Below are 144,179 nucleotides of genomic sequence, written 5' to 3'. Positions count from 1 at the left end.
GCAAGTCACCACACGAGAGCTTGAAACTATTCACCACTTTGTTCGCAACTTTTTGAAGAAGCTGATGTAAAATCTGTCATGTAAGGCTGCAAGAACTACAAAAAAAGGCTGCAAAATCATGGAGGGACTGCTATATCTCTGTTTTAATCAATTCTCCACAAGTAAATCTGCCTTTCTCGTATTTGCAGTTCATACATTCTCCATCTTATAAATCTTACTCTAAGTCACACATACTGTCTTTTCACACTCATTCTTTTTATTACTTTAGCATTTTTATTCCCTCACTATTCAGTGTTACATTGATGTTTTGGAGCATCTTGGTATAAAAGAAGAAAATGAGGGGACCCAGCTTTTCTCTCTTTATCTGTAATTAAATCCTGCAGCACTCAAACTTTATGCTTCAATTGGAGTAAAAAAAAGCTGGATCTGGACATATATGTAATATTTTTATTGAATCTCTTGGAATTCATTCATGATCAATGAGTTAATTACTATGCACCTCTCAGCAAGGCAGTCCTTTTGTCCTTTATGTCTTGCTCATAAAAGACATACTCAGACATATCAATAAATGCTGAATAATTTTATTTCCTATGTGCACAAACTCTTGAAGGCTTCTCAAGCCTAATTCAATTCACTTAAGAGCACAAAGATAAACTTACCCTCGACATCTGTCCATCACATGAACAGATTTGGTCCCCTGCTGCTGCGCACAAACGGTGTATGATTTGCGGATGAGTCAATGGTGACTAACACTTTAAAGTTGTTCTAAAAATATTTTAATCAGTCTTGCAGTGAAAGCTAATATGATCAATTCTAACATGCAAATATTTTTTTGGCTAAATGCCACGCATTTACTGTAACCATGTTAAATATCTTTTGGTACTTAAGAATTAAAGTAGGTAATTCTGTCTCACATTTTTTTAACTTCCAAAGTATATTTCAATTTAGAAGCTAAACAAAACCTACTTTCAGGTAAAGTGCACGTTTGCTATATAAATGAGTTTAAGCTAGAAAGATAGGAGGTCAATAAATGTCATGTCTTTGCCTGGGGGTTATAAAACACCAATGGACAGAATCTGTTATGCATGGTTTTAGTTTCCTGAAGCGCTTTAAACAAAAGCTGAAACAAAGTCCTGCAAATACCATCCATCCAACCACCCACCCACCTGTCCATACTAGAGAAAATGGTAAAAGGTTTATTTACAGAAATACAATGAGAAGGCACAGTTTGGAGACATTTCAGCATCCATGGCTCTGCACCATTTAAGAGGAACAGTTAGGTGGAGCGAGGGATATTGAAGGTATTTATTTTGAAGTGAGGGCAATGTATTAGGCTTAATGTTTTAAAGTTGAAGGAAGAAGAGAACTGAGATACTTGGGTTGGGTTGCAGATGGTGACATTGAGGAGAGCTATTGGGTTCCAGGAAGGATTCTTGTTGAGTGTAGTTGATCCAAACCAAAATGACCAAGAGCAGAATGAGACTGGAAATCCAGGAGGTGACTGAACAGAGTATTGGAGAGCGGGCAGATGACTACTGGAGACAACAGAGCTGCAGTGGTTGACTGTGGAGCGGATAGTTTTTTTCCTGGAGAGATCTGTCATGAAGATGATGGGTCAAAAGAACTGAGGATTGATGTGTAAACCAACTGGAACCTTAACCTGGGAGGCACAAAAAACATGAAGAATGAGCTAAGCCAACTTAGATACTCAAGAGTACATACAAAGTAACCTTTCTCAAAAGATAGTTGAATAAGCCAGGAAATGTAGGCAAAAACACATGGAGACATGACTCTACCCCAAAGGCTGATCATCAGTCAAAGTCTAGCCATACAACAGCTCCTTAAATCCCCAACAGTCAAATGATGTAATTGCAGTCAGGTTTGGTATCTACAACGAGCTCGCCACACCCTCCTGTAGAGATCCACTGTTTAAGAAATAGTCTCACACAAACTCAAACTCACACATATCAATCATCAAAGAATCTGCCTTGTAGAAATTATTACAATCTGTCTGCTTTCTTTAACTAGGCCTGAACTTGCTACCAGCATCAAGTTAAACCAAAATTGTTATTATGACATTTCAAAGCTGCTATTATTTTCCATCTTATCCTTCCTACAGTTTAAAGTGCTTTAGCTAAGATACTGAGTGGAGAGTAGAGACAGGTTGTTTCTCTCTCACATACTTCTGCACATTGCTTATCAGGAGGCTGAAATAAGGCCCCTACACTTTTCTCTAGCTTAAAAGAAAGACTAATTCAGCTGTCTGGAAATATTCCTTGTGTCAGTTAACATGGGCAGTCATGGTGTGGAAGCTACAAGACTGCTGCTTATCAATCCTAAACATTAACTCTGGTTGTAAGATTTAAAATGTTACATTATTTTTTTTGCAGCAGTAGGGATATGTGTTGCTTTCTAATAAAAACAAAAAACAAACATTAAGATCATTTTATACATTTTAATTAATTTTGTATGTAAATAGCAGAATCCTACAGCATGTTTACTAAAGCTTATCATTTAGTAAGGATTTCATAACAGTCTATGCCTTCCATCAATAGAATTTGTTAACATTTGTTAATCTTTTGCTAATTTAGATATATAAACTGGCTTTTGATAAAGTAAACAAAACACTACAATGCCTTAGTTAAGGTAGGGTTTTTGTGTAATAGTGTAAATTGTAATGGCCTTTTTGCAATGCTTGGCTGGCCAACATCTCAGCCACAGATGGTATGATTGACATGGGCAATGGGGCCTGGGATTGGAGATGGCTGTGCAGAGTATTGGTGTAGAGAGAGTTGTGCTCCCTTCATTAGACAGGCTGGGGGAATGCCCTGTCGACCCTATACTGACCCCTCCAACACAATTACAACCCACAGGCCTGGCGCCGGTTATTGATGCCCATTACTGACATGAGCAGCTGCTCTGGGTTACACTCTAACTCATAATATTAGCTGCACTGTGTCAGACTTGGTGAACGACAAAAACACGCATATGTCCTTGTGACTAAATGATTATGATTCTATTGAAAAAGAAAGACAAATGTTTTAGCATGCACCTGATATACCAGTGTATGATCTGACCTGTGCTGGATTTTAATAACAAAATTACATCAGTATTTCACCATTATAAGCAAATGGAAAAATCACAAGGGGGTTTTGACTACACTGTTCTCTGTCAAGGCCGATATATTATCTAAACGTTCTAAAGAATATGATCCAGATATGCTTAAAATGTTATTGGGTTTGACCATACTCTCACTTAGTAGCAAGACTGGTCAAATTTAGCTCTAGAACAGATTTTCCAGCACTAATAAGCAACCACACAACAAAGATATGTTACAGCAACCAAAATTTAAAATTATACATCAGGTTGAGATAAGCTCTGATACCAGTTATTTTAATTAAATTGGTATAAACTGACATTAATCTTATTCTGATTAAGTTCAAATTAAACCAGCTAATTTAAATACTCCAATCATAAAGTCACATTCTGATTAAATTACATCATTTCTAGGAAAGGAAATACCATGATACTGAGAAGCTCTGGTTCTAGAGCGCAAAATATGATTCCTATTGAAGTGTGAAGAGCAAATAATTTGCACAGCCAAATCTTCTTTTGGCTGATTGAACCAACAGACCAAAATTCAACATCTTTTTTAAGCTACACCTAAAAAACAAAAGAAGATAACACATTTTCACATTCTGCATCCCAAAACTTGTGATCGAACTTTGAGGCAGTTTATGAACAAGTTTAGACACACCTTTTGATATTGGACTTTGGCAGACCAAGAAGGGATATAGGGGATATTGTAGCAAGATTGAAACACACACCAGAGAAAACATCATCTAAAACTAGTAAAAGTGCTCTTTGTTGGATCTCATCTCTCTGAGCCTCTGTTTTTTTCTCTGTTGTGTGTGTGCATTGTACTGTATGTATGTGTGGTTTGCTCCTAAACTGTGCTTTACTATTGAATTTTTTATGTAATATCTCAGTCTGTAAGTGTGCTATAGGAGACAATACAACCCAAATCTTTTCTTTCTTACTTCTTATTTCTCACAGCAAGCAGGCAATAAGGCAAAGTACAGCCTATTGATTTTCTCCAACTCTTTTTATGAAAATTGAAACTGTGACCCTCTTCTTTTCTCACTTCAGAGTTTATACTTTCTGATAAACTTAGCAACCTTTGATTTATATGATGCTTCTTGTATCAATTCTTATGCATTTTTATTTATTAATTAATTTATTATTTATTCTATTTTTATATTTCCTTCATTTTATGTCTGTTCCCTTCATTAGTAGTAAACAAAAAAAAAATATTTGAAAGTCAACAAAATAAATATTTCTAAACAACAAAATAAAAGGGTGTAAGCCGAAGCTATAGCTTTGGCTACACCCAAGAAACAAAATTAATTACTACATTACATTCCAACAATAAACCCAGTGGCACACCACATTGGTTTCATTTATTTGTACACATAGAAGTCTGGATTCTAAATAGGTGAACTACCTAGTCATTGGCTGGTGCTGTATTGCCATATTTTTTGTGATTTTTTTTAAACATCTCATGATCAATGGTTTCAAAAACTAATTCCCCCTAAAGATTTTTTTTTTTTACTTTTTAAGAGACAACTTTTGCAGTTGTAGTGCTGTATCTGGCTTAGTATAATCAAACAAACCCAGATTGCATCTTGGCAGCACCTTGGCATTTCTTATGGTTCTTGAATCGAAGCAGATATAAGGAATCCCTACATTCCACCTCTCAGGTTTAATAGAGGGGAGGCCCCCGTTAATGAGCCTTTATTCCTGCTCAGTGATGGAGGACACTTATGCCTGGGAAAGTAGCCTCTGAGATCAGTAAATTGTGGACAATTAGAAAATGGGAGGGTCACCAGCAATGATAAAGTCAAGAGAATCACTGAGTAGTGGTAGCATCAGTTAAAATCGTTAGATGGAGAGTGCTCAGAATAGACTGGAAACTGCAGATAGCAATTAAGAGCAATTAAAAATGACCAGACAAAGACAAAACTGTGCTTAGCTGCCATTTAAAACCCAGAACTACTATAGGCTGTGTAGTAAGTTGTGAAAACTGCTAAGAATCAATGAGGGGGACGGCTTGATCTCTAATCATACCTACAAGAACGATTAAGTGGCAACACTCAATGATCCCTTGTATCAGCAGGATAGTTTCATGGTTTCATGTGTTTATGTCTAATCTCTCCAATCACAAGCAGATCAGTGGGTGAAACCAGCTGGAAATTAAAGGTTGTGTTGTGGGCAGAGGAGAAGAAGATGAATCACAAACAAAATCCCAACTGAAGAGATTGCAGCCATATCAAGCGGAGCAACAAGCAGATATATCTGCACCATCAGATATTCTCTTTTATCTGACCTTTTTTATATATCTTCCAGCAACATCCAGTCAGTGGGGAAAAATGATAAGCCTCTTGATTAAAACCAAACAATGAACCACAGTGTGAACAGCTATATAAAGTTTGTTTTGGACATGTCAAGGAGACGTCTGGTACACTGTGTCCTGCTGTTCTAAAGGTGTGCCTTATTTCCGTTGCAGCTTGTTGCAGGTGTGTTAGCCTGCTCCGTGTGTTGGCTACAGCTGACCTCCCTGCTCTAACATTGAGCAATTAGTCCACAAAATGGCTAACTGTAAATCTGCTGCTGGAAGGGTTTGGCAGGGCCACAGCCAGCTGAGGCCCACAATATGGAATTAAATACACATTCTTTGCTAACACCAGTTAATGATGTATGGAGGGGTAGCAGGATGTATTTATTCACATGGGTCATGTGAATAAACACAAGGCAGACCAGTGTCTGATATAGCATGAATTTTCTTGTTTTATTTTAAGGGTCAAGACAGCAAAAGCTTAACTATCTAAAAACTATTTCTTCTTTTTACAACCACAAAAAATTTGTATCTTCAAATTTTCAATAAGCTTGAAACTGATGTAATTTCATTAGCTTAATGTTAGCCTGCTTTATCCTTCTGTTTGAAGAATTTATTGTTGAAGAATTTTCAAAACATTTAAACTTATGCACCCAATTGTTGTCTTTAAAGGTGACCTATTATACTACCTTTTAAACATTTGGGATAGGTCTATAGGTTATACAAAACATGTCAATTACATTTTTTTCACAAAATCATTCTCAGATAATGAGATTTCACCTCCTCAGTTTCCCCTTTTTTGAGTTCCTTTCAGAATGAGCTGTTTTAGGGCTCTGTCACCTTTATGCAAATTAGCTGTATCTGGCCACGTTCCCCACCAGCACTTTGTACACGTGACAACGAAACCGAAACTTATAAGGCACAACAAGAAGTACATTTCTGTCATCTGCAGATTTGCCACGAGCAGTAGGGACTGGATTTTTCTTCAGTTTCAAGGGCCACACATAGTCACGCGTACTTGCCTTACACTGAGGTGTATTCCTCTTCTTTGTCCCTAGTCTGGGTAATTGGCCTTTAACACCACCCTTTTCTAAAGCTACACGGTGAATTAGTTCTGCCTCCCCATCAGATGTGGTCATGGTAGAAAGAGAGGGAAATGTAGGTATCTGTCATCAGAAAGATAAGAAATTGGTAAGCTCGACTATGAAGAGAGTGCGCGCAGAATCTGCGCTGCTCACAGTACGCCCGACTATGTTCTGCCCTTAAGTCTATCTGCAAATCCTGACATGTACTGGTGTGAGTTCTCAAAGCAGTCCGTGGTGAAGTGATTCTCGCAAACTAGTACTGTTATCTGCAATGTGACTGGAATATTGCCCTCAAAAATTTAATGAAGCCACAAATCGATGTTATCCGACAGCAGGAGAATGTGCATGGACACATGTGGGCCAACAACAAAACAGCTGCCTTTTAGGGTAGCCATTGTAAAGCGCATGTAAGGTAAAACCAGCCAGACGTCATCCTTTACTGAAAATCAAGTGGGTGGAGCTACGCTTCAATTACTAGTCAGGAGGGGTACTCAGGTAATATTGCTAGGCACTTTCTAGAAAAAATAAAACATAAATTTATAGCCAAAAAACGGCTGAATGTTTTTATTTATTTATTTTATTTGGTTATTTTTGTTTTTTCTACTGTTTGTAGAAGCATTGGAGACCCAAATGAAAGTATGAAAATGACCAAAAAGTGAATTTTGCATAAGGGGTCCCCTTTAAAATTCACCGAATCCCAGTTAATTAATAGATTGATAATAGACAGAAGTTGTTCATACAGTGCTACATTCTTGAAATACTAAATCCTGGGTTTGTATGTCGTGTTTATTTTCAACCCATTAGTTTAGTGAGTAAGAAGATAAAATAACTTGTCATGTCAATTGTGGATAACCGAATAAAAATTCTAAAGCAACAAATCAATTTTTGTTACATTTTTGACACCACACTCATTACAGTCATTCATACTTGTTTAAAAATAAACCTTTTTAATGGCTCCTGTCTAAAACATTTATTATATTCAGGCTTGATTTGTCGCCAACATGGCAGATATATAAATACATGAACTTAACCTCTATTTCTCATGTTGTGTGTGTTAGGTGAATGTCCCAAGCGCAGACAGGAAAGTGGGATGAACATATTGAAGTTAATAATAATGACAGAACACTTACAAGGAGGACAAAACACGGAGCTGGGGGCAGAGTCACAGAAGGAGTAGTGGTGTGTTAATGGGTGGATCCAGCAGAGAACAGTGAGAAGAATAGAGCTAGTATACTGAGGGAGGTGTGGAGAATGAAATTGAACGCTCAAGTGTTAATCAGATGATGATGTTGAGCAGCTGAGGCAGAAGGTAAGGAGAATAGCTAAGTGAGGGAGATTAATTAACAAAGATAAGCTGGACAGAGAAAGAAATGTTACGAAACCTAGAATGGAAGTCTAGGAGATACAGTGTATTATACAAAATTTATTAAATAAATGTAGCAACCAACAAACTTTAAACTACTGAAAAAAACACCACTCATCATAAAATGATTTATTTTACAAGTTTGGGTTTTCACACAGATTTAACAAAACAGAGAGGAAGTAATAAACTTCAGGCTCTCCATGTCAAAAACCATAAACAAACACAAATATTTCTTTCTGACTGAAAATAAAAATAATTCTTCTAACATAACAAAGGTACAATGCCTAAGCTCCTTGGCTAGCCACAAAACATGAAAACACTAGCTGAAATAAAATTACCCCTACCAAACTGCCCATCTAACACAAGATATCTTGAAAAGAACAGCTCACCAAAACAAGAAGATTATTCACAGGATTATTCTCAGACATGCGGTACACAGGAATAAGTTTCACAATCAACCAAATCACAGATGCCCAAGGGGAAGGGGTGTGATATTGGTAAGAACAACAGGGAATAGATTAAACAAAAACAAATTAGAATAGACACCTAAGGATTATAGCACTATTAGATATCTCTTACACCATCTAGAAAACAACATCCTTTGCCCAATACTCTTAGTTGTGTGGCAAAAAGCTGTGTCCTAAAACATTTTATATGAAAGAAAAAAACATTTCCCTTTTGGATTAATGATCCATCATCCAAGGAATGCAGAAGGAATGTGATTTGAATAAAAATAATTAATTTATAATTATTCTATTAAAAACAACCTGGTCATAGACTGGTGCTTTTGTCAAAGTGTTCCCTGTTTGTTACTCAGTAATTTAACTAAAATTTTACTGAGTAACACAGCATTTTCGTTGACTATGGTCTCATCTCCTCTCTGCTTTATTAAAAACATGTTTTATACTTTTTGACACCAATCTGAGCAGTAGAAGTGCAATAATACAGCTAGCTCAAGGGAGGAGGGGAGGAGACGATATGATAATTGGCTTACGAGAACAAGAAATGATTGGGGGAAATTTATATATATATATATATATATATTGAAGAAAATGTAATCAGTGCAAAACAATTCAGTTCAGATTTGAGAAATCCATATGTTGTGTTTTGTATGCTTGTCTAATTCTAAGGTGTTCCTGTTTTTTTTTTTTTCAAATCGGATAAAAGGTTCATAAATGTTATGTATTTCAAAGAATCTCTGTTTCATTTTTAACTCGTCTTAGTATTTTAGATTTTGAACAAAAGATTAAATGCTATTCCAAATCTAAAATATCCCTTAAAAAAAAGGATTCTAACTTTAGCACACGTTAGAGGATAACAGTTAGCCAGTCATGGTACTTTCCAGTTCTTAAAAATCTTTTCAGGCACCATTAGTTTTTTCTAAAGAGTACTCAAAATACTGTGTGATAAACTATTTAAAAGTGTTGCAGCCTTCTTCAATGCATTCCTAGCCAAGCGTTTTCGGCCAGCTGACGACAACTTTATAGGCCAACTCTTTCAACACAACAGGGTAACAACTCAAGAAGCAGTTCCTTTCTTAATTTGAAATAAAAGTCTCAAACATCATTGTGTCGAGCTAAAGGGATTCATTTTCATATCTGAGGCTTACTTTAATTACTTACTTGAGATGAAGTGAAATGTGGACAGCAGGTGATTGTGAGAGAGCATTAACTTAAATGAGAAATATGATGTCATTTTGATAATGTGGGATCTTGTCCCATGAAATCTTATTACTCATTGAATGAGCAGTGATTTGATTTTTCTTTACCTTGAATAGAAACCACAATGTGTATTTGTAGGAACACTTGTATAATGCATTATAATTTATTCACTTTAGATTGTTCTTTTTAAAAGAAATGTAATTAAAAACCTTGGTCATTAGAGCACATCCAGCAGGCAAACTCAGGGCAATTTCTGGGGACCAGAGACAACAACATAAAATGTGGCTTTTTTCCTCCCAACCATTGGTTGATTTGTGAATATTGCTCACCTTTGGTTTAATCTCCGGTGTGCTGCGAGGCAAAACTATTCCCAGAGGGCTGATGGGGGCTTGCTAATTTATCTCCTGTGTATTAACAGTGTCCTGGCAGGAGAGCGTACCTTGACCCTCTCTTCGACAAAGCAAACAGGCAAAATGTTGACCTGCGCTGACCCAAAACCTTGAGAAAGACTCCATTCAATGACAAGCAAGGCAGTCAGAGGCCACCTTTGAGTTTTTTATGGCTTACCCCCACACAACCTCCACTCTTCTATGGCCATTTATTAAGGTATACATGGTCAGTTGTTGCCTTTTATGTTTCTTTGTGTCTACATGGAGGGGGTCACCTGTGTAGATTCGATCTATTACAATATCTTTACAAAGACAGCTAACTTCAATAGTATGTGCTAGTGAACACCAGACGTAATTGCATGATGGTATTACATGCTATGATACAACAAGTTTCTTGTCTCACATTATGGGTAAGGAGGCCCTGCAGCAATGTGAGGGCTATCAGGCATAACACTGAAATCAATGAAACACTACATCCATGATGTATAATCTCATTAGATGGCTGCTGGTAAAGAAAATGGCCTTATATGATTAAATAGTACTTTTGTCTACTGTGTAGATTCAGAGCTCTCATTTTATTGCTTGTGGACCATGGTTTGTACATCCCAATCATTGCTTTTCTGTCTGTGAAGTTTGCGGATGCTGCAGCAATTCCAACTGTGTTTATGTAAATAAATTAACAGGCCTTTAAAAGGGCTTGTGTAAAAACACCAGTTTCACAGTATTTGCAAGTAATTTTTTGTCTTTTCACATACATATACGACTATATAAACTTACTGGTACGCTGTTCAGTTGTTTATAAAAGCAAACAGTAGGTCACCCATTGACCTGGCAGTAATTCAATACATTTAAATATCTAGAGGTGGTGAAGACAACTTGCTGAAGTTCAAACCAAGTTTCAGAATGGGAAATAAGGGAATTTAAGTGACACTGAATGTTGCATGAATGTTGGTACTAAACAGGCTGGTCTGAGTACTTATGAAAGTCCTGATCTACTGGAACACAACCATCTTTAGGGTTTATAGAGAATCATCTAAAGTAGAAAAAAAATCCAGTTTGCGGCAGTTTTGTTGTTGGAAAATGCTTTTGACATCAGAGGCAAGGCAAGTTTATTTATATTGCACATTACAGTAGCAAGACAATTCAAAGTGCTGTACATGAAGAAAAGAAAAAGAGATATAAGAGGAAAAGTACATTACAGTGGCAAGTAATTAAATAATTAATGAACACAAATAATTAGAGAATACAAATTAATAATTAAAATGACAAGATGTTAATACAAATGATAAAAAAGAAAAACTAAATAAAACTTGTCCTTTATTGTTTTGATAGCACAGTCAAAGGCACTCTAAACACGTAAGTTTTTAATCTTGATTTAGAGCAACTGAGGGTTTCAGCGCTTTTACAGTTCTCAAGACAAAAGCATTTTGTTTACAGCTGCTTTTGATCAAAGAATCTGACAAATGAACAGTTTGCCTGTTTGAAGGGTTAGATTGAAGATCAGATTTGGAGTGGAAACAAATTTTTAATGAAACTTAGTTGGATTCACGTTTGCCTTAAATGTTTGTATTTTAATATCTTTCCTTTTATGCAATGCCTTTATGATAATTACATGTTTAACTCTTTTAAGATAATCCTTAAATGTTTGTTTTTCTTTTTCCTTTTATGTTCTGTAAAGCACTTCGGATTGTCTTGTATATGAAGTAAATTAATAAGCTTGCCTGGTTCTACCCTACTCTATGCTTCTTACAGCTGGAGAAAACTCCAGCATCTCAGGCATCTCATTAAAAGTTTAAACCTTAGAACCTGTGTGACAGAAGTCTTCAGTGTTTTTAAATCTTAGTATAAGTAACTAGCCAATGATTTCAACTTGGTTATTTTAGTGTACAACCTTGTAAAATGCTCAAAACATTTCAGAGATAGTTGTCAGTAATTGTTTCAGGGTTTTTGTACTACACTTCACACGGCCTCAAGTGGAAAAGTCCTATTTTGTTTAGAATGAATGTATGCATTGAGGTTCTCTGTTATAAGCTCCATGAAACCGCTAAGGTTTCTACGGTGGTATGACGAGGTAATGGGTGAAAACCCATTGTGGAGAAGTGCCTGCAGACTCAAGCACTTTATCAACTGACATCGGTGTTGATTGTAACTAGAAAATCAATAGCTCCCATTTGGGATGTAGAATGTTGAGGTAATAGACAGTGGCAGTGCGGGGTCACCTCTGTTTATTCCTTAGAGTCTTTCATTGCTCAAGAGTGCCAACCAAGAAAGATGTTTGTATTTTACTTCCTAACATTATCAATCAGGGACAGGAAAGGGCTTTCACATTATACTGTTTGGATTTTATAGTATATATGTCTGAGAACAAACTGTCAGATCTCAGTTTCTAGTTCTTTGATCATGATTAAAGTTTTTTGTAGCAGTAGTGGCATTTTTTTCGACAGTAAGCTGACAGGAAAAGGTTGGAGAGAGGGGGATTACAAGCAGCAAAGGTCACCTGGGCCAGGAGTCAAACTCACAACAAGCTGCATTGAGGACTGAAGCTTCTGAATATGAGCAACATGTTTTACCCCTGCGCCATCCCCACACACAACGTTAAAGTTTTAAAATAAGAGGTGTTGCCAGATTGTCCGAAATAATAGGCAAAAAAAAAATGGTTTGGGATTTCAACAAAACCCTGTCTTTTTTTTCTCAGTTCATTCTCCTGAAACCTTTTCACATTTTGTCACTTCACAACAACACTCTTCAGTGTCCTTATTGGACATAATTGTGCAGTCAAAAAAACAAATCACCATTTAAAAATTATTATGGCATGTCATACTGTACTCAATATTTAAGGACTTTGCAGCCTCTAGTGGGTTTTCTTCCAGGATTTTTTGTATATAGCTCAGTTTATCTTCCCATCAATTCCGACCCGCTTCATTCACCCTGCTAAAGGAAACCATCCCCACAGCATGATGCAGCCAACATCATGTTTCACTGTGGGGAAGGTGTGTTTGCAGTGTTAGTGTTATGTCGTATATGGCGGAAAGCTAACACTGCAAAACACCCTAAACACACCTTCGCCACAGCATGATGCTGCCAACACCATGTTTCACTGTGGGGAATGTGTGTTTAGGGTGTTTTGCAGTGTTGGCTTTCCACAATATACAGCATTTTGTGTGTAGGATAAAATGTTTAGTAGTTCCATCTGACCAGAGTACATGTTCATTCTGTCTATTACATGTCTTGTGGCAAGCTGCAAATGAAACTCCTCATGGCTTCTTTTCAACAGTAGCATTCTTCTTAAATTTCTTTCAGAAAGACCGGTTTAGTACAGTCCACGACTAAAACTTGTCCTTTAAAGAGATTCTTCTACCTTATCCATGGATCTGTGCAGCTCTTTCCTTTGTGAAGTATAGTGCCTTGTAAGCTTCTCTATTTTTCCCCAAATGTAATGATGATCATTCATTCATCTTCTATACCGCTTATTCCATAGTGGGTGACTGGAGAGTTGGTGCCCATCTCCAGCAGTCTACAGGCAAGAGGCAGGGTATACCCTGGACAGGTCGCCAATCCTAGAGACATACAGGACAATCAACCACACACACACTCATTCACACCTAAGGGCAATTTAGAGAGATCAATTAACCTACTAGCCGTGTTTTTGGGCTTTGGGAGGAAGCCGGAGTACCCGGCAACCACTCACGCATGCACAAGGAGAACATGGAAACTCCATGCAGAAAGACCCCTGGCCGGGAGTCGAAACCAGGACCTTCTTGCTGCAAAGCAACAGTGCTACTAACTGAGCCACCGTGCAGCCCTGTAATGATGATCATTACAATTTAATTTTAGTTCCATAAGATCACATGACACATCTCAGAAAATGTAGGTATTTGTCCCAAGTACATTTTTTAAGGCTGATTTGTCTTCCCGCTTTTCAGCCCATGTTTATACAGGACTTACTTCTCTGCTTCTCTGAAAAATTACTCTTTCTTACCAGCTTCAGTCTGCATCTCTACAAGGTTTTTTGCTTTTGTTCTGGTGTTGATACATACATTTTGCACTAAAACCCATTAATCTCTGGGACACAGAACAGAGCTCCTTCCTGAACAGAACAGTATGATGTGTGAAGATTCCCATGCTGTTTAAATTTGTTTATAACTGGTTGAACAGATGAACATGACAGTTTAGGCATCTGAAAATTAAACCCAAGGATGAAGAAGACTTGTGGATGTCCACAATTCTCTTCCTGACAGTTTTCCTGATTTATTTAGAGTTTTCCATGATGTCACACCAGAAAGTAGGGTGTCTGAGGTATTGTCTTAAAATACATCCACATGTGTGCTTCTAGTGAAATCAGATCTTGTGAATTACCCTGTAAGAATATTCCAAAACAACATCCTTATCCGGGATTGCCCAAATTCTTTAAATGCAAAGTACTCTTTGTGTATGTAAACGTCTTTTGAAGGTAACAAATACATTACCCCAAAAGTCTTTCATTATTTTGGTATTTAGCAAAAAAATATATTTTTAGTAATCTTAACAAACCTAAAGCAGGAATTGCAAGTCTGTTTACTTTCAAACAGGGAGAAAACAATGCCATCTGTCTTTTTATGGTGTTTATGTGAACCGTTAGAGAACCTGTGCTGAATTACAGGGAAGCAAAAAGCTAGACTTCCAGGGTACAGAGAACCAGGAAACTGACTGAGAAAACACGCCGCTACAACAAAGATAGGGCTAAGCACAAATCATAATGATCTAAATGAAAACTCAAAGAGCATGACAGCCTACCTGTGGATCAAACTATCCTCAAACATGAAGCACATTAACTTTAGCAAACAAAATGAAGATATACTCTTTGATGTTTACCTCAAACATGTGATCAGTGTTTTGATAAAGTTTAAATCATTTTCGAGCCTTGGAATGCTTTTTCTGCTCATGAAGAAGGTAAAATTACATGAGAAATAAAAAAGCTCCCTATGTTTGTGTTTCTTAGTTTATTATGTGTGTTCCCTTGTTTCACTCTCACGACTACACATTAAATTGTTGAGTGGATGAATATAAAGACACTGTATTAGCCAGACACATAATTAAAAATGTTTATTTAATATCAAATGGAAGCTACAAGAAATGTCATTTGTGGCTGCTAACTCTAAACCATTACCCATCAGATGCTATCATATGCAGCGCCCTTAAACTGACATGCCATCACACCAGCATGCTGCACAGCATGTTAAATCACACACATCTTCCTCTCCCTCTCTTCCCATTTGTTTGCAGTCTGCTCTTGTTTTCTTTATCAGAAGGACGGAAAATAAGATTCCTGTCCCCTGGGTATCATCATAATTCCCGACTAATCTCTGCGCTGAAAATAAGCATGTTATCCATCTGCAGGTCTGTTATTACCGCTGGATCCTTGTCCACGCATGTTCCTGGAACACTGCAGTGTAGGAGAAGGTTTTGAGCTGACCCTCAAAATGCACTGATGACTTTATCCCACCTCTTACAGCAAAAAATAGGATGCACTGAGAAAAATGAAAGGAAGAAAAGAATAGCATATAGAAAACAGAGGTGTTTGTGCTCAGAACAGGAAAGCTCAGCTACTTGGAGAAGCGTGATGAACACACATCACAATACAAATTATAGGGCACAGGTGGAGGCCTGCTGCCGCATTAATGAAGAACAAACACAATTTTGGTTTATGCTTTCAGTCAGTTTTTTTCTATACTTTCTATATTAACAGTGCTACCCTTTACCATACTACCTTAAAGCTATTTGGGAAATTACCACATGTTTTGAAACTTAAAACCATATTCACCTTATTCCCCAGAAGTAGCAAAAACAATTTAAGCAAGCATCATGGGTTATAGGATTCTTTAAAAACATCCTATTTGTTGTTTTCATATGCATCACACTTAGGCCCTGTCCAAGCAAAAAACGTATCTTTTGTAATGTAATATGACCTGTTTATAGTTTTCTGTTTATGTTAATTCTAAACATAGCACCATTTCAAAGAATGTCTTTATCTCCACAAAAACAACCCATAACTGCTATAGTTGATATGCCAAGCCTGTGTGTAATAAATACAAGGAAAAATTACATCATTGCTTTAAAAAAGATGGGCATTGGTTATTTACAGGATAAAGTTTTTCAAGAAAATATTTTTATTCTATAAAAGTGCTGTTTTTGTGTGGATGAAATAATAATAAAAGATTTTTGGGGCATTTACATCATCATTAATCACCCTGTTGACAGCCTCTAAGACCAACATTTGTATACTCGGTAGTTTTACTTAAGATTTCTCAAGGAATAACTAGCAGTTTTCATTTACTATTTTCTATATTTCTTAGCTAGTAGCTGACTTAGCAAATGACATGGCCTGTTTTAATAGATCAATGAATTGTTTCATAATTTTTTTCTAGCTCAGGAATCATACAGTTTTAACATTGAGTCAAGCTGTAGAAACTCCCGTTAGTTTAGGTGGCTGTTATTGCATTGTCGAGATGCCTGGAACATAGTCTTGTAACTGATGTCTAATATCTGTTCTTGTCTGATTTTGATTGCTGTTTATATGTGATATAAAAACAGCATTCAAAATATTTGTTTCCAGCCTTCTTGATTATATGTTATATAAGGAGCGGGGTTGTGAATTCACACCACAAATTTCAGGAAGGTCAATAAAGGTGTAAAATCTGCAGAAGCAAAACAGGATCACCCCTTCATCTGGAAGCTCATGTGGATCTAACCTGTTTAAAAGTTTCATTTTGTCTTAATCACAGGCAGCAGCATTACTCATGATAAATAGAAACATCCCTCTTTGTTTTTGTTTTTTTCTCTTTTTTATTTAAACATCTCCTCAATACCAAAATTAACTAACATATCTTCATTATTCAGTGTCAACATCCAAATTACCAAAACAAAAAACAAATAGCCCACTCATGATGGCAACATTAATGTAAGCACAAACATTCTTTAGCTGGAATTAAATCATTTTGAATCAAAAATCAATTAAACCCTTGTTTATGCTCTCTGAGATTATAGAATGATTCGAAGAATAATCATTCTATAATCAATACCCAACCAGGGTTACTAACGTCTTTTTTTTTTCTAGTTTTGTCTGTGATACATGTATGTTGATGAACAAAACTGACTGGACTAAAAGAGGTTCGAACATAGCTAAATGTCCAATGCCTATATGAGTGTTATGACAATAAAACCACATGTATTGTAGAGAGACTGGTTGACAGAGAGAGCACCAACATTTTAATTACAGAGTTATTGTTGAACTGAGAGTGATTACAAAACAGGAAAAAATATGTTTGATGCAAATGTTCTTTATACACAGGGAAAATTTTCTTTTGAGCTAAAATCTCTGGCATACCTGATTGGACACACTATGCTCTCACTTAATGTGACATTGGCAAACAGACATAAGGACACAGCTATTGTGATCTATAATTAGATAACCTGTTGGTGACACTGCCTTTAAAGGTGCTTATATAGCACACAATTAAAGGTTGCAGATGTTGTACGCCTAAAGCCAGATTCAGCATAAGACTTGAATAGATTGAGCAGAACAGCACGGTATGGAGTCTAACCTGTACGCCCTCTGAGCTGATTGTCTCTATAGATTGCTGCTTTCTCTTCAGGACCACAAAACCCTCATCCACAATCAAAGGTGCATTGAATTCTTATTGACAAGTTCTCAGCTGGCAGTGCTCGCAGACTGAAATCAATGACATGCCTGTTGTACATGTTTGAAGGCATCAATAAGAATTGCCACCTCAAGCTGGTGTGACATGTTAAGCAGTTAAAATGTAACTTTCCCTTTTTCAAAAATGGGAATCCAAAACTGGAAACAATTAAAATTATTTATGACATACAGTGTCTTTTGAAAGTATTTATGCTCTTTGAATCTTTTCGCATTTTGTCACATTAACTCTGCAAATTTCAATGTATTTTAATGTGACATTAACTGATACACCTACACAAAGTATTAAATATTTGTGAAGCACAAAAATAGTCACATTCCCTGCAGGTGGCTGATGCTTCTGCTCTATTGGGCCTTTGCTGGCGGGCGGTGTGCCCTTGGGTCTCTGGGTGGGGGGGTGCCATGATCCAGGCAGGTTGTCCTCCTGGGGCTACTGTGCTCTGGGGGACATTTGGATGTCTATGGCTCCAATCTCTTCAGTGTCTATATATATATATATATATATATATATATATATATATATATATATAAAGAATCTAGCTGCTCTGCCTCACAGAATCATGAAGACCAAGAATCACAGCAGACAGGGATAAACTGTGGAGACATTTAAAGCAGGTTTAAGTTATATGACATTCTAAGCCTTAAACATCTCACAAAGCACTGTCCAGTCCATTATCCAAACATTCAAATGAAAGAGTGTGAAACAAATGCACAGCTACCAAGATATGGTCTCTCTCGCTTTCTCTCTCTGTCTCTCTCTCTCATGTCATCCCAGTGCCTGTCAGATTGGCTGATACTTGCATAGCTTAGCAGCTAGAGGTTGATTATTTGTGAGTCTTTCTGAAAATATCACTATTCATCACAAGGCAAATGGGAAATTTAACAGTCACAATTTTTCACCCCTAATTCCCATTGAACTGTATGGAGGCAGGTGCCACTGTTGCACAGGTTATCCTGAGGCTGTGCTGCCTCTTGGGTGATGTTGGGGTCATAGTGTGAGATGTTGGTGAATGTTTTCATGGCAGCAGTCTGGTGCCTGGGGTTGAGTGCATATGAAAGCAGAAAGGTGCATCCAGCAGAGAAAGTAGTGAGGGCACTTGTCTTTCAATCAGAGCTCCCCTTCATTCCCCTCTGCCGCTGCAGCCTATAACGCATCAAGTTGCACATTTCCTACCTTGGAAAGGTCATTTCTTCTACACGTGTTAAACTGATGTAACATTCATTTTTCCAACTACATGCAATGCCTGGTTTACACATGAAGTATCTGTGATATGTTGAAGAAATTGGATAGCTTAGATCTCACAGAGGATTGTAGCACACAGTGTAACATGATGGAAATTGCATCCTGACAGGTAAAGTGAGAGTAAAAACCATGGTAAGATCACAAGAGCTGTATGAAGACTTCAGAAAGAAGCTTGTAGCTGCTTTGAGTCTGGAAAGAGATTTAAAGAGCTCTGAAAAGGATGAGAAATCAGCCACTCCCCTGTATGGAAAATAGTGTAGCACATTCAAAACAAAATTCCCAGGCCTGTCTATCTGAACAAGTTTACCCTGAAAGCAGATGTCAAGATGCTAAAATATCATCACAGGACCTGGACAATCAGAAAGAGACTGCACAAGTTTTACTTTCACAGGATGTTTACAAGGAATTTTTGCTCTCTGAGAGAAACGTAAAGGAGACTGAAGTTCACCAGAGTAAATATTGACCATGACCAGGACTTCTGTAAGAATGTTCTTTGAACAGATGAGTCTAAAATGTAACTTTTTGTACACCAGAACAGAGTTAGTGTTTGGCATAAACCAACCACAGCATTTCAGGGTGAACCAAAAAACATCATATCAGCTGTGATGCATGGCATGATCATGATTTGGGGGGATGGTTTGCTGCAGCAGAACCTGGCCAACTGTTCATCAAATAAATCACCCTGAAATCTAAGGTGTATCAAATGCGCTTGAGAAGAATATGAGACCATCTGAAAAAAAAAAAACACAGCTAAAGCAGAACTGGAACGTAACAGTGACCCAAAAACATACCAGTAACTCCACTAAGGACTGGGTAAGAATTAAGATGTGTAACATCCAAGGCAGAGTCAAACCCCAGATCTTCATCTCATTCAGATGTTGTGGGGTTGTTTGAAACAGGCTGTACATAAAAGAAACCCCTCAAACTCGAAGTGAGCTGTGGGGCAAACAAATGCCAGAAACTGGTAGATGCCTACAAGAAGTATCTCACTGAAGTTTTTTCAGCCAATAAGACTAGGACTAGCTATTAGGTTGTAGGGTGTCCTTTTTCTCAGTAAGAAAATACACTTAGTTTATTGAGTAAAACACATTTCAACACATTGAGTGTTTACATGTATTTAAATTTTGTTTTACAGAGATTAATAACAAAAACTATAAACATAGTTTCCCAACCTTTTTGTTTTAAGCAGCACAGTAATCTATTTGAATAAAGCTCTATAGTTTTAAGTTCATCACACTCTTAATGCCATTTGATTGGCCCATGGAGAAAAATCAACGCTTTTATATAAAGATCTTTTTTTAATCTTACTTTCTGTTTTGTTTGCATTCAATGTTATTCAATCTGCAATTTAATCACTTGATTGCTCTTTAGGCAGAGAGAAAGCATCAAGGTAAATCATCTTCCTCTGAAGACATTTTCTTTTCTTTCCAATGTACTATACTACTGTTATGCTGCTATAAAGTCAAAGGTAAAGGAAAATTGTATGGATAAAAGGATAAATTCAAGCATCTTAGAAAACAGATTCATAACATCATAACGCCATTTATTTTTACCTTAGTTGAACCAGTCATTATATTAAACATAGTTTTGTGAACAATTTGGTACAGCCACTTAAATATTCAGTTCTTTAAGATACTTGTTCATATGTTAATGTCTTTTATTTTATTAATATTTGGAAATGAATGGGATTTAACTCCATTAAAACAACAGAAATCAATCTCATTGGGCTTTTATTTAATCTACTTTGCACTAATCTCTTTTTTTTATTATTCTACTTTGCACTACACACAATTGAACTATTTAGTTCCTTGTTACCATAAAAACAACACTTGCAATGTGTTGCTACAAAAAACATAATGAGATTTCATCTGAAAAGAGTGTAACAAGATCAAAGTGGCTCTTAAATAAATAAAACACCTATCTGGTGTACCAACAGTTGAATGACGAATGAGTAAAATACCTTTTGTCATTTAAATTTATGAATTTGAGGAAGGATGTTGAAGATGCAGATTAGTTGGTCACTGTGCTAATTCACTTATAGCTATCATTATGTGTTATCATGCAGTGGAAGCTACACTGTGCTATTTTTAGTCCCGGTCATGTTCCCACATGAATTAAAGATTTAGACCTCTTCAATAACTCACTGTCATTGAAAAAAAATCTTTTAGTTGGTTTCCCACACAGGTTGCGCTGGATTTGAAGTGCCCACCTGTGCATCTGTATATTCATGCAGGACCGATTCCTGTCAGAGCTGTCAGGAGAGAGGCAGGCTGCCCCACTAATTCATTCATAAAAGACACCATTTAATTACTCCCAAATTAGGTTGCACTGAAACCTGAGAGATGAGTTTGCTTTATAGTGGCAGTATGAGATCAGATTTGAGCCATGCATCAAATAACATCCCCCCACCACTTAGATCCTCACGGATGCTCGTTCAGCTGAATGGGATTTCATTCTTCAATGCTGAGAGCAAAGAGATTTCCACCCACCCGGTGTGTAAAGTTGTCTCAGAGCAGGTCTAATAAACCTGTTTCTGTTTTAAACACTGTGGGATCATTTAATATTCTTCACAGACACCACCACAGAAAAATAAACACAGCAATAACGGTTTCTTATTAAATCTCCGGCTTTATTAACATTATTTTCTGCTCCTCTTCTAGGTTAACATTATAAACTGTTCAAAAAAATAAAGGGAACATTCAAATCACACATCCTAGATCTGAATGAATGAAATATTCTCATTGAATACTTTGTGTTGTACAAAGTTGAATGTGCTGACAAAGTCACACAAAAATCATCAATGGAAATCAAATTTATTAACCAATGGAGGCCTGGATTTGTAGTCACACACAAACTTAAAGTGGAAAAACACACTACAGGCTGATCCAACTTTGATGTAATGTCCTTAAAACAAGTCAAAGTGATGCTCAGTATTGTGTGTGGCCTCCACATGCCTGTATGACCTCCCTACAACGCCTGGGCATGCTCCTGATGAGACGGTAACATCTCGGTACCTAATGGCAGTCAGGCTACCTCTGGCAAGCACATGGACGGCCATGCGGCCCTCCAAAGAAATGCCACACCACACCATTACTGACCCACTGCCAAACCAGTCATGCTGAAGGATGTTGCAGGCAGCAGATCACTCTCCACAGTGTCTCCAGACTCTGTCACGTCTGTCACATGTGCTCAGTGTGAACCTGCTTTCATCTGTGAAGACCACAGGGCGCCAGTGGCGAATTTTCCAATCCTGGTGTTCTCTGGCAAATGCCAAGCGTCCTTCACTGTGTTGGGCTGTGAGCACAACCCCCATTTGTGGACGTCGGGCTCTCATACCATCCTGATGGAGTCGGTTTCTAACCGTTTGTGCAGACACATGCACATTTGTGGCCTGTTGGAGGTCATTTTGCAGGGCTCTGGCAGTGCTCCTCCAGTTCCTCCTTGCACAAAGGCGGTCTTGCTGCTGGGTTGTTGCCCTCCTACGGCCTCCTCCACGTCTCCTGGTGTACTGGCGTGTCTCCTGGTAGCGCCTCCAGGCTCTGGACACTACGCTGACAGACACAGCAAACCTTCCATTTGCACAACAGCATGTGAAATTGATTGTCAATCAGTGTTGCTTCCTAAGTGGACAGTTTGATTTCACAGAAGTTTGATTTACTTGGAGTTACATTGTGTTGTTTAAGTGTTCCCTTTGTTTTTTTGAGCAGTGTATATACAATAGCCTCCACTTGTAATGCTCCCTTTAGTTCCCTCCCAGCCAGACAGATTTATTAGGCCCAAGCACCAAAGGTGTTGCGAAAGCCTGTTGAGATGCAAACGATTATTAAACTTCACCTGATAAATTTGAGGAAGGAGTCATTCCCTAAAATGACTTACCTTTTCGGGAGAACATAAGATACACAAAAACTCAGTCATTTTTGCAGGAACTGTAAGCAGAGTGAAAATGTTGTTATTCAAAGGAAATAAAAAATGGGCAAATCTAAATAGTTGACTAGCACACCCTGAACGAAAGCCCCTTGGACCAGTTTTAAATATGCTTTACAAAACTCTGAAGTGCAAGCAGAAAAAGCCTCTTGGATATATGTCTTAAACGCAATAGGAGGTCAGCCATTTTGGTTTAAATCCACCATTTGTAAGGTTTTCCATGTTGTACTTCAACAAACCCCTCATTATAACTTTATAAACACCAGTTTCAAATTTATTCAATACTCTTAAAGGGTTATTTTGGATTTTTTGAAGTGAAGTTCTGTAAAGTTATTTCAGTTGATAGTTCCCTTGTCTGTGGTAGATAGATTTAATACTATTGTTCTTGTTCTTGTTGAAAATGTAAATACATTTTCACAGCGTTGGAAGCTAACAGCTGGTCAGACACATGCTGTCTTACCAGCAAGGTAACTCTATAAACATTGACATTGTTTGGCAGAAAAAACAGCACCAAACTGCTATCTGCTGAGATGGCATCTTTCCTACTGATAGGCAAATTTTTGAGTTTGAGTTGTTTTACACTGCTAAAGTCAGCTAAAACATATGGCTAAAACAACTAACATGTAGTAGACAAGCTGTTAAGTTCTAAAATGTGCATTATTTTTTAAACTGTTAAACCCCATCTAGTAGATAAATGAACAAAATCCACTTTCTGTAGTCTTTGATGGGTTAAACTAACAGGTCTGAGATGTCTTAGGACAAAGGGTTTTACAAAAGTTCAAAATACTGTTTCTGAAAAACGCTGTTAAACTAAATAACAACAACCTTCAAGTTCTTTTTTTGAAGCACATTAACTGAGCTGATGGACAAAGCTATGATGCTATTTCAACACAAGCAGCTAAAAGACACACCAGATGATTAATGACAACTGGACAGGAGGAAATAATTATAGGTTGGAAGTTGAAAGGACACAAGAAGGAGACAGGGTTATTCTCTATCAATATAAAATACAGATTTAATTCGCAATACTTGGCGGACATTTTATTATGTTTCATTTATGGCTGACCTAAATCATCAATATCAAGTGTCCAGGGACACACAAGGAGAAAAATTATTTTGGCCGTTGAGCTTTACCTTGTGAATAACTTTATTAAATGTAACTACAAAGTACAACTCTTATCCTTAGGTAACAGTGGAAATATCTTAGTTACAATGTAATACCCGTGGGATGAAGCACCACTGAAGGACTTTTAAAAGACATAATTCTCCTTTTAAATCTGCATGTCTCATCGAGAGGTGCTCCCTGCCTGGGGGCAGAGGCTGCTGTATCAGTCTCTCTTCGTAGATCACGAGAATGATCGCTTCGGTGACCAATGTGCATCTTAACTTTTAGGGGCGATGGTGTGCATCTGAGAACAATGGTGCTCACCTCTAACATAAGCAGGTTTAAACCGTGAAGGAATATTTTATTCCTTCTTTGTGGTTTAAAATTTCTGTCTCCGCTGACCGTTTTTTCTTGTTCCCTAGCTCTTCACAGCTTCACTCCTTGATATGTAATTTCAGAAGACTGCATCTGATGCACATTTTCTCCCCATTCCATTGTACCACAAGCAAACAGCACCTCTGTTCATCAAATACTGTATTATGCCCCAGCTCCCTGGTTTCCCAACAAGACTCTTTGATGTCAAATTGACACTTTACTGAACAGCTCTTCTTGGATTTGATATTGCCTGGCAACTGCTGAAAACCTACTCCTTGCGACTTTGTTAGGTTGAGGAGCTGCTGGTAGGGGATGACAGTCTGGATGGTGAGGAGGAAGGATTTTGATGGTATTAATAATAATGGTGATGCAGCTTTCTGTTTGGCTTGCCTCGAGGCAGCGGAGTAAAATTAAAGCCTAGAAAATCGGATTACCGAGTCCCTTGGGGTGGGATGCCCAGTACCCAGCTGATGAACCCTCATCTACTCTTAGCTGTACTGTGTGCTGTGAGGCCCGCTATTGGCTGTGAGGCCAATTTGTTAACAGTTATTGCTCGTTAGTGCAAGTTTCTGCTCATGAACAGGGGGTTCCAGAGCGGAGACAATAACCAAGTTCTATTGTCTTGCAATTGTCACAGTTTGAGGGATGGTGGTGGTTGATGCATTGTCTCTCAATTCTCTGGGATTACTGATTGCCAATTTACTCCAAGAACCCCCCTCCCTTCCATTAACAACATCACCTGTGGCGCTGGAGTTATAAATGTGCAACAAATGATTTCTCATTTGTTGTTGCAAGATGTAAATTCATTCAGCTGTTGCTACAGAATTGTGCACTGCAGTACTTAAATCTATCATCTATTCTTAGTCCTGAAAAACTGCATGTTTTTTTTTAGATTTAGGAAGATCACAGTGTTCAACATCTTAGTTGTAAGTTAGACCAAGGCAATTAATTATTTCTTTTTCAAGTTTCTATTTTTCTAATTGAAGGGCAAATTTCATATAAAAAAAAAAAAAAAAAACTCAAAATCTTGATAGTATTAAAAGAAATTGTCAAAACTGGCTTTTCCATTGTTTGTCATAGCAGATGAATGAGTACTTTTTTGATGCAAAAACAGCCTTTGAAGACACGCTTCTCTAAAATGAAATCACCATTACTGTATGTGCTTGACGTCACAGCAGAGATTGTTTATTGTTGCAAACAAAAACTGTATTTTTTTTCTTTACCGAAAAGGCTGTAGTAACAATGTGTTGAAAGGGTGTGAGGCTGCTTGTTGGCAACACATTAAAGGATGGAGTGAGCATTCATACTTTCTTCAAAATTCTTGGTATGCATGAAAATGGGTGAAGCTTCTTTATAGTAAATTATAAATGTAAATAGATAAAGATGGTAGATTTCTCCTCAAACGCTAAAACGCGTGTTATTCCAAAATTATAATACAATTGTGTCTGTATGCGATCGGAGTATTTTGCAGTACCATGGCATTTCTTTTATTTCACCTTTAGTTATACAAATAGAGCTCATTGAGACACGAGGTATCATTTTCAGGAGAGACCTGTTTAAAATAGACAAAACAACAATATAACCAGTTGGAGGGACAAGTATACAACACAGTTTATTACACTTCCACAACATATAGCTCTAGCGGTGCTTTAACCAAACTGTCGAGGCAACAGCAGTTGTTTTTGAGTATAAAAATCTTTTTTTACTGTGATTTTTATTCTTATATTCTGCAGCAGTGAGACTCGGTGTCTGAGCCAAATGAATGACAGAGTGCATTTCAATGTTTTTTACTTTTTTATTGTCGTCTGCTAGGATTCCTTAGATATAATAACGTTTTCACCAATTTGAATAATAAACTGAATCTGACTGCACTGTTGTATAGTTAGGATTAATTGGAATGTATGAATGTGAATGAGATTGAATGAGTATGAACCTGAATTCAATTGAATTGATTTTGTAAAGTGGCTTGAACTGAATTGAATATCTGCATGTTTAAAAAGCTAACTTTTCTGCAGCTGTTAGACATTTTATTTTACAAACTTTAATAGACTAGAAGCCTTTCTGCTGCCACGCACAAAGGACCTTATTGTGTCACTGTGCCTCTGTATTAATGAAGCAACGCTCCTCCTTCTCAGATCCCTCCTCTGCGCCCACCTTTTTCATGAAAATAACAGTGGTCTCCTTCAATATTCATAAGCTGGTATCTGTGTGGTCATGTGTGCCGAAACTCAGAAGGAAAAAGAGGGGGGAGTGTCTCCGTGAACGGGAGTGACAACTCCGGCGTGTGATCGTCTGAGAGTGAGGGTAAAATAAGGAGAGAGCGCAGACGGCTGCTGCTGCTTGTGCCATCCGCTAAAGCTGCAGTGACGCTTGCCACATCTGAACCCCTTTCTTGTTAGACTCAGCTGGAGCTTCCTGTCGCTCTGAGCTGCCTTTGGCTGTGAGGGTGCGAGTCTGTGAATGGGATGCCACGAATAGATGCTTGCTGAGGAGTGACTGATGAGAACCAGTGCTCCAGTGTGGATGGTGACCCACTTGCGTCCGTGCCACCACTACTCGGGGACATTTAGGCGCCTGGCGGTTCCACGACGTCTATAATGGGCTGCAATCTGTGCACTTTACAGAAGCGAGAGGAACACTACAAGCTGCTGTACGAGATTGCACAGGTGAGTGCTGGCACGGTAGACCCTGGCATCATTTCTGCATGTTGGTTTATATAATTCCTCATGCAAGCAGAGACGAGAGCACTTCAACTCTGGCGCCTTGCTGGAAACATTTTAGGTTAAAGATGTAGGTAAAGGCAGGGGAGACGGATTAATGCAGAAAATGAAAGTGATATAGAATAATGGAGATGTGGTTCTTACTCAACAGCAGAGTGTGTTTTGAGTAATGAGTAGTTGCTTAGAGAGCACCCAGTGTGCAGCCCATTCATCCTGGCAGATGGGCTGTGCTGAGAAGGCAACTTTTTATGGAATAGTGTCATCTGGGTGCTATTTCGACTGTTTGTACTCATATCTTTTTTAGATAATGAATGAACATATTTTGTCTCTCAAATATATTTCTTAGCTCTGTTTTTTCTTGGTTTCTTAGAAAACACCTAATGTTAATGGTTTTAACCTCAGTTCAAATGCAACGATATACTTTCATGTAAATAATAAAGCTTTGAAAAAGCCTCTCATTAAGTTAATTTCAATTCAATAGAACTTTTCAAATCACAATTAGATGTTGAGGTACCTCTCATTGTTGAATTTTTGTCAGTAGGCCTAACTCATTGTAAATGGTTACAGCTGTGGGCAGGAAGAATCTAATGCATCTTTTTGTGTTGTGGCCGATATGGAAAAGCCCGTTAGTGAAAACATTTTTGTTGTACAGAGGAGGATTAGGGATATCCATTTTGGTTTTCATTTTATGAAGCATCCTTCTTTGCACAGTGGGATCTATACTCCAATCTCCAGAAGACTTATGGAAAATCTGAAAACATCCTGCTGCAAACACTGTGGGACCTTAACTTCCTCAACAAGAAGCAGTATAGTCTGCTCTGTCCCTTCTTGTATGCAGCTTCACTGTTGCGTCTCCTGTCTAGTCTGTTGTCCAGCTGAGCAAGGTATTTTATGCTGCACGACTATCTCCACTTCTTCTCCCATGATGAAAATGGTCATCAATATGTTTCTTCTTATCATAAAATCTACAATCTTCAAGAAAAGATTATTGTTTTCAGGCCATACCACAAAGTCGCACAAAGACCCCATGGTCAAATACACAATCATTCAGTGTCGCAGACAGCGGTCTGCTTGTCTGTTCTTACGATAAGCTTTACCAGATTGGTGCGAATAATGAACATCCATTCATTTACCAAATCTTTTTTTGAGGGGTCACTTCAGGGGGCTGAAGGTGATACCAGCTGCTATTTTGTTATATGCCAAATACGCCGTGAACAAGCCTATCCATAAAGGTCTAAAATTGGAAGAAATATCAATGCATTTGATATTAAGATTTTCCATAGCAAGATCATTATCATTATACATGATTTACATAGTGTCCATTTTGCGGATAATTTTTTTTCCCAAGAGATGTTCATGTGAGGTACATCTAGGGGGCAATTTGGGGTTCATGACATCAAAAGGAAACGACAACAAAATGTTATACATATCACAATAAATACATTTTTAGTTTCCTCTGGTTCTGTATCCACAACAAGGATGCAGAGGCCACCATCTCACTGACAGAAGCAAGGGCAAGTAGCTAAACAAGTATATGTTATACCATCTCCAGTGTATTCACAAGCCCTCTTTCTATGACAGGCTAATAACTGTGAAACTGTGGGTCTCTTGCAAGTGGAGTAGCACTCATTCCCTGCCCTCCCCTCTGGTAGTGACTGCCTTCACGCTGCTGTGATCACAGCCTCATTAGCCGTTTTATATAGCCATCCTGTGCATTAATTAGACGTGAAACGTCTCTCCTTACCCTTGTGAAGTGACTGGGTGAGATGACGCGGGGGAGGTAAACTGGTTAGTGTTAACCGCTGCCCGTAGCTTTTAGCTTATGTGCAACTTGAGACACTGTCATCGCCAGGGCGATTTTATCCCACATTAATGATAAAAAAAATAACTGTCAAATATGTAGCTGAACAGTTGCTGCATTCCAACTAAAAAAAGAATAATAGGTGTATTTTTGGTGCTGTTTAGGGGTTTTGTCCTTCCCTTTCTTTCACTTAGTCTCAACCTTTTTTGCTCATGGGTCAGAAGAGTGAGTCAGTATTTGCGTAGCGGTGCCACTCTCTTGGGCATGGTCGGCTCTGACAAGAGCTCTCTGGCTTGTCTGTCCACCCACTATTTTACTGAGCTTGTTCAGGCACGAGCTGCAACATCAGCACCTACTTTTTGATCACCACTGTGGGAGGCAAGGCGGGAAGGTTATAGAGTGTGGAAAATAAAGACAAGGATGGGAACAGTAAACCATTAAACATGCAGAGTGGAAAGGAAATTAAGAAAGGCAAAAGGAACATGTGAAATATCACCCATAATAGAGATTAAAACAGGAGATGCAACACAGTGTATCTTGTGATAAAACAGCTTCTCTCTTACAGCCTTGTACTCATACATCTGTGCACATGCTTGTGGATGTCTTCTGAGACTCTAAAACAAGCAATGCATTCTTGGCAACAACACAGCAAGTTCAGAAAACATAAAACAACAACGGGTAGAAAAGAGAGAAATATACAGAGAGACTTAGAGGAGAGGCTTCTTGTGTAGCAGTGCATTCTCTGCAGCTGTACAAGTATGTCACTGCATTGTTTTTTCTGGAAATGTGTGTTTTGACGATTGGAAACTGTTGTCACTGCTCACACCACTGGCAATTTATGCTTCTTTCTTTCAAATTGTCTGTCCTGAATGTCTAAACTTTTTCTCTCACCATGTGTTTCTCTGGTATTGCCACTTATTTTTCACACTAACCCACATGCGCATTTACACTTTACTGGGATTTTGCAAAGTTGGCAAATGCATGCATTCAAATGAGCTAAAGGTAGTTTGCTGCAGCAACAGCTGGACTGACCAGCCTCATGGAAGCTTGGTATGAAGTGAATCAACTGGACGGACTCTCGCTATGCACCCTCCTCTTCTTCCTTTCACACCCAGAAACTGTTTTGACACTCTCTTCCTCGGCCTGAACCCCACAAGCTGTCGGAGATTTATTACTAGCCAGCTCCCGCTCTCTGTCTCTGTATTCCCTCTTCCTACAGCTGCAGGTGTTCTGCATGAAAATGTGTTCACCTTTTTTCAGCTGGCCTGCAAAGCTATCTCAAGGAGCTGACATTTTTTTATTTATTGACTCTGCTTCCTTGCCTGAACAAGAAGACAGAGAAAACTTGTGACAGCCCTTCTCTCACTGCCACCAATGACTGATTAACACTTGTCTGTCTTTCTGTCGCTGCACTCTTCCCCTTTCTTTTTCTGTTTTATTTTTCTTCTTGATTGATTGCATTACTTTTCTCTGAGAATATATTCTGGTCAGATGAGGCCAAAGCTGAACTCTTTGGATGTCATTGCAGACATTATGTTTGGAGGAAGAATGGTTCTGCACATCACCTCAAAACACTATGAAAAGTGTGGGTGGTTACATCATCTTTCTCTGAGCATATGCTACCTTCTGTAACTGAAAGAAGGATGAAAAGAAAAATGTACTGGGTAACAATCAGAAGATAAAGTGTCCAAGCAAGACAAGATTACTAAACACTCAGCCAAGCCTTGCACCTTGATTACAAATATCTGTAAAGACCTCCTGCAGCTTCTTGTTCATTTCAGGCTTAAAGTTATTCAGATCCTGCCAGATATGATTTTTCATTGTGTTGATGTCATTTTGCATTTCTTCAATAATAAAGCTTTTAAAAGCTTAGGTAATCGTTAATTCAATGTTCTCATTTGGCTCTGTGGTCTACATTGTAATAGTTTTGTTTTTGGCATTTGGCCTTAACTTCTAGAATACCCCGGTCTCTTTTTAGATCTAACTCAATGCATATTATGTCATTTCAGAGACAATCTTAGTCATTTTATTGGGTTTTGTAGTGTATTCTCATATCTGATCAGGACAGGTTAAAATTTTAAAACATCCATCTTGAGACAGTCCTTGAAGTCCTATTACAAAAATTTTAAAAGACAGTTTGCGATTTGTCAAACTTTTACTCTGTTTATGAAATAGAAAATTTTATATTTGTTGTTTTTCCAAGAATATTCGTATTCCATCTTGTCTCTTGGAGTAGATAGATAACATTACAGTGCTCTCCCACTCTGAACAACCATACATATTCAGCTTTTGTGGCTCAGAACACAAAGAATACCACAGACAGTTTGCTCTGTGATTTAATAGGACTTTGCGACTTCCATGTCCATGAACTTCCCCTTGAGCGCGGTGCATATTTTGTGTGCACATTGTGTGTGCACCACCAAACTCGGTGATGTGTGGCTCTTTGGAGCCTAATTAGTAGGATGGCAGATGTTGAGGAGTGGCAGTTTAGCATAGATCAGAGTGAGATATTTGTAAAATGCAAGTGCATTAATAGTCTGCATTGTCTTTTTTGCCACAGTTTTCCAGTCAAAATAAAGATCAGGGAATGCGCCATGACTGCCAAACCAACATTTGAGCCACCAGTGTGCCACATTAGCAGCCAAAAGCATTTTATGTTGCAGGGTAATGAATTTCCCCACCTCATTCTTCAGAGAACAGGCATGCCCTATTTCATTATCTTGTTGTATACAGTCTTTTTTTTTCCTATTAGTAGAAGTTTGTGAAAGCACCAAGGTCAGTTTAGTAAGTTTTATTAGGCACAAGAAGAATCACTTTCCGCTGCATTTGAGAAATAAATGGAAAGCAGCTTCTCGGCTCAATGAGGCACAGCGGTCCCTGATAACTTGCTGATGCATATGAATGAGAATGAGGCCCTAACACACACACACACACACAGACAGAGAAAGAGTCTCACTCCATTCACAAATCTCTCTCCTGGAAACCAAAACTTATTCTTGGTGAATATTTTAATATAAATCCAGAAAACAGAGTTGAAAAATCTTCTACTGTGACAGTTCTCAGAGTCAACTGAATTGTAATTTAGTGTCAGTGTACATTGATGCCATGTTGAGTCGTGTGACAGGGTTGGCAGGACTGGGCAGGTGGACATGAAATAAAGCAGATCCTGTTTTTTTTTCTTCCCTGAGCTGAAAGGCAATTCCCCAGGGCTTGGACCCGTATCGGGGAGGAGACTGTGTTTTGTGCTCTAGCAGCAGATGTGAAACCTATGGACCAGAAATGTTCTAAGAAGGACACAGCTGACTTGTTGCTGCGGCTGCTGCTGCCTCTGCAACACTACCAGCTATGTGTGTAATGGATATCCACTAAATGAAAGCTTGAAGAACTATCAGAACAGCCAGGCTTACTAAGAAAAAAGCTCGACAAGCCAAAGCAAAAAGCTTGGATCACCAAATACAGAGTGGCTACAGCAAGGATTACATTTGAGTCTTCTGTCAATGTAAAGTGAATCATTTCAAGAAACAACTTAGAGCTGCAAAGTGAGTGGATTCCTTAAGAGTACTGACCTGTAAAAGCTGAAGGCTTACAAAAATTTTATAGTAGAGAAACTACCTAATTAGGTCAAGTGCGTTAACATCCAGGAAGTTTTGTCATTGCCCTTACTGAGTTCCAGTCCAATACAGTTTGATACTTCATTAGTTAAATCAACATCTGTACCGGATACCGTAGTAGCCTTAACATCCAATTAAATAACACAAAACATTTCAATTTTATACTCACTCACAAATTATGTTTCAGTGCAAGTAACATTTTTCTTTGCAGCTCCAGTTAGATAAAAGTTGCCATAAAAAGGTTGTTCGCCTTTTTCATAATTTTACCTCTTTGCTTTGAACATCTTAAAATGTAATGACTAGTGTTTCAGCTGTGCTTGGTACAGCTCTCTGTCTTACACTTAGGGCAAGCTGGTCACAGGACACAGACAGACTGGGAGCTGCAATAATCAATTGGCTCAATTTCACTGTTAACATCATTGTAAAGGATAATAAAACACCAAGATCGTTTCAGAAAAAAAACTATTTATTAGATCAGCTAAACAGTAAGCGGGGCCTTGAACACAGTTTTGCCAGCTGTAAACATAAAAAATAGGCTCGAACTTGCACAAACTGGCTGTTCAGTTTGCCGTCACATGGCTTCATGGTGGGATGGCTAACAAAATGACAGTAGACCAACAACAGATATTGGAAATGTAGTCAGGGACTCCGTTATCAATCCTGTTAAGCCCCGACCAACCCGTCGGTTAAGCTGTGTGTGGTGTGTTTCATTTTTTTATGTCTTACCTTTGCACAGGTACCAAAAGTTTGCATGTAGACCTTATAACTGTGGAGCTATACTTGATTTATTTCAGGTATGTAATTTCAGGAGGAAATTGCTTCTAAAACCATTAGGGCTTAATAGGTTAAGGGTAGTTCCATAATAGATGTTTGGTCCATTTTTTAGTGGAAAAATGTTTGTTTCCTTGGATAATTTGCTTTGTTTCTGTAGCTGTAAAAGCTCATCTGAACTCTGGTGCTGACCAAAAAAGTGAAGATTGATACGCCCGAAAATAGGAGTTTTGGATCACATGGAAGTGAATCCTGGTGGAGTTCACTTACAGTTGGAATACAAATGGCCAATCCAGTGAACCAAAGTAGGGAACTGAACCGCAGGGAGGAAGTACTTTAAATGTAATATTTATGGTCATATATGCAGTCTGAAAACTTTTAAAACCTGACTTGTCATCTGTGTAACTATAGCAGCACAAAATAGTCTCCTGTTCTCTAATGTATTTTTAGATAATGCTGCATTGCACTTATGTTCACACCGTCATACTTCACCTGCTGCTTCTGCTGGGCAACTTCTTGTGATAGCAAGACAAACAACCAGTGGTTATCACATTAAGTTCTCCAGGTATTTTGGTTCACTTTTGAAACTTCATTGGACAAGTCAACCAAACCTAGAAGGTGTGAAATATTTCGGCACCCCTGCCTACTTGAACTGGACTATCCAGGTATGAAAGTACCCTAAAAATACCTTTGTTAAATCTTTATTTATTTGTATATTTATTTAATGTGTAAAACCTAGCAGTTTGTGTAAAACAGGGTTTTACCATTTTAAAACAAAGTGACAATGAACACAAAGTTCACATTTTGAACTGCCTTAAGCATCTTGTTAGCATTTAACAAGGCTAGTTTGACTAAAACAGCTTTCTGTGTGTGTATTTCAAAATTGTGGTTTCCTAAAGGCTGCTTACATTTCCAAATCCAGCCTGTTCAATGAGAGTTTGATAGCTCAAAAAGATAAAACAGATCAACTTAGCTGTTTTCTATTCCACCTTCATGGTACATCTTAACAAAAGACAGTTTCCTTTTTATTACTTTCTTACATCTCCGTGCCTCCACACCAAAGAGTGTTTTTGTTAATGCAATTTCCAGCGCTTACATATGGAGCATTCGCTGATAGGAAAAAGATAGAATTCTCCAATTTTCCTTGAACAACTCATCATCAGTCAGGGCCAATCAGTCTGAAAATCTAATAAATTGTTCATTTCTTGGTACTCTAGTTGTTTGTATGACCCAGTGAGTTAACCACTTCTCTGCTCTTTAAGTACTTGGTAACCTATGTTACTGTGAACCTTGCCCTCATGCGCTCCCTCTACTCAGTTGCAAATGCTCTTATCCATTTATCTTCATGTCTCATTGTTTTTTCTTCTAAGATGCCCCTCAACTGTTAAAATTAATAGGAATAAATAAATAACAGGGGGAAGAGAGAATGAGAGAAAAGGTACTGTTTGATTGATCTCCTGTCCATTCTACAAAGATTAGCCTGAGATATAATTTGGGCACCACTTTTCCAATTTCAAAACAAGGCAAAGGTCTAGGAAGATGGGAAGATGCAGACCCACAAATCATTTTAATGCCTCAGTAATGGAAGACTCAGACGTGTAAGCCACCCATGTCCCTATAATATCCCTCAGAGCTTATTCTGCTCTTTCTGTGCTGTTGTTTGATTTTGTCAAAAAGGGTCGTCGGCTGTCATTGCTGCTGTCTCTCTCAGGGTTCCCAGAGGCTCAAATTTAAATCTAAATAAGCCAAGATATTTTATTTGTGCTTTGGCTGCTTACAATAGAGCATTACTTACCTCCTAGCACTAAAGCTTTCATCTTAACATGTAATACCATTTCCATACACAGTTGCATGTCACTTGCTTAACATGGACTTGATTATAGGAGACTTTATTGTCAAATTTTCTGTGAATCATACATTCAATCACATGGCTGTATTCAGTTAATCAGATATGACTATTGCTTGTCTTTCAATGTATTGTTGTACATGGTGGGGTGTTAAAAAGGTAATTAGAGTTCAGGTCACGTGGTTTGGCCTCACAAATGTGAGCCGCACAACTCAGATGCAGACTATGCCACAAGGCTTCTCAAACTCAATAGGTTTTATCACCGACTGCTAAATCTCACTATGAAGGACCAGACGGGATTTAAGAGGGAGCCGACGAACTGACCTTTCCCTTTTTTATGTGTTTCTTATCTCAATAAGAACCACGATGCCCTTTTCAGCCTCATATCAAGCCTCCAGACCCCCTTGTTGTCTTCTTTCTACTTTCCAACCCTGCACAAATGTGGCTCTTGAGGATCAGTTCTGTCCTTCTGTCTGTGCTTCCATCGTTACCTGCTTCTTTTAGTTTTCTCAAAGCTGGTTTCTGAACAGGGCCACACAAACAAACCATAATACAATTTTCTTAAGGGAAGTAAACCTGTTTATCAGGGAATAAATTACTCTATATCTCACTGTCAGGTGTCAGATAGCTGTTTTTGGTTGCTTATTATTCAGTGGCATTTCGTTGAGAATGCACACAGAAAAACAACAAGAAATGAGGTGCAGATACACTAAAAATATCTAGATTTAAAAGAAAAAACAGTTTGGGTTATTTTGCTAACCCCGTCCTGGATCAAATACAGACCGATCCAGATTGAAGAAGTTGTGTTGCGCGTTTGTCCAGCTGGTGTAGGTTTTCAACCCCAGAAATTTGGTAAAATGGCTGTCTAATGTTAAGGTTAGCAAAAGGCAATTTAGAGTGCCCAATTAACCTGTCATGCTTGCATTTAGATGGTGGGAGGAAGCCAGAATACCCAGAAAGGACCTGTATATGTACAGGGTAATTATGAAAACCTGCCACAACTCTGCAAATACCCCTCAGTATTCTAACCCAGGACCCTTTTGCATATTTTTTCATACTCATGGTACACTCATCTTTATTAGGTACACTTAGTTGTACCCCCCTTAGCCTTCAGAACTTCCTCAATTTTCCGTGGCATTAATTTACAAAATGTCAGAAACATTCAACAGAGATTTTACTCCATATTGATATGAAAGCATTACACAGCCACTGCAGATTTCTTGGCTGCACAGCCATGTTGCTTATCTCACATTCCATTACATCCTTCTTTTTCGATTGAGGTCTGGGGATTGTGAAGGCCTTTGGAAAACACTGAACACATTGCCCAGTTCAAGAAACTGGTTTGAGAAGATTTAAGCTTTGTTACATGGTACATTATTCTACTGGAAATAACCATCAGAAGATGGGACCAGTGTGGCCACACAGAAAAGGACCTTTTCAACAACAATGCTCAGGTAGGCTGTGTTATTAGGCTCCCTTGGTATTGAGGGCCCCAAAGTCTGGTGAGGAATTATCTCCCAAACCTTTCCACAACCACAAGTAGTTTGGAGCATTGATGTGGGCCAAGATGGATCCATGTGTTCATGCATGGTGTGTACACTTAATTCTGACCCTACCATCTGAATGTCACATTTCAAATCGAGACTCATTGGACGAGGCAATGTTTTCACAATCTGTTATTGTCCATTTTTTGTGAGCTTGTTTGAATTTTTGTCTTAGAGTTCTGTTCTTAACTGTTGTAGTAGCACTCGGTGTGGTTTTCTGCAGCTGTAGCCAATCCACTTCCAGGTTTGATGTATGATGCCTACAGAAATGTTATTCTGTTGCCTTGACCAGACCATCTGACACTAATAATCCTGACATGTTCAGTCACTTTTATTCAATGTGTGAATATTGAACATAGCCAGGACCACCTTGTATTTACTGCTTATCATTGAAAAGGCTGTTATTTAAAGTGAAAAAAAATTATTTTATGTGAACCAAAATTATAAACATAAAAGTCTGACTTTAACTTTATTATTCAGCGTAATGGTACCAGCTTACCATTTCTTATTTTATCCTGGATGAGAAGTTCAGTCAAGTCTGATCAGGATGTTAAATAGTTCAAAATAGTTCAAAGAGTGATGAGGCTTCTTTCAACTTCAAACAACTTTTGCCCCAGTGTCTGGTTAAAACTACCCAACCTCTGTCTCAACAGCATGAACTCAGCATTTGGGTTAAATAAATAACCCTACAGTTTTTTGTGTAAGCAAGTTTAAGATCATTTTTACGTGCATGAAGATGACATCAAACTGTAAGGTCCGCAGTCAGTAATACTCTTTTTCTCAGAGCAGTTTTATTCTGTAATTCTCACCAAGATCAGAGGCTGTCAACTTCAATCAGATTATGACAGCATCAGAAAATAAATCAAAATGAACTACATGCCTGAGTATCTCAATACCAATCCACAGTGGACCAAAACATACCGTTAATAAATTAAATCCAGTGGATTTTTGTCTTTGTTTGAATGTCTCTGGGAGAGAAAGCAAATGGATAAGGAGGCATAATTTTCCTCCCCCGTTATTGTTACCATTATTATTATTTTCCTTGACATGATAATTTAGATCTGAAGTTATGTATTTCATAATAGCCTTTTCCCCCTGTCTGCTCAGTGCAATTAAATATCAGAATCAGAATCAGCTTTATTGCCAAGTTCGTACATACACACAAGAAATTTGACTCTTTGTACACTTTGCTCCATTGTTTTGTTTTTGCATTACAGAATATACATATTTACAATGTACAATATACACATATATAATAAGTGCACACATGATTGTTTGTGGAAATATCTGTGTGTCTGGGTGCATTGAAATTTGTTCATGTGCACAGAGTCGGTTTACATCTATACCCCATCAAGTGTGCATGTACGTATGTGTGTGTTGTATGGAAATGCTTGTGTATGTATTTTTGTGCATTTGTTTCTCCTCAAAATTTGGGACTGCTAAATGGTGCTCTTTTGTGAGTTTGTGAATCATCTGCAGATTGTGAACAGTGGAGAAAACAAAGAGCTGTAGTGTACACACTGGGGTGCTCCATGTCTGCATCCAGAGGGCCACTTAGCTGATTATCTGTGTTTAAGCAGACAGAAGAGTCCTCATTAATTCTAGCTATTCACATTAATGCATTTTCCTGTCTCTTCCCAATTAGAGAGTATTGTGTTATAGGATGAAAACAAAAGTCCAATATTGAGGCAGTGTTAAGAGAGAGAAAGAAGCTAAGGTTTCTTTTTGCCAACGTCACAATTTAGAAATTTATTATTATATCAAAGTCAGCTCACAGTAAAATATTTAAGTTTGTTTGTGTGTTTGTTTCACGACACAAGCGCAACTTTAAATCTTGTCACTTTTTTTCTTATCTAGAATAATTGGGCTGCGAGCCTACACAGATGCTGCTGTCAGCTCTGAAAAAGAGTTGTGTTAGGGCCATACCTCAAAGTTGTGCAGTATTACTCAATGCTGCGCATTCCCTCCAGCGTGACTGAAGGCTGAATACACAAGGGTCTGAAAACTGAGAGAGCAACATGCACCCTATTGCTATGTACTGGAAACGTTATCGTATTCTCAGCAGAGAAAAAAATCCATCTTCCTTTTTTAAAGGGTGTAAAGGACTTTCCTCTTTAATCTTGAATTAAACAAATACATGTTAGAGTAAATCTCAAGATTCAAATGATGAGGCTGATTGCCACAAGGCATAAACCACAAAAACCTTGCTAATTACCATTTATTAACTCTTACAGTTGAGCAGGTATTTTATTTTTCTAAAAATCTATCTTTCACCCCTGTGTCCAGGGGTCAGATGTCAGCATGTAGCAGTTGTTACAGGCTTGTTTTTTGTGTGAAAATGAGCTGAATTCTCTGAGGTGCAGGTAGTGGTGAATCATAGAAAAACCTAAAATTGGTCAGTCTGGGCTTATCGTCTTATTTGTCAGTCTTCCACCTTTGTCTCTTTATCCTCGAGAAATTTATTTTAGATGTGACTACCCAACTCCCTTACTTCCCTAACTCATTTGACACAGATGGATATAGCAAACCTGTGCACCAAGACAAATGCCTAAACCCCCCACCTTACACATCTACACCAAACCTCCAGCTTGTTTCAACGTTTTAGCGGTCTAGTTGTTGATTTTAGGTACAGTTAATACATTTGGAAATGGTCCTCCTTATTCCGCCCTCCTCGCAGTAAAACAGACACTCAGCCTGATGCTACCAAAACCATGCTTGACTGCTGGTACTGCCTATTTAGGTTTGAAAGCCTTTCTTTGATCCTCCAATCAAATTCTAGCTGGTGTAGCCAAGTAACAAAATTTTTTGCACCTTTTCCACTGGCTCGATTTGGCCCTACTCGACTCCACTCGGCTCGCCTTGCGAGCGTTTCCATTGCAGTTTTTTTCGTACCGGTACCTACTTTTTTGGTCCCTGCTCCTGAGCAGGTACAACCAGGGCTGAGTAGGGACTACATGTGACGTGAACAGACTGCTGTTCACTGATTGGCCATGGGAGGACAAAAAATTAGTTTTTCGTTGAGACAGTAAAACTCAAGTGCAACTACAATAATATTAAGGACCACAGTGGCCGGAGCAGGTCAAATGTGTAATTTTACCATTTATGGGTCATAAACTATGCCTGAAGGCTGACAGAAAAGAAAAAGGACAAATGCTTCTGAATTAAATGCAGGCAGAGCGCTGTTTGTAATAACATCCTAAACCAGCTGATCACACATAAACTCAGCTATTCAGAGCCACAAACATTTCCCCCAAAACACACAAAACAAAACCACCATGAAACAACGTGTTTGGTTCGGAAATGTATTTACGGTCCTTTAGTGAACCAGCGTCTGCAGGAGGAGGTAGCAGGCAGAGAGCAGCTGCCCGTAATCAGACTGCCTGCCTCAGATCAAACAGGAGAAATGCCCCGGTGAATCCGCGGAGCACAAATATCCAACCTAAAACTAACTTCACGCGGTTTTGCGCTTTTAAGTCCTTGTCCTCGTTATTGCCATGGCTGAAACAAAAACCTTTTTATAAAGTCCAAAATTGTAACTTCTTCAGGCAAACATTGGAACTTCACCATCCAGACAGCAGCGTCTCTCCTCTCTGCTTCTCCTGCCACACGCCCCCTAACATCAGAACCCCTGAGCCTACACTCATGGCTTCAGTCGCCATATCTTCAGCTGTTGGGGGGGTCAGTGGAAAAACAACAGTTACTGTACCGAGTAGAGCGAAAGCGAGTAGTGCAGAGCCGCGCTGGCTAAAACGAGCCAGTGGAAAAGGGGCATTTGTCTCCCCTCTGATCTAAAACTTTAATGCAGAAGGTATTTGCTTTGCCAAGTTGCCAGCTTCAAAATTCAGCTTTGCTTCAGGTGTAGATTTTGGAGTGGGCACTTCTTTCTTGGTACCCTCTCATTCCATGGCAATACAAAACTCTCTTCACTTTGGAAACTAACCTTGGTTTTCTAGAGGCTTCCAATTTATGGAAGCCAAGTTTGGCTTGGACAATGGTGGTTCCTGTGGTGTTCAGGAGCATCTTGACCAATTTGCATTCTTCTAAGAGCTGCAGTTTAGGTCAGATTTATGAAACTTGGACAAAATTGGGTGTTCCAACAGGACCCCAAATACACATCAACACAGACTTTCTGGAATGACACCGACCTCAATCCTCCATAGTCAAGTTTATTGACTATGCTTAAAAACAGCATGTGGCAGGAAACTAGCTGATTTAAATGAACCCTACCAAAATGCCAAGATAAGTGGTCAAATATCCAAATTTACATACACTACACATTTCTGTGGGGTGTCTGTATATATTATCTACATACCCCAGGGTTTCTGCTACATATATTTGATTGGGGCGCACTACAACAGCAAAATAAAAGCTGCCACACCTTCTGAATAAAGTTTTTTTTTTAAACTACATTGTTGCGTTATGTTAATTTTTATTTACACACTTACACACTAGTAACCATTATCAGAGAGTTTGAAATTAAAATTTTATGAAACCATAAAATTTACCTTATTTTCAAAAACCAACACTGCCGGCTCCTTCCTGCCCGCGAAGCTGCTACAGTTGTTCGTAGACATAGACATTCATACTTAGACACCTTTTTGACTGGGTTGGCCCGCTGCTGAGATGTAACCGCCATATTGCTGGAGGCAAGGCTGCAATGTGAACTAATACAAATAAAGGGACTTTATTTCATAAAGCACATTTTAACTGAGATTTACGTTAATGCCTCACCTTATTTATTCACACACACACATTTATGCTTGTAGGTACAATGGAGAATTAGGCCCAAATAATTTTTTTTTTTTGAAATAGCAAGAATAAAGTCTGAATTTTTATGAGAACTCTTACAAAAAAGCGCAGCTCTCCATGATTTGGTTTGGACACGTAAATGGTTCGAGCATTTCCATGGTGCACACGTAAGAGGCATTTTGGTTCTCCGACTTGACTCCACAAAAATGGTGGCGACGTCGGAATGCCATTTAGCGTTCGATAGGGCGGCTACGGATTAATGTCTATGTTTGTAGAGGGAGGCGAAAGAATTCCACATCGTCCGTTCGTGCTATGTTCTGGTCAAACCGACAGAGCAACTCCTTTGTTATGTTAATTAATGAGAACAGTTCCACATTCTCCGTGACTATTCCGAACGTCACCATCGACGGACCCGCTCTCCATCGTTCTCCGTCAAATTTTGGAACAACTCCAACTTTCAGTTCCGTTTCGGTCCGTCTTACTCCGGCCGGGTCAACCAATGTACCTTTCGCGCATGCTTTCTTCGGCTCTAAGGAACTTGGAGCGGACATATGTTGCATTTGAATGACAGTAATGTAGTTAATTAATATAACTTTTACCTTAATGCATAATGTTTCACATACGATTTGAACAGCAGGACGTTTCCCTGTGTTTTCTAGTGTTTTGTTATTAAAAGAACTGATCCACTCACCATGCGACTTGAAGCTCCTGATCTGCACGTTGGTCATGTGAACTCCCAGCCAAACATGACCATGCAAAGTCCTGATTGAAACTGTATAACATTCAATTTGAATCTAAAAACTTTGTGATTTATGATCTTTAAGTTGATATAATTAAATTAATTAGGCTGAATTTTATTGCATGGAATTGGACATGAATTAGATTTTTTATTTTATTTTGTTGTGCACTGAGATAACTTGTCATCTGCTCTATAAATTTTAAATTGAAGAAAAATGTTAAAATGAATGGAAAGTGTTAATACAAGCTTTAAATGACCTTAAAACAGCAAAATGCTACTATGTGCTGTTGTAGAGCTGTTGTTAGAAGGTAATGAAAAAAGGTAATTTTCACTGCTGATTAAATGAGCTAACCTAACAGTATACACATTATTGCGCTTATCTATGATATACAGTGCTTTAAGCGTCCAGCCCCCGCTAGTTTCCCAGTCATAAATATCAGCTCCAACATCGCAGGTGACATTTGAAGAAATAGGATGGTGACAGGGTAAGAGCTGCCTGCATCATCTATATTCGATAAAAAGAAGTAACAAAGCCCTGAATTTCTGTGGTACAAGCTTTCATCGACATCTTTTTTTACATTGTCTGTCTGCTTTCCTGCTACCCCCTTCACATCATAGTCCTTACTCTTGTGTTCCAACCTCCTCTAGACTTCTAAAACTCAGAGGATGTGAGATGACAGCAAAAGCCTGTGTGCATGCTTCCAAATATTTCTGCTGCTGTGTGAGGGAATGGCCACTGTAGGCATAAATCAGATAATCATTCTGTGCATGTGTGTTGGGGTCGAGAGCAACGGGGGTGTCATAGTGACAAAAAACCCACTTCCCCGCTTGGCTGAGGCAGCCATGCCAGGTGTCACTCCAAAGGTCAGCAGGGGACCCCCCTCCCCTGCAGCTCCCATGATAAGCCCAGCCTGACACCGTTTGATGGGAAGGGCGCCCCACTCTCATAATTCCCTGCTCTGCGGCTCACATGGCCAAGCTCCCTGGAGGAAAGTGATAAGAAGCTCTACGGATGCATTAAGAGACTCTGAAACATATATTAATACCTCTACAGGCAACAATAAAAACCCAACATTCCCCTTTTTGTTTTCTTAAAAAAACTTAGGGTTATATGTCCAGACTGAAATGCGGGGGTCCACTGTGTTGAGCCATGCTGATGCTTTATTTTTAATGCTACCGCAACACTGACACACACAGATTCAAAGCTTTCAGTTTTAATGAGCTATAGCTGGAGAGGCTCACATTTGCTTTGTTTGAAAAAAATAACTGTCCTCAGAAAAAAAGATCAAGGCAACATCAATGTAGGGTGAGTTTTAGTTGACACCTTGGTGTAAATGTAATTTAATGGAACTCAGGTTGATTTCTAAATTGATTTAAAAATCCAGTTGCATTAGAAATGTAAGTAACAGTAACAATAGATTTTTTTAAGATGTGTTTGGTAATTGGCATAAAAGAACCCTAAAAAACCCATAAAAGAACCCTAATTATTGCTAAAAGAAACAAAAACAACACCAATTTATATAGAACTTCGTTTATTTCAAATAGAATAAGGTAATTCTTTATTGGTTGCTCAGTCTGGAATTCAGTGTATTAGCAGCAAAATGCAAATAGAACACAGAGATTTACATACAGTAAAAAATAACAAAAATAAAATAAGATAAAATGTATACAGTGCTGTTAAGTATCTGCACCCCTACATATTTCTTCTGTTTTTTTGCCTTTTTATCACACTTAAATCTTTTAGAATATCAAAGAAATGTGGATATCCGTCAAGCAAAATCCGAGTAAATACAAAACACTGTTTGCAAAATACGTTTTTTCATTTAGGGAAATAAGCAATTCAAACCCAACTGGCCCTGGGTGAAAAACTAGTCTCTACCATCTTGTTAAAATAGAAATGAACTGTAATCAACCATATATTCTGGAAAGCTGACTTCATTTTTACCATTCACACTCAGGCCTGAGTATTGCTCAACCTGCAGAACTAAGAAATCACTAAAACACAACCTGTTCAATAACATGAAGTAAAAAGAGTGATGTTATATAGCGCTTTAAGAGTCATACCGACAACTCAAAGCACTTTACACTAGAACCACATTCACATTCACTGGACTCACAAAAACGCACACATGTTCATACACTAATATGCAGATTGGCAGACGTCTTAAGGTTAAGTGCCTTGCCCATGGGGCACATCAACCTGTGGCAGAAGAAGGCTGGAATCTGACCCACAACTATTTGGATTGCAAGAGGACTACTCTTCCCACTGAGCCATAGTTGGCCCCAGTAAGTTAAAGAATCTGAAAATGCAAAAACATCATTACTCAATTGAATCCGTGTTTGTGATTCAATAGTAGACAAAACAGGTCGGGGCTCCACGAAGGGTTTGATCTGAGAAACGTAGAACGTGGGGTGAATCCTCATGGAGTTGGGCAATCTCAGTCGTACAGTGACAGGGTTGAGGATCTTGGAGATTGGGAAAGGTCCAACAAATCGGGGTGCCAATTTCTGGGATTCTACCCTTAATGGGTGGTCCTTGGCGGAGAGCCAAACTTTCTGCCCCACCTGGTACTTAGGGGCAGGGATCCGTCTCCAGTTGGCCGTTCTTGACTGAACCAGTGACATTCTGATCATCGACCTCCTGGCCTTTCTCCATATTCTTTGGCACCGTAGGGCAGCCGCTTGGACGGACGGAACATTAGCTTCTCTTTCCTGAACTGAAAACATGGGTGGCTGGAAACCAAACACAACATGAAAAGGAGACAAACCAGTGGCACTTGATTGCATAGAGTTCATGGCATATTCAACCCAGGGCAAATTTTGTGACCACTTGGTCGGGTCAGACTCACATAAGATACGAAGTTTGGTTTCAGCTTCTTGGTTGGCTCTCTCGGTTTGGCCATCAGACTGAGGATGAAACCCTGAGGAAAGACTAACAGAAATTCCCAACAAAGAACAAAACTCCTTCCAGAAACATGACACAAATTGGGGTCCTCTATCGGAAACAATGTCATTAGGGATTCCATGGAGCCTGAAAACTTCTCGGGTCAATATCTCACCCATCTCCTTAGCAGATGGAAGCTTCTCCAATGGCACCAGATGAACCATTTTTGAAAATCTGTCAATTATGGTTAGTAGTACAGAGTGACCATTAGAAATCGGTAGACCTGTCACAAAATCCATCGCAATATGTGACCATGGGCGAGGGGGAATTGGCAAAGGGTGCAACAACCACGCAGGGGGGCGACGAGAAGGCTTGGCTCGACAACATTGAGTGCATTCAGCCACAGGAAAACATCACACAGGTAACACTCCTCACAGCTTTCAGGAATCACTGAGGCAGAAAGAGGGATTAGTGACTTGTAGTCTCTCCAGATTTTGCAGGGATCAGAAAAGTCACTAACCTGCTTTTGTCTTGAGTGGAACTTGAAACCCAGAGGGGAAACCTCAGTGGGCGGCAGGCGGTGATATCCACACCACAGGTAAGAAGTGACTCCAGGCTGAATAATCCGAGGGCTAGGCTGGCTCAATAATCCAAGGACAGAAACAGGGTCAACGATCGGAACAAGAGGCGTCAGGCAAGGGGCAAGCAGAGGCATAAACCAGATGCAGGAAACAAGGTCGACAACCAAAATCCAAATAGTCCGACAGGGAGCGGGCAGAGGCATAAATCCAAAAGGCAAGGCAAGGTCAAGAACAATGATCAGACAGGAAGGAACGCTGGATATCTACTCACACAATGGCTTTCAAAAATCTGGCACCGTCTGCTTGTCAGAGTCAGTATATATCAGGGAAGACACAGGTGCTTGGCATTCCACAGATTGCACTACACTGCAGCAGCCACCAGGTGCATCTAATCTGCTGATTGCAGCCAGGGAGACAGGGTAGAGCAGATGTGCCAGAATCATAACAGGTAGTACTAATGCCACACTTGAAAAAAGCCACATTTAAAAAACAAACTCACATTTTAAACCAATAAACATCTGATTGTGGACAGCTATTCTTCTTCCTCACAGTCACCCCAAGGTGATAATCACTGCTGACCAATAAATACTCCAAGTCTACCTCACATCTTCAAAAATAAACATCTTGATGATAACCAAGACGTTTAGTAAAACTTTCTGTGGAATGTCGAGACAAAAGGGAACTTCTTGGAAAGTGTGCATGCTGTAACATTCAATGTAAAGTAATATGGCCTTTCAGGATAAGAACATCAAACTGACCGTCAGACATGGCCATGGTAGTGTGATGGTCTGGGACGGCATTCGGGCTTCAGGAGCCGGCAACCCACTGATTCTGAAATGGCCCAGTCAAAATCCAGGCTTAAACTTGATGGTGAAGCTGTGGCATGACATTAAACCGGTCTTTCATTCTTAAAGAAACTCAAGTGTGGCTGAATTAAAACAATTCTGTGAAGAAGAGTGGAGAAAAACCCCAAGTCATAAGATTTTTGGGCCAATTAGTTTTTCACATTGATTTGTTTGTATCAGCTTTTCCTTTCATAAATAAAATCTTCATTTGAAAACTGCCTTTTGTATTTACTCAAGTTTTGTGTTAAAATTTGTTTGATGATACTAAACATGTCGGTATGACCAAAAACAGAAAGAGAAAAAACTTGTGACGGAAAAAACACTTTTTCACAGCACTGTACAAAGATAAAGATGGGTACTGCATTTAACATAAAAAAGTAAGATATGAAACTTTACTGTAGAAAAACATATTAACAGCCATTCTGAGTAAATGTGATTACATGCATAAATATAAGCATTTCAAAGTGAATAAAAATTTTTTTAAACAACACAGCACATTGTTGTGAAACAGCGTCTCACAGAAGTTCGCAGTAAGAAGAAGATGCAATCTTTGAAATCTTGGAATGGTGACCGTGTTTTTTTCCCTCACAGCGCTGCAGTCAACCCAGCACCTCCTACACAATCCAGATCTTCTCACATGCTGCCCTGCTTCCTCAAAATCTCAACACCATGAGGCAGACTGGCAGAGGGGAAAGCTGCCGAGCATAGTGCCCTATTTTTTTCGTTTTGTTGAAACATAATGTTGCTTTTGGGGATTGAGTCATTCAATCCTGGAGGTGTTTTGACCTTACCTTTATAATAAGATATCTTCTTTACCTGCCAAAATGGTTTCCTGCCTACTGAAAGTCCACATAGTTGTGACTTTGTATTTAATAATATTACTGTTTGTTTATGCCTTTTAATACTCTTAAGAATACCCCACAGTTAAAGACAAACAAGAAATGATAAGAAAGAGACAACAAAACAGAATTAAGGTTTAAATGTGAGAAAAGGCTCTGATGCACAGAAGGAAGATGGAAAAAAGAGGTTGGTAGGCTTCAGGATAGATCGTAAGACTAAAACATTTCCGACAGGTATGGACCAGGAAGATTATACAATGCTTTTAATTTAAGAAGGAGAGTTTTTTAATTTGATGCTATTACTAATAGGAAGAGAGTTGTTCGCTTTTTTGAGGATGGTAGGGGTGTGCTCTGTAGTTCCGATAACCACAGACACATTTATGTGGCCAATCAGAGAGAAGCATATGATAATACTCAGTATTAGGGGTAACAAGAGGATGGGTGAGAGATGCTGTGCTAATGGCAGTGAGTGATTTACAAAGGTTGTTGATGGTGCATGGATGAAAATAAGCAAGACAGGTGGAGGCTATTTACATGTATTTCTAAACAAAGAGTGGAACGTTTAATATGATAAGAGCAACAGATTGTGGAAACATCAGTGATAAATGCAAATTACTTTACTATAAATGATCAGATGGAAAAATTAAGAAGTAAACCATAGGGTTTAACTAAGATGTTGAGCTGTAACTCATCAGCATACGAGATAACTTAACATTATCTTTTCTAAGAATTAAATCTAGTGAGATCTGATAAATTATACAAACGAAGGACCCCGGGACTGACCCCCGGAGAACTCCACACCTAATGGGTGCTGTTGTAATGGGACATTTTTAAGTTGCCCAACATACTTCATTGTGTTGTCCTGCTCTGTTTCCCTCTTGCCAAAAGGTTACTCCTTCTTGTTGAAGTAAAACATTCATAAATTCAGGCTGTGCTGTTAGTGACAGTTTGATTTCCAAGTTAGCTTGATTTCTTTTGTTAGGATGTCAAGGTAAAGAAAAGCAGAACTAAAAGACAAATCTCAGATTAATGTATGCATGTACCAGCATCCGATGAGCTCTCCAAGTAGACCAGCATGATGAGAGCCACATCTTCAAGCACAGGGTGCGAAAGGTGCATTATGTAGGAACCACAGTTTAGTTGCACTGAAAGCTACCGCTGACAAGTGAAGTATAAAGTAATAAACAAAATGAAAAATTTTACATTAAAAATTATACTTTTCCAGACTCTAATTTCTAGGTTATTTTTCCCTGCAGTCCTAATAACAGTTTGAACAGCTTGAATAGTAGTCAGGTCTCTTCTGCATCCCACAAATAATAAAATTGTCATGTTTCCGTTTAATTAAGGACTCAAATGCAGGCAGATCAGAGGTAGAGTGGTGAAGTGTGGTACTATGAAACAGGACATGAAACAATGTGGCAGAAACTGGCAAGGACGTAGAGCGAACTTGCAGTCAACAGACGAAACCAACGAAAAACAAAAAGAACCAGAGAGCATATACACTGATGAAGGGGGGAAAGATGGCAGGCAAATTGACTAATCAGAGGAGATGAGTTGCAGCTGAGGCAGACAGAGAAAGGCAGAGCAGCTGAAGGAGGGAGAATTATTAATCAGAGCAGAAACAAATAGAAACCCAGGAAAGCATCTAACAAAAATTATGCGGAAAACAATTCTAGATGTAAAACAGTAAAACACAAAAGAATAAACACCTAACAATAATAAGCATAGGGAAATTAACAGAATAAAGCAAAAGCTTAGAAAAATAATAAACTGCAAGTAGAATTAAATCATTATACTGCTTTTGTATGGAAGCAAATCGTTACCATATAAAAAAAAAAAAAGCATTTTCAGAAATGCTTTTTCATTTTAAGAATGTGGCTGCAATGTTTGACTCATAAATGAAATTAGTAATCAATAATCCTATTTGCATTTTAATTTTCTTCTTCAAGACTGCTCATTCTTTCACTTAATTAAAATGTAAAAGACATTTGAGATTTATTTTTCAAAATGTACCCCATCAAATAGATACCAAAATTCAGTTTGAAATGTAAAATTTGAAATGAAAAAGTATTTCCAGAAATGCTTTTTCATTTTAAGAATGTGGCTGCATTATTTGACTCATAAATGAAATTAGTAATCAATCATCCTATTTGTATTTGCAATTTCTTCTTCACGACTGCACATTTTATGCCATAATCAAAAAGAAAACAAAGCAGACATTGCTTTTTCGTTTTCGTGGTCTGCCCGCAAAGTACTGCCCAGAACTCGAAAACGAAAAAGCATTCCGAGCGGCGGGTGCAGAAGAGTGACGTCAGCAGCCGCTCTTCCTCAGCTCACTGCTGACCGAGCTAGACATCTTGTTCAGTAGGGGGCGCTGTGCACGTCTGCATTGCATTACATTGCAAACGTGCCGAGAAATTGATTGAATTGCAGCAGGGCCGAACTCAATTTGTGGCAGTGGCAGGCAGAACTGGCAGTTTCGCCACAGCCTGCCACCGAAGCTGCCACCGGAACCGCCACAGCCTGCTTCAGGGTGGCAGGGGATTCCGCGAGGATGCCAGAAGGTGCGAGACCGGCCGTAAAAGCTTGCCAATGTGGTTGCCTCTGTTTTTGTGGAAGTTAATGCTGATTATCGGCAAACGGGATCCCATTGTTGTTGTAGCCTGTTACCTTTAAATAATGATTTCATTATTGATTATTATTTAATAAACAGCTTTAGACCCATAACATAAGGTGATTGTATTTACTTGACATGGAAAATAAATAGCACTATGTGTATGTGTGACGTGTTGAAAGGATGACGAAGATTTATTGCACAAACAGCCGGTTTATTATAGAGCACGAGCAGCTATTCTGAATTGTCACTCACAGAAAATTATAAATAAATGCTTAAAAACACGCTGGATGTCCCAAGCCATAAGGCTGCCACAAGGATGCCACAGCCTGCCAAAGGAACTACCAGTTCTGCCTGCCACTGCCACAAATTGAGCTCGGCCCTGCTGCAATTCAATCAATTTCTCGGCACGTTTGCAAGGTAATGCAATGCAGACCTGCACAGCGCCCCCTACCGAACAAGATGGGTAGCTCGGTCAGCAGGGAGCTGAGGAAGAGCGGCTGCTGACGTCACTCTTCTGCACCCGCCGCAAGGAATGCTTTTTCGTTTTTGAGTTCTGGGCGGTACTTTGCGGCAGACCACGAAAACCAAAAAGCAATGTCTGCTTTGTTTTCTTTTTGATTATGGCATAAAATGTGCAGTCGTGAAGAAGAAATTGCAAATGCAAATAGGATGATTACTAATTTTATCTATGGGTCAAATACTGCAGCCACATTCTTAAAATGAAAAAGCATTTCTGAAAATGCTTTTTCATTTTCAAATTTTACATTTCAAATTGAATTTTGGTATCTATTTGCTGGGGTACATTTTGAAAAATAAATCTCAAATGTCTTTTTCATTTTAATTAAGTGAAAGAGTGAGCAGTCTTGAAGAAGAAAATTAAAATGCAAATAGGATTATTGATTACTAATTTAATTTATGAGTCAAACAATGCAGCCACATTCTTAAAATGAAAAAGCATTTCTGAAAATGCTTTTTCATTTGAAATATGGTAACGATTTGCTTCCATACTTTTGTCGCATCTGGACTAACTAACAATTTTTCTTAATCTATAACTCTTGGACTAAATGCAGATTCTTTCTATGTGTGAACTTCGGAACTTTTATTTTCTGTGGACTGACAGATTTAGTGAGTATGTCAAATGTTAAACAGGTAAAATGTTCAAATAAAGAAAGAGTTGTCAGTTTAACCTTAATATCTTGAGACTTCTTCTGTTCCCACAGGGATTTACTATGGTTGTCTCCTACAACTTGAAAACATGCCTGTGATGTTTATCGATAAATTAACACATTTTAAGTTTAGGAGTGAGTCAGTTAGTAAAGTCTATCTAAGTTAAGACAGTAAAAGGTCAGATTCAACATTTGAACCTTGAATGTTAAATTCCCACAGAAAGAAAAAAGCTTTATGAAAGTAAGGAACTTTTTACTTCATTAACATGGTATGACTAGGTCATTGTGAATAATTGCGCCAATCTATCTACAAATACAAGGGTACTTTGGGTATGAATAAGTCTACTGAATAGTTGTTTTGTCCCCCAAGTTTTTATAGATATGGATATTCAGAACATGTTCATGTGAGCCTCCTCTGGAGCAGGGTTCATGCACATGTACCCGAGACACAGTTCAGGACAGATAGGCTACAGACAGCAGTCAGAGAGGGCACAGAGTGGCAGTCCATTAGTGTCACTGGCACATCACTAACTCAGAGTGGCAGTAGTCCATGTCAGTTTCTTAGCACTGCTTGTCAAATGTAAGCTTGGAGTGACTGCTGTCATCAAGCAGACATGCCGCTATATGATGAGCAATATGTGCGAGAAGACCACAGTGAAATCCCTTAGCTTGCTTGAAAACTGCTTTACCTAATGTAACACAAGGCTAGGATAAAGGACTGGATATTGACATGAAATTGCCTCAGTTTGACGGTAAGAGCAGTTTAACAAGATTAATTTGATTTCATGGTTTTCCTCAAAGGCTGGACTTAAAGCTGAATGACCCTGAGGGAGTAGCTTGCAATCAATACAAGATTGTCTGTTTCTAGATACTGAGATCATTATAGACTGTTAGTAAATGAATCAATAGCAGAGTTGAGGATAGATGACTTCCCTTTACCTGAGGGGTTTTATTCATTGGGAACCTAAAACACATTAAGAAATTACCTTGGCATATACGTGTGTGTTTTTGTGGTTAGGTTGTGTGGTCATTTTTGTGCCATTTAATGGTATAACATAGGCTTCTAGTTCAGTATTACTCCAGGATTACCTTAATCTAGGGAGAGAGTAAATCTCAAGAAAGAGTCAGAAAATATGACTACTCAGAGAAAAATCTGTTTTCTTGTACAATAACTGTGGCAGCTCCACGGTTAAGGAAGTGCGCTTTCCTCTCTGTGTTATATTTGACAAGTCTGCCCCACTCCGCAACACACACACACACACACACCATCCTCTCAGATGGCCCCAGGTGAATCTGTGATTTATAGGAACTCCTATTACAGAAAATGTTTTTTTCTAAGAGAAGGTCTGCAATTGACACAAATAACTTTCTATCAGTGTAGCTATATATTTGTCTCTGTTTATATTTGTTAAATTTCTCATTCTCCTTTCTTTACTACATGAATCAGAACAAACCTGTATAATTTATACAAGTTGGTTGGCCTGATTCTCTGTCAGTAGCAGCCACTTTTGCTTTGGCTTGTTTGTGTCTGTTTATTAGGATTATGGATCTTCTTGCAATACCATCAACTGGAATTCCTTAAATTTGTAAAGACCTTTTAGCAGCTTGTTTGTTATAAATACTATATATGTAACCATAGGCTGTGTTGAGATGTCGCAAAACCTTGAGTAAAAATACCATGGTTTAACGGTATGATGATGTTAACAGAAATAAAACTGGAAAAACAGAAGTAAAACTAAAAATGTGATTTAATGTCTGTTTTTTTAAAAAGCTTACCCACTTTAGTTTTAAAACAGTGTTACTTTAGAACTTCAGAGTGGGTCTTTTCTGTAAGTATGAGAAAAACAGTTTATTTTCTTCAGCCAGCTGACCAGCAGTGTACAATAATAGGTGGGGGATTGGCAACACTGCGTTACTCTGTCCTCTGTAGAGCAAGAGAAAACTGTGGTCATTACAGCGCTCCATCTGGCATCTCATTAAAAGAACTTTAAACCAAAGGAAAGGTATGATAATATATGTCTGTGGTACTATACTTTTGTGTTACTAGTGGCCTTTGATCATTAGTAGCTTGACAAGAAGAAGGACAGAGACATGGGGGGTGGGGGGGGGGGGGTAGAGTAAATGATTAAGTTTGGGATTTGAACCTGTGACCTCTGTATATAGCACAGCTGCTCTACCACTGAGCTATGCAGCACTCTTAAACTGTCACTTATAACTAAAACCTGACAAATGGAGTTTAAACGAAAATTCAACATGGAAGACTCACCACCCCCGCCACGTCCAATCACTCCTCACTGGCTGCTCCAATCAACGGCAGGTCCGTACTCCTCCTCAGCCAATCATCTCCCAGAGCATCACTTTTAAAGACCCTCTGCATGGAAAACACCGCTCTTGTGCTGTGCTTCGACCCTCTGCATGGAAAACACCGCTCTTCTGCTGTGCTTCGATGATCAGCTGCGACATGTCCGACTAGTTTCTGGCGACTTGGCGGTTCCTCGTACTGTTTGTGTCGAACTCCGCCCTCCTTCCTCCTCCTCCGCTTGTAGGAGCATTTGACTGGCCTCCCGCCTAATGGCCCCTTTTCCCCTCGTCTCAGCTCCGGGCATGTGGAAAGCGCCTTAAGAACTCCAATCCATCTACTAACTGTTGCTGAAGTCGCCCTGCCTTCATCGTGGCTTCCGCCCCCGCGTCACCCGGCCCAGCTTCTCCAGTGGTTCTCCTCCGATCTCGTCTCTCAAACCGATCTTCCCGCTCCCCAGGCTCTGATGTCTTCTTCTACGCCGGTCATCCCACAATCTTCCATGCTTCATTCATCTCGTCCATGGATTCTCTCCAGAGTTTCATATCTTCTTTACTCAGCTCCTCCGGTAGTTCGCCTCCAATTCTGCCACATCAGCATTTCCTCAGCTCCGACAACGTACAACTCGCTCCTGGCTCCTCCCACAGACATTCAGCATCGCAACACTCGTCCTGGCTCGTCTCTAAGGGTGAGATGTATCACTCCATTCTCTTTCTGAACTGTTTCCTCATTCATTTGTCCTTTAAGCACGCTGTGTTTCCCACTCCTTGTTACATTAAGGTAGATCATGTACTTCCATGCATTCTAACATCTCACTCAGGTGCCGCTCTAAATCCTGCAGGGGCAGCTCATTCATCTTTTCTCTAATATACTATCTCCCGAGTTTGATGGCTTAATGCTGTGTTTAAATTATCTACTCCCCACCTTTCTAATAATCCCTTTTGATGAGCTTTCGGCCGCCTTTAAGCATTTCAGAGACGTCTTCTGCTCTGTTATCTGAGAGTAGAATAAGTGTGATACCTATTCCTCTCTTATTGTCGACCTTTTCAAACATGGCTTCCAGATTTTTCTATCATATCACCAATCCTTCTTTGCCAAAGCAGCGTCCAAACTCGCTCAATCGGGAGCTGCCTAGACTGGTTTATTCTCGCCACTGAATTTTGTCATGACGTAAGCTACCTCTGATTCCTGCGGCTCGTTTGCCTCGTTTCAGTTCTTTATGGTCCATACAATCTCAGTTAAAAATGATGGTCTCTCAAGCAGATGGTTCTCAATCCTTTCGTTGTCAGAGCCTTCCATGTGAACATATCATTATAGCTAAAAAATATACAGAACGTAAATACCTTAAGTAACTCTATCAATATGCTGCTTTAAATCTTTTGCTTCATTATTTACCATGAATTTTACCTTAAATATTTACCACCCCCGTTTATCCTTGACAGTCTTTCCCTTGAGTGCTTTTACCACGTATATTTATTAAATTTGTAACCATCGCCTTCTATATTTTTCGGTACAATAAATTAAATGCAATGCAAATTATTTTAATCGTCTGCGACCTTACTTGGCTTATTATATTAAAACTAGTAAACCTTCGTATTAGCTCTCTCTAGTGGGGGGATGTACTTTTAAAAGCAACCTGTTTGCTCCATAGAACATTTAAATATTCATTTACACATTCAAACATTTATACAAACCTTCTTCCTTTATTAATCAGGCGCTAAGGAACCTTTTACTGTTTTAATATACATCTTATCTATATTTTATCCCATCTAATCGTGGAGCACACTTTCTTTCTGCATATCGGGTTGGCGCTGCGTTGTTCAGTTTGAGTCAACTGATTTACAGCACCTTCCTGGTTTAAGTGTTTTCAATTTGAACATTAACTGCAATACTGCCGCAGCAAATAACAAACTTACTAAACAATCCATGTACTGTCAATATTAGTAAGTTCATTTAATGGACGTAGCTCTTACCTCCAGCGAATTTTGGCTGGCTGTAACTCATAACTCCATCATTTCTGCCAGTCATGTTCCAAGTTTCTAATCCAGTCCTCATGCCCTGTCTCATTTTAAATTTTCAGGTCTTCCGCCGTCTCTGTCCATCAGCCTACTTTTACCCTACTCTGATTATTCCTCTCTCCTTCCTCTTTCGCAATTTGCCAAACACTGCTGTCTCTCAGGTCTATCTCTTTCTACTTTCAAACCTTATTTCTTCACCTGGCAAACTTTGAGAAATTTTGAGCATTGGTTTACATTCAGTCCTAGCTTCATCACTCATTGCTTGAACTTCATGAAGGGAAAGAATTTTTTGAAATAACCCAGAAACCAAGTTCAAAATAAAATTTAAAAAATGGGAAAACGAGACTAAACATTCAATGCTGTTCTTAGCTTCAAATAAATGTTAGTGTTCTCTAATATGAATCACCTACCTTCCTGTTAGACAACTAAGTTAGTTTTATGAGTCAGATCAAAACATGCTTCACACACTAAAACCCAGCAAAAATGCTTACATTTTATCCAAAAGTGGCAATGAATGATCTGTAACTTCAACTTTCAACTTTAAGTTATACCCTTTTGATCATAGGTGATGGAATAATCTGCCTGTGTTAATGAATTGAGTGATTAAAAAATATATATATATCAAAGTAGGAAATGCAATTCGCACTAGTGACCACCAGATGGTACTGAGTGCAGGTCTGCGGTTTGGGAAATCCAGCTGCAATCTGTAATCTATTAAATGGCCACCAGATGTAGGTGTTGTTCTCTAACTGACTGGGAGAATGTTGGTCACAACTGTAATTACGCCCAGCCGACACTGGGGCAGGTCTGCTGCTTATCAGCGCAGGTTTTTACAGCTGCAGCAGCAGGCTGGCGACTGGAAATTAACTTTAACTTTTCCACAAGTTAAACCAACTTTCACCTTGCATCCACAACAAACACCTCTGACAGCTAATGTTATCCTTTGCAGTAGAACTGAGCACAACCTAATCGAAATCCCCTAATTCACAAACGTTCTGTGCGAAACTCAAGTCTCCCAATAAACGTCTTGTTAACGGAGATCACAACTGTTCATTCTGTGCAACAGTGATTTGATGTCTGTCTTTTTAAGGCCCGTCAAAGGGACGCCATGTGTTAGGTTTATGATTATTGATTGAATAATCTTGATCAATAATTATAATTACAAATCATAATCTGACAAAATCAATTTCTTAACCATAAATCCTCATTTACGAATCGAGACCAGAGATGTTTCTGGTGTTGTAATTGTGGCTCAACGCCTCTGACAATTACAACCGTTAAATACTCCGTAATAGTTAATAACTATTGCCGGAGATGTCACTGTTTAATCGACCGTTTCTGCCGAAACGTGTGGAACTTGAACCTTATTTTGACTGACACATCACTTTTTGCACACAATGAAACACCAAACGCTCTCTCTTTATCTATGTGAATATTTATTAATTTTCACCTACTCAACATGCAAAATTCTACAAACACAGGGGTAACACATCTAAATAAGCAAAATCAACAAACGGTAGTGGGTATGTATTGAGTCAACCAGCAGTTTATGGCACTACAGACGAAGGGAGAGGGGGATATGAGTGGTGGCGAGTGGTGGGGGTTGGAGCACAGCTCCGACTGTCCTTTATGATCTTCTGATCATAAAACTTCCCCCTAACTCCTAACCACAAAGGATTGATAACTTTTGGCGGCAAGCTAGCACAGTGCGATTGAAGACAAAGGTAAAATGGAGAATTTTACCATGAGGTCGTTTTAACAGTCCAGTCTTGCAACGCACCCGCGTTCAGATAGTAAACACAAACAGCTCTGGGGGACACGGCGGATCCCGATATTACATAACACATCAAAGTTTCAACAAGCAAGGTTACATGTACATATTATTCAGAACACATGAGATCCTAACCAGCGATTCCGATCGCTTCTACAACCTCTGACCCTGCCCAGGCCTTCTAATAAAGAAATTTTAAAAAATGGGTTTTACTTGTGTCGTCTTCTTCCGAATGAGGGAATTCGAGCGAGGAAAAGTGGGATTAAGTTAATGTGCCTCCACAATTAACTTCAGGGGAACGGTCAGTCTTTGTCCTTTGGTCTTCTTGACAAAAAGGAAAAATATGATCTGACCATCAAAGTCGACTTGAAAATGAAACACGGTAGCGGTTCGTCTCTCCGAAACTCCGTGTCTCCAGTTACGTGTTAACTCACGTCTTCGATCGGCAAAGTGAAATCTCTGGCCTTCTTAGTCCACAGACTTCAGTTATGAATGGTTCGTTGTCCAACGAGAGAGAATGAATGAACTCTGCACAGAATTATTCTCTTAAAGTGACGCGCTTCAATCACCAGATGATTTCTAGCAGAAGGCAAGTTTTCAAACATGGGCGCCTCCTATATAGCACCTGTGACGTCAGACTGGGGACGCCCAGTCATATCAGTCGCAATGCTCGATGGGATATGTAGGAGCGGGCTGTCCTGGGTACAAAATGGCCGATGCCATTGGAGGGGCACAGTGACGTCCAACAACGTGCAGATAATCCAATACTCAGCAAACAAGTGGTCCAACACACGCCATTGGCAGGCGTTTCATGCAGCCGTCGGGCTCACACATGCCATTGGCAGGCGTTTCATGCAGCCGTTGGGCTCACACACGCCATTGGCAGGTGTTTCATGCAGTTGTCGGGCTCACACACGCCATTGGCAGGTGTTTCATGCAGCCGTCGGGCTCACACGCCATTGGCAGGCGTTTCATGCCGCCGTCGAGCTCACACGCCATTGGCAGGCGTTTCATGCAGCCATCGGGCTCACACGCCATTGGCAGGCGTTTCATGCAGTCGTCGGGCTCACACACGCCATCGGCAGGCATTTCATGCAGCCGTCGGGCTCACACACGCCATCGGCAGGCGTTTCATGCAGCCGTCGGGCTCACACACGCCATCGGCAGGCGTTTCATGCAGCCGTCAGGCTCACACACGCCATTGGCAGGCGTTTCATGCCGCCGTCGGGCTCACACGCCATTGGCAGGCGTTTCATGCAGCCGTCGGGCTCGCACACGCCATTGGCAGGCTTACATGCAGCCGTTGGGCTCACACACGCTATTGCCAGGCGTTTCATTCAGCCGTCGGGCTCAATCGCCATTGGCAGGCGTTTCATGCAGCCGTCGGGCTCTCACACGCCATTGGCAGGCATTTACAAACATGCCTTGGCAAGCATCTCAATCCTAAGCCTTCTCAGGCATTCATCTAACCACCTTGACACTGCCAGGTGCAGCCCATCTTCACCAGACCTGGCATCGGCCATCCACGCATCATTAGTCATAACTCAGGGTAGGCCCATTCGAGACTAATCATTATAAAATTTTGGTCTGCGTTTTACTCCCCGCTCATCTCAGATAATCAATAACTAATCTCCTTCAGTTTAGCCTCAGCCTGGCCTCGGCCCTTTTGGGGGAAGACGTACCTAATCATAATCCTAAGCTGTTTATTCAAACTTACTTCATCCTCAGCGTTTATGTCTCCCTCAGGAGTCCGAGCACCAAATAAATAATCGTTCATTAATAAATTATTTAACCGTCTTCTTGTTGTTTCTCCTTTATGTGAGTCTTTCCAGGTTGAAATTAAGTTTAAATGAAAATTCAACATGGAAGACTCACCACCCCCACCACGTCCAATCACTCCTCACTGGCTGCTCCAATCAACGGCAGGTCCGTACTCCTCAGCCAATCATCTCCCAGGGCATCACTTTTAAAGACCCTCTGCATGGTAAACACCGCTCTTCTGCTGTGCTTCAACCCTCTGCATGGAAAACACCGCTCTTCTGCTGTGCTTCGACCCTCCTCCACCCCTTCTCCACCATAGGCTCCCAACTCCTTCCATACCAAGGCCTACACCACCACCAGGATCGGATCCCAGGGGGGGAAGACGTACCTAATCATAATCCTAAGATGTTTATTCAAACCTACTTCATCCTCAGCGTTTACGTCTCCCTCAGGGGTCCGAGCGCCAAATAAATAATCTTTCATTAATACATTCTTTAACCGTCTTCTTGTTGTTTCTCCTTTATGTGAGTCTTTCCAGGTTGAATTAAAGCATGTTAATATTACTTTCAGATAAGGATGAAAATATTTTTACCCCTGGCAGATTTAGGTATTTTTTTCATTCAACTAGGATGTTTGTGATAGTAAATGAGAACAGCATATATTAAAAGATAAAACAATGTACAATGAATTTCTATCAGAAAAAGTTTTATTTACATTTTAATACACAATAGGATGTCAAATATTATTTACAGTCTTCTCAATAATCAATGGAAAAATCTGTGTTGGATTTACAACAGTCAAACCCTTCTTATAACTGCTGACCAGCTTTTTGCAAGTTTCCACTGATATTTTGACCATTTATCTTCTGTGATAAGCTCCAGGTCACTGAGTTTGAAAGGCCTCCTTTCCATCACCCTATTCTTCAGCTTCCTTTCTTTTTGATGCATGGTTTGTTTATGGGTTAAATATGTATGTAGTAAGGGAAGAAATGGTTAAGAGTTGGCACAAAATAGGGACATGAAATGGCAAAGTGACAAATTTACTTGAAGCCCATTATGTACAGTAAACTAGTTGTTTAAGCTTGCATAGAAAACCATCAACAGAATAAAAAAAAACAAAGCTGATGATTTTCTTTCTCAATTGGTGTCTTGACCCTGCTTTTCTATATACTTGATCACTCACCCAGAAATCTTTGAAATCAGCAAAAAATCTGCTTTCTGGATCAGAAAAACATGGTGGCCTTCTTTCAGTCAACTGATCCGCAGTATGCAGCAACAGCTCGGAAGGTTCAGCACTGTATTGTTCTATTCTCCATGTAACAGGAGAAATCTCTGTGAAATATAAAGATAACTTCAAACCGCAGGTAGGAGGAACAATTTAACTGATAAATTTTGTGGTTTTGAATTTATATCATTTAAGAAACATTGTACGCCTTGATACCTGTAACTGGCCCATCACAACTCAAACGTCTGTATAACCTGAAAACCTTGTGTTTTTCAATAAGCGATATTATTATTATTATTTTTTTATTAACTATTACTTGCCAAAGACTATGCCAACAACTAACACAAAGGGGAGTATAGTACATGACAATATTGGTCTCTTTGTTTAAAAGTTAATTTTGTGTGATAATTACATTGAACCTAATTGCACATTTATCTGGTGAGAATGGCACCGTAGCCAAACTCATTGCTGAATTTGCACAGTCTGAACTGTTATTTGTGGGTGTTTGTTTTAATGTGCAAAGCAGATTTAGAACGGAAACCAAGAGTGACAGATGTGAACAGGTTTTTTAGAGGCTGCCCCCACTGCTGTGAGACCAATTAGCATTTGTCATAACTAACTTCCTCTCCACCAGCAGACTGTATTTTCAACACACATTTTGTGTTTATTTATTTTGAGGTTTATATTTTGGTAGTATCACTAATTGTCTCCATCCACAGACCTTCAGCCCCGTTTCAAAATCTTAGACTTGTTATCTAAAAAAAATCACAGCAGAACAGAAGCTTTGCTGCCAAGCAGTTGCTCTCATCTAATTATAAAACACTAGGTAAATGTTGAGCAGATGCCCTCCACCAATCCCCCCATGCTTCCCTCTCACAGCTTTCCAATTGAGAGAGCCATTTGGTCTCATTCTAGTGTTACATTGGCTCCACATGGAGTAGTGTATCTTGCCAAGCTGCAGTCACAGTATAAACGAACCTTATTGCTCGCCAACACTGCATACTGTTCTAACAACAAGACCAATCAGACTTTTAGTATAGTTTAGGTGGTGCAGTTCCTCAGCTAGCTGTGTTTAATGTTGGAGCTTGTTTAGGGCAAGAACAATTGCCATAAAAGAGGCTGTCAGTAGAGATTGCATTTTTTCTTAAACAATAATTTGTAGTAGATTGTAGTGGTCTTGTACTTTGCCTTTGCCAGTAATAGTATTGCAATTGATGGTATAAAGACACAAGACTTATTGTGGGGTGGTGGTCATTTCATCTTTTCGCCATGTTGTGCCTTTGGTGTTTTTGGAGCTTTGTATCTAACTTTTCTAGGTTCAACACAAGCCATCTTCCACTGGACATTTTACCAAGCATGTATCAATTTGGGGATGCCTTATTCCCATTTTGAGCACAGATGATACAAAGCATTTTTTTAGAATCTGTCTATAGTCTTCAGCACAGAAATGGGTCGATGTTATTAATTACTAATTTAAGAGGGGGTCTACTCAGTCATATTTCACAAGATCTAAATAACTAAAAATTGGCATCAGAGCAACAAGCATTGAAGCCAGGGTCTAAGTAGTATAATATCTTAATTAAATAATATACAATTAAGTTAGATAACAACTATTATATTAAGATTTCAGGCTTTTATGCCGATTTTCCCCACAACTCAAATATTTAATTGGGAAGAGAAAAAGAAGCTGCAAATTGGTATAACTGTGACAGTGTGAAGATTTATATTTGGTTTAAACAAAACATATTGATTTGGAGTAAATAGGGGTTGAGTGGTGAACTGAAGCATATAGAATTAAATGTTTGTTGCTCCTGTGTCGACCAAGTATTGTCCATACCTGCTTATTCTGTCATCGGGCAAGAGGAACATCCTGGAAAGGTGCCAGCCAATCACAGGGCTACACAGAGACACTGAACAAACAACATGCACACACACACACTCTTATGTACAAGTTATTTAAGACAACTAATCACCCTAAGAGTCCTGTTTTTTTGGAATGTGGAATTAAGCCTCCCTGGTAAGGCCTACGCCAGGGTATTGGAGAGGAGAGTCCGACCGATAGTCGAACCTCGGCTTCAGGAGGAGCAGTGTGGTTTTCGTCCCAGCCGTGGAACACTGGACCAGCTCTATACCCTCTACAGGGTGCTCGAGGGTTCATGGGAGTTTGCCCAACCGGTTCACATGTGTTTTGTGAACCTGGAGAAGGCATTCGACTGTGTCCCTCGTGATGCCATGTGGGGTTGCTCCAGGAGTATGGAATCGGGGGCCCTTTATTAGGGGCCATCCGGTCCCTGTACGAGCGGAGCAGGAGTTTGGTCCGCATTGCCGGCACTAAGTTGGACCTGTTCCCAGTGCATGTTGGACTCCGGCAGGGCTGCCCTTGTCACCGGTCCTGTTCATAACTTTTATGGACAGGATTTCTAGACGCAGACAAGGGCCGGAGGGGGTCTGGTTTGGGGACCAGTGGATTTCGTCTCTTCTTTTTGTGGATGACGTGGTCCTGCTGGCCCCCTCTAGCCAAGACCTACAGCATGCGCTGTGGCGGTTCGCAGCCGAGTGTGAAGCGGCTGGGATGAGGATCAGCTCCTCCAAGTCCGAGGCCATGGTACTCGACCGGAAAAGGGTGGTTTGTCCTTTTCAGGTTGGAGGGGAGTTCCTGCCTCAAGTGGAGGAGTTTAAGTATCTCGGGGTCTTGTTCACGAGTGAGTGAAGAATGGAGTGGGAGATCGACAGATGGATCAGTGCGGCTGCCACAGTAATGGGGGCGTTGTGCCGGTCCGTTGTGGTGAAGAGAGAGCTGAGCCGAAAAGCAAAGCTCTCAATTTACCGGTCGGTCTTCGTTCCTACCCTCACCTATGGCCATGAACTTTGGATCATGACCGAAAGAGGCACTCCTTTAGAGATAGGGTGAGGAGCTCGGCCATCCGGTAGGTGCTCGGAGTAGAGCCGCTGCTCCTCCACATCGAGAGAAGCCAGTTGAGGTGGCTCGGGCATCTATACCGGATGCCTCCTGGACGCCTTCCTCGGGAGGTGTTCCAGGCACATCCCATCGGGAGGAGGCCCAGGGGACGGCCCAGGACACGCTGGAGGGACTATGTCTCTCGGCTGGCCTGGGAACGCCTTGGGCTCACCCTGGAGGAGCTGGAGGAGGTGTCTGGAGAGAGGGATGTCTGGGCGTCTCTGCTGAGTCTGCTGCCCCCGCGACCCGGTCCCGGATAAACGGAAGACGATGAGTACGAGTACAAGGAATGAAGCCAGAGTACTCAGAGAGAACCCATGCATGCAAAGTCTAAATTATTATTATTATGAGATACCGTTTTAGCATCTTGCAGTCTGCTCTCAGGGTGAAGTTACTTGGATGGCGAGACCTGGGTATGATGGCAGCTTTTTTAAAGACTTCCACTTCAAATTTAGATTAATTTAAGACATCTTCAAATGCCCTACCAGATTCCTAACCTCCTACCTTTTTTGTTTTGAAGGCTTCAGATAGCTCTGTTCAGCTTCCCATGGTATTCACTTTCACTTCAACAGTCAGGAGCACAATAAACTAAATGTTTGAGGTTTAAACAGGGCAAACATTCTTCAAAATGCTCAGTAAAGAAGCTTTCATAACGTGCACCTGCTGGGATATGTCTGTGTGTTATTCTACCAATTTTATGTGGAAATTGATCTGGAGGTGCCCTAATTTACTCCTCACCAGAAATGTATTGAATTGAATTAGAATTTTCTCCCGTTTTATTTATTTATTTATTTTTGTTTTACTTAAATTGATGTATTGATGTTAGATATTAAATATGAATATGCCCTAATGTTAGAAAATAGCATGCAGTTGTTTAAATTATTTTCAGGTTTTCATTGGTTAGAAATTGTAGGAAAGCTTAGAAAGCACATTTTCTGAATCTGTTAATAATTCAATATGTTCTTCTTTTTTTTTCTATGAATGGAGACAAATATACTGAGCCAACCTCGTCTCAGATGCTACAACTTGACTATAATATCAACTTCCTTAAAAACTAAATAAATATCAAAGCAGAGCAAATTATGCTGCATTAAGCTATTATTGTAGAAAATTGGCAATAGTTTATCTCTCCCTTGTTTTGGACCTCGTGCTGTCCCTTCTGTTATTCCTCCAGTGTTCACTTTATGCTACCAGCGTCATTACCCTTCAAACACATACACTCAGATCCTATCTTTTCATCAGGACAGATGACAGCTCTGCAGCTGTCTGCACAGTCCTTGGTGTGGGCTTTGGATTAATGTCTTACTGGAATCTTTCCATGTCTGTGGTGGCACTTAACAGCAGATTAAAACTTAATATTGGGCTTGCATTTGAGCAATAAAGCCTTGTAAAGCAAAACGAAATCTGTGTGCACAGTGTAGTAGTGAGTACATAGAGGCAGAGTGCTGCCGTGGCCTCCTCAGGAATGAGAATAAATAAACGATCAGAAACACGAAGAATATTTTTTTTTACAAGCATTAAGTGGTCAATGCAGAGCATCAGAGAGCAGGAGGAACCAAACAACCCTGTCATCACATATGTGCCCTGCTTATGGTTCTGATGACAGTGTGAACCTGCCGCCGCCCACCCTCCACACATGCATATTATTACCACATTCTCCTCTCTGTTCACGCAGTCAGCGGATTCACTTCAATTGCCTGCACAGTTCTTGTAATGTCAAAATATTTCTGAAGTGCCAGCTAATAAGTGGAGCTCTGGAGTGCCTCTGCAAGCCCAATATGTTAATCAGCACATTTTTATTCTCTGTTCTGGAGAAACTTGGAGTTGTGGCAGGATCATTAATCAGGAGCTTTGCCTTGTATCGGTTGTAAATCATCGCACTCATCCCTAGGAGCGCTCATCAGACAACAACAGCACCAGGTGTTCTTAATCAAGACTGGTTTGTTAGATTGTTTCTGCATATATTAAAGTTGCCAGGTGGACTAATTTTTTTTATCAATGCAGTCTGCAGCTAGAGCAAATCAATGTTACAGCTCATTTACCGTGCAAAGCTTCAGGTCATATAAACATGTTCGACAGGTGTTTCATTACATTCAGAAAAGACTGGCTGACAATATTTTTCTCTTAGAAAATAAGAGTTATGTAGGCATCTTCAATTTGTCTTTCCTGTAAAACTTTCAAAATAACAGCGGGTGTTTTTGCCTGGAACCTAGAATTAAAATTTTTGTAAATGTTTTGAGCAACAACCAGTCAAATCATACAGAACTAAGGGCTGTGACCACACAAAATGTTCCAAGATTGATGCTTCACAATCCATAAAGTTCCTCAGTTGGATAAGTTAAATAAAAAAAAAGTTGAATCTGTGTCATGCGTCACATGATATGACCCAACACATTACGCCAACTGGTGTCTTGGTACCATCAGACAATTTTACATAGTTGACAGGGCATTAGAAATACACCAGTTAAAGACTAAAATCTGCAAGTTTTCCTTGATAAGCTCAGATCAGTGATCAGATTCTGCAGTACCTAAATAGTACTTCAAGTGGGTTCTGGGTTTGTCTTGGGGTGTCCTCTCTGTGGAGCATGCCTAAAAAACCAATAACAAGCATTGCAAATTGAAAAAGCGCACCAAGAGATATCAAAGAGACATCCTGGTCAGATACTAGAAAACATTTCCACAGACTCCTTTCGAGACAGAAGAGCAGTAGCTCTACTCTGAGTTCCCACGGAGGTTGTAGCCCCTTACCTAAAGCCTAAGTCCAGCCACCCTATGGAAGAAGCTTATTTTAGCTGCTTACATGATCTATAACTCATGATTAAAGTTGCCAGTCAGAATGTAGAAAGAAATGACCAAAACTTTACTTTTTAGCTCAACTCTCTTTACAACAACAAAAAGGAGTAGTGACCTTATTACTGCAGAAGAGGCCCAACTCCATATATCCATTACCTGATCCATCATGCCTCCACTACTAAACAAGACACTGAAATACTTGAACTCCTTTTCTTGAGAAATAGACAGCAATCCACCTTTGTCCAGCTGAAAACCATGGCATTAAACTTAAGAGGACCTCACTTTAATCCTGGGCATTTCACACTTGATCTTAATCACTCCAGTGCACGCTGAAGGTCAGTCTCTTGAAGATGTCAACAGTATATCATCATCTGGAAAAAGCAATGGTGAGATCCTGAAGTTCGCAAACCTCCTTAGAACTAGACTTTGAGTGTTTATAAAAAACACAAATGAGTGTGAGAAGAAGGGGCAGGCCTGCCGGAGTCCAGCCCGGTCTTGGACCAAGCTTAACCTTGTGCTGAAAATGGAGGAACTGCCCTTGCACCCCATACTCCCATTTATTATTTCAGATTCATTAAATGCAAAACAAGTCCCAAAAACCAAAAAACTGCCACCTGTTTTTTTTTTTTTTTTTTTACCAAAAAGCACCAACAGCATGTACTTTGATGCACTTTGATTTAAATTTTGTCAAAATCAGATAAATGATAGGCACTTGCTTCACTGCATCTTGTTCTTCATTCACTTTCTGTTAGATTTTACTCTATAAAAAACCTGCAGCCTTTTTTGTACAATATTTAGTGTTGAAGTCCTCAAAACAATTGGATTTTGTATTTCATACCATGAACCTGCTACGTATATTTCATATAGCAGGTTCAGATATAAGCTCAGGGTTACTTTGCTCTTTTGACATTTTGTGTGCAGACCTCTAGACTTAACCTTTCATTCTAGCTTCCATTTTCAGTTCATGTATTTACCATTTCATTTATGTTTTGTAGGGATGGGGATATAGACTTCTAATATTCTGTGGTATGTATTGCAATGAAAATCATTAATCATTATTGTCTTTTTGCATATAAATCTAAAACTGTATACAGTCTAATGCCTCATAAACACAAATATTGCTCTAATGCTAAACTTAGCGATTGTTAAATAGTTTTTTAAATTACACTAGTTACATTAAAAACTACAGTATTGGTAAACATTAGGCAATAATAACTTCAGTTGATTTCTTTTTAAAATCATAAACACAGTATTATTCTTTCAAGCGCTGAATGAAAAAATAACTTGAAACAGCAGAAATAGGAATCGGTATATGGTAAATGTAAATCGCACAATATTTACTATCGCTACTGTGAATGTTTCTCAGTTGTATGATGTTTTTCATAATTATGAAGGTGCTATCTTATTTTTTTTATATCTGGTATGTGTAACTCACCATTATCTCCACTGTGGTTATAATCTTTGTTTTGTGGAAGACTTTTGTGACATTTTTAGATTAGGACCCCAGTTTAGACCAAAATTACAACAAGGATGCTGTTCAATTGTATTCGTCGTCTCATTGTTGATTCCATTTCATTTATTGGAGTAGGTAGAGAAATTTATTGTTACATTAACCTCACCAAGAATATTTGTCACCAGCCGCCACTGCAGTAGAGTAAGATGTGGCCTATATTATAGAAGATTGCTTTAAAACACCAATTGCCAAAGCAAAAAAGACTCAAGAAACACAGAACCTCCGTGTCCCCTGAAAACTCTGGTCAACACTGCAAGTAACAGAAGCAGCAAAGTAGTCAAGAACAACAGCAATTGAGCTGGTGGCAGCCGGTGGTTGTACCATTTTTTGGGAGCAGAAAGCACTATTTTCTTTTTTGCGTGGCACCTTAAAATATTCCAGTACTGGGATGTACCTACTGCTAGGTAATGTATGTCATTTACTGCCAACCATCACCTCCCTAGCAGGTTATAAAACCTTCAAGGCTTGCCAGACAAACAATTGGCTGTTGACGATGTCCAGATCAACCTGAAATCCTAAGGGAACGCAAAAATCCAATCTTTTTCAAATCATTGAAGCACCACCAGAAAATTCAACAAGAACTTTCTGATAGCAAGTGGTTGTGAAAGTTGTTACTGTAAGAAGAATACTTTTGTTATCACTGAAGAGTTTGCAAATGAAGTTAGAGGAAACACAGTAAAAAGTTATTTAAAAGAAAATTGTATTTTGTAGGACATGTCGAGACATGTCTGCAGTTCATTCAGGCTGTGTAAAGTAGTGAGACCAAAGAACAGTGTTGTACAGCAAAGTTGCACTGTTTGTGAGATTTGGAAATCTCAGAGTTAAAGTAAAATCTACATTCTCAAGTTAATACCCAAGAACTGTGCCATTTTAGGCCAACTGCACTAATACTAATATGGAATGCTTAAGATGAAATGTCAACCCTTTAGTCATTTTCTTTGCTTAAAAAAACAGTAAAAAAAATCCAAATGACCTAAAATCAGTATGACCATGTCAGTGTTTTACAAAAACCAGAAATCACATTTGTTTTGCTGCCTTATATGTTGCATTGTCGGGACCTACGGGTTACCCTCTTGTTCACACCTTTTCACTTCATTCGTCCCTCCCATACTGTTTTTAGTCTCTACATTATTATCCAGTCAAATCATCTAATCCAAAGCAAGCAATCAAACAAACTTAATCCAAAGGGAAAATTTAAATTTGCACGTGTTTGCCTTTTCCTTCAGGGCTTTGTATTTTTAGTAAGTTTTCAGGATCATTTTCTATGTCAGTAAGTCCGGCTGACATGATGCAGCAGTTTTAAATTTTTATATTACTGATGTTTTTTCTCTCTATATCATCGAGCACAAGAAACACTAATCAATTGAACAATTGTAGTTAGAGGCCGGATTAAAGGATTTAGGCACTGATCCCATCTTTTTTAGACAGGATTCTGACATTCTCATTTAAATTGCCTCATGTTTCTATGGCCTGCCTACTCTTAAAATTAATGTCACACAATGCTCTTACCTGACTTCAGTGGCATGCGGACGTTTGACCTCTACCTAAAAATTTAAGCTTTCCATGATATATAGTACTTAATATGTTTAAAATTTGCTTAAATGGTAGTGTTTACTCACTCACCAGTGTATACTGATGAGGAAGTAATGGATAATTAACCTGTGTTTAGCAGATCCTATGCCTTTTCTATCTATACATATGTTTTCAAATGTACTTAGAGACAATATTTACCAAGTAAACTAACTTTCCTTAAATATAATTTCCATCTCCTCTCTTTCATCTGTGTAATCAGGACACAGCAGTAAACACTAAGTTATATCCAATTTCCTCGCACTCCGCTGTCTATTGACTGAAGCTCATGCAGAGGAGTAGGACCAAAGAGGGCTGAGAGGAAACCACAAACACCAACACCCTTAGTCTCTCGCTGCCTCTTTTGCTGTGCTACGAACCGCACAACGGGGAGCTGTGAAGTAGATTGATTACACTTGCAATCACTCTTCTCCGATAATGTCCTTTCTCGTAATCATGCATTGTGTCTCTGCACTTTACATGGATGAGATTGTCATCAGAAGCTTCATCACTGTCTCATCCTAAATGCCACCATAATTGGACAGATTAGCTTTTTTGTTTGGTGATTTAATGTTATTTACTGCAGTGTGTCATTGAACAGTAATGACTTTGCTTTTGGACACCAATTTTCACTGTTGTGTCTTTGGCCTATGCACTTCTCCTTCACCAAGAGAACTGATGTTTTTATTATCTGAAACCTGCAATTTCAGAAACAATTGCTGTTGAGGTGAGTAAAATTACAATACACAAACTTTTCTGGACTCCAGTTGTTCTTTGTCAAAACACATAGATGGGAGTGGAAGTCAGTAGCCTCTTTCTTGTCTTTGGGCTCCAGTGATACTGAGCAAAACACAACCATAACACAAAATCTTTACAAGGCAAGAAAAACACCAGTTCAATGTAAAACACTAAGGGAAATAAATCTAACTATCTACACTGAACTCAGGAACTAGAAAAAAAATGAACAAGACAATGTTTGAGATAGTTGTAGCCTTTATGTTTGTTGGTGAATAGATGAAAAATGATTTCCCAAAGTATTGTCTCCAGTGTAAGGCACAGCGACAGATTAGTGATGGTTTTGGATGTTTTGCTGTTAGTAAAGTTGGTCAAAATCAGAAGCCAACTCAGCTATCATGGATATAGGTGTATCTTTCAGTGCCGAAACCTTTAGGAAGACACATTGAAAGACTTTGCATTTAGATAGGGAATAACCTTAAGCATAGATCATTGCAGCCTGTGCAAAAACTCTGATTATTATAGAATAAATCTCCTAACATTTGATGCTTAACCCAATGAACAGCCTTTACTGAAGGATTCAAAGGAAACGGCCAACAAATACACTACTGCTCTAGACATGTTTTCAAAGTAACACAGGTAAATTGCAACATTTTCTGCCAGACGAAAGACTTTACTAATAGAAAAGCTATATGTGGATGGATATATAAGACACCTTCAGGTGACGTATATTTATAAAGAAAAAAGGTGTAGCAATATTTATTGCTTTTACTGTATTGAAAAACTGCTACTTTTTTAGCCTTGATGGTATTGTCAGGTTTGTTTAGCTGTGGGTAAATTGAAGACACGAAGTCAGGTTTGTTCAGATCTTTTCAGTGTCAGAAAGATTTCTATGTATTATACGAGATCCACAAAATCTATTTGGCTCTATGTGACAAAAAAAGAGATGTGCATTTCTACCCGTGTATACACAGTTATTAGATTTAGTTTTATTGATAATGTGCTACATGTGGACTTGCACCAACAAATCGGCTGGTGACCAAATTCAGATAATTTTTCTGTTTGAATGGGTGTTTGGAGTTTCAAAAACATATCTTTTTTCTGGTTCAAACTCTTAACTCGTTGGTCTAAGCACAGCACTCCTCTGTGTGAAAATTGTTGCTGAATAAAGAAGTTAGTTTATTTCAGGGAATTACAGAAAGGTGTAAGAATCTTTGAATAAGAAAACTGTATTTTCTACAGAGGCTCTTTATTCAAGCTACTACAACAGCAAGCTAGTCTTTGGTGGATGCTGGCATTTTTGGGTATCGAAAGGAGCCATCTTCTACAGGATGCCAATTCGTGCCGGCCTTCTAGACTTCTTGTTGAATTGACAAAGTGGCGAGTTGACCCAGAGGGCCTGCTAAAGGCTGAACACACAGCAAAATTGCTATATTTAATATTTTTAAGCTTCTTAAACTTTTTGGAAATCTTTGAGTTAAGGTATAGGGTCTACGACACTCTCTAGTAGAATGTCATAGACACATGGAGACTATGATGCCAACCGCATAAAACTAACTACTAACTGCTAATATAAATGTTGAAGATATTTTCAAATGTCAGCTCTAATTAGTTTTGCCAATAGGAAAACCTAAAACCTGTTGGAAATCTAGGGATGTGAGTCACATTGGTGGAAATTACTGGAGATGCTTGCTCTTGGTCTAACAAGCACCCTTATCGTTTTTGGTGAGTTTATGAACAGCCAGTGAAATTTCAAGGACTTGAGAGATAGGTTTAAAAAGCAAAATTAAAGTATATGGACTAAACATTGATGTAGTTACTTAGTTTGCAGTGTAGGAATTACTTTTTGTGCGAGGTTGAGGTTTAGCTCCAGTCCTTCCTGACTTTGTTTCCTCTCCTCCATTCTTGACACCTCCACCTGAACTGACCTGTAGTTATTGGCTAACAGGCAGATCAGTGGACAGTTGCAGGGGTTGTGACTGACCTTTCAAAGCTCCACTGTTAATTGTTTTCACTGTCAGAGCCCCACGTGCCACCACCTCACCTCCTCCCTCATTATAGAGGTCACTATACACACAGAGACAAAGATCCTGTTAGAGAGGTGTTTGGCAAACGGATGGGAAGCTTTTGTTGTGATTAAGTGTGGCATTATGTAAATAGCACTTATCAGGTGTTAATTGCTTCCGCTGCCAGAATAAGAATATTAGACGTGAAGGAAACAATTTGCCACTTTCCAAAGTGTCTCTGTAGGGCACAGAGACTATGATCAGAGCTAGTGTTTCATGCCATTACTACTGCTCTCTGCAAGCAGTGTCAGATAATCTGCACGTTCTTGCGAATTTACAAACAAAAAAGCATAAAACATTGCTCTTCTGAACTGAACTAATTTCTTTAGTTCTGACAATAATATGCATCTGTTTAAACCTTGTCCATATTTAAGCTAATGGGTCTATTCACTGGAATTGTCATACAAGAAAAATACAAGGAAAATAACAATGAACACCATCATAACAAGCCACAATCATACATTATTAAACTGAATCATCTGTGTGAAAGGATTGTTTTCCCATTTGCAATAAATCTTAATATGCTGTTAGAATATATTTATGTGTGCTGATTTCTTTAGCTTTTAAATTTCTTATTTACAGCACATAAAGATGTGTTTTATCAAAGGAGCCAAGTGATTTGGTTCAGTTAGTAAGCGGATGGCAACGTTATTCCAATGACCTTTTATGTCAGCTTTGCCATTTTGTTGATCTGCTCTGCAATACCATCATCCAGATACCACCTCAAACACCCCCCCCCCCCCCCCCCCCCCCCCCCCAAAAAAAAAGAAACTGCTCATCCATAAGTTCCTTGCCCCCACCAAATGCAGGTTTTCCCCCTATTTCCCCCTTCCTTTTACACATTAACTATCTCTAAGATGGTGAGATCGTTCAAGTTAAGCACTGAGATTAGCTGTGCAAGTGTAAATGTTTTAATTCAAATAAACCCTGCATTTATCATTAACCTTGAACTGGCTAATTAAATCCCTCCCAACTCTCAAAGTCAAGTTCAGAATGTCGCTGTAGAATCTCATAAAACAGATAAAATAAGACATTTAGTACATCTGACATCCAAGCATTATCTCTGATCAAGTAATTTTGTGCTGAAGTGATTATAAGTATAAGAGGAGCTAAACCTGGAGCAGAAGCAGCATTCCATCAAGAAGACTGAATCTTTGGAGTAAGGCCCATAAGAACACAAGAAGTCCCTTCCTTCAACCCTAAATGACAGATGACTCAATTTAAGTGAGTTTACTTGTTTACAGTATTCATGTATTTGATGGACTGGCAACCTGTCCACGGTGTACCCTCCCTCTAACCCATAGACCATTGGAGACAGTCACCAGCTCCCCCGCAACTCTGGACGGAACTAGTGGGTATAGAAAATGGATGAATGGATCGATAGTTGTGTGATCCATAAATGTGGCATTTTTTGAAGAACAGCCAGTAGAAATCCATTATTGAAAGAAAGCCATGAGCTGTATATGGGAAACAGCAATCATTTGGAAGGAGGTCTGGTCAGATGAGAAGAAAACATTTTAACTTTGTGCAAAAGACTATGTTGATGCAAAAAAACAACACTGCACATCAATTTGAACACAACATTCCCACAGTGAAACAGTATCATACTGTAAGGATGCTATAGTTAAACAGTGGTAAACAACATAAAAAACAAACCAACATCTGGAGCTGTTGTCACAGGGAGAGAGTCTACAATGGTATTCCAATCTGCAGCTTGGTGCACAGTGACACTTGGCAGAGGGCAGTAGGGCGTAAAATGGTCCATTAAATCTGGTCAAAGCAGATGGGAAGATAGATGGAGCAAAATACAGGGTGATCCTGGTAGAAAACCTGCCAGAACCTGCAAAATAATTGTGTTCCACCTTTGAGCCAGATGATGACCCTGACCATATAATCAGAGCTACCTTAGAATCAGGGCCATTCAATTAGATCAAGACATATTCATGTATTAGGATGGTCCACCCTATCTCTAAGGGAGTGCCCGGCCACCCTACGGAGGAAGCTCATTTCCGCCACTTGTATCCGGGATCTCGTTCTTTCGGTCATGACCCAAAGTTCATGGCCATAGGTGAGGCTAGGAACGTAGACCGACCCGTAAATCGAGAGCTTTGCTTGTCGGCTCAGCTCTCTCTTCACCACCTTAGAGATAGGGTGAGGAGCTCGGCCATCCGGGAGGGGCTCGGAGTAGAGCCGCTACTCCTCCACATCTAAAGGAGCCAGTTGAGGTGGCTCGGGCATCTATACCGGATGCCTCCTGGACGCCTTCCTCGGGAGGTGTTCCAGGCACGTCCCACCGGGAGGAGGCCCAGGGGGCGGCCCAGGACACGCTGGAGGGACTATGTCTCTCGGCTGGCCTGGGAACGCCTTGGGCTCCGCCTGGAGGAGCTGGGGAGGTGTCTGGGGAGAGGGACGTCTGGGCGTCTCTGCTGAGTCTGCTGCCCCCGCGACCCGGTCCCAGATAAAGCGGAAGACGACGAGTACGAGTACGAGTAGGATGGTCCAGTCAAAGTCCATACCTAAATCCTATTGAGAATACTTGGTAAAACGTGACATTTGATGTATACAGATGCTCTCTATATTTATTTTGACTGAGCTTGAGTATATTGCGCACAAAACCTTAGTTTCTAGATGTGCAAAGCTGAATATATACCCCAAGTCCCGCTTGATATGCACGAGACAGTTTTTAGGTTTTTATTTGTGAAAAGATTTGAAAAACAAGAGCCCTTTTTTTGTCCACTTAACAATGTAGATGAAATACATCCAAGTTTGTGATTCAAATGTGATAAAATGCGCAGTGGTGTGAATAAAAGCCACTGTAGGTCACATAGACAAGCACTGTAGTTAAGATACTGGACATAAACGGAAAAAATGTGCCTTGCCCGGCCATCTTGTCAACAATAGCATTTTCATACAGTCCACGTTGACCGACTTAATAACCATCCTCTTTATCAGGTCATATTCATTAACACATGTCAGTTTGTTAATACTCACCCTCTGAAAACTTAGCACTTAGATGATCTAGTAGATTGCCCCTTAGATCATTACGAGGACATTAGCAGTTAATTTCCCCTTTCATTGGTGAAACTGTTTCTGATGAAATGAGGAGCTGGAATACAAAAGATGACGAGCATAAAAAGTGAACCATTGACAATTGTGCAAAACAAAATCCTTGGTGTTCTTGGTTTTAAGGCTTGCCTGTCCAAACACTTGCTACAAACAGAAACTTGTTAATGCAGGACCACTTTGTGTCTATGGGTGAGAGATTTATAAGACACAAGAACAACAGGTAATAGAGCAAGCCGATCTACAATTATTTTATGACAATTATACCTAAAAATGTTAATTATGTACACAAAAATTGGCCAGCAGTGCATTCATGAAAGGACTCTTTCTACAGAGCCTCTGCTGCTGAACAAAACACTGCCAGGAAAGCTAACGTGTGGATCTCCTCTGCCTTTGTCCTCCTAAAATAGCCATCCTTGTACTGAACGATCACAGCAAGAGATTGGATAATAAACACACATAAAGAGGCGTCCAATGAATTTCAGAGCATACTGGGAGGGGTGATACACTTTGTGCGAGTTGTGCAATAAAGGGAGTACTCCACACAAGATTGGTGCTCAAAGAGGAAAATTGGCAGAATTCATCAAATGTTCTGTGGGCATTAAACCTCTGCAGCGGCACGTCGGGCCTTTAATGTAGAAGATAGCCCAGGGGGCCTTGTGGGGTGTGTTTTATGTGGTTGGAGGGGTTAAAGGAGGCCTGTGCATTGGTTTATGTAGAGATGTTGAGGTGATTTTCAGATTTCCCCGGTGGCATCCCCGCACTCTTTTTCAGTTTCATGTCACTGGAGCGTTGCTGGAGTCACTGGGACAGTAACTGTGACTGTCGAGGAGTGATTTATGCAACCATAAGGGCTGTACTGTAGCAGACCTCAGCCCGTATTTTATACTGACACTTATTATTGAAATGAGACATTTGGGTGTAAAGAGTAACTCAATCCATTCTTTTACTGAGTGTATGAGGTACAAGTCATGTTCACGTTGAATCTAATCTCTCACATTCAGAAAGTCCTTCAGGAGTATTTAATTCTATTTCTCATCTAAATAATCTTGTTTTTGTCTGTATATAGCTTTCACAGATGAAAATGCTAATTCATTTTCACACGCTGAAAGCAGAATTACAGTAGGCTGACGCGGTTCTTCAATCAGATTCCAGATAGATAGCAGTAAACTGAAGTTCTGTAAGCAAAATTGTTGTACTCTCCTCTAAACACCATGTTGTAAATGATTTATGCCCTTTTTAATGATTAGTTGAACATTTTTATTGGCATTAAAACAATCAAACCCTTCTTATAATTGATTAACTTTTTGGATGTTTGCACTGGTATTTTAATGGTTTGTCTTTGGTAATGAGACGTTGGAAGGCCTTCTTGTCATCACCCTAATCTTTAGGTCCCTCCACAGATTCTCTATCAGATTTATGTCGGGACTCTGGATGGGCTACTCCTAATATAACATGGAACTGTATACTTTTAACAATTATCTAATTTATATTGTTCTACACCACATAATCCCATTAAAATAAATTAATCTTTGAGGTTGGAATATGATTACTTTTGCCATTTGTTCAGTTGAACATGATAACTAACCTGCTATGGAAAATAAACCAATTGCATCTGAAATTCTCAAATGACAATTCCCCACTTATGTAATTTATTTTTTACATCTTTTACTGGTACAACTAAACGAGAGCGCATGAACTGGTTCTGGCGTCCCTTCATTTGCTTCCCGTTCAGTTCTGAATCCATTTAAAAATTCTTCTATTCCTTTTTAAGTCTCTTAACAGTCTTCATCCTACTTATTTGTCTGAGCTGCTTCAACCTTATATGTCTTCACATGCTTTTAGATTATGTTCTTAGATGTTTTTGGCAGTCCTGAAAACAGTTTATAAAACCAGAGGAGACAAGGCATTTGAAGGCTCCTAAATTGTTGAATGAGCTGCCACTGAATGTCAGGCAGGCTCCTTTCCTTCCCTTTCCCTTAAAAGTAATAAAAAAAAAAAAAAAATCTCTTTGGCTTTTAACCCAGAGTGAGCTAGCATCACTGTCTTAATGTTATACTTTTTCGATGTATCTGTTGTATTTTCTTATATTAGTCTTATTGTTTTATTCCTGTTCCGCCATATATTTTTGTAAACGACATTGGTCAGCTGTCATGCTGTTTTTAAATGCTTCAGAAATAAAGTGGTATGGTATGGTAATTATGATAAATTGATGTACATAAAAGTACAGAAGATTTAAAGATGTATGGGGAGGGGGGTATTTTTGTGCTAAAGAAGATAGAAGAAGAAATCAAGTTAAACAAAAAAAAAAAAGATGTTCACCCTCTTCATCCCAGTGATAAATACAGCACAGTTTGCTTGCCTCAACATCTGTTTGTTCGATATGCATCACAGTTAGTAGTTGTACTGCTATGATCCCCAAGAAAGTCTGACCCGAGTTTTAATTGGTTTGAAAAAGATGAAAAATATTTGGTTTCTGTTGAGGTTCATGGCTCATACAGAATATTGGAGTGTAAGCTGCAGGCATACTGAAATATGCTGTTTGCTTGGAAATACTATCAGAAAGAATTAATATTAAGAACACAGAACACAGTTTTTTTTAACAACCACTGTCTGTTCACCAAAGTAATAAAAAAGCATGCAGCCAAGTAACATTGATAATGAATTTAAAATTATCTTTTAATCTTTTCTAATGATATTGTTGATATTCTTTAGGTTTAGAGGTCTGTCAAGGAGCTGTGTTTTTTAACTAACAGTGAAAGACAAATATTAAACAGCTGGTCTTTTCTGTATCTCTCTATAAAAGATTTGTTTCCATTGTATAATATTGATAATTATTAATTTAACTTTATAATACTATTACACAAAAGCTGCCATCTCATGGCTCTTTATTTAACAAAGATGTTCAGCTGAAATTGGCTAATGAAACAATCCGATTCTGACCAAATTTTGTTTACATCAATCCCTTTCATTCAAGTATCTTGTTGATAAATTCTTGTGTTTTGGAGAGAGGTTGTTAGTGTTTATACCATATACAAGTTCAGAGCTTGCTGTTTGAGAAGACCAGTGTGAGAATTCAATCCTCCATCTATTGTTCTATAATGAAACACGTCATATAACAATAATTGACAGAGACTGAGAGCAGTTTGGCTATTAATTCCTCATAATCATGTGGTGCCCTGATGTGGTAATGTTGATCAAACGTTTATTAACTTTATTATTTAGTTATTCATAACCTTAATAAGTAAATGGTGATAATAATAGCAAATATTGCATTCACGTAGAGTGGCAGGAGAAAATAACAGAGTACAAGTCTGTATCTTGCAGGACAAGCAGCATAGGTATTTAGGTAGCTTAATTTTACGTCATGGTCTCAAATTACAAGCTTTATAAAATATATACAGTACAGGCCAAACGTTTGGACACACCTTCTCATTCAAAGAGTTTTCTTTATTTTCATGACTATGAATATTGTAGCTTCACACTAAAGGCATCAAAACTATGAATTAACACATGTGGAATTATATACTGAACAAAAAGGTGAAACAATCGAAAATATGTCTTATATTCTAGGTTCTTCAAAGTAGCCACCTTTTGCTTTGATTACTGCTCCACACACTCTTGGCATTCTGTTGATGTGCTTCAAGAGGTAGTCACCTGAAATGGTTTTCACTTCACAGGTGTGCCCTGTCAGGTTTAATAAGTGGGATTTCAAGCCTTATAAATGGGGTTGGGACCATCAGTTGTGTTGAGCAGGAGGTGAATACAGTACACAGCTGATAGTCCTACTGAATAGACTGTTAGAATTTGATTATGGCAAGAAAAAAGCAGCTAAGTAAAGAAAAACGAGTGGCCATCATTACTTTAAGAAATGAATGTCAGTCAATCCGAACAATTGGGAAAACTTTGAAAGTGTCCCCAAGTGCAGTCGCAAAAACCATCAAGCGCTACAAAGAAACTGGCTCACATGAGGACCGTCCCAGGAAAGGAAGACCAAGAGTCCCCTCTGCTGTGGACGATAAGTTCATCCGAGTCATCAGCCTCAGAAATCGCAGGTTAACAGCAGCTTAGATTAGAGAACAGGTCAATGCCACACAGAGTTCTAGCAGCAGACACATCTCTAGAACAACTGTTAAGAGGAGACTGTGTGAATCCGGCCTTCATGGTAAAATAGCTGCTAGGAAACCACTGCTGAGGACAGGCAACAAGCAGAAGAGACTTGTTTGGGCTAAAGAACACAAGGAATGGACATTAGACCAGTAGAAATCTGTGCTTTGGTCTGATGAGTCCAAGTTTGAGATCTTTGGTTCCAACCACCGTGTCTTTGTGCGGCGCAGAAGAGGTGAACGGATGGACTCTACATGCCTGGTTCCCACCGTGAAGCATGGAGGAGGAGGTGTGATGGTGTGGGGGTGCTTTGCTGGTGACACTGTTGGGGATTTATTCAAAATTGAAGGCATACTGAACCAGCATGGCTACCACAGCATCTTGCAGCAGCATGCTATTCCATCCGGTTTGCATTTAGTTGGACCATCATTTATTCTTCAACAGGACAATGATCCCAAACACACTTCCAGGCTGTGTAAGGGCTATTTGACCAAGAAGGAGAGTGATGGGTTGCTGCACCAGATGACCTGGCCTCCACAGTCACCGGACCTGAACCCAATCGAGATGGTTTGGGGTGAGCTGGACCGCAGAGTGAAGGCAAAAGGGCCAACAAGTGCTAAGCATCTCTGGGAACTCCTTCAAGACTGTTGGAAAACCATTTCAGGTGACTACCTCTTGAAGCTCATCAACAGAATGCCAAGAGTGTGTGGAGCAGTAATCAAAGCAAAATGTGGCTACTTTGAAGAACCTAGAATATAAGACATACTTTCAGTTCTTTCACACTTTTTTGTTCAGTATATAATTCCACATGTGTTAATTCATAGTTTTGATGCCTTCAGTGTGAAGCTACAATATTCATAGTCATGAAAATAAAGAAAACTCTTTGAATGAGAAGGTGTGTCCAAACTTTTGGTCTGTACTGTATATATATAAACTAACCCTACCTTTAAAAGATAAGTCTGATAACAAAAGGATCTGCCTCCCATTCTACTTTTAGGAACTCTAGGAAGCACCAGTAAACCTGTTTGAAACTTATGGAACAATAACATATTTTTTATAAGATGAGGTTTGACTATTCAGAGGTTTATATTTATGAAGAGGAAATTTAAATTTCACTCTGGATTTAACAGAGAGCCAAAAAACAGAAGATAAAATTGAGGAAATATGTTTTTTTATTATCAGATCTCTCCCTCTGCAGAATATTGGATAAGATGAAAGTAAAAGCCCTCACAAAAATCCAGTTTAACCCCTGTTAAAACTCTCCTCTTTCAAAAAAGCAACATTATGTTTGTGTTCATTAGCTCTCAGGTTCACCCCAGGTATTCTAAAGCATACACAAACACACGCACCTTGACAGAAGCTAAAAGCAATTTCTACTTTAAAATAGTTTTTTTCACCATTTAGACACAGTGATGATTATGGTTACTGAGTCTGATATCACGTGAATCCATTTTAAGAGTGAATTTTAAGATTGTACTATTTACTTTCTCACAAAGTGTACATATTTTATCAACATGGAAGATTATCCAAGATGAGAGATGGTATTGAGTCCATGCTTAATCATCCTGTGGCAAAGAGTTTCTTGAGGAGCTGTGCTCACTGGTCAGAAAAAGATGTAATTTTTGAGATTCCATCCTGCTGGTCACCTCCAGGCTGATCAAGCTTAAGATCTCTCAATTCTGGTCATCTGGTTTTTGACAGTCCATCTCTATTTTGGATTTTGCATTTCTATGTAAAACAATTGCAAACCTACACACATGGCAGAGGTTAGCAGACATCAACAACTGGGAAAATAGCTCACCAAACAAGGACACAAATGAAAACCTGGCTTGACTTAATTAACAAGAGGAAAGAAAGTGAAGGGAAAAAATGCAACCCTAAGACCCTGACATCATCTGTCATAACTCCAACTAGTCCATCTGAGGGCTCCTCACGGCTGAGCAGACCCTAACAGTGAGGGGTCATGTTGCATTTTCCCAAAAGATGAGCTGGATCAGGATTTTAACTGGCAGCTGTAAGCTCAGCGTTCCTGGGGCTGGATGACCTACATATTTAACTTTCTCCATCTGCTTGTACACACTTGCATCTCTGCAGGATGCCACTCAAACCAGCAGGTGACAGTGCTCAGCAGATACAGCAGGCTGTCTGTAACAGAGGTTTACCACCTGTACACAACACTCAAGGCTGAAAAAAGACAAACATAAGGTGCTGCTAAAGTCCTGATCACATCATAAACTTTAAATTCAAAGACAAAAACAATTCATTAAGATTCATAGGGCTACATGCAAACCACAAAGTTATAGCATGCATTTATTTCAGGGGCATAGAGCTAATGGACTATTAGTGTCTACTGCCTGAGGCTGGCTTTCTCTCTTTGCAGAGGAAGTAAATTAATCACTTCTATCTGTGATCCCCTGGATGCTGCCGGCGGTGTCTTTCCCCTCTGCCACAAAAAAGCAGTCTGAGCAGCATCAGATGTGGCTGAAGTTGTCATGTTAACAGATAAACGGACTGCACTTTCCAACCACCATCACTACGTTCTGCCCCCCGGTCACTGGCGATATTGATAGGAAGGCAGCGGTTGATGAGACAGCAGCAATGATAAAGGAGGAACCTGAAGAAAGGCACAAACCTGCTTCATGTTTGTTCCACTGTGCTTGTCTTCTTACCTGGAGGATAAATGATAAGATGGAACTGAGGAGAGAGCATCGCCAGAACCGTGTTTGGCTGTAGGCAACAGCAGCCTCAGAGAATGAGCACGTTGATTGGAAAAGAAAGTGATTTTTGCCAAAGTTAGGTCTGTAGTTTAGCAACAGCTCAGAACATCCTTAACTTTTGTTAGACATTTACCAGAGTCAACACTCACTTCTCATCTGTCACAATGACCCAATTTTTTTTGTTTTTTTGTTTTTTGGCAAAGAAAATTGAGAAAACTGAGAAATTCAATTGAGGAAACAGAAAAAAAGTGCATTGAATCTTCTGTGACTCTCTGCTAAGCTGGTTTACTGCATTTGTTGTTGGGACGCTGGTGCTCGTCTCGGGGGCTTCGAATGAAAACACATTTCTCTCCTGGCAACAGCTGCTGCATATCCCCGTGCAAACAGCCAGCAGATGTGTCTTGATCCAGCATTCCCATCCCAGCATTCTATTTCCTTCCAACTTCACATTTACCTGATCAACTGCCTTCCCAATCGTTGAACAAGTGATCTCTCTTGAGTAAATGCCATTGTTGGGTTCCAGAGCGATAAGATAATTCATATTGACTCAGTGCAGATGGAGCAGTTAGGGACATGAAGCAGCTATGAGGCTGCTTTTGGATCTTCTGAAGGCTGCAGCTGCTAAATAATTTGTTGCAAATGATTTTGTTAGCCAGAATGTTTTCATGAATCCAAAATGTCTTTCCATATTTGTTTTCACAATGGTATTTTGTGTTTTTGGAACCTTTCTGCCATTTCAGAGGGATAATTAAGCATATTTGAAATGAGGGTCTGCCAAATGCAATGTACTATTTTTGTGTTGATGAGCTACTTCAATGCTGTGCTTCCTCTTTTACTCAGGCTTTAGAGTTTTTACAAACTGCTTTTAATACAGTTTACTCACGTCTGCAGGTACTTAAAGGCAGACAAAACAAAATTCTTGGTCAGTCATCAGTCAGTCTGTCATTTTCTACCGCTTCTTCCATAGTGGGTTGCGGTGAAGCTGGTGCCTATCTCCAACAGTCTATGGACGGGAGGCAGGGTACACCCTGGATAGGTCGCCAGTCCATCGCAGGGCAACACAGACACACAGAGGACAAACAACCACGCACACACCCATTCACGCCTAAGGGCAATTTAGAGAAATCAATTAGCCTAATATTCATGTTTTTGGACGGTGGGAGGAAGCTGGAGTACCCACGCATGCACGGGGAGAACATGCAAACTCAATGCAGGCTGCGAGGAGTTTGCATACCAAAATTCATAGTCAGTCAGTCATTTTCTACCGCTTATTCCATAGTGGGTCGCGGGGGAGCTGGTGCCTATCTCCAGCAGTCAAAGGGCGAGATGCAGGGTACACCCTGGACAGGTCGCCAGTCCGTCGCAGGGCAACACACAAACAACCACGCACACACTCATTCATACACCTAAGGGCAATTTAGAGTTACCAATTAACCTAACAGGCATGTCTTTGGACTGTGGGAGGAAGCCAGTGTACCCGGTGAGAACCCACACATGCACGGGGAGAACATGCAAACTCTATGCAGAAAGACCCCAGGCTGGGAATCAAACCCAGGACATTCTTGCTGCAAGGCAACAGTGCAACCAACTGCGCCACCATGCAGCCCAAAATTCAAAGTATTTTCTTAAGTGTTTGAATAACTACGTTTGCCTAAGGAAAACCAATAGTCTGTCTTCAGTTATAGATACTTGGGTCTTATTCTAAATCAAGTTGTATCTTTTAAAGCACACCTTGCTAATTTGGTCCACAGACTGAGGGTAAAGCTTGGCTTCTGCTACTTTAACAAATCCTGCTTCTACCACAGGGCCCATAAACCCCTTGTGTCAACTGCTGTTTGACTTGATTATGGTGTTCTTTATATGAGTGCCTCAACCAAATGTCTGCAGTTTTCGAATACAGTGTATCAGTGTGCTTTAATGCTTATTTCATGTTGTACTTGCCTCAGTCTTCGTTGTGATTTGTATGCTAAGGCTGAGCAGTTTTGTTTGAGAACTCAAAGCGGTGCTCACAGGATGGCCCTGATTTGAAAGGTTCTTGGGGAGACCAGGATTCAGTTTTGCTGCCCATCTGGAGTACTCTGCAAACTTAACTCAAAATATCTGAGCTAATCTCACTGGAAAAGTTTCGTTCCAATAAAACAATTATTTAAACAGTGCCTGTGTTTTTAGCAATCTATTATTAGGAGTTATTTAATTATTGACTAATTTATTTACTGTTTTAATACATTGGTTGTAATTTTCTCTTTTGTATATGAATATTATGTTATAGTAAAGGTGTTTGCTAAAACCGTTTTTGGGGAGTAGTGTAATACGACAAATCTCCCCGTTCGGTCTATATCCCTCTGTGATTGGCCGTTAGGAGAGTTAGACAGCAAGTAAGACATAAAAGAGCTTATAATCTCACTTCAAAATTTATAAACTATTCTTTTGACAGATGGCGTATTAATAATGGGGAAAACAGCAAGTAGAAAGAAAGAATTTAGCAAAAACAAAAACCTGACTTGATGATGTGTTTTGCAGAGCTAAAATCAGATCTCCCCTATGAACCTGACTTTAAATTTGAAGCCATCATCCTTCCCATCTGTGAGACATTTTTACATATCCTGACAGCTTCCCTAGGTTTATTGCATTCAAGGGGGCAAAGCAAAGATGGCAAAGTCCATCATGCAGGACTTAAGACTACTTAATATTCCTATTTTTATTTGGGATTACTTGTTCCATCTGGCTTCGATGAAATGAGTACATAAAGAAACAAAACAATCCTCTTCCTTCTCCTCTTCTCCTTTACATATTTGCTGGTTTTATTGTGGCTGTCAAGTACGATTCTGGAGCAGTGTGGCTTGGAGGAGGAGGAGACTAGACCGGACAGTCAGTACCAGAGGGAGAGCTGGGAAATGTGATCATTTTTCTTGGAATCTGTCAAACGCCATAGGCTACCTCATTTGTCTGCTCCGACTCCTTTGTTTCCACCAGGCTAGCTGTTGTAGGATTACGCTGTGGAGCAGGAGACACAAACACAAAGAAAGAAAGAAGGAAAAAAGGACAGTCAAAGCTAATTATTATAATGTTCCATGTAACTTTAATGCACTACTGAAGTCTAAAATAAATGTTGCAGTTTTAAAACCTGCTGATTCGCCAGAAAATAAAGCAGAATGAAAGCAAATGAGAAAAGGAGGGGCTAAGGAAGGCTATGCAACTACACCTTTTGTTTTATTTTTTTTCTCCAAAAAGCTCTGCAGTTCCACTGGAGTGCTGTTGACCCAGTTTATCTCCCACCCAGGTGATTAATGCAACTTCACGGCAAACAAAGGTCACCTCGGGATGCGATGGAGCAGGTCAGACATAACTAGAGCTAAAGGAGGTTTACATGAGCACTGTTACAGCTCAGAAAATAAAATGTCCCTAGTAGAGCCTCACTTAGTCTCAGGGGATACGAGTGGAGTATTGAAAGAAAAACAGGAAAAGATGTGCACAATGTACATATCAACACTCAAAGCGCTGTACACTACAGCCACTTCCCCCAGTCACACTCACAAACACGCATACATTCATACGCCAATACACAGATCGATAGGGAACTTGTGATTAAATGCCTTGTCCATGGGTACAATGACATGTGACAGGAGGAAGGTGGAATCGTACCCACAGCTTTTAGATTGCAAGATAACAACTCTTCCCACTGAGTCAGTCTCCCCCAGTAGACACCTCTTGAGTATTTCCAACTAGCCAGCTTGACTCCTGTGTCCCATCCTGTTTTACCAAACTGCATGCTGGCTGAATCACTGTTGTGTCTCCAATCCCACATATGAATTCCAGCTCCACCATTAAGGAATAAAAAATTTACATTGCAGGCTCCTGTTAACGGCTCATAAACAGTTCTGCATGTGCTTCTGCTTCTGGTTGGAAATGTAGTCCAACAATTTCGCTGATTTCTGTGAATTCATAATTGTTCAAGGATCACAGTTACCAGCTCAACACTACGACAGTCAGGCTTTGAGACCAGTGAGTCACTGGAGATCCAGCTTTATGAAGTATAAACCACAAGAAACATGTTAAACCAAACTGTATCTTGTCTGGTATGTTATCATTTAAAGACATCGTTAGTTCTTTTCTCTTTTTTTAAAACGAACTCATAGCTCTGGCCGGACGTCTGTCTGTCTGTCTGTCTGTCTGTCTGTCTGTCTGTCTGTCTAATTAAACAAACAAAATTTTCTGGGCTTACAAACTGAAAAAAGGGTTTTCTGATGATTTTATGAACTTCAAAAGTGAAACTTCTTAGTCTGCATTTCCACAACTGTACTACACATATTTACTAATCAAACTTAGTTTTAAAAATATTTTTTTCTTGTATCTTAAAGTTTATTTAGCCCATTGTGTCATTTTTTTTCTGGCCTAGGTCTGTTTTGCTATTCTCTTCCAATCAGTTTCAGCTGTGAGAACACACTTAGAGCTTAAAGGTTCCCACTGCGAGGTGTCCATGTGATGGTCTAAAAAGTCCAGATACACTTCTCTGCAAAATAGGATGGATAGACCTTAAACAGATCAGATCTTAATAATTTTTTACCTTTGATAAGGGGCTGCACGGTTGCCTTGCGTGCAAGAAGGTCCCAGGTTCGAGTTCCGGCCAGGGGTCGTTCTGCATGCAGTTTGCATGTTCTCCGGCTTCCTCCCACAGTCCAAAAACATGACTGTTAGGTTAATTGGTCTCTCTACATTGCCCTTAGGCATGAATGACTGTGTTTCCCTGCAATGGACTGGCGACCTGTCCAGGGTGTACCCCGCCTCCCGCCTAAAGACTGCTGAAGATAGGCACCAGCTTCGCCATGACCCACTATGGAAGAAGCGGTAGAAAATGACTGACTGACTGGCCTTTGATAGATATATAAAAAGCAAATGGGTAATAAAATGTTTATTGTCATTGGTAATAGATCTTAATGCTGAAAGGCAACAGTGCTAATAACTATTCCACCATACATCTCTACATCAAACCTTATTCTCATAAAATGTTAGCATTTTTTTTCAGCTCCCAAGGAAAATTAGTAGACTGCATGTTAAGTTGGAAATGTTGGTCAGTCAAAACATAATAATTTAATACCATTAATAAACTTGAAGCAGGGCGCTGGTGGCTCAGTTAGAGGAGCACACGCACCATCTGTGGAGGCTGTAGTCCTCAATGCAGATGTCCTGGTTTAGGGTCCGAGACAGGGCCATTTGCTTCATGTCTTCCCCTTTTCTCTACACCCTCTTTCCTGTCTGATTACTGTACAATAAAGGCCAGTAGCACCAAAAAAATCTTAAAAGAAAAAATCAATAAACATGAAGAAATGTTAATAAATCCATGATAGTAGCGTTTTTAAAAACCTAATCCTAAACTGGTCATGGTCAGAAATGATCTAATCTAATATGTGGAGTTGGCCGGTTTTTGGGATTAATCAGAAAACATCTGAAACAGTTCCTGTTGAGCTGGAATCTAGGGATCATTTATGCCAGGATGTTTTAAAACATACTTTATACCTTGCTGAGCCATTTCTCACTGGGTTTAAATCCCTCAGATGTGTTTTTGTGATGGGCATGAACAAATGATTAGTTGTGGAATTTCTTAAGTCTAAAATACACAAAGCTCCCCTGCTGGTTTCTGTGTCAGTAGCTCTCGACTGTGAATTTAGGTCAGTTTGTTCTAGTGAGATGATGTATTTTTGTTTCTGCTAAAATGATGCATTTTAAAGAGATTTTCAATCCTTGCCCCAAAGCAGTGCTGATTATGACTTTTTGCAGCTGTGCCCTCTTTCTTCATGTAACGCATGTGAATGTAAATAGTTTCTTTAGCTGTTTTTTTTTTTTTTTTTTTTACCGTTCTTCACCTTGCTTTGTGAGGAAAATGCTTTGCTCTGAAGGCACATTTAAATCAACCACCATTTATAATTATGCTGCCTTTGACTTACTTTTTTTTGGTTATCTAAATTATAATCTCTGCTTTCAGCAATTCTTCTAAAGCAAACTCTCCCGAGGTATTCCAGATTTAAGGTTTCGCCTTCAGAGAAATTTCTGGGCTAAATGAAGCTATGATTTTCTTTATGTGAGCCAGCTGCAGCACAAATGGTTTTCATTCTGACTGAAAATCCTGTTCATTTTGTGGAGATGAGGGTGAAGATGGAATGAGTGAACAGAAGCCATTTGGGCTTTGATCTAATCTTCTGATAATGTTGCATCAAACTCTGTTTTGTATGTGTCTTGAATTGGTGCAGATTTCTCTTTGATTGTCTGTTGAGAAGACTTTAAAGGGATTAAAAAAGGGAGACTGATTATTCTATCTGAATGCATCTACGCACACCGCAAATGTAAAGTTGTAGTCAAGAAAACTGTTGAAGCAATGTTTCAATCACACATGACAAAAGTTGAATCCAACCATTTCTGTGGCAATTCAGTCAAAATAAAACTGTTTGAATACTGTAGTTAAGATGTGTGTGATCTTTTATCCGCCATTTTCAGGTCAACGGGAAGGAGTTGTCCAAATCCAGCCATGAGGAGAGTGTGGAGGCCTTCCGAGCTGCCAAGGACCCCGTCGTGGTGCAGGTCATCAGGCGTACCCACAGCGGCCACCCCCACGGCCCCCCTCAGGAAATCCATGTGGTGGACGTGTGCACTCAGACCGACATCACCTTTGAACACATCATGGCACTGGCAAAGCTCCAGCCTTCGACCCCTCCTGTGCCTGACGTCTGTCCTTTCCTGCTGTCTGACAGGTATGTACAATACAGACCTTGTTTTATTTAACAGTCCCTTGCAAAAGAATTAATAGCTCTTGAATTTTTTTTTTCAGATCTTATCACCTTAGAAGTACATATTTCAATGAATGGAAAATTGACTTTGATGTTATATGTCAAAAGTAGGTCATAACTGTAAAATGGAAGGAAAAGAATATGTAGTTTTTCCACATTTTTTACTAATAAAAAATACAAAAGGTAGGGCATGAATCTTTACTCATCCCGATTTACTCTAATACCCCGAAGAAAAATCCAGAGATATTAGTTGTCTTTAGACACGATCTAATTGGTAAATTAAGTTCACCTGTGGGTAATGTAATGTCTGTATCAATACACTCAGACCTCAGAAGTTTGTTAGAGAACAGTAGCGCATGAGTACATCATCACGAAGACCAAGGAAACCGGCACGCAGGTCAGGGATCCAGTAGTGGAGAAGTTTAAAGCAGGATTAGGTTATACAGGTCCTTCTCAAAATATTAGCATATTGTGATAAAGTTCATTATTTTCCATTATGTCATAATGAAAATTTAACATTCATATATTTTAGAGTCATTGCACACTAACTGAAATATTTCAGGTCTTTTATTGTCTTAATACGGATGATTTTGGCATACAGCTCATGAAAACCCAAAATTCCTATCTCACAAAATTAGCATATTTCATCCAACCAATAAAATAAAAGTGTTTTTAATACAAAAAACGTCAACCTTCAAATAATCATGTGCAGTTATGCACTCAATACTTGGTCGGGAATCCTTTTGCAGAAATGACTGCTTCAATGCGGCGTGGCATGGAGGCAATCAGCCTGTGGCACTGCTGAGGTCTTATGGAGGCCCAGGATGCTTCGATAGCGGCCTTTAGCTCATCCAGAGTGTTGGGTCTTGAGTCTCTCAACGTTCTCTTCACAATATCCTACAGATTCTCTATGGGGTTCAGGTCAGGAGAGTTGGCAGGCCAATTGAGCACAGTGATACCATGGTCAGTAAACCATTTACCAGTGGTTTTGGCACTGTGAGCAGGTGCCAGGTCGTGCTGAAAAATGAAATCTTCATCTCCATAAAGCTTTTCAGCAGATGGAAGCATGAAGTGCTCCAAAATCTCCTGATAGCTAGCTGCATTGACCCTGCCCTTGATAAAACACAGTGGACCAACACCAGCAGCTGACACGGCACCCCAGACCATCACTGACTGTGGGTACTTGACACTGGACTTCTGGCATTTTGGCATTTCCTTCTCCCCAGTCTTCCTCCAGACTCTGGCACCTTGATTTCCGAATGACATGCAGAATTTGCTTTCATCCGAAAAAAGTACTTTGGACCACTGAGCAACAGTCCAGTGCTGCTTCTCTGTAGCCCAAGTCTGGGGAATGCGGCACCTGTAGCCCATTTCCTGCACACGCCTGTGCACGGTGGCTCTGGATGTTTCTACTCCAGACTCAGTCCACTGCTTCCGCAGGTCCCCCAAGGTCTGGAATCGGCCCTTCTCCACAATCTTCCTCAGGGTCCGGTCACCTCTTCTCGTTGTGCAGCGTTTTCTGCCACACTCTTTCCTTCCCACAGACTTCCCACTGAGGTGTCTTGATACAGCACTCTGGGAACAGCCTATTCGTTCAGAAATGTCTTTCTGTGTCTTACCCTCTTGCTTGAGGGTGTCAATAGTGGCCTTCTGGACAGCAGTCAGGTCGGCAGTCTTACCCATGATTGGGGTTTTGAGTGATGAACCAGGCTGGGAGTTTTAAAGGCCTCAGGAATTTTTTGCAGGTGTTTAGAGTTAACTCATGGATTCAGATGATTAGGTTCATAGCTCGTTTAGAGACCCTTTTAATGATATGCTAATTTTGTGAGATAGGAATTTTGGGTTTTCATGAGCTGTATGCCAAAATCATCCATATTAAGACAATAAAAGACCTGAAATATTTCAGTTAGTGTGCAATGAATCTAAAATATATGAATGTTAAATTTTCATCATGACATTATGGAAAATAATGAACTTTATCACAATATGCTAATATTTTGAGAAGGACCTGTATGCCACTTAAACTAAGTAGCAGTAATGGACTGGCACCTATATTAAACTTTCTGGCTGAAATTAAAACCTGGATGTAGTAACATTTCCTAAACTTTAATAAAAAGAAGTCTGAAGTCATCTGGTTTGGAAAATCTAATTCTCCCACCCCCAGTGCATCTGACGTTCTCAGTCCTTTAACTGCTTGCATTCACTCTGTAGCGAGGAATTTGGGTGTTTGGATAGCTCTCTTAAGTTGGACAAACAGATAAGTACTATCATTAAGTCAAGCTTTTAAGGATCTCGAGAAGGATTTTCATGCTTTTATCACCTCTTATCTGGACTATTGTCACTCTATATGCGTCGGGCTAGATCAATTCAATTCACTTTTATTGTCCCTGGTTTTGACCAAGTGAAGCTGCACTAAACATAGATACAGATACAGGTGCAATTCAACAATCAAATATCAACAATAAAAGACAGTTTGAAATTAAACTTAAAACATGAAAGTCAACATTAGAAAAATACATGAATTGTAAACAACAATTTAAAAGATTAAAAATAGATGGCCACCTGCATACTAAACCTGTCTAAATCCTACTGTGTTGTTAGAGCCAGTTATAACACTGAGAAGAGAGGTTTAAATACCTGCCCCACCCTTGTTCTGCATTTTTGATGACAAGGGGACAAATGACTTATATAAGATTTGCTATGAATCAGAAAAAGGCGGACCCAAGATTCAGCCAGACACAGTACTGAAAGTTTAAAAGGTTTATTCAGCCACAGGAAAACGTCACACAGGTAACACTCCTCACAGCTTCCAGGAATCACTGCTTTTGTCTTGAGTGGAACTTGAAACTCAGAGGGGAAACCTCAGTGGGTGGCAGGCGGTGATCTCCACACCACAGGTAAGAAGTGACTCCAGGCTGAATAATCCGAGGGCTAGGCTGGCTCAATAATCCAAGGACAGAAACAGGGTCAACGATCGGAACAAGAGGCGTCAGGCAAGGGGCAGGCAGAGGCATAAACCAGATGCAGGAAACAGGGTCGCAAAAACCAAAATCCAAACAGTCCGACAGGGAGCAGGCAGAGGCATAAATCCAAAAGGCAAGGCAAGGTCAAGAACAATGATCAAACAGGAAGGAACGCTGGATATCTACTCACAGGATGGCTTTCAAAAATCTGGCACCGTCTGCTTGTCAGAGTCAGTATATATCAGGGAAGACACAGGTGCTTGGCATTCCACAGATTGCACTGCACAGCCGCAGCCACCAGGTGGATCTAATCTGCTGATTGCATCCAGGGAGACAGGGTAGAGCAGACGTGCCAGAATCATAACAAGATTTTGCCAGCATGAATCTCTTGCCTGAAGGATGCAGATCATCATCATAATGGAGAACATGGGTTGGGTCAACCAGGATTTTTGGTGCAGTTTTCAGCACTAATTCTTCAAATAGTGGTCTGATAATCTTACTCTCAGATCATTTTTGTGGCTGTTTTAATTACATAGGAGTGCTTATTTTTTAGTGGCACAGACATACCAAGCCTGTATGCTGAACCATAATAAGCTCTCCATAACTGCCTCGTAGAAGAGAAACATGTCCTTTTTTGTATCAAAATTATAGTTAATGTCATCGCTGTTATCTTCATTCATCAAGTATACATCTTAGGCAACACTCTCTCTTCTTAAATGTGGTTAAGGATTGTTTATAGTACAAAATCTTTATTTAGAACAATATTTATATGTTCAGATATTAAATTCATAATTTAGGTATAGAGGAATAATATTTTATTAATTACTTCAAAGTGCATTTGGTACTTTCATCACCACTTACTCTACTGAAGAGATCAGTAGATGTGATCATCCATTTTTACATTATTGATTACATGATTTTTAAGAAGACAAATCTGATTTTAAAAGTCATCAATGTTTTACCTTTTAATTCTCAATTCTATGCTATTATGCATTAATTTATCCACAAGTTTGTGGTTGTAAAATGTGAAAAACGTTGAGGAGTTTAGACATTGAAAGCATCAGTTCTGATCAAATATCAAATAGAAAGTAAGTTTTTCATTTACTCAAAGTCGTTTGTCTTTCTTTTGGTACTTGTGAAATAAAAGCTTAGCAAAGGAAAATGGATTTTAAGTATGAACTGTAGGATTTTCCTCACAAACAACAAGGAACTGGTTCATTATTCTGTCCTTGTAATTTGAGTTTATTTTTGGTTTACCTCACAGGAGCAGAACGCTGTGAAAAAGAAACTTTAAGCATAAAGGAATATCTAGGTTTCCTCTCCAGGGAGCGTTACAATACAATAGCAGAGGAAGACTGGGAAATTACAATGTAATCTTCATCAAGCTTAGAGGATAATTAATTCCAAGCACAATAAACTTCTTAAAACATGGGTGTGTGTCATAATTTGAAATTTGGAACTTTGTTAAATATCCAGAGATAAAAGCCCAGATGGATTCTCCATCTGTGTAAAAGATCAATAAAATTCAGCAACATGGTCAGTGCTGTATACTACCAATAAACTAGTAGACATGACCCAATCAAAAAACATGGATTTATGCACATATCATAAAACCAGAATTCCCCAGAGGAGCATTCAGCCGTAACTGGAGCTGGTTCAATTTGGACTCAGGTAAGGTTTACAGGGTGATTAAAGGCCAATTAAAAAAATAGGCAACTAAATGCAACAGCCGAAGGCTAAATCCAAACTTAATCAATGTGTCCCATAAATTAACATTTTCTTTCTCATCTTCTGAGCTCCGGTGCATCATCCAATAAACAGCAAACTTTATAGATTTTATAGACAGATATAAATAGTTGGCATCATATGTTGAGGCTAGATTGTCAAACTGTAATTGTATTTTTCACACCTTCTCCAACTGCCACGTAGGAACATTATTTAGCAGGAAAAACATTTGCAGGTTTTAACTTAATAAACAGGCCGGCATATTTAAATGGACACATCATTTGCATTTTTTAACAATTTATTTTTTGTCATGTTTATCTACAGTGATTATCCTGTGTGGCGCCAAAGCTGCCACACATTTAGTTAGACCCCCACAATAGAGTTTTGTTCAGTGACTGAAGGAGGGATAGTAGAATTACACCGTAGAGTCTGGGGGAGCAGGGTTGTCTGTCAAAAGCATGAAGTAAATTACAGTGTGGATATGCTGTTATTAACACAAGGCTGTACTTTTATCATGTTCTATGACTGCAGGAAAAGCCTTTCACTGATCTTTTATTCTTCATTTTACAGCTGAGACAAAAGCGACAAAATGTTGTCACTTTGAGATTTTGAGTTTGAGAAATGTCTTGAAAGAAAATAAAAGAAAATGATCCCACTAGTTTTCAAATCTCAACCTTTCTCTGTCTTTTTGTCTCTCTCTCTCTCTCTCTGTCTGTCTTACACCCTCTTTCTTTATGTCCCTTTCTGTCCTGACAGCTGTCATTCTCTTCATACAATGGACCAAGATTACTATGAAGGTACCGACTACCTCTCCCCTGTCGCAGCTGATGGAGAGAGAACAGAGGAGTTTGAGTACGAGGTAGGAACTAAAATCTGATGTGACAGCTAAAGATTGTTCTGGGATTTTTTAAAGGTACTAAGTCACATTTGCAAACACATACTTGCAAAAGTATTTAAACTGCTTGAACTTTTTTTTACACTTTTCTGTATTAAAATCATTAACTTTAGTGGTTTGTATTTCTATATTATGTGACAGAAATACAGGGGTTGGACAATGAAACTGAAACACCTGGTTTTAGACCACAATAATTTATTAGTATGGTGTAGGGCCTCCTTTTGCGGTCAATACAGCGTCAATTCGTCTTGGGAATGACATATACAAGTCCTGCACTGTGGTCAGAGGGATTTTAAGCCATTCTTCTTGCAGGATAGTGGCCAGGTCACTACGTGATACTGGTGGAGGAAAACGTTTCCTGACTCGCTCCTCCAAAACACCCCAAAGTGGCTCAATAATATTTAGATCTGGTGACTGTGCAGGCCATGGGAGATGTTCAACTTCACTTTCATGTTCATCAAACCAATCTTTCACCAGTCTTGTTGTGTGTATTGGTGCATTGTCATCCTGATAAACGGCACCGCCTTCAGGGTACAATGTTTGAACCATTGGATGCACATGGTCTTCAAGAATGGTTCGGTAGTCCTTGGCAGGGATGCACCCATCTAGCACAAGTATTGGGCCAAGGAAGTGCCATGATATGGCAGCCCAAACCATCACTGATCCACCCCCATGCTTCACTCTGGGCATGCAACAGTCTGGGTGGTACGCTTCTTTGGGGCTTCTCCACACCGTAACTCTCCTGGATGTGGGGAAAACAGTAAAGGTGGACTCATCAGAGAACAATACATGTTTCACATTGTCCACAGCCCAAGATTTGCACTCCTTGCAACATTGAAACTGACGTTTGGCATTGGCATGAGTGACCAAAGGTTTGGCTATAGCAGCCCGGCCGTGTATATTGACCCTGTGGAGCTCCTGACGGACGGTTCTGGTGGAAACAGGAGAGTTGAGGTGCACATTTAATTCTGCCGTGATTTGGGCAGCCATGGTTTTATGTTTTTTGGATACAATCCGGGTTAGCACCTGAACATCCCTTTCAGACAGCTTCCTCTTGCGTCCACAGTTAATCCTGTTGGATGTGGTTCGTCCTTCTTGGTGGTATGCTGACATTACCCTGGATACCGTGGCACTTGATACATCACAAAGACTTGCTGTCTTGGTCACCGATGCGCCAGCAAGATGTGCACCAACAATTTGTCCTCTTTTGAACTCTGGTATGTCACCCATAATGTTGTGTGCATTTCAATATTTTGAGCAAAACTGTGCTCTTACCCTGCTAATTGAACCTTCACACTCTGCTCTTACTGGTGCAATGTGCAATCAATGAAGACTGGCTACCAGGCTGGTCCAATTTAGCCATGAAACCTCCCACACTAAAATGGCAGGTGTTTCAGGTTCACTGTCCAACCCCTGTAGATTAGTTATAAACAGAATCATTTTGTTCAGAAAAAGGAAAGTATAGCCTATCTTTGTAGCACCTGGTGGTCTGACACAAAAACTATGGATACTTGGCCTCTTGTCACCCGTTTTGCAGCATCAAGTAGTGAAAGTTGAAAAATTAATTTGTAAAACTCAGTCAGATTGAATGAAGAGAATTTGTAAGCATTAATTTTCAAGTCTGGCCACAGAAACACAGTTAGATGTAGTTCTGGACTTTGGCTGGTCCTCTCTAGCAATTTAACGTGCTTTGATCAAAACCGGGGGTCTGAAAGCTGTTGTCTTAGAGCTCCCGTGGCACTTTGAACCTTCCACAATGGTTTTTTATAACTTTGGCTAAAAATGATGAAAAACTCACTAATGCTAAAATAATTTGCAGATTTGAGCAGTTTTCAGGTTTTTATGGAATAATTGCATTGAATTTCCACAACAGAAACACAAGTACCACTAATATGTCTTGATCTATTTTTCCTTTCAGTAGGTTGGAAACTATGTGCTTTTTTCATGTAATTTCCAACAAATATCAACATCCCATAGAATAAAATGAAACATTATTAGTTTGTTTTCTGCCACACAAACTAGTATGTTGGCTAGAAAGTTCATTTTTGCTATCATCTGGCCAGAATACCTTCTTCCACATTTATGCTACATGGCTTGTTGACGAAAACACAAGGGACAATTTGGTTATAAAAAGTCCTGTTTTCAGTTTTGGATGATACTGTACCTAAGTGTTGTGATTATGAATATGAATATATTATTTAATATTTCATATTAATACAGACTTTGGTCTGTTAAGGGTTGTCCTGTGAATACCAGGCCTATAAGGCGGTAGTATTAGGACAAAATTGAAAGGGATGAGCCAAGCTCTGGCATTATTGAATAGCAAAACTCTGCACACACACAATGAATTCACACAATTTCTTACTACAAGAATTTATTAACAAAAATAAGTCAACTCAAAGTCAAACATATTTCAATCAACAAACTCTTTACTATGCTAAAACAACCCAACTAAACAACCAAGCAAAATGAAGAAAGAAGGAAGTCTATGTACAATATAAACAAGTGAATCAAAGAGTGATGCAATATTACCATGCAATGTTTATGTTTGAGAACTAAGGATTATCTTGAAGAATCTGGAAATAAAGTTAAGTTAGTCTTGGAACTAACTTAGGCAATAATTGGTATACCTTCAGACAACCATTCACAATGCAAGATCAGATAAATCATTATTTTCATAAAATAACATTTTAAAGAATGATTTAATGAATAAAACCAATCTTCTGGACAACTAATTCTCAATGGTGTTTAATTAGCTGCCTTTATTTATTAAAATGATAATTAAAGAAATATGATTAAAGAAATAATAAAATAATATTTAAGGAAACATTGTTTTAAATAAAAAACAAACCTTTTGGATAAATGGGTCTTAATGGTGTTTAGTTATCATGTTTAGTAAAATAATATTTAGAGGAATATTATTCCCTAGATTGTAAACTAACAACCTTTCTGGGTAAATGATCTTCAGCTGACTCATAAAGCTGAAGATCATTTACTTAGTCGTTTCTTAGCCGTTAGCGGTTGGAGCTAACAATAGAAGCTCATAGCTTGTTATCAGAATCAAGCACATGCCTATAAAATACCACAAATAAAAGGGTTGAAATGCATAAGTGTGGACAGCGCGTTATGGCTGATCTTCTTTGTTTAAAAACCACCCTTTAAATAAAGTTTGTCTGAACTTTAAAAGCACAACACGGAACACGTCATTAACTGTGTTTCTCAACACAAACAAAAACAGATGTCATTAAATGAACATTATTTAGATTATTTAACTCTAAACTAATCTTCTCTGCCCAAACACTACCTCTTGCGTGAACCGTGCTGAGGAGAAGTTGTCCTGGGCGTTGAAGGAAACAAAGAGTTAGCTTGCAGCTAACCTCTGTAGCTGTGGGGAAGGGCTTTTAGCTGGCCCAGCCAAACCGTACAACAAAGGCACGTTCCGCTCCCTGAGTGGCCGCGATTCGACGGGGTAGCTCTCGGTACCTGGACGTACATGTAGGAAGGCGTGCGATGCAGTCCTGCCCTTCTTTTCCAGGCCGTGGGTGAAATCCCCTTCGATTACGGCTGCTTCTGGAAGCCTCAGAAGAAAAGTCAAGCCACGCTTGTCTCATTACACCCTTTATATGAATGAATACCGGATACTCGAACAGCAAGTCATTACTTAACTTTGTTGCATATGATCATGTGATCACATGACACTCTTGGATCCAGTTTGAAGAGTTATGTTTGCTTGTCAGCAAAGAGACATACCTCTTTGGTGCTTCTCCTGTCCAGGTTCCCGTGGGGATCCGCATGGAAAGAGATCTGTTTGTTGAAACACAGGGTTTTTATTCAAACAGTGACATTACGGAAAGTCCGTTCTCCTTCTGTTCCTGGCTGTGCTGAAAGTAGATTAATGCGATTTATTTTAAAAGTTCCAGAAAAGTTTGTACTGGCCTTTTATGTTGTAACCCATGGCTGGGGTCCTAACATAAGGAATCACGTAAGGAAAATAAAACTAAAAGTTAAAATTTATATCAAATTTGTATTGCTTACTAACAGCATACATAGTAAAGACTTAAAGAGTTGATATAACACCTCTCAACATTTGGAAATGTTTGCAAAATTAGAAGACATCATGATGACTGCTTGTGTAGTTTGCAGTTAAATAAAGAACTGTGGCAACGTTACATGATTGTTCATAAATTAAATTCACATATGTGCTTTTATGAATGAGAAGCAGAAACCCCAAGGAAGAGATCAAATGTTTCAGTTGACTTGGGATTCAAAGATTCTATCTTGGGGAAAGGTTTGACTTGTCTAAGTATTTTAAATTTTTATAAAGTATTAAATATAGTAGATTTCTTCAAAACTTTGAAAAAGCCCTTTACCTTAGTGCTAGCTACAAATCAGATACTGGCTTCATCAGCCAGTGTACACCAGTATTCTCTTACAGTTTTCAAATCATTTGTGACTTGTCTCTTACTGTTTCTTTTTGCGGCTTCTTTTTTTACTTTTAAAAATCATTGGGACTTCCTTAATGCTTATGTAATATTTTCTGCCAGCCCAAGCAGCAACCTTTGTTATTGTCTTCTGCGCAAAATATATCACATTTTACATGTAATCTGAATGACACAAACAGCTCTGAGGTTTAAGAAAGTGATGCTATTGGCTCTGGCTGTAATTAATACAAGTATACATAAATATGAGTGGACTTTCCCCCTAAATGTATGTATAATATCTCATTAAAATGTGGGCTTACTACAAAGGTCCTTAAGGCGTTGTTTGCTGGGTAGAGCTATTTTAGGAGTAGACCTGGCTTTATGTGTTGTTTCTGAATTAAGATTACACACATTTACTCACATTTAGCACCTAAAAATAGCTTCCCAAATTTGCCCATGAGTTTGACCAATCCCTGATATAGCTATATAGCTATACCAGGAATATAGCTAGATGTTGCAGGTAGTTAAAAAAAAAGGAAGGACATGTACTTTGTAATCTGTATTTGCAATTGTTTATTGAACTGATCTGAGGTTTACATGACTTATGGTCTCTTAAACCTATTTCTTTACATCCATATGCACAGATTCATCTATGACAGAAAGAGATCGACACACTGTCTTAGCTTACCACTGCAGTACAATATTCTTTATTTCCAAGTGACTGATGTGCGAGCAGACATCGCGCTTTGCGTCTGACTGCTCTGATGTATGATGACTGTTCAGCTCTCCCTCTTTCTATGCGTTTAATTTGAATTTGTTCAAAATGCTTCAAACCACCAAGCTTGAACTGTCTGTTCACATCCTAAACAGATCTGTGCATCCATTTGGATCACTGAGGCCCCAATGTCAAATCCAAAATATATAACATATTAAAGCGTCTATTTATGGCTCATTGCTATTAAAAATCCTGTTACAATGTGTATGCATAACATGCTTCACAGTTCCATGCATGATCTGTGGGGGGGTTCTAACACCCTAATGCAGTCCCACTTACTACTTATGAAAGCTAAAAACGCTTGGAGGGGGATGGAGGCGAAGCTGAAAATCCTCTTTCTGAATGGAACAAATTTCTGGTGAAGGAGAGATGCAAGAAAAAATGTACTTTGCTAGGTTGCTATGCTGTGGGAGAGAGCACTTTGCCATCATATAAGTGAGAAAATATCTAAATCTACATCACTTCTCCAATGAAAATGAAAGTTAATAGTGTTGAAATATTTCTGAGCTTTCTTTATACACCAGTGTATAAAATAAAATGTTCATGTATTTGTGTTGCTATCTTTGGCTGTAAGCTGCACACATACAGGACCAACGAATATGTCTGCGTAAGATCCACTTAATGTGCTTGTATTTGGACTACAGATACTACATCATGTATACAAAAATCTGTTTTTTCTACATTTGTATAGCTGTTCTGTTTACACAGTCAATACTTTTCTTTTAAAAGTCAATCAAGTGGCTACAAATCATGCAAACTGTGTTCCACTCAGTAATGAGCCCATTTAGAAAACATCCCCGCATTAAGGCACTGTAAAAGGCAATGTTAATGTGGGCAAGTTGAATGAAATATGGGGGGGACATGAAATGAGAGCCAAGACGGCTGGTTGAGTGAAGGGATTATTACGCCCTAAAAAACTGGAGTGCTGTTTTATAACACTTCCAGAGTGGATTGTACAGTTGGGGGAAATTAAGCCTGGCTTTCGATGCTTAAATTCATGTTGTGTCAGACATGAGGTCAACATTGGGAAAAAAGGTATAAATGACTTATTTTTTTGTTAGGATTGGATTTGTGTATTAATTCATTTCTTTAGTGCACAGCTAAAGTTGGCCAGAATGCAACTTTATCCAGGGCTCTTGCAACTACCCGTCTTATATTAGGTGGGAACCATGGGTTCTGATAGCAGTTCAGGAATCAATGCTGTTCCTTCTTTTAGATCAAGAACTGTGACCATGCACATTTGCTGTGCTGCTTTGCTGCCTATAGTGGTTCTATTGGCCTGGATTACTAGAGTGAACTAAAGGAAAACTAAAGGAAAATACTATATCTCACAATGCTTCACCACAGTGGAGTAGGTGATTGCCAACCTAAAGAAGATGAGAACTTGAGAAGTGGACAAGCAGTCCTTTGGGTGAAGCAATGACACAAAAAACTGGTGAATGACAGGATTTAATATTATATTATTATATATATATTCTTGACAATAACCATTTCTATTCACTGAAAAAAGGATTTGCTTGACTCTTTGGCACTGACTAAAGAGACTTTCCATCAAGGTTACCATACTGACCGCAGTCTTACCTCCCCAAATATGCCATAAGTCTTTGGTGTCATGAGGCCAATGGATAGTGCATAAGGACAAAGTGAAAATCTTATCTACAAAGCGTCATGTACATTTACAATATTTTTTAGATTACCTCAAAGCATGTTGTCATTTGAGCCTTCATTTGTCATTTTCTTGTAAGGATTCACACTTGACTGTGAAATGGCAGGGATGAAAGTGACCTCTGCCCTAGTTCTCTACGGGAAAAATGTGTACTGCATCTACCGGGTCCTTTCTTTCTGCCAGTAATGTAGTTCTGTTGGTATCTTTAAGTAAGGACCTTCAGTGTGCTTTGGAGTACTTCATAGCCAAATGTGAAGCAACTTGGATGAACGTCAGCTCCTCCAAGTCTGAGGCCAGCCGAAGGTGGACTGCTTCCTCTGGGTTGGGGTTTAGTCTCTGCCTTGTATAAAAATTTATGTAGGATGGAATGAAATAACCCAGAGCAGACACAGAACTTCAGAATATCCGGTCCAGGAGGGAAACCCAGATGTATGGATCCTTCCTGTTCATTTTGGAACTCTACAGATATTTGATTTATTTTGCATTGAATACCTTATGAATACAGACCAATGTGAAATATTTGAATACAATTTAAGCTCAAATCATAGATCCACTGTTCAATCATTTCAGAATTCATGTAAAAAAACATGAGATTTAACTTTGAAGTCTTGGTTTGTGGAATTGCAGAGGGAAAAAGGCGATCAAATTGAGAGGCTTGTGGTTATAATAACTCTAATTTAATCTTCTTGTTGTAACTCTCAGCAGGAGTATATAAAATATTTGCTCTTCTATCGGATTGTTGGAGTTTGTGGGCTGTTCCTTATTGCTACAATTTCACAGCCTAACATAATTTCCATAAAAACTCCTTGATTAGTGTGTTGCCACTGAGCCATGTTAGTAACCGTCCCTTTGATTAGTTTTGGTGAGTTCAGAGGAAGTAAAGCACTCTGAGCTTGGAAACAGTCTTCCCTCCCTTTCTGCCAGTGGTAGCCATCAACACATTTGGCGACTGCTTTTTCAATTACCAGTAATCAAAGGCGCGATTATCATGACAGCATCAGATGTGCTTTGATGGTGGGCAGTAATCTTCCCCTTAATCATGCCATCACAGCCATTAATTTACTGTCAGCCCTCGTCCCGTTCCTCACTACAATCTTCCATCTGAGAGGCAGAGAGCTCGACCAGGAAACAGGACGGGAAAAAAATCAAAAAGGCAAGAGGAGAGATGGAGATCAGAGGAAGCGTTTATGATGGTTCAGGATGCAGACACCTTTTACCGAAACATCTGAGCGAGTGGGTGTTTATTTCGTATTTTCACACAACATTTTCTTAAAGCAAAAAAGCTTGAAAGCATCTGATGGAGAAGAAAGGGTCACATCGTTAAAAACACACAGACTGTGCTTCATTAAGCATGTAGGAAAGGCAGCAATCTGCAGGTCTCCTGCACTACTCTCAGTCATTAATTAGTCATAAGTAACTTTGGGCTTGTTTTTCAGACAGAGATTGTGTAGCACCTGCTCACACCTCTTCTTTACCTCACAACCAACAGCTAATTTATGTGAGTTTATTTTTAGAGCCATTTCCAAGACATTGTAAGTGATTTCAGTATCTCCCACTGATATCCCACAACTTCACACGCCATGTTAGCATGCAAGATGTGCTCAGCGCATAGCTCCAATTACATCCACGACTGCCTTCATGCCTCTGGAGCTGGTTTAATAATTTTCCTACCAACTCCACCAATTGAAAACATCTTTGATAAAGTTAATGACTCATTTTTTAGACTTAATTTGTGCAGCCAGACTGCATCATATGTAGGTGTATTTATTCATGTCCTCATTCATCAGCTGGGGTTTAAAGTTGTTGTCTATCCCTGATATGTAGAGGCTGTTCAAAAAAGATGAAATAACAAATGACAGTCAGATGACATCTTTCCTCTTAAGCTTTTTTTTTCTGTTTCCAATTGTGCATGCTCTGTGGAGTATACTTAAACTCAGGGTTTGTGTTTATTCATGGATTTGGTTTTCAGGTTGAGTGTGTGCAGTGGAGTGAGCAGCTGCAGGAACCTAATTCCAAAAACACCTGAGTGATTTATTTAAGGGTTTGTGTAAAAATTTACAGGTGCATCTCAAAAAATTTAAAATATCATCAAAAGGTTCATTTGTTTCAATAATTTGCTTCAAAAAGAGAATCTCATGTATATTGCCAGCTTTTATTTTAGTTAATTTTCATGATTTCAACTCATAAAAGTTCAAGATTGAATTTATCTTAAAATAATGTGGGGTTTTTAAGAATTTAAAAAAGGGAAGGTTTTTTAATACATACATTTTATGGCCTACACAATTATGGGGAAGAAAGACCTCATGAATGACAGTTGTCCAACAGACACCCCTGGCACCCTCCACAAGGAGAGGAAGTCACAAAAGGTTTTTACAGAGTGCTGTACCCAAACATATCAGTGGAAAGTTGAGTAAAAGGCAAAAGTGTGGTAGAAAAAGATGCAGAAGCAACAGGAAAAACTGCAATCATGAGAGGATTGTGAAGAGAAAGGCCATTTAAGAATTTTGGTGCAGACTTACAAGGCATAGACGGTGGCTGTTGTGGGTGCTGCAAGAGCGATTACACACATGCATACTGGATCTTGGACATTGGCTACAACTTATGTGCTCCTTATATTAAGATGCTTTGGAACTAGGAACAGCTTCAGATGCATCTGAGACTAAGAAGAACTGGACTACTGCTCAGGTGAAAGTAGTTTAGCATTTCATTTGAAATCAAATTCTCAAAGACTGGAGAAACCATGCAACTAAGCATCTTTAGGTCCTGTGTGAACATTCCACTGTTGGTGATGACTTGGGATGCAATGTCATCTGCTTGTGCTGGTTCACTGTGTTTTAACAAGTCCAAAGCCATCTCCCAGGAAACTTTAAAGCGCTTACTTCCACCGTCTGCTAACAAGCTTTATGGCAATGATTGATTTTCCAGCTGGACTTGCCACCTTCCCTCATTGCCAAAAGCACCAATATTAACTTTAATGACCATGGAATGACAAAGCTTGATTGGTCAGCAAACTAGCCTGACCTAAACCCCACAAATAAATTATTGAGCATTGACGAGAGCAGCATTAGAGATACAATACCTAACAATGTACACATCAGCAGACCCACAGACTAATCCACACCATGTCACACTGCATAGATGCAGTAATTCATTCCCCACCAAGCACTGCATTTCAGTAAATTTACTGTGCATACTTTTCAGAAGGGCCATATTTCTGTATATTTTTGCAGTAGTAAAATTTTCTAAGAAATTGAATTTGGGGTTTTGTTCTGTTAATTATGATCATTTTCTGCTCACAACTAATGAAAACTTGACATTTAAGATTAGAAAATTCTATCAGACCAATAAAAAAATATTTTTAACACAGAATTGTAGGCTTAATAAAAAACTTGTTTAATACCTGCTTAAGGGTTATTATTTTCAAAAGGTACTTTTAATCTGACAAAGGAGTCTCATTGGGACAGGTATTCCAATGTACTGAAAAGGATGGTAGGTAATATATGAATTTTACTTTTTTAATTGAGTTACTGAAACAAATTACCTTCTTTATGTTATTCTTACTTACAGAGATTCACCTGTAAAACATAGACATGTTAGAAGGATGTAAAAGGAGAAAATATAATAGTATTCCAGCCTAAAATGCTGTGTTTCTGAGAAGCCAAGAGTTATAAACCACTAAAAAGCAGAAGCCAACACAATGTTGGCCTTTTCCTCTTCCTCTCCTTCATTACATTCATTCCCCTTCCCCCATCACATACCTAAAGCCATGCCATATCTAACACACGTGTCCAGCCAACCTGCACTTGTCACAGACAAAATGGATCTCTTTCTTTTTGTACAAGACCCGTGAGTCCTGCCAGAGTCCTTACTGCCACCTCATTTCTCTCTGCTTCGCTCCATCCTCCTCTCCACTCAACCACTTTGCTCCTGCAGCTGAAAGAAGTTGTGTTTCTGCTCTAATAAAGACCTTGGGAGGGAAGGCCATTTCACACTTGATTCCCTCAAACACCCTTGATATGTTTCAGAGTTTTGGAAATGGGGTGTTGGCTAGTGCAGTTTGGTGTTTGGCTGCTTCCCCTGTTGTGGTAGAAGTGAAAGTGCAGAGTGGAACTAAAGTGGCTTAATGATGGAGAACCTTCGGGAGAAAAATAAAAAGATAAAGATGAACATCTGTAAATAATCAAGTTTCATAACATATGCAAAATATTTATAAAACTACATGAAAAAAAACACCACATTTCCCCAAAAAACACAATCACTACTTAAATATTGCTTAATATCTGTGTGACATTTAAATAAGTAGAATTATGGTATAATATTATAAAGTTTAGAAGTTGAAGAAAAGAATACTGAGGTCACCTGACATTCATGAAAGTCTCTGCAGAGAAACTCTCCAAGCTTCGAAAGTGTTTTATGATTGAACGCTCAAAAAGCTTTCAGTCAAAAGTTCTGTATCCAGACTTAAATCACAAAATATTTTATGAGAAGCTCATAAATCTTTAGGGGGACAATGTATGGAGCCACTTGTTTGTCACTGTTATTACTGTACTTCAAGATTAGTCAGAGACTTCTGCAATGTTTCAGTCCTACTACTCATCCCGGCAGGTTGCTCGTTGGTTTAAAGTGCTGCATTCCCCTTTTCTCCATAGGAAGTTGAACTTTGTCGTCTCAGCACTCAAGAAAAATTAGGCCTCACTCTGTGCTACAGGACAGATGAAGATGAGGATGTGGCCATCTATGTCAGTGAGGTGAGTACATGGGTTACAGACATTTAAAGGCTGTGTTTGAACTACTGTAGAACAGCTGAAAATGTTGTCCATGGATTTTAGTAAATTTACATGCTCATATATATAGCTCAGCAGCAGATTATAGTTTTCATTTTTATTTATTTTTATACATGCACATCCCATTTGCACACAAAGATAGACCTTTTTAGACAGATATACACAATTGTTAAAACAGGCAATAAGCAATACAATACATACAATAAATTGACTTAAAATATCAAATAAAAGCAGAAAACACAGTTTACTACAAAATATGTTGTTTACAGCGGTAAAGTCAATGGCCCGATGTACCACAGCAGGCTGTGCTTCCTTTCATAACATTTACCAATATAATAATCAGCTGAATCTAGCTTTACATCATATAATTTGGATTGGATTGGACCATATGCAACTAAATAAGGTATAGCTTGATTGTAATTGACTGGATTATATGGATTTGGACTGAATTTAAATCAAATTAATGGAACTGTTTGGCTTGTTTGGCTTGGTTTGAGAGGTGTCACCCGTGACCCCCTTCACAACCCTCTCTTCACGGGTGAACAGGCAGGAGGTTTTAGACAAGTCGCCAATCCATCACAAGCCAATATATAGAAATAAGTTTCTTTATATTAACATTACTAAATGGATACAAAATGGGGATTTTTATTCTCAAAGTTTTCTCCATCTAAAAACATAGGAGACATATAAACTCTCATTCGCCTGTTTGCTGTTTTTTTTTTCACAAATACCAAAGGTATGTTTGCTAGCTGTTTGAAATATGAAAATGTTAAACCTCTCAGGGCAAAAGCTCTATGCATATTCTATTAACTTCTCATTTCTTTGAAGTCTCATATTTACATTTTAAACTCTGTTGTAGAAACCAACAATCATCTATCCAGATCAGAAGACCCTGGTGCAATGTTGCGCTTCTCAGCCTGAATCAGATGTGACATTTAATATTCATCCACCAATTTATGATTTAGTTTAGTATTCATGTGAGCAAAGCAGGTCTCTTTAGTGCTTGCAGTACTTCAAAATTGAACTCTCATCAGACAGAAATTACATTACCAAACAGATGATCTAACTGCATGCTTCTGCTGTCAGCTGCCAAGATGGAATGACCAGTAAGCAAAGAAAGGAAAAAAAAACCCAAAATAAATAAACCAAGGGTGTTTTTGTGGTGTGGTGTGTTATTCAGCTAACCTCAGAGGAGCTGAGAACAAGTCAGCTCTGACATAAAGAAAATGACTTGTTCCCTTTCTTTGTACAACTTTTTTTCAAATACTGTTCACAATTCTGCTCAACTTTCTCCAGCATTCATTTGAACGTTTCTCTGACCATGTAAGATCTTGGCTTTCAGAGCTGAGCTGAATATAAATCTCAACACGCTTTGGTTTTTGACAGCGATCTACGTGTTTATTTAGTTTAAACAAAATGTAAGAAGAGAGTGCTGCATGAAGATGAGCCGGCTGAATGTGTACAGGATGTTAGGTGGTTCTTACACAAACAGATCTTTTAAAATCTAGGTTTTCTATTGCCCGTTTACTAGATAATAGAATCCAATGTTTTACAGTATTTCATTTTTCCAAAGATAACTGCTGAAAAGACTCTTGATTACAGTCCAGTTACCTCTAGTTACAGTGCTTTACTAAAGTATTCATAACCCTTGAACCTTTTCACCTTTTTTACGTAACTGCCAGAAAATGTTATGTTTATTAGTAAGATTTTATGTGATAGATGAATACTTCTAAAATGGAAGAAAAGTGATACATTGGTTTCACAAATTGCTAAAAGATAAAAACTATGAGAAGTGTAGCACCATTTGCATTCAGCCCCTTAAGTGTACACTTTATAGTATTTTTGATCTACAGTCATATTCAGTAAATTAGAATATGCATTCAGATAAGGCTCGTTTGTTAGATTAAAAGTTCCTTTTGAAAATTACCTTTAAGCACGTATTAATCATGTATGTTTCATTAAGCTCACAGTCCCATAGTAAAAAGTTTTTTTATTGGTCTGATGTAATATTCTAATCTTCAATGATGTGTTTTTATTAGCTGTAAGCAGAATATCATCCTAATTAACAGAAATGAAGGCATGAAAACATCAGTCTCTTTGTAATACAATTAATGAAATAAATGAACCTTTCAATAATATTCAGTTTTATTGAATATGACCGTAAACTGTAAACTCTGAATGAATGTTAGTGTCATTCTACTAGAAAGTGACCCTCTGCCCAAGGCTTAAGTCCTTTGGACCCTGTAACAGGTTTTCATCTCATCTTTAGTTCCATCCATCTTCCCATCGACTCTGACCAGCTTCTCTTCTCTGCTGAAGACACAAATCGCCACTGCATGATGCTAACACCACCATGTTTAACTGCAGGGATGGTTTAGTCAGGGTGATGTGCAGTGGTAATTTTATGCCACACAAAGCATTTGGCTTTTTGCATTTTGAAAGCCAAATGTTCAGTTTTGGTCTTATCTGAGCACAGCAGCTTCTTCCACATACAGGTCCTTCTCAAAATATTAGCATATTGTGATAAAGTTCATTATTTTCCATAATGTAATGAGGAAAATGTAACATTCATATATTTTAGATTCATTGTACACTAACTGAAAGATTTCAGGTCTTTTATTGTCTTAATACGGATGATTGTGGCATACAGCTCATGAAAACCCAAAATTCCTATCTCACAAAATTAGCATATTTCATCCGACCAATAAAAGAAAAGTGTTTTTAATACAAAAAACGTCAACCTTCAAATAATCATGTGCAGTTATGCACTCAATACTTGGTCGGGAATCCTTTTGCAGAAATGACTGCTTCAATGCGGCGTGGCATGGAGGCAATCAGCCTGTGGCACTGCTGAGGTCTTATGGAGGCCCAGGATGCTTCGATAGCGGCCTTTAGCTCATCCAGAGTGTTGGGTCTTGAGTCTCTCAACGTTCTCTTCACAATATCCCACAGATTCTCTATGGGGTTCAGGTCAGGAGAGTTGGCAGGCCAATTGAGCACAGTGATACCATGGTCAGTAAACCATTTACCAGTGGTTTTGGCACTGTGAGCAGGTGCCAGGTCGTGCTGAAAAATGAAATCTTCATCTCCATAAAGATTTTCAGCAGATGGAAGCATGAAGTGCTCCAAAATCTCCTGATAGCTAGTTGCATTGACGCTGCCCTTGATAAAACACAGTGGACCAACACCAGCAGCTGACACGGCACCCCAGACCATCACTGACTGTGGGTACTTGACACTGGACGTCTGGCATTTTGGCATTTCCTTCTCCCCAGTCTTCCTCCAGACTCTGGCACCTTGATTTCCAAATGACATGCAGAATTTGCTTTCATCCGAAAAAAGTACTTTGGACCACTGAGCAACAGTCCAGTGCTGCTTCTCTGTAGCCCAGGTCAGGCGCTTCTGCCGCTGTTTCTGGTTCAAAAGTGGCTTGACCTGGGGAGTGCGGCACCTGTAGCCCATTTCCTGCACACGCCTGTGCACGGTGGCTCTGGATGTTTCTACTCCAGACTCAGTCCACTGCGTCCGCAGGTCCTCCAAGGTCTGGAATCGGCCCTTCTCCACAATCTTCCTCAGGGTCCGGTCACCTCTTCTCGTTGTGCAGCGTTTTCTGCCACACTTTTTCCTTCCCACAGACTTCCCACTGAGGTGCCTTGATACAGCACTCTGGGAACAGCCTATTCGTTCAGAAATTTCTTTCTGTGTCTTACCCTCTTGCTTGAGGGTGTCAATAGTGGCCTTCTGGACAGCAGTCAGGTCGGCAGTCTTACCCATGATTGGGGTTTTGAGTGATGAACCAGGCTGGGAGTTTTAAAGGCCTCAGGAATCTTTTGCAGGTGTTTAGAGTTAACTCGTTGATTCAGATGATTAGGTTCATAGCTCGTTTAGAGACCCTTTTAATGATATGCTAATTTTGTGAGATAGGAATTTTGGGTTTTCATGAGCTGTATGCCAAAATCATCCGTATTAAGACAATAAAAGACCTGAAATATTTCAGTTAGTGTGCAATGACTCTAAAATATATGAATGTTAAATTTTCATCATGACATTATGGAAAATAATGAACTTTATCACAATATGCTAATATTTTGAGAAGGACCTGTATTTGCTGGGTCCCCCACATGGCTTGTGGTAGACTATAAAAGGGACTTCTGGTGGCTTTCTTGCAACAATTGTTTTCTTCTTTTCACTGTTCTGTAAAGGAAAGGTTTATGGAGTACCGAACTGAAAATTATCTTATCAATACATTCTCCTTCCTGAGCTGTGTAAGCCTTCAGCTCATCTGTACTATGAACTTTTTAAATACCCCTCTGATTAACGTTTTTCTTGCCTAGTCTGTCAGTTTAGGATGGGAGCCATGTCTCCGTAGGTTTCCACCTGTGGCAGAAAATCTCCATTTTCACATAACGGATTAAATAGTGTTCAGTGTTCACAGTTAGGGATATTGTTTTATAACCTAACTGCTTAAAACTCCTCAACTTTATCCCTGACTTGTCTGGGTCTGGGTTCACAAATGTTCCCTAACAAACTTCAGGGGCCGTGACAGGACAACTGGATATATACTAATATTAAATTAAACAGATGTGGACTCTACTTATTAGTGGACATCGAAAGGCAGTTTATTGCAGTAGCTTTTAATAGGGGTATCAGGATGAAGTTGGCTGGATACAAATGCATGCCAAACTCTTCAGATTTTTAGATTTTTATACTTTTTAGATTTCTATCCTTAAAGATCCAAATGAAAGACATCATACAAAATCCTGTGCCTTTGCAAGGCACTCTAGCTATTTACTGTTCCAGTCTTTCCATGATTCCTTCCTAGGAACCTCGCTTTATGATTAATTAGTGTTCCTCAGTGTGGGAGAGAACTATCATGAAGACGGAGTATCTTAGTACCACAGCCTCCACACAGTTGTAGTGTGACTCGAGAAAGTGAAACGAATTGCCTCAAATACCAGATTATTGGGGAATGGAAGAGTGTCTTGCCCCTTTGTTGGGAAGCATTATTTCTAAGAAGAGCAAGTGCCCTGTGTACTGTAGTGGGCTCAAAGACTGGATATGCTCTTTGCAGGTGCTTCTGGAAAAAAAGAGTGAAACAGTTGCAGCTAACAACTGCAAGGGTAAACAGTGGATTTAATGTGAATTTTGAAATGCTTTAAAACATGATTCAAAGAGGTTCAAAAGCTGACAACTTCTGACAGCTTCTCTAAGCACAATGAAACAAATGTTTAGCTAGAAACTAAAAATTCTAATATTTCATGGTGTGCTCCTTGGCTCTCCCGAACATGAAGGGTGAAAGCATTTTGTTTGATGTACAGGTCAGTCCAAACAGCATTGCTGCGAGAGACGGACGAATCCGAGAAGGGGATCGTATCTTACAGGTGAAGTATTTCACACTCTCACCAACCTCCTACATACCAGTTCTCCTTTAGCTTAACAAAAATATTTTTCTTTTGTCTTGTTTTACTGAACCAGTGTCTTCCAGCTAGAGAGCACATTTATTTTTAATGGCAGAACATTATAGTGGGAACTTGCCCCCGCTGTGACTGTTAAAGGGGAAGAAATGCCCCCCTGGCTGTTTTAGTTACCGACTCAGCTCCACCAGGGGTTTTTTAAGGGTTCTTCTTCAGGAGGGCCCTGTGTTGCAGCTCGTTGCCTCCTGTGTAATGGCTCAGAGGCTGTGACTGCTATTAGCCTCTAACTTCACCTTCAGTCCTGAGAGCAGAGAGCAGCATTTGTCTGGCCTTATGGTGAAATGTAGCTCTTTGTGAGGATTATAGTGTGTTGGGAGGTTGTTTTGTTGAGAAAGGGACTGATTGCTTCAGGATTTATTGTTACAGATTCAGTAATGATTGTAGTTTTACTTTTCTCACTTCAGTCATAACAGAAGCTCAAAAATTAGCACCTTTTTAGTTGTTTTGATAATTGCATGTATGTGCCTTCAACAGATAAAACAACATTGTCCTTTAATGACTGTTTTTCATTTTCACATATGACCATGCAGATATTCTTCTGCTTTAATTAATACATCTAAGCTCTCTGCACTGCCCACATAACTTGGTAAACACAACATTCAGTTTATGGCAGCACATTAAATCTATTGTGGCTTTGTGCTCTGCTGCATCTTCAGGGTGACTCGCAGTTCATTTCTGTTGATGCATTCATTGTTGTCTTAAAATGACTTAACTTTTCACCTCTACACAGCAAATCTGAAATTGCAAATTTAACACCCTCAGAGTTAAAGTGAACACTTTCCCAGGGTTTATATGGGAACCACTGGCAAAGTGTTAAATTAACACTTTTTATTTAGTTAAAATTATTAACACTAGGCAGTGTTGCTTAACAAACTCTTACGGTGTTAAATATTAACATTATAGGATGACATAAAATTATTAACACTGTGACAGTGTTGTCTAATAAACTCTTACAGTGTTAAATATTAACCCTAACCCCCTAACCCCTAGCCCTAACCCTAACCCCTCACCCTAACCCTAACACCCACTACACGACCGAGGAGGGTTAGAAAAAACATTCAAAATTAATTGGCTACTTAACCTAAATTGTTCAAAACTATATTTTAGAGAGGAATTTAGTTTAACATTAACCCACGATGTCTTAACATGACATGAAATAAACGCTAACGTTCGGGCAGGTCTGCTTAAAGTTAGCAAAAAATGGCAACGAAAACTTGTTATAAATGCCAATAAATTTTAATCTGTCCCCAAATTTAGAAACAACGAGTCAGTGTAAACACATTTTAATAAAAGTAGCAATGGCATGATGACTAATTTGTGAAATTTTACTCACCAGTCTCTCCTTCTCATGCACCATGTGAGTGTGTGAAAATGGCTGCTGACAAATTCCTTCACGGGGGGTACCTGTCCAAGTACCCGGATGTTCAAAGTGTCACTCATTAGTGTTAAATACCGTCAACTCCGTGATTTGACACCAACACTCTTATGTTTCATTAGTGGAGAGTTGATACTACCAAAATTAACACCAATACATCAACACTTCACTCTGAAAAAGCCTAACACCAGCATTTTAACACTGATGAATTTGCTGTGTATGTGTTCAGGGGAAATAACGTGAACACTGCTTTTCCACAACGATGCAAACTCGCTTTATAAGTATTGAAATAATTCAAACGACAGATAATTAATCAAAAGCAAAATAGATTAACTATGTTCTCTATTGCAGTTTAAAGATTTAAAGCAGGGGTAAAGTAACAACAAGGACTGATAATGATCTAAATAATTTAAGAACAGGAATTTGCCGACATGCAGTGAATTTCAGATACTTCATTAAAATCAACGCCTGTGATTCCTTTTATTAGATCAGCTTTAAGGAGCTTTACACACTACATGGTCTACATTAGTATTGTGGTTGTATCCCACTTAAAGGGACAGTTCAGATTGTTTGAAGTAAGCTTATGTGATGTTGTCAGTAAAAGCTCACTTACCTGTAGTAGACAGATGTCACATCATTGTTGTTAAGTGTGTTGCTGCTTCTCCACTGAAAAACATCCATGTAACTATGCTAAGTTAATGGATGCTGCTGACTTTATCAGCTGATCTTATGTCTGTCATGATAACTTCTGTGCAACTACCAGAGTACCAGAGTAGCCATGGTCTCGTATGAGATTCTCAGTGAGTTAACCTTATGTCATGGTTTGTAATAGTTATTAACACACATGCAGGCAGAACAAATCAGCTTATGCCAATTAAGGATTTAATAATAAAAAAATCTAAAAATTACATTTTTTGAACGAAGGGAACAGATCATCAAACTGAAATGAGTGTAAGAGAAGAATCCAGCAAGGAGCAATAACAACCAGGGAGCTAAAATACTCAGGAGGAGTGTGAGGGATATTGAAACCAGGTGAGTCTATTTAGAGGAATGCTGAACAGTTGAGCGATAGTCCTGAGCAGGGGCAATAGGGATGATGACTAATTACATGAACCAAAAGCCAAAAAGAACTAAAGACCATCACTAACATAAAAGTCAAAACAAAAATGCAGGGAGAACAAAATAAAGAAACTCAATCCATGAACAAATGTGAAAAGACCCTAATGGCAATAAGCAACTGAATATGGTAAAACCTTACTAAAGTTTTTTTTAAAATACCACAGATTCAGAGTGAAGAGGACATGTACACAAAAATGTAAATCAAAAATCAGCTATGATCATTTTTTTAAACAGAAAAGAAACATTTTATTCCTCATGCTGCTAAAATTATATAAAATATGTAGACATATGCATGCTTCTATATTGAGTCATTTCAGTTTTTGAGACCAGAAATATTTCAGTTGAGTGTGTCCTTCTCGTTTATGAGGGTAATATAGGAGCTTTCTTCTCAACAGCAATATGTGGGTTAGAGGCAGAGCTGTTTCTCTATGTTCTTTGCAGCAGAGGAAACTCTGCTCTCTCTGGCATCTCACTCAAAGGGCTTTTAGACTGTAGAAATATTCGTGGTTTTAAAACCTTGGAGTACCTTGATTCCAGTAATTGTACGATACCGATACCATACCTGATAAAGCACAGATGTGTGCCATGTTTGATACAGTGACAAACTTAACAACAGTTTCTATAGGATGTGTAGATGGTTAATACTATGAATAAAATCATGTATATTTGAGATGTCTTACATAGCTAAAACCAGCTAAATTAAGGGCACATATCTGACTTTCTACAAACTCACTGCACTATTTTTCTACAGATGAGGGAACTGTTACTGATTATGATTTTGCAAACCCTTGCTAAATAGTAAAAAAATCCAAATCTAATTTACTCATTCTCCACCTGTGTCATGTGACCTGCAATGCGCATTATCCTTGCACAGCTGTTGGTGTGTGGGCAGAGCTGCCTTACATTTTAGAAGAACAACCTTTCCTGCACATTTTGTTTATGTACAAGTAACTACAACCCTAACAAAAATGTCAATGGATTGTTTTAAAACAGAGTGTAAATATTGCGCAGCAAAGTGTTCTGGATGGAAACCTGTCTGCCAGAAAGGGATATGAGTCTGAAGAAGAGTGTGACTCCATGAGTTGCTTCAGATTTTGGGTCGTCCTGTAAAAACAGCATATTTTATGCAATTGCACCCTAACGTTTAAAATAATCTTTGTTACAAATGGAAAAGAAACAAATTGTAATAAGGATGAAATGAATGGATGCATAAGCACTACTGGGCCAATTGCCCACTTGAGCCTAGCATGAGTTTAGCCAGGATGTGCACATGTTTGTGAAGCGGACCAGTATTCTGACCCCATTATCCACCGCTGAGAGGACCGTTATTCTGAAGGAAAAAAGATGAAAGCCACTTGTCAGTGGTGGAGCTGGATGCATGTTGACTGTTGAAACCTTGGTGAAAAGTATAATACTTTCGTCTCTTTCATGATAAAAGCTTGGATCCTGGTTCATATTTTGGAAAAACAGTGAGTCTTTGCTTTCTCCTCAAGAAGATATCTCCTTTTTGGCCAGCTTATTATTGTTTTTAAGGTCTTGTATATTAGTGGATGTTCTTTCTTGCATGTGTTTAACATTAATATGAGTGAGGTAATCATATTATTTCAACTGCAGATTAACGGCCAGGATGTACAAGACAGAGAAGAAGCAATGGCTGGTCTCTCCAGTGATGACTTCAGGAACATCATACTACTGGTGGCTCGGCCTGAGATGCAGGTTAGAATCACTGCGCTTTTACATTCAAGTGTCAGCTGACTTAAAGGCAAACAATTTATGAAATCCAACTAGGTGGGTTTGCCATTTACATTATCTGCTCAGAGCAAGCTTTACCATTCCCGGGTGGCCAACCTCTCCCATCCCACCAAGCATACAACTTCATCTGCTGGAGGCCACCGCTGGGACACCTCATCATGTTTTATTTTTATGTAGCACCACTGTAATTGACTTCCAATGGAAAGCCATAAAAGCTAATGGCATGCTAATGTGGAGTGGGTTCAGGCCCAAGGCCAGGGACGGGTAAGTAAAAGGACTCTGCCGCAGTGCAGATGAGCAGGAAAAGCACTAGTAGGCTTTTTGTAATTAAGCAGCTCTACCAGTAGTAAATGTGAAGTCATCAGATATGGATGTCATTTGGTTCACATCAAACAGCCTGATCGATGATTCAAAGGTAAAAGGTCAAAAGCAAAGGTTTTACAGCCATCAAACTGGATTGGCCCAAATTAAAGATCAGCAGTTTTGTTGTTAACAAAGCTAAATATCAAACACAGCTGCAGTTTCCTATTTTAAACCCATACAGAGGCATTTTTCAGGAAATCCCATTTGTGTACCCATTTGGAAAATCCAGCTATTTGTTTTGAGGCACTGTATTGTCACAGGCTCTGGGCTGTGAAAAATCACGCTTTTCCCTTTTTTCTTTTTCCCTCCAACCCCCTTTTTGTTCCTCTCCCATGCGTTTTCCTTGTGCTCTAACCCCCAGCTGGAAGAGGCCTGGCTGGATGATGAGCATAGCGAGTTCCTGGAGCAGCTGAAGATGGAAATGTTGGAGGAGCAGCAGAGGGAAGAGATGGAATTAGCTGCCTTACAAGAGGAGCAGGAAAAGCAGCAGGTCAGAGGCAACAAATGTCTTGGTGCAACACTGCAATATTTTCAGATATTAGTTTGATAAACAAGGGATTTCCCTCAATTTAATGGAAAAAAGCACCCAGTGAAGATGACAAAAGCTCTCTAGTATAAACAAATACAAAGTTAGTTGAAAATGAAAATGAACTCTGCCATGACTTCCTTTGCAAGGCTGGGTGAAAACAGGCTTTGTCCCTTAAACAAAGCAAAAAAAGTTATTAAAATGAATATTTATGAAGTGGGACTACTGAACCATTTAAATTCCAAACATTAATAATCATAATCTAAAATTCTCTTTTGGTGGGATGAGAGCATTCGTTGAAAATCCATACAAATGAAACTTCAAAGACATGGCAGAAACAAGACCATCCCTGAAGAATGAGAGCTGTAAAACAATCACACACACACACACACACAAAACCTACATGTACCTTTTGGAAGGATGCACAATAGGGTTGCCCTTACTGCAGAGTGAAGAAAGCAGTGTGAGTTTTATATTCATTTATTATCTCCCTTCTTAAAAGAGTCTTTGAAAAAAAAATCCTGCAGGTTTTTACATGTTATATACATTTTTATAACAGACACAGGGTTTAATAAGTGATTTGTAGTGTCTTTATAGAATTATTTTGTTAGGAAAATTCCCACATTTATAAACTGATGCTAGACAGAAGAAAACTGAAAGAGAATAAATCATATTGAATGGATTAAACAGATTTCTCAATCAGCAGATATACTGGTGGCGGCTGAACTCACCAGAACATATTAATGTATCTCATTTCAGGAGTCCACATTTCAGCTTTACTTTGGCAAAAATTAACTGTGGGGATCTATGTGTTACAAAAAAATAGACAATATAAGCTTTAACGATAAAAAAAAAAAAGACAATGGTTGTATTCATCAGGTTAAGTTAGTGAATCCTATGATTTGCTATGCTGAGAATAGTTTGGATCAAGACTAGGAATCAGCTCCAGTTCAGAGGACAGATAAGCTTCTGGTAGCTGTCAGCTATTTCCCTAATTAAACTAATTTGGGAAATCAGTGACAGAATATCACCATTACCACAACAGCAAATACATATTTCAGTTAATAGCTTTGTAAAACATCCCACAAGCTCAACATATGCTAATGCAAGCTTTAACAGGCTTACTTTGACTTTGATTTTAGGATAGACTGCGTACAGGACTCTCATCCAGCTTGTTTTTTTCTCAGATATTGTTGCTCCAAATGCTTTGCAGTATGTTCATTTTTGTCACCAGAAGTGAAATCTTTGCATGTTTCCGTGCTAGCCTTCTTTCTTAGTGTCACTCTTTTCTCACATTGATAAGCTTTCCACAAGTTTTAGACACAAATTTTACTTTTATCGCTTAAAAACAGTAACTGTCATAGTATACAATCCTAACAATTTCACTAAACTAAAATTTTGACTGATAGAATTTTTTCACCATCCAATATTTTCTCATGCACTTGCTGTGATTTTGCATTCAATTTTCTCTGCAAGCATTGCTATAAAAACAACTATAATGAAAAAGCTTAAGCAACTTCAATGATTGGTCATCTAGCATCAAGTTCTGTGGTCATGGATTTATTGAATACAATAAAGCTGGTCAGTAAGGACACTGGTAGGGATGCCTCGATCAGGGTTATTCCCCCAAAACCAGTCCTAGTCATTCAAGATAGGCATCGGCCAATACTGAATCCCAGTCTGATACTTGATCAAGTGAATAAAATCAATGCCATGTATATGCCTTTAAGGTCCGTAGTTTTATACTGCAGGAAAAGTAACTCACTGTCTTTTACTAGAATTACATCTCACTCACCAATGACATTTCTTCCTTTTTTTTTGACTGCAGCAGATACAAATATTTTGTGTCGAATGGAGTTTCTCTACCTTATTACTCTGCTGCAACATGGGTTAAATCAGTTTTAATAAAATAATATAATATAAGATGTGCATAGCTTCATCATTTCTTGCCAAACATTTTCCTTAATGATACATGCAGCTTAAGACTTGGATAGCAGGCTGACAGTAAACTCACTTTCGATAATTTATCTACACAACATACATGGTAGAAATTTGTTATTTGTTGTAAATGTCTTAAATTTTAATGAGAAGTGTTTCAGCTGTTCTAATCGCAGCTCTCTCCTACACCGAGAGCTATCTGTGGATTTCTGATTGCATTGGGCAGAGTAGGTCACATGACACAGAAATGCATTTGCAACCTTTTGCTTTTACTGTGAACTTTATTGTCAAGGGTAAAAAAGGGCTCAGATTGAGGAAAACCCAGATTTGATCCACAAAAGAATATGCTATTAGTATCCCAGCTAATACCTGGGATTGCATTTAGTAAAGATATTTTTATTTTTATATTTTCTGTTTGTGCCTGAAAATCTAAAAAAAAGGAAAATAGCTAAAAAATATTCAGTTTCAATTTTGGAAGCATCATGCCCTCATTTCTTCTTATTTTTTTGTATTTTTACTTTCAGAAATCAGAAGATGACAAACCTTCCTGTTCAACATTTTCTTACTCAAAGGACAGTCTGCAAAGTGTAAAAGAGAGAAAGGAAAACTCGGACCATAACGTCTTAGCCCAAATCCAGAGACGTCTGTCCCGGTGCCTACGAGACAGTCAGGACTCACATTGTGCCAGTGGTAGCAAACGACTGGAGGACAATGATGAGGACAAAGACGAGACGGAGGGAGATCGTTTCCAGCAACTTTTGGAGCTAAAGTGTCAGATACGCAACAGCGGCGAGTATGACCTGTTCTACAGCCGCCGCAGCACAATTGAGTGCAGCATGGCAGAGCAGACAGATGTGCAGCATGAGCTGCGTATGCTCAATGAGGAGCTACGCAGCATCGAACTTGAGTGTCAGAACATCATGCAGGCCCATAAGCTGCGTAAGAGTCAGCAGTCTCCATTAATGGGACGTGCTACAACCTCCATCAAAAATCAAAGCCCCAACCAGGGAGAGTCTGTTAAGAGCAAGCTGACTGAAATTAATGAGAGGATGGAAAAGTCTGACAAGGACAGCTCCAGTGCCTACAACACTGCAGAGAGTTCTCGGAGCACTCCTTTGGCAATGGACCGCTCCCCAGAACACTCTCTGCAGAGAATGGTTAGTCTCACCAACCAGAGGAACCTCTATGGAGGGCTTGCTCCTGGTCACTCCCCTAACCCCAGCCCCATCCCAACCTGTAGAACCATCGTTCTGGGCAAGAGCAGCAGCCCTGACCACAGCAACCCTTCAGAGTCAGATCAGACACCTCAGGCTGATGAGGAGAGTAAAAGGAAGTTAAAACAATGCACTTCTCGGATTCCTTATTTCTCTCCTTCCCACAGTTCCCAGCAGAGGCAGGCCAACATCCCAGCTCACGCCCGCCACTACCAAAGCTACATGCAGCTGATCCAGCAGCGTTCAGCCGTTGAGTATGCTCAGAGTCAGCTCAGCCTCCTTAGTGTCTGCAAAGAGCCCCAGAGGCCCATTAATGAGCCCAAGATGGAGTGGAAGGTCAAGATCCGGAGCGATGGCACCCGCTACATAACCAAGAGGCCTGTGAGAGACAAGATCCTGAAGGAGCGGGCCTTAAAGATTAAAGAGGAGCGCAGTGGGGGAATGACCACAGATGATGATGCAATGAGTGAGATGAAGATGGGGAGGTACTGGAGTAAAGAGGAAAGGAAGCAACACCTGGTCAGGGCCAAAGAACAGAGGAGAAGGCGAGAATTCATGCAGCGTAGTCGGCTGGAAAGCTTGAGGGAGAACCCTCAAAGCAGCAGCGAGGGCCGCAAGGAAGTCAGTATTATAGAACTCAGCCACAAGAAGATGCTGAAGAAACGCAATAAGAAGATCTTGGACAACTGGATGACCATCCAGGAGCTGATGACTCATGGCACTAAAGCCCCTGAGGGAGCAAAGGTGCACAACGCCTTCCTTTCAGTCACCACTGTATAGGACAAAGACCGCCTACATTCTACCCCATGTGGTAAAACATATTGCCTCGTTAAATGTGGCATTTTTAAGTGGACAGTCGGAGGAGTACTTTTCACTCTTTGTATCCCAAAAAGCATTTTTAAAGAGTTTATCAGTGGCGTCATGACATTTTTGTGATGTTTTTCAAAATTGTTTTTCACATGACCTGGGAAAAATTACATTTTCTAAAAAACTATGACAATTATTTTAATACTTCACACTAAACATGTTTATCTTTTCAATTCTATTTTCATATTTATGTTAGACTCTATATTTCATGATGGTTGTTTGACAAAGCTCTCAATAATTAGTAGGAAACGTTTCTTTTACTTATGATTTCAAGGCATTTTTTGGAGTCAACAGATTTTATATGTCTGTGTTGTGGAGCTGAAGTTGATCAGGTTCCTCTGTTTTGTTGTCAGATAGCTGGAAAGTACAAAACAATCCAGTAAGTCAAAAGTTTAACCAAGCTACATAAATCTTAACAGTTTGATTACTAAAGTGCTTTTAAATTTGATTAGGGAATAATTTCTGAAATATTCAAATCATGAATGTCGAGGAAGTTAGTTAATATTGACTTAATTAAAGAGATTCTGAACAATTGGTCTCCTTCTGATGCTCTTTCACAGTAAATATTAGTATATTTGAGTATATTTTGCAGTTGAATTCCTCTGTTTCTATAAGAAGCTATTAACATATTTGTAGCAACAAATGTATTTCATATGGATAGCGCTCTCCACAATTATCTGCACCCCTAGTAAAACTGTACTAAATAATAAATGTTTATAATAAATTTGGGTTGAGGTTTGTGGACCCCAAAATGACAGCCTTTGCTGTAATTCTCTTAAAAAAATACTTTAATTGCTATTCTCTTTTCTCTGCTTGGTCATAAGGTAATATAGGGTCTTCCTCAAGCTGTGTCACAGTTTACATTTTTAACTTTTTAAATTATTGCTCTGACAGTGGCTGTGGGTAAGTTACGGCTAGTAATCATTTTTTAACCTATTTTCTGACTTATATAAATCAACATACAAATGCCTTTCTTGAATGACTTGCTTTGTTGTCTTCGCCATGTTGAGGAGTGGATAATGGACATGGGCAAAGTCAGGGAAAACACGTGTAATGGATTACTGTCTAAGAAGCTCTGATTAATTAAAAAACAGAGGGGTATACATTAAAAGAATGTGTCAGTTCCATTATTTAAAAGGAATTGTTGAAGGTGCCATTGTTTCTCATTATGAGATATTTTTTCCCACTAAATGAATGCACTCAAATGTTGGATTTTCTTTCTGTATGTTTCTGTAATAAACATCAATTTAGTTTAAAGATTTTAACAAGTCTTTACAAGGGGTGCCAATGAGTGTGGAAGGTGTCATATATTTTTAAACAAACTAGGCTTACAAAGTGTATTAATCTCCAAAAGAAATAACTCTGTTAGAGTTTAAGCAACAAAAACTTTTGCAACATTAAGAACTATCTTTGACAATTTGGGACCTAATGTTAAAAAACAAAGTAATTCCTCATTTTGCAGCCAAGCTGTTGTTTGTTTTATTCTGGTGTCTGTCAGCAATGTAGGACCTGTACCCTCTTAAACAGGAGGCCATTAACTCCCAGGGGAAAGTCTACAAAAAACCATGTAGACTCAGCCAGTTGCTACGGACCACCATGTCAGTAAACTATTGGAGAAAATCAAAGCTTTCTGAGAAACTATCAAAAATGAAGCACTGATCCCCTTCCAAGCTTTTGGCTTTGCTTTTTGGGTTTGCAGTATTAACTGTGAATGTAATAGTTCAAAACACACAAATACATTCTAAAATTCGGCTTTTGATTTTTTTCTTCAGTTTTTAAGGTTTTTACACTATAACAGGAATTATTATTATTATTATCATTCATATTTCATTAGAGCGCTAGTTTACACACCACAACTGAAAGAGTGCATCAGAAAACACAGAAGTGAATGAAACTCTACTTCACAAAAGCATTCGGCAGTTATAAGATAAAACACTCTTCATCATGCATATTACATATCAATCTGTAGGGATTGTTTAGTCTCTGGATTCATCTTTTTTTGTTTGCTTTGCCAAACAGATGGGTTCTTGCAAAATATCCCAGCTCCTACAGGAAAAGCGTCAGCTTTGATCAGAAAGCACATCAAACACCACCTGAGCAGAGCAGAGCAGGAGAGAATGATTTCAAAACGGTATTAAATAATTCTTCAGAACAGATTCAGTTTTCAGTGTGGTTTCTTGTTTGTCTTTTAGAAACTCATTAAAATTCTGAAACTGTGATCAGATTTTTTCTTCTTTAAAGATATCTTTTTTATACATATTCAATAACAGATAAACATGACTGTACCTTTTACATGCTGGGGTTTTTTATACATTGGTTTAAAGTTCCTTTACTCATCATAGCCTTAAAAAGTCTAACCTCAACGATTGGTGGATTGAGCTTATTTTAAATACAAATTATTTTTATTTGTTTATCTCTGTGCAGCTAAGCGGTTTTTTTCTGCCTTATTCACAATGTATCATGTATATTAGGAGTATTTGGTTACTCTTAAAAGACTTTGTAAAGGTGTTCCTGAATTATGTTTCCAGTTACATTTAAGGGACATATATCATTATTTTATCAACTTTAAATTTTCAAATGTATTTCAAATGTGTTTATAGCCTATGAAAGTTGTAATAATATCTAGGTCCAAACTGGAGAAAAATGAAAAGAAGTATGAAAGAAAGAAACGAAGCAGAATGCAGCCAAAATGTGCTGAAGAGTGATGGTGTTACGTCTGGAACACACTATGTATTACACGATGGTCACCAAAGAAAAAAGAAAGTAGCGATAGAATTCCAGCTGGAATTAGAATTCATAGGATGAAATGAATATATTTGGCTATTTGTCAAGTTAGGAACAGCGGCAGTGCCTTGGAGACGTTACAAGCCGGCACACTACCCGAAGATTCAATAGCTCTCTGTGGCAGATCGTGTCTGCCTGTAATTTACCACAGTGGTGAATGCCCCATTTTAACAACAAAACGTAAATTTAAAAACGCTAAAATTCTGTCACTCTGGCAATTTTAACAGACATAAAGATTTCTGCTCCAGTTCTGACCAGCATTGTTACTCTGATGTGCACGAGCATCAACACTACCTTTTTTTTCCCTCACCACTGTGACATTTGAATACATTTTTGTCACCGAACCATGCACTGCATTTGAGAGACATAGCAACGATGAATAGATGAATTTTCGACACATAATCAAATCATGTTTTACTTGTTATTTCAAAGACATTCTCCATCACATCACTTTAACACTGTAAGGTAATTTTTCACACTAACATGTCCTGTGGTCCTAACAACTCACCCAAGCTAATGGTACATACTGTGGATCACACTATAAAAAGTCATGGTAAAACAACACATTTTCTTACCTGAGAAACTTTATTCTTACAAACAACATCCACTGTCACCTTAGTGGTCCGGCTGCCGACTCATTGCTAGTTATTTGTTGTGGCAGTGGCATTTACTGTGTTGTTTTGTTATCCCCCAGCCTTGGGCTGCCTTCTTATTAAAGCTAACATTACAATTATTGCAAAATATTTGTCCAAAAATAGGAAACACTGTTTAAGGTGGTTGAGAAGTCTGCTTCTTCATCTCTTTCATAAATCTCGCCCACTTTTTCTGTACAAAGAATCTTTGAGGAAAGTAAGAGTGCTCACTCTATCCATATTTTCTATCAGTTTAACATGTTACTAATTGTACTTTTTAACAAGGCCAGGGTGGATAAATGAGACAGAGTTCCCTTTTTTATTGCTGAACACACATTCACCTCAGAATATAAAACAAGATATTTTTGTTGCCGTTTAATCAGTTTTCTGTTTACAACAATGGTCTTGCTCCGTCACTTCAGACAATACGCGATCATCCATATATGGAAGTGCCTTTCCATTTTACAGAAACATGGTTTCAAGGCTCTTTTGCTTCAGGAAAAGTATATTTTAAAATTAATTGTCCAGTTTGAAAAAGCAATGATTGGGATCTATTTTTGTTTCTAACTTTAATAATGTTTAGGTTTTCTGGCTCTAAAATTTAATGATATTTGCCCTTTGAACTAGTGTTTGGATGATTGCCACTGAGCAGGACTCAGAACACTTTAGAACTGGGGAAACAAAACATTTTTTTTAAACAAATGTCTTTATAGTACAGTATTATGTACAGTGCTCATTGAAATGCCTCATTTTTAAACTCAGTATTGTAAATTTGAAGTTTAAACCTGTACGTTTTGGATTAACGTCTGATGGAGTAATGCATATGTGACCCATTTGTAGCAAGGTGAAATGTGTGATGATGGTAATCTTTGCAAAGCAAATGATAATAAATTATTGTTTTTGGTATGACATCGCCTTTAGATGTATGCTTGTTTTTATTTAGGCCCTGACAAAGGATTAAAAGCGCATTGCTGCTTTTCAGTGAAGTTGCAAGTTGTTGAGCTTCTGGAAAAACAAAGCAGTTGGGGGTGGGGTGGGGGGACGAGAACCTGGCGAGAATATCCCTGTTGAGAGAGAAGTTATTTTTACTAGACAGATCTTCTTGGATCTTGACACCTGTGAAATGTTTGCCGTTAAGTGGGTGAAAGTGAGCACCTGCAGCTTTCTATTCTCATAGGCATCTGTTACAAGAATGGAGGAGGGTGAATAAAGAAGAGAGGTGGTGCTCAAAAAATTTCACCTGAAGTAAACGTTGCAGCGAACAGTAAGCAACCCTCCGAGGAGTTAAAGAGCAGGGTGGATAAATGAAACAGAGTTCCCTTTTTTATTGCTGAACACACATTCACCTCAGATATCTCTTGCACAGTGTCTCACTCAGAATATGTTAAGTTATTAAACAGAAGGAGATTTCAATTAAAATGTCCTTCCACTTGAATGGCTTTGTGTTCATTAAATTACACCAGCCACTTAATCATCAGTATGGCCTTGTCATATGCAGGGGAGAGCTAGTGGGACTCTAGTCTCTGTATTATCTCTAGTTGTCAGGGTGCTAAACTGAAATTGAATTGTCATGAATACCATATAGCCTCAAGATTGTTCTGTACTATTTCTTTCTGTTTAAATGAAAACTTGTACTTAAGGACACTGGTAAAATATGAAAGAAAATAAAGTGTTCTTAGAAGAAAAGTGCAAGGGTAATAACCCAAAGCCCTACCTGTTTTCTCCGAACAGAGTACTCAGTATTTTCATTATGAATGCAAATTCTAGTAACATATTCTATCTTAGATCAGCATGTTTTGATCCAAAGCTCAGGACTTTGCCATTGTATTATAAAAGATTATACTTTTACCCCCTGTTTACTGTGATCGTGTTTATGGCGGGCTGCCTTTACAATCTTTTAAGTAATAGAAAAGAGGTACAGTTAGGCTACAGTGAGTAAAAAAAAAAATGCAAGCACTGTATGGTTTTATACTTCATTACCCTGAGAAATATAAATCAGGTTGAAACTTGCTTGAACATCCCTTTATATTTCTCACTAATTATTCAAGAGTCTGTTGGATAACTCATGATTTTCTGTGGGGTTGAGTCAGTAAGATTTTCTTTAGAAAGCCCAACCACGATGAAGATGGCTTTTATGTACCTATTGGGGATAAATTGTCAGTTTACTTCCTTTTTGCCATGCATATTGATGAATGTTCAATTCAATTCAAATTCAAAAGTACTTTATTAATCTCAAAGGGAAATTAAATGTTGTTATAGCTCATATTATGAAGGTTTCCTCAAAGAGCCGTTGTAGATGCTGTTTGCTGTGGGCAGGAAGGATCTCCTGTAGCGCTCCGTCTTACAGCAGATCTGAAGAAGCCTCTGACTGTTGTTGTAGGACAGTCTCATGAAGAGGATGCTCAGGGTTCTCCATAATGTTCTTCATTTTATGAAGAATCCGTCTTTCCACAATGATCTCCAGAAGTTCCAGAGGAGTCCCCAGAACAGAGCCAGCCTTTTTTATCAGCTTGTTGAGCTTTTTTAAGTCCCTGGCTCTGATGCTGCTTCCCCAACAGATGATGGCAGAAGAGATCACACTCTCCACAACAGACTTATAGAAGATATGCAGCATCTTGCTGCAAACACCAAAGGACCTAAGCTTCCTCAAGAAGTACAGTCTGCTCTGTCCCTTCTCGTAGATGGCTTCACAGTTGCATCTCCACTCTAGTCTGTTGTCCAGGTGAACACCGAGGTATTTATACTCCTCCACCACCTCCACTTCTTCTCCCATGATAGAAATAGTTTTTGATTTATTCCTGTTTCTCTTAAAATCTACAATCATCTCCTTTGTTTTAGTCACATTCCAAATGAGATGATTGTTTCCACACCATGCCACAAAGCGGTCCACCACCTTCCTGTACTCAGCTTCTTGTCCATCTCTGATCCAACCCACGACTGCAGAATCATCTGAGTATTTCTGCAAATGACAAGAGTCTGTCTTGTACTGGAAGTCTGAGGTGTACAGAGTGAAAAGGAATGGTGAGAGTACAGTCCCCTGTGGTGCTCCTGTGCTGCTGACTACCTGGTTAGACTCACAACCCTTCAGTCTCACAAACTGTGGTCCGTTTGTCAGGTAGTCTTTGATCCAGGAGATTGTTGAGGCCTCCACCTGAGTCTTCTGGAGTTTCTGACAAAGCAAATCAGGTTGGATTGTATTAAATGCACTGGAGAAATCAAAGAACATGATCCTCACAGTGCTACTGGCTTTGTCCAGATGACAGTGGGTTTGTTGAAGCAGGTGTATGATGGCATCTTCAACTCCAACTCCACAGCGATAAGCAAACTGAAGGGGGTCCTGATGGTTTACTGTTTGCTTACTCAGGTGGGCCAACAGGAGTCTCTCTAGGACCTTCATGATGTGAGATGTCAGGGCAACAGGTCTATAGTCATTGAGGACTGATGGGTGAGTTTTCTTTGGTACCGGAACAAGACAGGAGGTCTTCCACAACACCGGAACCTTCTTCTGGGCCAGGCTAAGGTTGAAGAGGTGCTGCAGAATCCCACAGAGCTGCTCTGCACAGGCCTTCAGGACTCTAGGGCTGACATGATCTGGACCTGCAGCCTTATTCCTATTCAGTCTCTCCAGTTGTCTCTTCACCTGACTTCTTGAGACACACAGGTGGAAGGGGGAACAATGGAAGCATCAGCATCTTCTGATATAGTTGAAGGCAAACATGTAGAAGCAGAAGGGTCTAGGGCTGAGGTGGAAGATAAAAAATGTGAGGTGTTACTGGACAGCTGTGGGTCCTGTGGGTCAAAGGAAGATGGAATGTCTGTTTGGCTGTGAGCAGGAGAGGAGGATGCGAAGCTTGTTTCTGAACTGAACCTATTGAAGAATGTGTTCAGTTCATTGGCTCTGTCCAGACCTCCATCGGTCTGATCATCCTTCTGCTTGAAGCCTGTGATCTTCTTCATCCCTGTCCACACATCTCTGATATTGTTTTGCTGGAGCTTGCTCTCTAGCTTCTTCTTGTACACCTCCTTGCTGTCTCTTATCTTGACTTTAAGTTGCTTCTGTATAATCCTCAATAATTCTCTGTTTCCCTCTCTGAAGGCTCTTTTTCTTGTTAAGCAGGCCCTTCAGGTCACTGGTGATCCAAGGTTTGTTATTGGGGAAGCATCTCACGGTTCTGGTAGGGATGATGTTATCCACACAGACCTTTATATAGTCGCTTACACACTCAGTCAAGGCATTGATGTCCTCTCCATGTGGCTGGCACAGTGCGTCCCAGTCTGTAGCCTCAAAGCAACCTTGCAGAGCTTCTTCAGCTTCCTGTGACCATTTTCTCACAGTCCTCTTTATTACAGGTTGCCTCTGAACAAGGGGCTTATATTTCGAGCAGAGTAAAACAAGATTGTGATCTGATTTGCCTAGAGGAGGTCTTGCTGTAGAGATGTATGAGTCCTTGACATTTGCATAAAACAAATCCAATGTTTTGTTTTCTCTGGTAGAGCAGCTGACAAATTGTTGAAACGTTGGAAGTGTAGCAGAGAATGAAGCATGGTTAAAATCACCAGAAATTGCCACAAAAGCATTGGGGTTTTGTGTCTGTAGCTTAGCAACAACTGAGCTGATGGCATCACATGCAGTGTCAGCAACAGCGGAAGGTGGAACGTAAACTGTTGCCAAAATAACACTGGTGAACTCTCTGGGTAAATAATATGGACGAAAACTTACTGCCAACAGTTCAATATCTGGACTGCAGAGATGACACTTCACAGTAAAATGTCCTGGATTACACCATCTGTTGTTCACAAGTACTGCCGGTCCACCTCCTTTACATTTGCCGCTCCTCTTTAAGTCTCTGTCTGCACGTATGGTTAAAAAGCCCGGCAGAGAGACGCTGGAGTCGGGGATATGATCCTGCAGCCATGTCTCAGTAAAACACATGATACTGCATACCCGGTACTCTGGCTGGGTCCTTTATAGGGCTTGGAGTTCATCCAACTTGTTTCCCAACGATCTCACATTGCCCATCAAAATCGACGGAAGAGATGGTTTGAACTTCCTCCTTCTCTCTCTTCTGTTAGCTCCTGCTCTGCATCCACGGCGTCTCCTTTTCAACTCATGTAGCTGAAGTATTATTTGAGCTTTTGAGATATTAATCAGCTGCTCCCGGTTGTAAGAAACAACCCCGTTGCCATGGCAATGCATCATAACAAATGTCCAAAAATAGAAAGTATTAAGAAAAATCCTCCAAGCTGCACAGCATCCGACACTGGAGTGGACAGTCATCCAAAAAAATCAACTGTATCCACCACAAGAGGAATAGTTCCCAAAAAAGAATAAATCAGAATCAAAACTAACAGAGCTACTCCAACCTGCTGCCACCTTGAGCAGCGCAATTCTAGAATTCTATATTAGTGAATATACATTACCAATATACATTGTTCAGTGTGCATTTTATAAAAGTCTCCAGTTTTATCTGGACAGTTTATGCTACGTTGTCATGACATACTCACCTGCTTTTCGTTTTTTTTTTTTACCATATTGAAGGATCTACTCAGGATGTAAGTCCAACGTTCTCCGAGCACCCCAAAATAAATTTGAAATGATCTGTGGAGAAAGTAGGTCTTGCTGCCATCAGTTGGAGTCGCTCAAATTATTCAGCATGTGGAAGTGAGTAAACCTTCATCAGTGTTAGCATAGCACAGCATGAGTTGAATCAGTGTTATCAGGTCATTGTTGTGACATTGACATTCCGCACTAGTGGTGAATATGTGCATTCTCCAAGAGCATTGTCACACAATAATGGCCCAGGGGACTTTGATATGTTGGGTGGGGAATGCATATTCATCTGGTTTGGTTAACCTTCACAGTGCAGTTTTGAAATCAGACCAAACTACCTGGATAGTGTCAAAAAGGCTGTCCTTCTAAGTGGGGCAGAAAGCGCCTGAGGGCCATGTGTACAGCATGCAGCTCCGGCACATTTATGTGTTCGGAGTGCTCCTGCTGACACCAGAGACCCTTAACCGCTCTGTGTTGCCACACAGCGCCCCAGCCCGTGGGGCTGGCATCTGTTGTGACCACCTCCCTGCGACACACTACTAACCCCATAGGGACGTCGCTGGACAAATAAGTCTCGCCATGGAGGTAGAGCACGAAGGCACATCTACGTCACAGTGAGCCTGCAACGCCTGTGCAGCTTGGCGTCCAGGCGAAAGCTGTTGAGCCACCTATGCAAAGGGCGCAGAAGGAGCAAATCCAAGGGCAAAAGATGAGTGACTGAAGTCAGTTTGCCTAGCAGCTACAGGAAGGTGATGTAGGAAAACCGCTTGCCCAGTCTGAATCGACTAACCAATTGGAGTATGTCGGCCACCCTGAGAACAGATGGACGAGGCCTCATGGTAGTCGAGTCAAAGAGCATCCAGAGAGAAGTGGTCATCTGGACAACTCTTCGCCAAGTTGACTTTGAGGCCCAACTGCAACACATGAGCAAGAAGGCTGTATCTTGAGAGGCACCTGCCCGAGAGGGGGCGCAAAGAAGCCAGTCATCCAGGTATGGAAGAACCCTGACTCCGGAGGCCTACAGAGGAGAGAGGGATGCTTTCATGCACCGAGTAAACACCCTTGTGGAAAGGGAGAGGTCGAAAGGGAGCACCTGGAATTGCCAATGGTGACCCCAATCAGCAAACCTGAGAAAATAGATACAGGTCCTTCTCAAAATATTAGCATATTGTGATAAAGTTCATTATTTTCCATAATGTCATGATGAAAATGTAACATTCATATATTTTAGATTCATTGCACACTAACTGAAATATTTCAGGTCTTTTATTGTCTTAATACGGATGATTTTGGCATACAGCTCATGAAAACCCAAAATACCTATCTCACAAAATTAGCATATTTCATCCGACCAATAAAAGAAAAGTGTTTTTAATACAAAAAACGTCAACCTTCAAATAATCATGTACAGTTATGCACTCAATACTTGGTCGGGAATACTTTTGCAGAAATGACTGCTTCAATGCGGCGTGGCATGGAGGCAATCAGCCTGTGGCACTGCTGAGGTCTTATGGAGGCCCAGGATGCTTCGATAGCGGCCTTTAGCTCATCCAGAGTGTTGGGTCTTGAGTCTCTCAACGTTCTCTTCACAATATCCCACAGATTCTCTATGGGGTTCAGGTCAGGAGAGTTGGCAGGCCAATTGAGCACAGTGATACCATGGTCAGTAAACCATTTACCAGTGGTTTTGGCACTGTGAGCAGGTGCCAGGTCGTGCTGAAAAATGAAATCTTCATCTCCATAAAGCTTTTCAGCAGATGGAAGCATGAAGTGCTCCAAAATCTCCTGATAGCTAGCTGCATTGACCCTGCCCTTGATAAAACACAGTGGACCAACACCAGCAGCTGACACGGCACCCCAGACCATCACTGACTGTGGGTACTTGACACTGGACTTCTGGCATTTTGGCATTTCCTTCTCCCCAGTCTTCCTCCAGACTCTGGCACCTTGATTTCTGAATGACATGCAGAATTTGCTTTCATCCGAAAAAAGTACTTTGGACCACTGAGCAACAGTCCAGTGCTGCTTCTCTGTAGCCCAGGTCAGGCGCTTCTGCCGCTGTTTCTGGTTCAAAAGTGGCTTGACCTGGGGAATGCGGCACCTGTAGCCCATTTCCTGCACACGCCTGTGCACGGTGGCTCTGGATGTTTCTACTCCAGACTCAGTCCACTGCTTCCGCAGGTCCCCCAAGGTCTGGAATCGGCCCTTCTCCACAATCTTCCTCAGGTTCCGGTCACTTCTTCTTGTTGTGCAGCGTTTTCTGCCACACTTTTTCCTTCCTACAGACTTCCCACTGAGGTGCCTTGATACAGCACTCTGGGAACAGCCTATTCGTTCAGAAATTTCTTTCTGTGTCTTACCCTCTTGCTTGAGGGTGTCAATAGTGGCCTTCTCAACAGCAGTCAGGTCGGCAGTCTTACCCATGATTGGGGTTTTGAGTGATGAACCAGGCTGGGAGTTTTAAAGGCCTCAGGAATCTTTTGCAGGTATTTAGAGTTAACTTGTTGATTCAGATGATTAGGTTCATAGCTCGTTTAGAGACCCTTTTAATGATATGCTAATTTTGTGAGATAGGAATTTGGGGTTTTCATGAGCTGTATGCCACAATCATCCGTATTAAGACAATAAAAGACCTGAAATATTTCAGTTAGTGTGCAATGAATCTAAAATATATGAATGTTACATTTTCATCATGACATTATGGAAAATAATGAACTTTATCACAATATGCTAATATTTCTAATATTTTGAGAAGGACCTGTACATGAAAGTAGGCGTCCATCAGATTTATTGACGTAAACCAGTCTCCCTTTGCAACGGCCTGAAGAACTTCCGGTGTCGTAAGCATGTGGAAGGGAAGCACCCTCAGGAACTCTTAGAGCTGTCACTGGGCTCTCCAACTGCACTCTGCAATGAAAATGAGGCAGTCTCAGAGGCTTGGGAGGACTGCCCCTCCTCATCTCTAAATTGAGAAGCTGACGGAACCAGAGACAAAACATCCTCCTCCGCAGACAAATCAGGCATCGGTGGGGAACTGGGTGAGTCCAGCAGTTGGAAGTGAAGCATCAAAATGACACGTTTGCAACAAGGACTTTATCTCTGCTAACTCCATTAACAACTGCTCAACCCTTGCGGCCAGGCACTGGTCAGACTTGGCCCTAAAAACGGCTTAACACTGTAATCCGAACAGACCACACAGTCAGTTACACTGGGAGAGGGAGTGAACACCGCTGCCGTCACCAGGTGTTAAATCAATCAAATCTAAAGAAAGCTTAACGCCCTCACTAGGTATAGAGCCAAATTAACAGCAGTCAAGCTGCAATAACACCACAGACACAGTAACAAGAAGCCATGAGCTAGGAGAGGTGGCGCAAATGCTACCATCACCAACAAACAGCAAACTTACCTGCAGAAATCCTTCAGTAAGATCAACCTGTTGCAGCCCTAGGAGGGCGAAAATACCGCAACTCCAGCCAGCGAGCAACAGAGTTTTCAGGCAACGGGGAAGCAAAAGCTCAAGTGAACAGCACACGAGAAGAAATAAGGAACAGAGCCTCGGATGACGTAGACATATATAGCCACTGTGGTCATCCGGTGTGCCACAAATGTGACTCTGTTTGTATAATTACTCGAACTGCGCATGTGTGAAGGGAACATTCAGTGCTTTCAGCACCCTCTGGTGGTCAGTAGGGATGAAATAGAATAACACATACTGTAATTTTCTGAGCACAAGAGCCAATACCTGTGTGGCATTTGAAAAGAATTGCTGTTCATGCACCGTTAAGCCATCAACACCACATTTTGCATTAGAGAGTAGATTTCTACTGTCCCATGTGTCTGTTTTCTTTCCCTTGTCTGTTAATACCCTGTTTGTATAGACCGAGACCATTAAAATGCTAATAAATAAATAAATAAATATGTGGTACGAGCTAACACCAGAACTATCCTGAGTGCTTGTGAGCCAATTAACTTCATCCATGAACTCCTGAAAGACCTAGTCAGGTGTAATTAAAATCGAACCCATGACAGCCATGGTATTTATCAAAGCTACCTAGTAGTTCAAATACTGGTGCTGACAGAAATGTCAAGCAGATAGTAGTGGCTCATCTCTTCTTCAGTGCTACACTGGCCGAAACTCACACATAAACACACATTTACACACAGCTATTGCTGCTATGAATGCTTGCTTATAACCTTTAGGATTCTCAGAACAGAAAAAAAATACAAATTCTTTCATGTTATTCATGCGGGGCGGGCATAATTTATTGACATTTAGATCCACTTGACACATGACGGAGCATGTACTTTTCAGTACTCCTCTCTGCTAATGAGGCAAATAAAATAGTAATTTGCATCATACAGTTTGTCTCTTGATGTCACTGACTGCTACTTTCATTTTTGAGGTTTAAAGATCTTTGTTGTGGTAATTGGCCTTATCAAGCAAGCTGTAGCAGTTTGTAATGTATGCAGATGCTACAGACAAACTGTTAGTGCTGAGTCAGCTAGCTTACCAGGCAGAGAACACTTGAGAAGAATGGTTAGCATTGCTGCGAATATAAATGAATAAAAAACCTTGCAATATGAATACTTGTTTCATAAAAACCTAAAAAGGATTATAAGAATTTATTTCCGTTGATTTTACAGTTGATTTTCTGGAAATTACCTTATTACATTAGACCAATAAAAAGAAACCTAAAGAAGTACAGTCATTAAAAAATTAGAATACCGTTTGAAACAGACAGGCTGTCTGTTTTTCTAAGTTGTTTTTCTCAGACATATAGATATTAATTTGAACTGTGAAAGGTTCAAGGAATATAATTTAAATAAAAGGAAAGATCTTCAAAAGCTTTTTGTAAAATGTGCTCAAACTATTTATTTTCTGGTGAGAAATAAATTAGGTCAAGCCCACATTTATTCCAATTTAAAATTGATAAAATCAACAGACATATCACCTCAAGTGCACCATGATAAGAATATTAGTGCTCAGCATTATGAAGACCATTTCCCTTGTTTAAACCTAACACATTTAGTTTCATGTTCTACTGTAGTAAGAGTAAGTAAGAGTAAACATAAGGGTGAAATTGAAAGAGCTGTTTGAGGCCTTCAGATGATGTAGCAGGTTACAGGTGTGGTCAGAGATTTAAAGATACATCAAAATTATTCAAAATAAGCCACTCCATTATACAGAGAATTGTCTGCAGGTGGAGGACTACAACTACCAACATACCCAGTTCTGGTCATCCAAGTTCAATCTGAGAGCAAATTGCAAGATGTTAAAGGGAGTTTTCAAAACCCCCAAAATGTCATCACCGCACCTTCACTTAACTCTCACAATTGCCGATATGAACATTCTGGCCTGTATAATCAAAAAGAATATTTACAAGTTTAACTTTCATGAAAGGTATGAAAAGAGGAAGCAACTGATCTTATGGAAAAACATAAAGACCAGAGTACAGACGTTTTCCAGTCTGGAATAATGTTACTTGGACAGATGAGTTTAAACTAAACTATTTGGACACCAGAACAGAGGACATGTTTGGCATAAACCAAATGCAGCATTCAGGGACACAAACCTCATTGTCACGTTTGTAAGGTTATAAAGCAAGTGCAGAAGCTGACTGTGGTAATAGAATACTAATAAATAATAAATAAAAGAGAATTTACAAGGGAATCACAGGAGGAACAGGTCCTGGAACAAATGCGGAAACACAGAGAAAATAATAGGCAGCCCAACGAAGTAACGGAGGAATTCAACGATGAACAAATTAAAACCAGATGTTTAAATACAAAGGAAAGAGTGGAGACTAAAATTGAGTGCAGGTGGGTTAATAAGGGGATATGTGAAGCAGCTGAGGGTGAAGGAAAGCAGGGGGACTGAGGGAGGGAGACTAAGTAACACAGAGAGAGCTGAACTAAGAGAAAAAAAGATTTAACCAAGGGGAAAATACTTAGATCTATGAGCAATACATCCAAATGTACAAAGAACACAACACAAGAATAAACCATAAACTAAGCACAAAGGAATGAACTAATTCAGGACGACCTATAAAAACATAATGAACAACAAAGAAATAATGAATGCAAACACAAAAGGAATCCAAAACCCAAACACCCAAAGATTGTGACAATCATTTCAACTGTGAAGCATGTGAAAAGGTCATAGTGTGGGTATGCTCTGGAGCAGCAGGATCTGGCCCACTCACCATTACAGAATCTAGGATGAATTCTACTGTGAATCAGTGGGTGCTTAAAGAAAATGTGAGACCAACTGTAAAAAGAAAAAAATCCAAAGATAACAGAACCCTGCAACATGACAATGGCCCTATCTTAATATGATGCAGTGGGGTTACTTGAGATTGGTAGATGGGTCAAGAATCATCTCATTGAAGTTATTTTTTGGAAACAGGGTAACACAGTTGTTCGGGGGTTGCCAATTTAAAATTTATTTATTTTGTTCAGTAAAATTTAATTGTGTTGTTTTCCAGAGATAAATAAAAGCAAACCACAACTCTTGAAAGAGGTTTGCTTCTCAATGAAAAGTGCCTTTGCAACCTTATCTACCACAGTTTTCCTTCTAATCAACTTTCCATTATCATATGTGGATGTACTCGCTGAGCAGCCAGCTTCTTTAGGAATGCTTTTTTTTGGCTTACCCTCCTTGTAAAGGGTGTCAGTGACAATCAATGAAGTCACAAGTTTTTTGCCATGATTGCATAGGCCATAACATGATCATAATATAAGATTTCTGTGCTGAAAATCTTTTTTTAATTAGTCCTGTGCAATATTAAAATTTTTGATGAAATGGAGTTTTGACAAAAATTCAGAATGAAAGACTCACCTTCACCGCCTCCACCTTCCAATGACTCTTCTGTGCGTCTCCCGGCCTTCCAATCAGCATCCTGTCCGTCTGATTCTCCATCCAATCACCTTCCGACGCCTTGCTTTAAAGGAGCTTCTACCGTGTTCATCTTCACTTGTCAGCTGAGCTCATCCCTCCTCCACCAACTCCACCATCTTCCTTCACATCTAGTCCTGGCTTCCTCGCTTCCTGGCCGCCAATCCACCACCAGTGTCGGATCAGGGGGAAGACATATTTAAATCTAAGCCTTACAAATGATCATCTTAGCTCAGAAATAACCATGTAATTTCTCATCATTAAAACTTTTCTAATTGCCATCCCTCTCTTTGTGAGTCTTTACAGATTGAATTATTTTATACTACAGTAAAAAATAAAAGCTGCATGTCGCCATATTATGAAAACATTCACAAATGAAAACGGTTGTTGATATAGCAGAAAAACTACAAGCCTCAGAGGGAAGTACACCCAGCTATAATGACAAATAAAAGAACTTATTAAAGGCATTTCATATTTAATTCATTTACTTTTAAAACATCATGAACTTGGTTTACAGCCAGCTGTGAATATATTATTTATGGATGCTAATACTTTTTGGGATTAGCTGAGAAATCTAATCCTCTGTTGTCTCACTCTGGGCTTCATCGTGGCTTTATGTATTCAAACTCTTTGCAAACTCTTTGTTTGTGTGTCATAATTGGCAGAAATCTTTTATTGTTTCTGCGAAACATTATGCCCCTTCTCTTCCTACACCAAGTGTTTAGGGTTTTTTTCCACCTCAGCCAAAAGCTCTTGGGGAATGCATGTAAATATTTCAGAGCATAATTTTAAATAGAAAATGTGAAACTGCAATAAACAAAAAAAACCTCTGCACACTTGTGTACTTATTTTTCTCTTTAATACATATTGAAAATAAAAGCAGCCCACTTTTACATTACAGGGTTTTACATATTTTGTACTCATTTACGTTTTGAGGTAAGTACACTGCTCAAAAAAATGAAGGGAATACTCAAATAACACATCCTAGATCTGAATGAATGAAATATTGTCATTGAATACTTGGTTCTGTACAAAGTTGAATGTGCAACAAAATCACACGAAAATCATCAATGGAAATCAAATTTATTAACCAATGGAGGCCTGGATTTGGAGTCACACAAAATTAAAGTGGAAAAACACACTACAGGCTGATCCAACTTTGATGTAATGTCCTTAAAACAAGTCAAAATGAGGCTCAGTATTATGTGTGGCCTCCACGTGCCTGTATGACCTCCCTACAACGCCTGGGCATGCTCCTGACGAGACGGCGGATGGTCTCCTGAGGGATCTCCTCCCAGACCTGGACTAAATCATTTGCCAACTCCTGGACTGTCTGTGGTGCAACGTGACGTTGGTGGATGGAGCGAGACACGATGGCCCAGATGTGCTCAATCGGATTCAGGTCTGGGGAACAGGCGGGCCGGTCCATAGCTTCAATGTCTTCATCTTGCAGGAACTGCTGACACTCCAGCCACATGAGGTCTAGCATTGTCCTGTATTAGGAGGAACCCAGGCCCAACTGCACCAGCTTATGGTCTCACAAGGGGTCTGAGGATCTCATCCCGATACCTAATGGCAGTCAGGCTACCTCTGGCGAGCACATGGAGGGCCATGTGGCCCTACAAAGAAATGCCACCCTACACCATTACTGACCCACTGCCAAACCAGTCATGCTGAAGGATGTTGCAGCCAGCAGATTGCTCTCCACGGTGTCTCCAGGCTCAGTGTGAACCTGCTTTCATCTGTGAAGAGCACAGGGTGCCAGTGGCAAATTTGCCAATCCTGGTCGTCCTGCACTGTTGGGTTGTGAGCACAACCCCCATTTGTGGACGTTGGGCCCTCATACCATCCTCATGGAGTCGGTTTCTAACCGTTTGTGCAGACACCTGCACATTTGTGGCCTGCTGGAGGTCATTTTGCAGGGCTCTGGCAGTGCTCCTCCTGCTCCTCCTTGCACAAAGGCGGAGGTAGCGGTCCTGCTGCTGGGTTGTTGCTCTCCTACGGCCTCCTTCACGTCTCCTGGTGTACTGGCCTGTCTGCTGGTAGCGCCTCCAGGCTTTGGACACTACGCTGACAGGAACAGCAAACCTTCTTGCCACAGCTCGCATTGATGTGCCATCCTGGATGAGCTGCACCACCTGAACCACTTGTGTGGGTTGTAGAGTCCGTCTCATGCTACCACGAGTGTGAAAGCACCACCAACATTCAAAAATGACCAAAACATCCGCCAGAAAGCATAGGTACTGAGAAGTGGTCTGTGATCCCCACCTGCAGAACCACACCTTTATAGAGTGTCTTGCTAATCGCCAAAGATTTCCCCCTGTTGTTTATTCCATTTGCACAACAGCATAGGAAATTGATCGTCAATCAGTGTTGCTTCCTAAGTGGACAGTTTAATTTCACAGAAGTTTACTTGGAGTTATATTGTGTTGTTTAGTGTTCCCTTTATTTTTTTGAGCAGTGTTCCTAATTTGTTCTAAACTTTTCCTGTTTGACTTTTCCATCTTTCCCTAATAAGCAGTGACAAGGTGGTGAATACTGCTTTGTAGGAGTTTTTGAACATCTGAGGTTAGATTAAAAATTATTTCAAACCCTTAACAACCTCTATAACATGCTGAAACTAAAGATGTCCCATGCAGATTTCTTTTGGCCCTGGTACTGATCTAAGTCATAAGACTAGGCCTTTGTTGATACCGAAATCATTTGGGCTACCCATGATTGATAACTAATTCTGGGTCCCTAGTTGGACCCAAACGTGTACTTTTCAATGGATTGAGATATCCCATGTTAGATCATTAGAAATACTTCCTGAATCATACTGTATTACTGGTAGGCCCCTATGATTCTTAATTTCTCATGCACAGTTTGGAGGCTTTAATAGCGGAGTAGTTGCTAGGGGTGGAGATAATATCTCCCATGAAAATATAGCTAATTATAATGGTTTAAAAGCATAAACATTTCATCAAAAGCAATCCTCAGATCTCTGATGAAACCGTTTATATTCGCCAATATTCTTAAACTTCAAAACTGAAAAAGACTGATATCTGTAGTAAGCCATGCCAGCTCTTCGTTGTATGCAAATTTCTTACTTTTGTAACCTTTGTGCATTTATTGTCTCTCTGAATCCCATTAAAATTCCTGGAAAGTTTTGCTTTTCCTTATTCATAAGTCACGGGTCATAGTCTGTGTCTGAAATAAATTATTTAATTTCAGAGTCTGTTTCCGTTTTCAGCTTTAGAATTAATAAATATCTGACAGTCAGTGCAATGACTTGTTTGTACCATTTGTTACGAAATGTCAATAACAAATTCATCTCTTTTTCACATCACCTAAGTGCCAGTGTTAATGCGGAGTTTGGGAGGAGGGTCTTTTGCAATCAGACATTACATAGATTTAGATTTTTCCCACTATGCTTCATTGGTTTTACTAATGAACTCAGTGACAATTATGAAATTATATTTAAACCCTATTTTTATATTGGTTGATACGGCAGAGGATTTGTTCAGCTTTATTCTGGGTTAATAATAACAGGATACTTGTGGAAGGTACTGTGAATCTTGCCACAAGGCCTTGCTGCTCCGAGTTTCGCTCTTCATGCCCGCAGGCTTTGCTACAGGAGACTGAGGCTGGAACTGAAGCTCAGTACAGCTGCTGGGAGCACATCATAAAGTAATGACTTCACCATAATGCAGACAGTGCAGCTTTCTAACCCCAACCACCCAAAATCAGAATAATTTACACTACTGCTGCAACAGTTTATGGACTGATGACAAAGACAATTCCCATTAGAAGCTGATTTATTGCTTTGATAAAGATAAAGTGCTTTCCAAAAGTATTCATACCTTTAGAGCTTTTTCACATTTTATCACACAACTTTAATTTATCTTTGGGAGATTGTGGTAGACCAACACAAAGTGCCACATAATTGTACAGTTGAGGAAAGCTGATACGGTAAAACAAAAAAAAGTTGTGCTCAGCTCCCTCTACTTTGATAGCCTTAAAAACCCAATTTGACATAAAATCCTAGTGAAAGACAGGGCCTAACAAACACCTTCGCCTTTGTACCTTTTTAGCTGTTTTTGCTTTTTTTTTTGTCACATTTAAATATTTCAGATTATCAAACAAATTTTAATAACAGGCAAATATAACCTGGGGTATTTACAAAATTCAGTTTTAAACGATGATTTCATTTATTATTAAGGACCATGTTCATGACTCAGCAATAAGGAAGATACTAGGGTAACACTGCAACCATGACAAAGTTCCAAGGCAACAACTTCTGTTGACCAAAGAGAACACATAGGCCCATCTCACATTTGCCAACTAACATAATGATGATCCCAAACTGTTACACAGGATGTAAAGCTACCACAGCTTCCACCTCAGCTGTATTTAAAATCCAGTTTTCTGTCCCTTCATAGTCAAGTTGTCTGTTGTCATCTAGAGAATTTATTGTTTTCCTTAAAGATCATTTGTATTTACGCAGGTTTTTTATTTTTGATATTATAATATCCTCCCCAGATAAGTAACATCTGGGGAGGAGGAGCAAAAACAGGAGAAATCTATAAAGGGGGAATCACTTTTTTATGGCATTGTTCAATGAAGCTTAAGACTGAGATGAGACCAAGTGTGAAAACGTTCAGAGGGTATGTATAAACTATTTTGCTTCATTTCATCCTCTTGAAAATGCTCTTCTCTCATTTTTTCTGGTGTGGATACAGTAATAGACCCATATTATCTTGTGCTGTGCTTAAAAACCGATGGAAAGGTGGACACATCAAAGCCTAACAATGATGATTCTAAATGTATCACTTCAATCAGCTCCTCTCCTCAGAACATGGCCTCTATTTTAGCCATTAATGCATTTATGTTTTACTACCATTACGGTGTGCATTTGGTGTTTTATAACTCCAGATCATTTGAAGCTTCATTAGTGGGTTTCCATAAATAAGGACATGGCAATTTCCTTTCATGAAAACAGGAAACACCATGCTTGGTGAACAAATTATGCACAAAGTGAATATTAAAGCAGAGCTAAAAATGGAGTCACCTGCACAGCACAGTCTTTTTACAGTGACTGACCTTGACGACAGACCTCAACCTCAAACTTTATGAGAGAAGGTTACAATAGCTTGAGCAGGCTTTAATATTCATGGCTACGGTTTTAACAGTGCTCTGCAGACCGTTTGACAATACTGATCCTTTTGATGAAAACACAACAGGAAAGGAGTGGCTATAGGGCAATTGCCTTTGTTTCAGTTAGCCTTTGATCTAGGTAAAACTATATTTACAGTGATTCAATAAGGTAATGCTAAAAGGCTTTTTTTAACATCTCAGCGAACAACTTGAGCTACAATTAATGTAGTGGTTAAACAGAACTGTGCAATGGTTTGAAGTTGTTTTCAGGAAACCCGACTTTGTGATCCTTCAAAGAGGTCATGATCAATATTTCTCAAGGCTTTCTGAAGCCTTTACTTTGGATTTTGGATGCTTTAATGTCTTATTGTGAGTTGTTGATCCATTTCAGATGAATAGTTTTGCTTATCTGCTTAGTCACATTTGGGTAATAGATTGGTGCTGGGAATTAGGTAAATTTTTACAACTTGCAGCTACAGTGAGGAAAATCTGACTTGGATGTCAAGTTCTTCAATACCAAACATCCTCATTTATGTAGCTTTGTGCACTGGTGAGCAAACATTTTGGAACAAGAAGTGTGCATCCTCAGACAGTTCCCAGTTTGAGGATGCATGTATTATATTGTTAGAAATGTCATGTTATGCTGAAGCATGAAGGGTTTCTATCACTGGTACCAAGGACATAAGGCCAGCATCTAAAAAAATCCCACACAAAATAATTTCCTGTGTTTAAAGTTTTATACTTCAATGAATTTGTCAGACTTTATTTACAAAGCATTTTCCATACAATGTAACATACCCAAAATGCTTAATACAGTGCACAAGCGCTGTTATTCTTGCAACTGCCAAACCCAGACTCATCTGTCAGGTTGCAAGACAGAGTCATGACCCATCACTCCAGAGAACATGACTCTAAAGTCTCTTGGACTCTAAAGTCCAAGGGCAGGGTGGTTTACACCACTGCATCCAACGGTTTGCATTGCATTGGTGATGTAAGGTTTGGATGAAGCCACTTGTCCACAGAATCCTATCCACAAAGCTCCCTATGCATTTTTCTTGAGCCAGTCTGAACACCATGTGAAGTTTTACATCTGTAGCCATTGATTCCCATTCTTTCACCCATTCTTTTAAAGGTTTGTAGAAGCATTCTGAATGGCTAGGTATTTAATGTTATATCAGTGTGCCAATGAAAGTGGTTGGAATTTCTAAATTCAATTATTTGGTTGGGTGGGTGAATATATTTTGCAATTTATTGTGTCATGTGTCAAGTCTGTCGACAGGTATTTTTCTCAGTCAAACACTTGACTATATCTGGCTCAAATACTGAGAACAAGAACGAGTTGAAGGTGAAGCTAATTATCATTGCTGAACATGTCATACCTAGCCAGTGACTGGGTTTTGGGTTTGTGTTTTTGTTTTTTATACCTGGTCTGGATCTCTGTTTACCTTTAGTTCTGTGTCTTGCCATGTTAACTGGTTTCACTCTCTCTATCTCCCAGTAGTTTCACCCACACCTGTTCTGTGTTTTCCTTGATTACCTGGTCTTGTCATTCATTGGTTCTCATTGCATTTCTTGTTTGTATTTAAGTTCCTTAGTTGCCTTAGTTCCCTGCTGGAGCCTTGTGTGTGATATCCTTGTCGTCGATACCCTGTGTAGCACCTGGTTATGCCTGGTTACTCTCAGTTCTGGTCTGACTCTGGTTCTGGATACTCCTGGTTTCCCTGCCTGCCTCTGTAAGTGTGGAATTATTGAAATTCAACTTACCTTCATTCATCGTGCTCCTGGCCTTTTCTCTGTACTTTGTTCCTACCACAAGCCCAGCAATATGACAGAACATGCATGAGGAATGATATAAGAGATCACCTCTTGATTTAACAAATGCAGACATTGCACACATGAAAAACTGCTCTAAAAGAAAGCATTATTTTAGCTAATAAACTTGTTCATAAAAACAGCAGCAGTTTCCTTGCTGGTCTGGCTGTTGACTTACTATCTACACTACCTGGGGCATAAACTGTGTTGTATTAGCCTACTTCAGTTTCAGGATTGTCCTAAATGACCTACGATTCCAGTTGTCTGATAATCCTCGGGCAAAATAGGTTTCATACAGAAAGACTGTTTTGACAGGACCTTTGTCCTCCTAACTAGATAGCTTCCATGAAGACCACCCATGTTTTCTGGATAGGTTAACTTCTTCAGCAAAACTGTTTGTTATACCCTTTATCTATGTTCCAAATAGGCAGACATGAGATTCAATACTAAACATCCATTTGAGGTTCTTAATAAAAATCTTTTTCTAATAAAGAAAACAGTCGGTGGTATCAGACACTGCAAACCCAGATAGCATGTCATAATCCATATATGGTACTCACTTCCTGTCTTAATGAAAGACAGTGCCTGGCATCAAAATCTAATAGTTTATAATACATTTTCTGGCTCTTAGGATTTGGTGATGTATTTTATGCCCTGTAAAAGACCTTCATAAACCTGCGGAAATATTTAATAAAAAACATTTTAAAGAGGGTTTTTGGAAGCAAAACATGATGAAATTAAGTGTTTTACTCTCTCTAACACAGTGCTGTAGTCATTGTGTTGAAAAATGATAACCTACTAACCTGATAACCCCAAACAAATTGTCCTTGGGCATTGCTATTATCCACATGGAGACATAAAATGGGTCAAATCACTAAAAAACATGCTGTGCAACTCTGGCCACCTTTGCACTGACTACTTTTTTCCCCAAAGGTGACTATTCCATGGCCCAGAAAGTGTCACTTTGTCTAAAAGCGAAGCTACGTACATGTCACACGGGGACTGCTAGTAAATACTGTTTTTAGTTTTAATTTCTGTCCTAGCAGTCTTGATGATTGTAAAAAAAAACAAAAAAAAGGAAATGGAGCCATTAAATACTCTGGGGAAAGACATAGCTAAAAACTGCTCAGATTTTACGAACAGTGAATACGCCATGCATCACTGTCATCCTGAATGTTATTTTTGAATATTC

The 144,179-nt window shown here is 39.4% G+C and overlaps 1 protein-coding gene across 1 annotated transcript; it reads left to right on the top strand.

Annotated features, from left to right (window-relative positions):
- The first annotated feature begins 26,483 nt into the window (after window positions 1-26,483).
- On the top strand, window positions 26,484-124,506 carry LOC124877994 (PDZ domain-containing RING finger protein 4-like). The gene is made up of 8 exons (XM_047381708.1): window positions 26,484-26,899; window positions 88,031-88,284; window positions 93,765-93,867; window positions 105,415-105,513; window positions 110,868-110,930; window positions 115,132-115,233; window positions 115,994-116,122; window positions 118,621-124,506. The coding sequence occupies exons 1-8, from the start codon at window positions 26,831-26,833 to the stop codon at window positions 120,088-120,090; spliced, it is 2,289 nt and encodes a 762-aa protein (XP_047237664.1). The 5' UTR covers window positions 26,484-26,830; the 3' UTR covers window positions 120,091-124,506.
- The last annotated feature ends 19,673 nt before the right edge of the window (window positions 124,507-144,179 follow it).

This window comes from Girardinichthys multiradiatus, chromosome 2, assembly GCF_021462225.1.
Source record: "Girardinichthys multiradiatus isolate DD_20200921_A chromosome 2, DD_fGirMul_XY1, whole genome shotgun sequence".
In the NCBI taxonomy this organism is placed as follows: Eukaryota; Metazoa; Chordata; class Actinopteri; order Cyprinodontiformes; family Goodeidae; genus Girardinichthys; species Girardinichthys multiradiatus.
Note: the sequence above shows the minus strand (reverse complement) of the source record. Positions and strands in the feature narration are given on the sequence as shown.

Excerpts from the sequence above, each read along its gene's own strand:
- LOC124877994 (XM_047381708.1), top strand. The coding sequence starts at position 26,831 with ATGGGCTGCAATCTGTGCACTTTACAGAAGCGAGAGGAACACTACAAG. Across the intron at positions 26,900-88,030 it reads TGCTGTACGAGATTGCACAG|GTCAACGGGAAGGAGTTGTC; the intron begins GTGAGTGCTGGC and ends CGCCATTTTCAG. Across the intron at positions 116,123-118,620 it reads AGGAGCAGGAAAAGCAGCAG|AAATCAGAAGATGACAAACC; the intron begins GTCAGAGGCAAC and ends TTTTACTTTCAG.